The sequence below is a fragment of the Salmo salar genome, chromosome ssa10 (genome assembly GCF_905237065.1).
Source record: "Salmo salar chromosome ssa10, Ssal_v3.1, whole genome shotgun sequence".
NCBI lineage: Eukaryota > Metazoa > Chordata > Actinopteri > Salmoniformes > Salmonidae > Salmo > Salmo salar.
Window position 1 is genome coordinate 31,620,030 of NC_059451.1, and position 120,821 is coordinate 31,740,850.

The window sequence follows — 120,821 nt, forward strand, 5'->3', positions numbered from 1 at the left end:
ATAAACTGTTGTTTTAAGGACACTTTTCACTCCACTTCGATGCAAAGTGTTCGTAGCATGTTAGGAGAGCATTTTTGATAACCCTGAACCCTTTTCCTGACCTCAGTCTCCTAACCTGCTATTTTAATTCTCCTAACCTTACTAAAGTATCGTGAAGAGTGTTTTTGACATTTAGCAGATGCTCTTAGCCTCTTATCCAGAGCGACTTACAATTACTGCGTTCATTTTAAAATATGTGGGACGACCGCATATCACAGTCATAGTAAATACATTTTCCCTCAATAAAATAGCTATCAGCAAAGTCAGAGCTAGTTATGAAGAAAAATGGTAGTTTACGAAAGGCATTTTTTGGGGGTACTGTGGGATTATTTAAAATACTCGTTGAAGAGGTAGGGTTGTGTTTTCGGGAAGATGGGCAGGGACTCTGCTGCCATAGTTTCATTTTGAAGCTTGTTCCAACATTGTGGTGCAGGACAGAGAAGAGCTTGGGCTGGGCTCGATTTGGGGTGTAGGGTCTGAGCATAGCCTGAAGGTAGGGAGGGGCACTTCCTCTTACTGCTCCGTAGACCATAGTTATTTTGAGGGTGACATTTCAACCACAAGATTGTCATTTTGGTAACCAAATTTCAACATAGACAAACCTTTAAAACAATGTCAGATCTTCAATGTTATATCCACTATCAGAAAGCAAACTCAAGGCTGGAGAGCTACCTACTGGAGAGCTACCCTTTGGTCTCCCATCCAGGGTTTTAACCAAGACCAGCCCTGACATTTGTCACTGGCTATTACTATTGTGAGAGTGATTGTTGAAAGATCTCCACTTAATTAAGTAGATTCACTGTTGCTATCGAAGTCATTCCAAATGGTAAGTTTAACAGAGCAAATTAAATGTCACCATACTTTATCACTCATATATCATTAATGATGCTATTTAGGCCAACAGTGCCTTCAGAAAGTATTCACACCCCTTGACTTTTTCCAAATGTTGTTGTGTTACAAGGTGGGATGGAAATGTATATTTCATTGTCATTTTTTGTCAAAGATCTACACAAAATACTGTGTAATTCTAACATTTGTAAAATATTTATGAGAAATAAAACGCTGATATATCTTGATTACATAAGTATTCAACCCCCATAGTCAATAAATATTAGAATCACCTTTGGCAGTAATTACAGCTGTGAGTCTTTCTATGTAAGTCTCTAAGAGCTTTGCGCACTTCGAGGAAGGATGGATGCCTGTATCTTTGTTGTGACTGGGTGTATTGATACACCATCTAAAGTGTAATTAATAACTTCATCATGCTCAAAGGGCTATTAAATGTCTGCTTTTTTAAAACCCATCTACCAATAGGTGCCATTCTTGCGAGGCATTGGAAAACCTCCCTAGTCTTTGTGGTAGAATCTGTGTTTGAAATTCATTGCTCGATTGAGGGACCTTACAGATAATTGTATGCATGAGGTACAAAGATGAGGTAGTCATTAAAAAAGCATAATAAACACTATTATGGTACACAGAGTGAATCCATGCAACTTATTGTGACTTATTAAGCAACATTTTACTCCTGAACGTATTTCTCCTTACCATAACAAAGGGGTTGAATACTTATTGACTCAAGACATTTGAGCTTTTCATTTTTAATTAATTTGTTAAAACAATATATATATATATATATACTGCTCAAAAAATAAAGGGAACACTTAAACAACACAATGTAACTCCAAGTCAATCACACTTCTGTGAAATCAAACTGTCCACTTAGGAAGCAACACTGATTGACAATAAATTTCACATGCTGTTGTGCAAATGGAATAGACAACAGGTGGAAATTATAGGCAATTAGCAAGACACCCCCAATAAAGGAGTGGTTCTGCAGGTGGGGACCCCAGACCACTTCTCAGTTCCTATGCTTCCTGGCTGATGTTTTGGTCACTTTTGAATGCTGGCGGTGCTTTCACTCTAGTGGTAGCATGAGACGGAGTCTACAACCCACACAAGTGGCTCAGGTAGTGCAGCTCATCCAGGATGGCACATCAATGCGAGCTGTGGCAAGAAGGTTTGCTGTGTCTGTCAGCGTAGTGTCCAGAGCATGGAGGCACTACCAGGAGACAGGCCAGTACATCAGGAGACGTGGAGGAGGCCGTAGGAGGGCAACAACCCAGCAGCAGGACCGCTACCCCCGCCTTTGTGCAAGGAGGAGCAGGAGAAGCACTGCCAGAGCCCTGCAAAATGACCTCCAGCAGGCCACAAATGTGCATGTGTCTGCTCAAACGGTCAGAAACAGACTCCATGAGGGTGGTATGAGGGCTCGACGTCCACAGGTGGGGGTTGTGCTTAAAGCCCAACACCGTGCAGGACGTTTGGCATTTGCCAGAGAACACCAAGATAGGTTCACACTGAGCACGTGACAGACGTGACAGAGTCTGGAGACGCAGTGGAGAACGTTCTGCTGCCTGCAACATCCTCCAGCATGACCGGTTTGGAGGTGGGTTAGTCATGGTGTGGGGTGGCATTTCTTTGGGGGGCCGCACAGCCCTCCATGTGCTCGCCAGAGGTAGCCTGACTGCCATTAGGTACCAAGATGAGATCCTCAGACCCCTTGTGAGACCATATGCTGGTGCGGTTGGCCCTGGGTTCCTCCTAATGCAAGACAATGCTAGACCTCATGTGGCTGGAGTGTGTCAGCAGTTCCTGCAAGAGGAAGGTATTGATGCTATGGACTGGCCCGCCCGTTCCCCAGACCTGAATCCAATTGAGCACATCTGGGACATAATGTCTCGCTCCATCCACCAACGCCACGTTGCACCACATTACATTTACATTACATTTAAGTCATTTAGCAGACGCTCTTATCCAGAGCGACTTACAAATTGGTGCATTCACCTTATGATATCCAGTGGAACAACCACTTTACAATAGTGCATCTAAATCTTTTAAGGGGGGGGTTAGAAGGATTACTTTATCCTATCCTAGGTATTCCTTAAAGAGGTGGGGTTTCAGGTGTCTCCGGAAGGTGGTGATTGACTCCGCTGTCCTGGCGTCGTGAGGGAGCTTGTTCCACCATTGGGGTGCCAGAGCAGCGAACAGTTTTGACTGGGCTGAGCGGGAACTGTGCTTCCTCAGAAGTAGGGGGGCCAGCAGGCCAGAGGTGGATGAACGCAGTGCCCTTGTTTGGGTGTAGGGCCTGATCAGAGCCTGAAGGTATGGAGGTGCCGTTCCCTTCACAGCTCCGTAGGCAATCACCATGGTCTTGTAGCGGATGCGAGCTTCAACTGGAAGCCAGTGGAGAGAGCGGAGGAGCGGGGTGACGTGAGAGAACTTGGGAAGGTTGAACACCAGACGGGCAGCGGCGTTCTGGATGAGTTGTAGGGGTTTAATGGCACAGGCAGGGAGCCCAGCCAACAGCGAGTTGCAGTAATCCAGACGGGAGATGACAAGTGCCTGGATTAGGACCTGCGCCGCTTCCTGTGTGAGGCAGGGTCGTACTCTGCGAATGTTGTAGAGCATGAAACTACAGGATCGGGTCACCGCCTTGATGTTAGTGGAGAACGACAGGGTGTTGTCCAGGATCACGCCAAGGTTCTTAGCACTCTGGGAGGAGGACACAAGGGAGTTGTCAACCGTGATGGCGAGATCATGGAACGGGCAGTCCTTCCCCGGGAGGAAGAGCAGCTCCGTCTTGCCGAGGTTCAGCTTGAGGTGGTGATCCGTCATCCACACTGATATGTCTGACAGACATGCAGAGATGCGATTCGCCGCCTGGTTATCAGAAGGGGGAAAGGAGAAGATTAATTGTGTGTCGTCTGCATAGCAATGATAGGAGAGACCATGTGAGGATATGACAGAGCCAAGTGACTTGGTGTATAGCGAGAATAGGAGAGGGCCTAGAACAGAGCCCTGGGGGACACCAGTGGTGAGAGCGCATGGTGCGGAGACAGATTCTCGCCACGCCACCTGGTAGGAGCGACCTGTCAGGTAGGACGCAATCCAAGCGTGGGCCGCGCCGGAGATGCCCAACTCGGAGAGGGTGGAGAGGAGGATCTGATGGTTCACAGTATCAAAGGCAGCAGATAGGTCTAGAAGGATGAGAGCAGAGGAGAGAGAGTTAGCTTTAGCAGTGCGGAGAGCCTCCGTGACACAGAGAAGAGCAGTCTCAGTTGAATGCCCAGTCTTGAAACCTGACTGATTAGGATCAAGAAGGTCATTCTGAGAGAGATAGCAGGAGAGCTGGCCAAGGACGGCACGTTCAAGAGTTTTGGAGAGAAAAGAAAGAAGGGATACTGGTCTGTAGTTGTTGACATCGGAGGGATCGAGTGTAGGTTGTCAGACTGTCCAGGAATTGGCGGATGCTTTAGTCCAGGTCTGGGAGGAGATCCCTCAGGAGACCATCCGCCACCTCATCAGGAGCATGCCCAGGCATTGTAGGGAGGTCATACAGGCACGTGGAGGCCACACACACTACTGAGCCTCATTTTGACTTGTTTTAAGGACATTACATCAAAGTTGGATCAGCCTGTAGTGTGGTTTTCCACTTTAATTTTGAGTGTGACTCCAAATCCAGACCTCCATGGGTTGATAAATTGGATTTCCATTGATTATTTTTGTGTGATTTTGTTGTCAGCACATTCAACTATGTAAAGAAAAAAGTATTTAATAAGATTATTTCTTTCATTCAGATCTAGGATGTGTTGTTTAAGTGTTCCCTTTATTTTTTTGAGCAGTATATATATATATATATATATATATAAAAAACATAAATCCACTTTAACATTATGGGGTATTGGCTGTAGGCCAATCTAAATTGAATCCACGTTCAATTCAGGCTATAGCATAACAAAATGTGGAAAAAGTCAAGGGATGTGAATACTTCTTGACTATTGTTTCAATTCAACCCAGAATTCAACAAAACATTGGAAATACAATAGGCCTATAGTTTCAAGCTCTGGTTGATTTCAAATGTATGATCTTTAGTGATATTGAATTGTGTTTGGTTGTCAACAGAACCAAATATCAACATTTGAAGGACATGTGTCTTCTGCTTGGATAGTTATATCTGTGCCACTGACTTAATAGGCTTTAATTCCAGTTTGTCTACAAATTAATATTGATATATTAGATTCACGTCTCCATCTCAACCAAAAATCTAAGTTAAAGAATAGGCATTTCAGTGCATTTAAAGATTGATTTGATCCAAGCAGAAGATACATCTCCTTCAAATGTAGATTTTTGGTTGCGTTGATAACCAAACACAATTCAATATATCTTTTGAAATACAATAAATAGCCTATTAAATTGGAAATTCAACTAAGTTTTGGCTGTCTTTTTGATTGGTTGAATATAGGTTGTAATCTCATTGATCAATGTCTCAACCAAATATTACCCAACTATTCATGATGAAATGATGTGGTGTGTCCAGTAGGATGTGTGTGTTTGTGTGTGTGTGTGTGTGTGTATGAAAGAGAGAGCGAGAGACACTTTTGTTTATTTTCTATTTCACTTGCTTTGGCAATGTAACATGTTTCCCATACCAATAAAGCCCTTTGAATTGAATTAACAGACAGACAGACAGACAGACAGACAGACAGACAGACAGACAGACAGACAGACAGACAGACAGACAGACAGACAGACAGACAGACAGACAGACAGACAGACAGACAGACAGACAGACAGACAGACAGACAGACAGACAGACGGAGGGAGACAGACAGGGAGAGAGACAGGGAGACAGGGAGACAGACAGGGAGAGAGAGAGGGAGACAGACAGGGAGACAGGGAGACAGACAGGGGGAGTGGGAGACAGACAGGGAGAGAGGGAGACAGGGAGACAGACAGGGAGAGAGGGAGACAGGGAGACAGACAGGGAGAGAGGGAGACAGGGAGAGAGAGAGAGATATGCCATTCCCATTGTGTGGTGTAATTAATGATCAATAGACTAGTTAAATGTGTTGGCCTATGTAGAATATTATCTCTGAAGCCGAACATACAAACAGTCAACATACAAACCTCTGTTCATCAGGGTATTATAATCTTCAGTATACTGTAATGATTGACTGGCCAATCGGGTTTCTCTACTACTAGCATATGGTGATTGAAATATAACCTAACCTGGAATCTAATTCCCAAACGTATACAACCAAATTGCACAGAATAACAATATGTGTATTTATAAAGTACCATCATGTAATCATTAAAACGTGATGAAGTATTTGCCAGCCAAGGAGATACATCTGGGCTGTTTGTGTATGTGAAGCCTGTTTCTTTCTTTCTTTAGCTGTCCGTTGATGATGATGCTGTTCCCTATTGTTGATTAGTGACGTTATTGTGGGGGTAATCAGCACCAGGGATGGGGCCCTAGCTGTACACTCTTATATATAAAAAAAGGTGCTGTCTAGAGCCTTAAGGGGTTCTTTGACTGTCCCCTTTGAAGAATCATTTTTGGTTCCAAGTAGAACCCTTTTGGTTCCACCTGGAACCAATAAGGGTTATGCTTAGGGGACAGCCAAATAACTCTTTTGGGGAAAAAATTCTAAGAGTGTAGGAAGTTGGTGTCTCTGAGCACCATTTTATTCTCCTCCTGGTGAATCTCTCCTGGAGGTGTCTTGGGACAGACACCCTGGTGGCAGGACAGGTGACAGGTGACTGACCACTAGATGTCCTCGTACACACATGTATGTATCACATCTGGATTTTTCGTGTGGATTTCAATAGGATTAGATTACATGAATTCAATCCAAGTATTCAAACTATTTTGTTGAACTTTACATAATTTAACAGTATTTCAGTTATATATTCTGTTACACATGCATATACTGTTCCCGAGCTAGCGGAGGCAGGGAGAGGCCCTGAGTGTGGTAAAGTATATGAAAAATGTGAAAATGTGTGTATGTCATTTGAAAGGCATTTTGTGAAAACATGCTAAACTACAGGTTGTTGAAGACAGACAGACAGAGACATGCTGCTATACGTGTTGATTCAGGTCCATATCATATTCCTGTCACTAACTCAGGGTTGACAGCTGATTAGAGGAGCCTAAGTGAAGGGTGTGGCCACAGTGGTCCTCTTGCGGTGTGGTTGGTGGAGGCAGTGTGTGAAGTGATGTCACACTTCGAAGCTGATCTCCCGTGATTGGCCAAACAGGGGTTCCGAGGCCAGGTGTCCGTCTGAGTAGGCACGGCGCAAGTGGGTGGAGCTACAGGTGTTCTTGATGGCGACCTCGTAGGGAGGTGGGGGGCCCAGCCAGAGGGGATAGTGGGAGGGGGGGCTGAGCGGGGGGTAGTCCACATCATCACCCCCATTCACACCTCGCTGCTGGTGCTCGGTACTAGACACACAAACACACACACATAAGGAACAGTTACAGTACATGCACAGTGCGTTGTGAACTTGAATTTACCTTTTATGCACTTTAAAGGCCCAGTGCAGCCAAAAATGTGATATTCCTGTTTTATACAGTGCCTTCGGAAAGTATTCAGACCCCTTGACTTTTTCCACATTTTGTTACGTTACAGCTCAGCAATCTACACACAATACCTGTCACGGTTTTCGTCGGTAATGGAGGACCAAAACGCAGCAGGTATGTGTAAGCTCATCTTGAGGTTTATTAACTTCCCAAAATGAACACCAAAATAACAAAACAAGTGAACGAACGATTAATAGACAGTCTGGCAAGGCACAAGGCTAAACACAGAACAATCTCCCACAAACACACAGACAAACACACCCAACTAATATAGGACTTCCAATCAAAGGCAACACCACACAGCTGCCTTCAATTGGAAGTCCACCCCAATTAACTCTACATAGAAATACATAAACATAGACCATAAACAAAAACCCGGAAATACTAAATCAAACACCCTTTTACCAAAACACCACCCCGGACCACATAAAACAAATACCCTCTGCCACGTCCTGACCAAACTACAATAACAATTAACCCTTATACTGGCCAGGACGTGACAATACCCCATAATGACAAAGCGAAAACAGGATTTTAGAAATACCTTATTTACATAAGTATTCAGACTCTTTGCTATGAGACTCGAAATGTAGCTTTCCATTGATCATCCTTGAGATGTTTCTACAACTGGATTGGAGTCCACCTGTGATAAATTCAATTGATTGGACATGATTTGGAAAGGCACACGCCTGTCTATATAAGGTTCCACAGTTGACAGTGCATGTCAGCGCAAAAACCAAGCCATGAGGTCGAAGGAATTGTCCGTAGAACTCCGAGACAGGATTGTGTCGAAGCACAGATCTGGGGAAGGGTACCAAAACATTTCTGCAGCATTGAAGGTCCCCAAGAACACAGTGGCCTCCATCACTCTTAAATGGAAGAACTTTGAAACCACCAAGACTCTTCCTAGAGCTGGCTGCCCAGCCAAACTATGCAATCGCGGGAGAAGGGCCTTGGTCAGGAAGTTGACCAAGAACCCGATGGTCACTCTGACAGAGCTCCAGAGTTCCTCTATGGAGATGGGATAACCTTCTAGAAGGACAACTATATCTGCAGCACTCCACCAATCAGGCCCTTATAGTAGAGTGGCCAGACGGAAGCCACTCCTCAGTAAAAAAATAAAATAATTTTATTTCACCTTTATTTAACCAGGTAAGCTAGTTGAGAACAAGTTCTCATTTACAACTGCGACCTGGCCAAGATAAAGCAAAGCAGTGTGACACAGACAACAACACAGTGTTACACATGGAATAAACAATAAACAAGTCAATGACTCAGTAGAAAAAAATAAAGTCTATATACAGTGTGTGCAAAACGTATGAGGAGGTAGGCAATAAATAGGCCATAGTAGCGAAGAATGACAATTTAGCAGATTAACACTGGAGTGATAAATGAGCAGATGATGATGTGCAAGTAGAGATACTGGTGTGCAAAAGAGCAGAAAAGTAAATAAAAACAGTATGGGGATGAGGTAGATAGATTGGGTGGGCTATTTACAGATGGACTATGTACAGCTGCAGCGATTGGTTAGCTGCTCAGATAGCTGATGTTTAAAGTTCGTGAGGGAATTAAAAGTCTCCAGCTTCAGCGATTTTTGCAATTTGTTCCAGTCACTGGCAGCAGAGAACTGGAAGGAAAGGCAGCCAAATGAGGTGTTGGCTTTGGGGATGATCAGTGAGATATACCTGCTGGAACGTGTGCTACGGGTGGGTGTTGTTATCGTGACCAGTGAACTGAGATAAGGCAGAGCTTTACCTAGCATAGACTTATAGATGACCTGGAGCCAGTGGGTCTGGCGACGAATATAACGAGGGCCAGCCGACTAGAGCATACAGGTCGCAGTGGTGGGTGGTATAAGGTGATTTGGTATCAAAACGGATACCACTGTGATAGACTGCATCCAGTTTGCTGAGCAGAGTATTGGAAGCTATTTTGTAGATGACATCGCCGAAGTCGAGGATCGGCAGGATAGTCAGTTTTACTAGGGTAAGTTTGGCGGCGTGAGTGAAGGAGGCTTTGTTGCGAAATAGAAAGCCGATTCTAGATTAGATTTTGGATTGGAGATGTTTAATATGAGTATGGAAGGAGAGTTTACAGTCTAGCCAGACACCTAGCTATTTATAGTTGTCCACATATTCTAGGTCAGAACCGTCCAGGGTGGTGATGCTAGTCGGGCGGGCGGGTGCGGGCAGTGAACAGTTGAAAAGCATGCATTTGGTTTTACTAGCGTTTAAGAGCAGTTGGAGGCCACGGAAGAGGTGTTGTATGGCATTGAAGCTTGTTTGGAGGTTTGTTAACACAGTGTCCAAAGAAGGGCCAGATGTATACAGAATGGGGTCGTCTGCGTAGAGGTGGATCAGGGAATCACCAGCAGCAAGAGCGACATCATTGATAAATACAGAGAAAAGAGTCGGCCGAGAATTGAACCCTGTGTTACCCCCATAGAGACTGCCAGAGGTCTGAACAACAGGCCCTCCGATTTTACACATTGAACTCTGTCTGCGAAGTAGTTGGTAAACCAGGCGAGGCAGTCTTTTATCGATGGCGGTTATGATATCGTTTAGTACCTTGAGCGTGGCTGAGGTGCACCCGTGACCAGCTCGGAAACCGGATTGCACAGCAGAGAAGGTACGGTGGGATTTGAAATGGTCAGTGGTCTGTTTGTTAACTTGGCTTTCAAAGACTTTAGGCAGGGCAGGATGGATATAGGTCTGTAACAGTTTGGGTCTAGAGGGTCACCCCCTTTGAAGAGGGGGATGACCGCGGCAGCTTTCCAATCTTTAGGGATCACGGACTAAACGAAAGAGAGGTTGAACAGACTGGTAATAGGGGTTGCAACAATGGCGGTGGATAATTTTAGAAAGAGAGGGTCCAGATTGTCTAGCCCAGCTGATTTGTACGGGTCCAGGTTTTGCAACTCTTTCAGAACATCTGCTATCTGGATTTGGGTGAAGGAGAAGCTGGGGAGGCTCGGGCAAGTAGCTGCGAGGGGTGCGGAGCTGTTGGCCGGGGTTGGGGTAGCCAGGAGGAAAGCATGGCCAGCCGTAGAGAAATACTTATTGACATTTTCGATTATCATGTGGTGGTGACCGTGTCACCTAGCCTCAGTGCAGTGGGCAGCTGGGAGGAAGTGCTCTTGTTCTCCATGGACTTTAGTGTCCCAAAACTTTTTGGAGTTAGAGCTACAGGATGCAAATTTCTGTTTGAAAAAGCTAGCCTTTGCTTTCCTGACTGACTGTGTGTATTGGTTCCTGACTTCCCTGAACAGTTGCATATCGCGGGGACTATTCGATGCTATTGCAGTCCCTCACAGGATGTTTTTGTGCTGGTCAAGGGCAGTCAGATCTGGAGTGAACCAAGGGCTATATCTGTTCTTAGTTCTACATTTTTTGAAAGGGGCATGCTTATTTAAGATGGTGAGGAAATTACTTTTAAAGAACGACCAGGCATCCTCGACTGACGGGATGAGGTCAATATCCTTCCAGGATACCTGGGCCAGGTCGATTAGAAAGGCCTGCTCGCAGAAGTGTTTTAGGGAGCGTTTGACAGTGATGAGGGGTGGTGTTTTGACCGCGGACCCATAGCAGATGCAGGCAATGAGGCAGTGATCGCTGAGATCCTGATTGAAAACAGCAGAGGTGTATTTGGATGGCAAGTTGGTCAGGATAATATCTATGAGGGTGCCCATGTTTACAGATTTAGGGTTGTACCTGGTGGTTTCCTTGATAATTTGTGTGAGATTGAGGGCATCTAGTTTAGATTGTAGGTCTGCTGGGGTGTTAAGCATATCCCAGTTTAGGTCACCTAACAGAACGAACTCTGAAGATAGATGGGGGCAATCAATTCACATATGGTGTCCAGGGCACAGCTGGGAGCTGAGGGGGGTCTATAACAGGCGGCAACAGTGAGAGACTTATTTCTGGAGAGATTACTTTTTTTAATTAGAAGCTCGAACTCTTTGGGCATAGACCTGGAAAGTATGATAGAACTTTGCAAGCTATCTCTGCAGTAGATTGCAACTCCTCCCCCTTTGGCAGTTCTATCTTGACGGAAAATGTTGTAGTTGGGTATGGAAATCTCCGAATTTTTGGTGGCCTTCCTAAGCCAGGATTCAGACACGGCAAGGACATCAGGGTTGGCGGAGAGTGCTAAAGCAGTGAGTAAAACAAACTTAGGGAGGAGGCTTCTGATGTTAACATGAATGAAACCAAGGCTTTTTCGATTACAGAAGTCAACAAATGAGAGTGCCTGGGGACACGCAGGGCCTGGGTTAGCACCTCCACATCACCCGAGGAACAGAGGAGGAGTAGGGTGAGGGTACGGCTAAAGGCTAGCAAAAATGGTTGTCTAGTGCGTTGGGGACAGAGAATAAAAGGAGCAGATTTCTGGGCGTGGTAGAATAGATTCAGGGCATAATGTGCAGACAGGGGTATGGTGGGGTGCGGGTACCGTGGAGGTAAGCCCAGGCACTGAGTGATGATAAGAGAGGTTGCATCTCTGGACACGCTGGTTATACTGGGTGAGGTCACCGCATGTGTGGGAGGTGGGACAAAGGCGGTATCTAAGGCATGTACAGTGGGACTAGGGGCTTCGCAGTAAACTAAAACAATGATAATTACCATAAACAACAGTATACAAGGCATATTGACATTTGATTGAGACATAAAGCGAGGCATAAAGCAATCACAGGTGTTGATTGGGAGAGCTAGCTAAGTCAACCACGGTTAAGACAACAACAGCTAATCATCTAAGACAACAACAACAGGTAAAATGGCGATGAATGGGCAGAGAGGGTCGGTTAACTACACACAGGGCCTGAGTTCAGGGCTAGGGCCAACAGATAAACAAAGTGGAGTACTGTGATAAATGAACAGTCCAGCAGGCATCAGCTATGTAGCCAAGTGATCATTGGGTCCAGTGTACAGCAATAGATGAAACAGGGAAGCAGCTAGGTAGTCATTACTACGTTAGCATGCGGGAGACACGGCGTTTAAAGTTAGCAGTCCAGGGTAAGTAGAAGCGTCTGCTCCGTCGTCCGGCAAAGGCCGGTTGAAGGCACAGCTGATGGAATTACGTCTGCGGACCAGTCGTGGTGGTTTGGCGGGGCGCCGTGTCGACGAAGGGACCGGGCCAGATGGCGAAAGAGGTAATGTAGTTGTGGTAATTTCGTTTGCGGGCACATGACAGCCCGCTTGGAGTTTGCCAAAAGGCACCTAAAGACTCTCAGACCATGATAAACAAAATTCTCTGGTCTAATGAAACCAAGATTGAACTCTTTGTCCTGAATGCCAAGAGCCACATCTAGAGGAAACCTGGCACCATCCCTATGGTGAAGAGTGGTGGTGGCAGCATAATGCTGTGGGGATGTTTTTCAGCGGTAGGGACTGGGAGACTAGTCAGGATCGAGGCAAAGATGAACAGAGCAAAGTACAGAGAGATCCTTGATGAAAACCTGCTCCAGAGCACTCAGGACCTCAGAATGGGGTGAAGGTTCACCATTCAACAGGACAACGACCCTAAGCACACAGCCAAGACAACGCAGGAGTGGCTTCGGGACAAGTCTCTGAATATCTTTGAGTGGCCCAGCCAGAGCTCGGACCTGATCAAACATCTCTGGAGAGCCTTGAAAATAGCTGTGCAGCAACGCTCCACATCCAACATGACAGAGCTTGAGAGGATCTGCAGAGAAGAATGGGAGAAACTTTCCAAATACAGATGTGCCAAGCTTGTAGCGTCATACCCAAGAAGACGCAATGCTGTAATCGCTGCCAAAGGTGCTTCAACAAAGTACTGAGTAAAGGGTCTGAATACTTATGTAAATGTGATATTTCCAGTTTTTTTTTTTATAAATAAGCGAAAATGTAAAAAAAAACTTGGTATTGTGTGTAGATTGATGAGGGGGAAAAACAATTCAATACATTTTAGAATAAGGCTGTAAAATAACAACATTTGGAAAAAGTCAAGGGGTCTGAATACCTTCTGAAGGCAATAGACAGTTTATTAGGTACACCCATCTAGTACTGGGTTGGACCCCCTTTGCCTACAGAACAGCCTGAATTCTTCGGGGCATTCTACAAGGTGTGGGAAATGTTTACAGGGATGTTGGTCCATGCTGAAGCAATGGTCAAATCAAATCAAATTGTATTTCTCACATGCTCAGAGTAAAACATGTGTAGATCCTACAGTGAAATGCTTACTTACAAGCCCTTAACCAACAATGCAGTTTTAACTTCTTACATATAGGAACACCCGTTCCGCCAGCGGAACCCCTAGCCAACAACCAATGGGATCGCATGGCGCGAAATACAAAAACAACTAAAATACCACTGTCACGTCCTGGCCAGTATAAGGGTTAATTGTTATTGTAGTTTGGTCAGGACGTGGCAGAGGGTATTTGTTTTATGTGGTTCGGGATGGTGTTTTGGTAAAAGGGCGTTTGATTTAGTATTTCCGGGTTTTTGGTTTATGATCTATGTTTATGTAATTCTATGTTTAGTCTAGGTAGTCTATTTCTATGAAGAGTTAATTGGGGTGGACTTCCAATTGAAGGCAGCTGTGTGGTGTTGCCTTTGATTGGAAGTCCTATATTAGTTGGGTGTGTTTGTCTGTGTATTTGTGGGAGATTGTTCCGTGTTCCGTGTTTAGTGTGTGTAAACCTAACAGGTCTGTCAGTGTATCGTGCGTTCGTTTTTGTTGTTTTTGTATGTTCGTTTTGGAATTTATTGCATATTGGTCCTCATTTTCCGATGATGATTTCGCCATATCGTCCTCCGACGAAGAAACCCCTGACAGAATCTCCCACCAAACCAGGACCAAGCAGCAGAGGAAGGAGCAGAGGAATTTCGAATTGGACAAACAAGAGAGATGGACTTGGGAGGAGATCTTGGGGGGAGAAGGCTCCTACACTTGGGAGGAGATCCAAGCAGGAAAAGATCGCCTTCCATGGGGACAGGTGGTAAGCGAGAGAGAGGAAAGGCGAAAGGCTGGTATGGACCGGGAACGTTTCCGAGGATCACGACTGGCGTTGAAGCACGAGAGGCACCCCCAATAAATATTTTTGGGGGGGCACACGGGTAGTTTGGCTAGGCCTAGGAAGAGCCGGAAGCCAGCTACCCGTGGTTTTATGGAGGAGCGTATGAGGTGGAGAGCGCCATGTTTCGCTGAGGAGCGCACTATCTCACCCATACGCACGCACAGTCCGGTGCGCGTTATTCCAGCCCCTCGCAGGTGCCGTGCTAGAGCGGGCATCCAGCCTGGTAGGAGGATGCCTGCGCAGCGCATCTGGTCGCCGGTACGCCTCCGAGGACCAGGCTACCCAACTCCCGCTCTACGCACGGCTACCATCAGGCCCCTGCACAACCCAGTCCGCCCTGTACAAGCACCCCGCTCGTGCAGGGCTACTAGTTCCATCCAGCCAGGACGGGTTGTGCAGGAGGTAAGATCAAGACCGCCTGTGGGCCTCCATAGCCCTGGGTTTCCAGCTCCTGTCTCTCGTGCGGACCCGGAAGTGCGTCAGCCCAGTCCGACTCGTCCTGTTCCCGCTCCCCGCACTAGCCTGGAGGTGCGTGTTCCCAATCTGGTACGTCCAGTACCAGCACCACGCACCAGGCTTCAAGTGCGTCATCCCAGTCCGACGTCACTAGAGCTGCCCGTCAGTCAAGAGTCGCCCGAACTGCCCGTCAGTCAAGAGTCGCCGGAGCTGCCCGTCGGTCAAGAGTCGCCGGAGCTGCCCGTCGGTCAAGAGTCGCCGGAGCTGCCCGTCGGTCAAGAGTCGCCGGAGCTGCCCGTCGGTCAAGAGTCGCCCGAGCTGCCCGTCGGTCAAGAGTCGCCCGAGCTGCCCGTCGGTCAAGAGTCGCCCGAGCTGCCCGTCGGTCAAGAGTCGCCCGAGCTGCCCGTCGGTCAAGAGTCGCCCGAGCTGCCCGTCGGTCAAGAGTCGCCCGAGCTGCCCGTCGGTCAAGAGTCGCCCGAGCTGCCCGTCGGTCAAGAGTCGCCCGAGCTGCCCGTCGGTCAAGAGTCGCCCGAGCTGCCCGTCGGTCAAGAGTCGCCCGAGCTGCCCGTCGGTCAAGAGTCGCCCGAGCTGCCCGTCGGTCAAGAGTCGCCCGAGCTGCCCGTCGGTCAAGAGTCGCCCGAGCTGCCCGTCGGTCAAGAGTCGCCCGAGCTGCCCGTCGGTCAAGAGTCGCCCGAGCTGCCCGTCGGTCAAGAGTCGCCCGAGCTGCCCGTCGGTCAAGAGTCGCCCGAGCTGCCCGTCAGTCAAGAGTCGCCCGAACTGCCCGTCAGTCAAGAGTCGCCGGAGCCGCCCGTCAGTGAGGAATCGCCAGAGCCGCCCGTCAGTGAAGAGTCGCCAGAGCCACCCACTAGTCAGGAGCTGCTAGAGCCGGCCAGACTGCCCGGAGATGCCAGAGTGGCCAGACTGCCCGGAGATGCCAGAGTGGCCAGACTGCCCGGAGATGCCAGAGTGGCCAGACTGCCCGGAGATGCCAGAGTGGCCAGACTGCCCGGAGATGCCAGAGTGGCCAGACTGCCCGGAGTTGCCAGAGTGGCCAGACTGCCCGGAGTTGCCAGAGTGGCCAGACTGCCCGGAGTTGCCAGAGTGGCCAGACTGCCCGGAGTTGCCAGAGTGGCCAGACTGCCCGGAGTTGCCAGAGTGGCCAGACTGCCCGGAGTTGCCAGAGTTGCCAGACTGCCCGGAGTTGCCAGACTGCCCCGAGTTGCCAGAGTGGCCAGACTGCCCCGAGTGGCCAGACTGCCCCGAGTGGCCAGACTGCCCCGATTGCCCCGAGCTGCCAGAGCGGCCAGATTGCCCCGAGCTGCCAGAGCTGCCAGACTGCCCCGAGCGGCCAGACTGCCCCGAGCTGCCAGACTGGCCAGACTGCCCCGAGCTGCCAGAGTGGCCCGACTGCCTGGAACGGCCAGAACCGGAGCCACCTCCAGATATAGGTGGGTAGGGGAGGGGGGGTGTAGGACAGTGCCGTCGTTGACGGCAGCCACCCTCCCTTCCCTCCCTTTAGTAGAGGGGAATTTTTGTTTTGTTGTTTGGGGTTGTTGTTTTTCTTTGTTTTTTTTAAGGTGCTTCCGGGGTTAGCACCTTTAAGGGGGGGTACTGTCACGTCCTGGCCAGTATAAGGGTTAATTGTTATTGTAGTTTGGTCAGGACGTGGCAGAGGGTATTTGTTTTATATGGTTCGGGGTGGTGTTTTGGTAAAAGGGCGTTTGATTTAGTATTTCCGGGTTTTTGGTTTATGATCTATGTTTATGTAATTCTATGTTTAGTCTAGGTAGTCTATTTCTATGAAGAGTTAATTGGGGTGGACTTCCAATTGAAGGCAGCTGTGTGGTGTTGCCTTTGATTGGAAGTCCTATATTAGTTGGGTGTGTTTGTCTGTTTAATTGTGGGAGATTGTTCTGTGTTTAGCCGTGTGCCTTGCCAGACTGTTATTTTGTCGTAGTGTTTCAGTGTACGTGTTTGTTGTTTTCAGTTTTCCTTCTTTATTTAATAAAGAGGATGAGTACACTTATTTCTGCTGCATTTTGGACCCCCTTAACCGACGACAGCCATGACAACCACAATTAAACTATTTTACACCATTTGAAAGATAAACCTCTCCTGAATCCAACCACGTTGTCCGATTTCAAAAAGGCTTTACAGCGAAAGCAAAACATTAGATTATGTTAGGATACCACCACAGCAAAAAAACAACAACACAGCCATTTTCCTAGCAAGGACAGCCATTTTCCAAGCAAGGGTAGCCGTCCAAAAGCACAAAACCAGCTAAAATTATGCACTAACCTTTGACGATCTTCATCAGATGACACTCCTAGGACATTATGTTAGACAATACATGCATTTTTTGTTCCATCAAGTTCATATTTATATAAAAAAAAAAACATTTTACATTGGCGCGTGACGTTCAGAAAATGTATTCACCCCAAAATTGCCGGTGAATGGGCACCATAATTTACAGAAATACTCATCATAAACGTTGACAAAATACATAAAAATGAATTAAAGAAGTATAGATTAACTATTCCTTTATGCAACCGCTTTGTCAGATTTCAAAATAACTTTACGGAGAAAGCACATTGTTCAATATTCTGAGTACTGAGCCCCAAGCTATTCAGTTAGCCGTCCAGCCACGGCATCCACAAAACGCTGAAATATGTTAAAAATATTATCTTACCTTTGCTGATCTTCGGCTGAATGCACTCGGAAGGTCTCCCACTTCCACAAGAAATGTTCATTTGTTTGATAAAGTCCATAATTTATGTCGAAATAAATCCGTTTTGATGGCGCGTCCAGATCACCATTACAAAATGCATCTATCCACCATCGACGAAAAGTTATAAAGTTCCCTCAGCGTTTGTAGAAACATGTCAAACCATGTTCACAATCAATCTTTAGGGTGTTTTTAACGTAGAATTTCCATAATATTCCAACCGGACAATAGCAGATTCATCACAGAAGAAAAATAAAAATAGCTAGCCCTACGTGAGTGCGCACGAGGTAAGTCAATGACACCAGGTCGACCACTTACTGTTCCGTGTATTATTCAATCAAATTGCATTGTAGAAGCCTCAAACAAGGTTCTAATGACTGTTGACATCTAGTGGAAGCCTTAGGAAGTGCAATATGACATCACAGACACTGTAGTTTAGATAGAATATCATTTGAAATGACTACAACCATGTGAGGTCAAACTTCCTGGTTGGATTTTTCTCAGGTTTTTGCCTGCCATATGAGTTCTGTTATACTCACAGACATCATTCAAACAGTTTTAGAAACTTCAGAGTGTTTTCTATCCAAATCTACAAATATTATGCATATCCTACCTTCTGATTCTGAGTAAGAGGCAGTTTAATTTGGGTATGTTTTTTCATCCGGCCGTGAAAATACTGCCCCCTATAGTGAAGAGGTTGTTAAGTAAAAATAAGATTTAAGTAAAAAATAAAAAATAACAGTAACAAATATTTAAAGAGCAGCAGTAATAACCATAATGAGGCTATTTTATGGGGGTACCGGTACAGAGTCAATGTGCAGGGGCACCGGTTAGTTGAGGCAATTGAGGTAATATGTACATGTAGGTAAAGTTAAAGTGACTATGCATAGATAATAAACAGAGAGTAGCAGCATAAAAGAGGGGGGGAATGCAAATAGTCTGGGTAGCCATTTCATTAGCTGTTCAGGAGTCTTATGGCTTGGGAGTAGAAGCTGTTAAGGAGTCTTTTGGACCTAGACTTGGCGCTCCGGTACCGCTTGCTATGCGGTAGCAGAGAGAACAGTCTATGACTAGGGTGGCTGGAGTCTTTGACAATTTTTAGGGCCTTCCTCTGACACCGCCTGGTATAGAGGCCCTGGATGGCAGGAAGCTTGGCCCCAGTGATGTACTGGGCCGTACGCATTACCCTCTGTGGTGCCTTGCGATCGGAGGCCGAGCAGTTACCATACCAGGCAGTGATGCAACCAGTCAGGATGCTCTTGATGGTGCAGCTGTAGAACTTTTTGAGGATCTGAGGACCCATGCCAAATCTTTTCAGTCTCCTGAGGGGGAATAGGCTTTGTCGTGCCCTCTTCACGACTGTCTTGGTGTGTTTGGACCATGATAGTTTGTTGGTAATGTGGACACCAAGAAACTTGAAGCTCTCAACCTGCTCCACTACAGCCCTGTCGATGAGAATTGGGGCGTGCTCGGTCCTCCTTTTCCTGTAGTCCACAATCATCTCCTTTGTCTTGATCACGTTGAGGGAGAGGTTGTTGTCCTGGCACCACATGGCCAGGTCTCTGACCTCCTCCCTATCGGCTGTCTCATCGTTGTCGGTGATCAGGCCTACCACTGTTGTGTCATCTGCAAACTTAATGATGGTGTTGGAGTCGTGCCTGGCCATGCAGTCATGAGTGAACAGGGAGTACAGAAGGGGACTGAGCACGCACCCCTGAGGGGCCCCCGTGTTGAGGATCAGCGTGGTAAGGGTTGTTATCTACCCTTACCACCTGGGGGCGTCCAGGATCCAGTTGCAGAGGGAGGTGTTTAGTCTCAGGGTCCTTAGCTTAGTGATGGATGTTTTAGGGCACTATGGTGTTGAACGTTGAGCTGTAGTCAATAAATAGCATTCTCACATAGGTGTTCCTTTTGTCCAGGTGGGAAAGCAATGGCTTATCCGTGACAAGGATCGGCAAGTTGTGCATTCTGAGATGTCGTTCTGCACATCACTGTTGTACTGCGCCATTATTTGTCTGTTTGTCTGTTAGCTTGCACGATTCTTGCCATTCTCCTTCAACCTCTCTCACCAACAAGCTCTTCTTGCCCACAGGACTGCCGCTGGCTGAATGTTTTTTTGCTTGTCGCACAATTCTCGGTAAACCCTTGCCCTTGACACTGTCGTGCGGGAAAAGCCCAGGAGGGGGGGCTTTCGGAGATACTGGATTCGGCGCGCCTGGCACTGACAATCATACCAAACTCAAAGTTGCTTAGGTCACTTTTTCTTTGCCCTTTCTAACATTTAATTGAACAGTAACTGAATGCCTTGATGCCTATCTGCCTGATTTATATAGCAAGCCATGGCCAGGTGACTCACTGTCTGTAGGAGTGATCCATTTTTGTGTACCTTTTCGTGTACCTAATAACCTGGCGGGTGAGTATATTTCCACACTGAGTCTAGAATAATACTGTGAAATTGTGAAAATTATTATAATGCCCTTTCAGTGTAAGAACTGTTTGAAAATACCGCCTGAAATGTCTGCCTGTTTTGGTGGGACAGTCCTTGCAGTCCTTGCAAAATTCTTGCATGAGGGATTTCTGTTTGGTAAGAAGCTATTTTTGTTTATTTTTTACCATATTAATTGCGAAAAAAATCACAGTAAGGTACTTAATTGTTACCCAGAAATGATTTGATATTGAGATAAAAACGGCTGCATTAGACCTTTAAATTCAACAATACCAATTGAAGAAGGACGCTATACACCTCTGCAGCAGGGCTGATTGTGACTCTGGGAAGTGTCCAACAGGAACAGGACGACTGAAGAGGACGTGGCCCAGGTCAGGATGGGCGTACCGGCCAAGGTAGTTGAGGTCTGGGTGTGGATATGGGTAGTTGGGGTGTTGTCCCTGGTGAGGATAGTGGGGGATGTTGGGGTACTCTCCCTGGCTGTACTCTACATGGTTCTTGTTGTTCATGGCCCAAAACAGCCCCAGAATCAGCATGATGGCTCCCAGAACCACGCAGCACAGAGAGAAGGCCTGCAGGCGACTCTACAATCATAACAACATCATATTTATATTAACATTAATTTGAACAATAATAGTAATACATTTCACATTGTATTTCTTTATAGTACCCACCTGAGGGGAGGTGAGAAAGGCAGTGGAGCCACCTGTCACAATGAGGAAGAATCCGAGGAAGATGGCTGCTTGGTGGAGGGAAGGCATCACTCCGGGACCCCCGGGGATGGTGTTTGTTAGTCTCTGTGGTGTAGGGAAGGCATCTCCCTCTCCATGGGACCACCGGGGATGGAAAATATTAGTCTTCCCAGTGGAGTAACCCCCTGGTAAATAACCCTAACCCCCGTTAGGCATGCTCTGTCCCGATCAGTTCCATGGGACCAGGTCCAATTCTAAGTGTGGCTTCCGTGTCGGTTATTTGGGATTCAAGAAGCAATGAGATGATGAATGGAGCTGAAGTTAAAGGAGAGTTAAAGTTTAAAAACATTCCCACAGAGTCCCGTTACCTCCAGGTATTAAGACAAATAAAATGAGTGAAATGTTGGTCTTTTATTCCTTCCAGGCTGGATAACGAAATTAAGACAAAAGATGAAATGATCTCCATCAATTTCTTTTAGAATAATAGAGACACATTTTCCAATGATATCCAGAGGCTCGGATGAAAAACTGTCAATATAATACAGTTTCTTAGATAAAGGCACATTTTCTCTGAAAGCAGGAGAGCATTGCCCGGGACGGCTGAGTATGTGTGTGTGTGAGTGAGAGAGAGAAAGAGAGAGAGGGCGAGAGAGAGTGTGTGTGTGTGTGTGTGTGTGTGTGTGTGTGTGTGTGTGTGTGTGTGCGTGTGTGTTCCGGACTGGAGAGACAGACAAGCTGACAGCAGAAACCATTAAGGATCCTTACTGGCGCCCCACCCTCTGTCTAATGTGTGTGTACTACTCACCAGCCTAGTAACGCTCCATTCATGTGTGTGTGTGTGCGCGCATGCCTGGGTGTATGTGTGTTTTCATGTTCACTCCTTTTTATTTGACCCAACAATTGAAAGTGAATTAAACAGATTTTCATTGAAGATGTGAAAACACCTTAATTGAAACCAATCAGTCAGAATTCCCTCCCATCACTGTGACAGTTCATTGATGTCACAAAAGCTATGTACAGTCGTGGCCAAAAGTTTTGAGAATTACATAAATATTAATTTTCACAAAGTCTGCTGCCTCAGTTTGTATGATGGCAATTTGCATATACTCCAGAATGTTATGAAGAGTGATCAGATGAATTGCAAGTCCCTCTTTGCCATGCAAATGAACTGAATCCCCAAAAAACATTTCCACTGCATTTCAGCCCTGCCACAAAAGCAGCAGCTGACATCATGTCAGTGATTCTCTCATTAACACAGGTTTGAGTGTTGACAAGGCTGGAGATCACTCTGTCATTCTGATTGAGTTCGAATAACAGACTGGAAGCTTCAAAAGGAGGGTGGTGCTTGGAATCATTGTTCTTCCTCTGTCAGCCATGGTTGTCAGGGACAAACTGATATTCTGCAAAAGGTACAGGGATTGGACTGCTGAGGACTGGGGTAAAGTCATTTTCTCTGATGAATTTTGACTTTTTGCATCAACTTCATGTAATTGTCAAAAAAGCCTTTGACACTTATGAAATGCTTGTAATTATACTTCAGTATTCCATAGTAACATCTGACAAAAATATCTAAAGACACTGAAGCAGCAAACTTTGTGGAAATTAATATTTGTGTCATTCTCAAACCTTTTGGCCACGACTGTATACAGACCTACCTGAAAGTATGGTTATGGTATATGGTATTATTTTTCCGGTTTGATTTCAGAATACAGTGGCTTCAGAAAGTATTCATACCCCTTGACTTATTCCACATTTTATTGTGTTACAGGATTATATATTTTTTCACACAATACCCCACAATGACAAAGTGAAAACATGTTTTTAAAAAGGTTTGAAAATGTATTGAAAATTAAATACAGATATCTAATTTACGTAAGTATTCACACCCCTGAGTCAATACTTTGTAGAAGCACCTTTAGCAGCAATTACAGCTGTGAGTCTTTCTGGGTAAGTCTAGAAGAGCTTTCCACACCTGGATTGTTCAACATTTGCCCATTATTATTTTCAAGATTCTTCAAGCTCTGTCAAATTGGTTGTAGATCATTACTAGACAACCATTTTTTAACCTTGTCATAGAATTTCAAGTAGATTTAAGTCAAAGCCTGTATCTCGGCCACTGTCATTCACTGTCTTCTTGGTAAGCAACTCCAGTGTAGTTTTAGCCTTGTGTTTTAGGTTATTGCCCTGATGAAAGGTAAATTCATCTCCCAGTGTCTGGTGGAAAGTAGACTGAACCAGGTTTTCCTCTAGGATTTTGCCTGTGCTGATCTCCATTCAATTTCTTTTTTATTCTGAAAAACTCACCAACCCTTAATGATTACGAGCATACCCATAACATGGTGCAGCCACCACAATGCTTGAAAATAAATGTTATTTGGGGATTTGCCACAAACATAACAATTTGTATTCAGGACAAAAAATTACTTGCTTTGCCAATTTTTTTTGCAGTATTACTTTAGTGCCTTGTTGCAAACAGGATGCATGCTTTGGAATATTTTTTATTCTGTACAGGCTTCCTTCTTTTTAATCAATTAGGTTACTATCGTGGAGTAACTACAATGTTGATGACCCATCCTCAGTTTTCTCCTATTATAGCCATTAAACTCTGTAACTGTTTTAAAGTCACCATTGACCTCATTGTGAAATCCCTGAGTGGTTTTCTTCCTCTCCGGCAACTGAGTTAGGAAGGATGCCTGTACATTTGTGGTGACTGGGTTTATTGATACACCATCCAAAGGGTAATTACTTCACCATGCTCAAAGGGCTATTAAATGTCTGCTTTTTTTCTCTTTCTTTTTTACCCATCTACCAATAGGTGCCCTTTTTTGTGAGGCATTGGAAAACCTCCCTGGTCTTTGTGGTTGAATCTGTGTTTGAAATTCACTGCTCCACTGAGGGACCTTACATATAATTGTGTGTGTGGGCTACAGAGAAGAGGTAGCCATTTAAAAATCATGTTAAACACTATTATTGCACACAGAATGAGTCCATGCAACTTATGTGACTTTTTAAGGAACGTTTTACTCCTGAATGTACTTAGGCTTGCCACAACAAAGGGGTTGAATACTTATTGACTCAAGACATTTCATCTTTTCATCTTTTATTCATTTGTAAAAATTTAAAAAACATTATTCCACTTTGACATTATGGAGTATTGTGTCTAGGCCAGTGACAAAAAATCTCAATGTAATCAATTTTAAATTCAGGCTGTAACACAACAAAATGTGGAAAAAGTCAAGGGTGGTGAATACTTTCTGAAAGCACTATAGTTAAATGCATTAGATTTTGCATTGGTTAGAGTTTCATGTAATAATCAGGGGAGTTTTATTACCTGGTTTATGGCAGTAATATTGTTATATAATACCGCTATATAAAATCTATAATTACTATGGTAGTTAGATGTAAGTTATAATAAATAGGTTATTTAAATAATGGTTAACCACTGTAGGCCTAGTTTGATATCAGTTTAGTTTAATGGTTTTAACAATGTATTATTAACAATGTATTATTGACACTGTATTACTTAACTGTTGCATGTTAATGAAGGTTTGCGCCGGGTGCATGGGGTGACGGGATTTCTGCTCTCTGATTGGACGAAGCGCGCTAACATAGCAAATGCAGTCATCCCGATTGACGCGTCTTTAGCCAATGAGCGCCGGCCAGAGGCAGGGCTAGCCGACCACACAGCCAGACTCGCCTATCAGAGAAAACGACAGGAGTGGCAGGATTCTAACTTCAATATTTACCCACCTGTCTGTCTATGTTGTGATGTGTGCATTTATGTGTGTGTATGTGTTGGCATAGATAATCTATGTGGATTTTAAAAAGCAGAAGTTTAGAAATCTTGCATCGCTCGCTCGCTCCCTAACTAAAGGCAATAGAAAAATCGATTGTTCCTAGGAGGGAGTTATTCTCTGGAACAGTCTTAAATAGACCATCATCAGGCCAGTAGACCAGCAGCGCAGGGAGGATAGGATGGATCCGTTGTATCTCGGTGGACTGGTAGTTCTATTTCTGTTGTGGATCAAGGTGAATGGCTTAGACTACGTGATCGTTCACCAGAGATGGATATTCGTCTGTCTATTTCTGCTGCCGCTCTCAGTCATATTTGATGTCTATTATTACATGCGCGCGTGGCTCACCTTCAAAATGTGTTCCGCGCCAAAACAGCACGACCAGCGCGTGCGGGACATCCAGAGACAGGTAAATCCACGTGGCTAAATTACAACGACAATGTGTGTGTTTGTGTGTGTGTGTGAGAGAGAGAGGCTGCTGTGAGGTTCCTGGGGTGAGGAAAGACTGTAATCCCTCTCTTCCTAAAGGGATTTTTGGAAAGAACGAGGGATTTGGGAATGAACGAGAGGAATAACAAACTGCAGCATTCACTGCATAGGTCTTGGAGTTCAGTGTGTGTGTGTGTGCATTCTGGGAGCTCAGTATTTGAGCATGGCATCAGATACTGTATTTCCTTCTGTCTTTTACAAAGTTTAAATTCTTTCTTCCATCTCGAATGCTCTGTAGTGATTTATAGGGAATAGCAGGAGTAGGGCTTTAATCAGAGACCCCAGAGAAAGTGCAGTGCCTTCTGTGCCATAAAGGTCCAGACCTTTAGGCAGAGGCCATAATACTTACATACAATATGATACTGTGTGTGGGTTGCAGGTACATGTGTGGAGGAAGGAGGGGGGGAAGACTCACATGTGTACAGGTCGACCGGCTAGCTGACTGTCTCTCAGAGTTGGGAAATACAAGAAGACTAACAAGAACATCATGATCAACATGATGGACATACTGGAGGTGGACACACAGAGACAGGTAAGACAAACACGCTCACACGCTGTAGCTCTGTATATAAAAGTATGTATGTGTGTGTAAACCTGTATGATCCGGGCAAGTATATGTACAACAGGTGGTTTGTGTGGAGCCCCTGGTCAACATGGGTCAGATCACTGTTCTCTTCAACTCACTGGGCTGGACTCTGCCTGTGCTGCCTGTGCTGCCAGTACTGGACGACCTCACTGTCGGTACGCTATGCATATCATTATCATTATATCTGCATATCATCAGCAAATATTGTTGGCTCAGGTTTTATGGTGTATAGTGGTATATGTTTTTGTGTATGTTTTTGAGTTATATGGTTTATAATGTATATATTGTTGTATGGCTGTTATATGGTATATATGGTGGTATATGCAATGATGTATATAAACCCCAGATTGCTGATGCTATGTATTGGCCATTGGCTTCTTTCACGCTTCCAGGTTTGTAGAACGGAAGTTCAGCAAAGTGGTATTGTTTATGTTCTGGTTTATGTTCTGGTCGCTAGCAACAGCGCAGAATTATCAAGCTTGCATAATGGCGGCACAATCCTCTCACCGATGCTGTTGTAGTGTCCCTTTTTGTTCCAACAACAAACAAAAACCATACCTCAGCTTTCACAACTTCCCAAGGATGCGACTTTACGTGACAGCTGTGTGAGAGCAATTAGAAGAGATGAGGGCCCTGACGTCACTATTTTACATGGGAGCACCTTTGTCTGTAGCCTGCATTTTAACCTGGCCAACTGTCGGCCCATATTGGCACTCCCCAGTTGGTGCAGTCCTCCATAGGAATGGATGGAATTCTACACTATTTCAATTAAGGACAAAATTATATGTATTTAAGTATTTTTGTCGTAGTGGGGACAGTAAAATTATACTTTAAGGAAAATGTTTTTACATCTATTTATTTTAATTTTAGTGTTTAGTTCACATAATAAAATTTATACTGAACAAAAATATAAACGCAGGCCTCCCGAGTGATGCAGCGGTCTAAAACACGTAGTGTTGCAGCGTCACTACAGCCTGGGGTTCACAACCGACCAGGACCGGGAGTTCCATAGGGCAGCACACAATTGGCCCAGAGTTGTCCGAGTTAGGGGCAGATAATGCCAAGAGTGAGCAAAGCTGTCATCAAGGCAAAGGGTGGCTACTTTGAAGAATCTCAAATATGAAATATATTTTGATTTGTTTAACACTTTTTTGGTTACTACATGATTCTATATGTGTTATTTCATAGTTCTGATGTCTTCACTATTATTCTACAATGTATAAAAATAGTAAAAATAAAGAAAAACCCTTGAATGAGTAGGTGTGTCCAAACATTTAACTGGTACTGTATATAAACGGAACATGTAAGAATTTCAAAGATTTTACCTTGTTGTAGTTCATATAAGGAAATCAGTCAATTGAAATAAATAAATTAGGCCCTAATCTATGGATTCTAGGGCATAGGCCCACCCACTTGGCAGCCAGGGCCACCCACTGGGGAGCCAGGCCCAGCCAATCAGAATGAGTTTTTCTCCACAAAATGGCTTTATTACGAATAGAAATACTGATCATAGCTTTTTGTGTGTATGGAACATTTCTGGGTGGCACGGTGGCTTCAACCCAGCGCCCCATGTCAGTCATCTAGCGTATATATAAATCATTGGGTATATATTGTTGTCGGCTGTGTTATATGGTGTATATATATATGGTGGTATATATTGTTGTTGTTCTATAGAACAACTGACCGATTGTCATCCAGAGGGGTATACTACAAAGCAGGATCAATGAGTTAGTCAGCTGACTTGCCTATATATTCTGAAATAACTTTAAAAAAAAAAAGATAAGCTTGAAATGGGCATGGACTAATTGACTCAACAACCAAAAACACATATTTATGTTTAGTTTTCTTAATGAACCAGAAAATCAATAGTTATTTCTGGTTGTTGATCAAAGTTAGCTGGCTAACTCATTGATTCTGCTTTGTAGTATACCCCTCTGTAGCTGAGTGTTTCCATGGCATCTTATCCATCAGGGTTGTTTATTTCCTGTTAGGAGCATCATCACCCTCTCTTATTGGATTAGAGGATCAATTGTTTATAGATGGTAGAGTTCCGAGGGTGAAACTCAGAGGAAATGGCTTTGGAGTGCACAGCACTCCTGGATCAGATTCCATAATGGTTTTCCGGATCCATAAATGTTAGAGCAACAGCTTAATGTTTTCTCTTCAGCATGCTGTAGATTAATCTGGAGCACCACAGAGAATGACACACACACACACACACACACACACACAACCGACAAACTGTTTTGAGTGTTTACGCTGCTCTCTGCTTCACCTGTGAGGAGATTGAGTTCCCCAAGTCCCTAAAGTGTTGTTGTTGTGTATGTCTGTGTGTCCTGTATTGTTGGTGTTGTATATTGACTGTGTCCCTGAGCACTAGTATGCCCCAATTGTCTTTTGTTTACTAAATAATCAAGCCTACCCACCCACCCCATCTCTCCCTCTTTCTCGCTCTCCCTCTCCCTCTCTATCTACAGGAGCTCTGGTGATGGGTACAGGTATAGAGTCATCCTCTCATATCTACGGACTCTTCCAGCACATCTGTGTTGCCTTTGAGCTGGTGCTGGCTGACGGCAGCCTGGTCCGCTGCACTGAGGTGAGCAGAGCTCTCTTTACTGCTCAGATCTTTAAGAGAACCTTGGTGTCGGAGCAGAGCAATACCTCCAGTTGTGTAGCTCACAGAGCAATGCTACAGGCTTCCAGTTCTGTAGCTAACAGAGCAAAACTACAGGCTTCCAGTTCTGTAGCTCAGAGCAATGCTACAGGCTTCCAGTTCTGTAGCTCAGAGCAATGCTACAGGCGTCCCATTCTGGAGCTCAGAGCAATGCTACAGGTGTCCAATTCTGGAGCTCAGAGCAATGCTACAGGCTTCCAGTTCTGTAGCTCAGAGCAATGCTACAGGCCTCCAGTTCTGGAGCTCACAGAGCAATGCTACAGGCCTCCATTTCTGGAGCTCACAGAGCAATGCTACAGGCCTCCAGTTATGTAACTAACAGAGCAATGCTACAGGCCTCCAATTCTGGATCTCACAGAGTAATGCTACAGGCCTCCAATTCTGGAGCTCACAGAGCAATGCTACAGGCCTCCATTTCTGGAGCTCACAGAGCAATGCTACATCCAGTTATGTAACTAACAGAGCAATGCTACAGACCTCCAGTCCTTAGCTCACAGAGCAATGCTACAGGCTAGAGGTTGACCGATTAATCGTAATGGCCGATTAATTAGGGCCGATTTCAAGTTTTCATAACAATCGGTAATCCGCATTTTTGGACACCGATTGTGGCCGATTACATTGCACTCCACGAGGAGACTGCGTGGCAGGCTGACTACCTGTTACGCGAGTGCAGCAAGAAGCCAGGGTAAGTTGCTAGCTAGCATTAAACTTATCTTATGAAAAACAATCAATCTTAACATAATCACTAGTTAACTACACATGGTTGATGATATTACTACTTTATCTAGCTTGTCCTGCGTTGCATATAATCGATGCGGTGCCTGTTAATCTCTCATCGAATCAAAGCCTACTTCGCCAAACGGATGATGATTTAACAAGCGCATTCGCGAAAAAAGCACTGTCGTTGCGCCAATGTGTACTTAACCATAAACATCAATGCCTTTCTTTAAAATCAATACACAAGTATATATTTTTAAACCTGCATATTTAGTTAATATTGCCTGCTAACATGAATTTCTTTTAACTAGGGAAATTGTGTCACTTCTCTTGCGTTCCGTGCAAGCAGAGTTATGTTATCTGCAGCAGTTTGGGCCGCCTGGCTTGTTGCGAACTGTGTGAAGACCATTTCTTCCTAACAAAGACCGTAATTAATTTGCCAGAATTGTACATAATTATGACATAACATTCGAGGTTGTGCAATGTAACAGCAATATTTAGACTTAGGGATGCCACCCGTTAGATAAAATACGGAACGGTTCCGTATTTCACTGAAAGAATAAACGTTTTGTTTTCGAAATGATAGTTTCCGGATTTGACCATATTAATGACCTAAGGCTCGTATTTCTGTGTGTTATTATGTTATAATTAAGTCTATGATTTGATATTTGATAAAGCAGTCTGACTGAGCGGTGGTAGGCAGCAGCAGGCTCGTAAGCATTCATTCAAACTTTCCTGCATTTGCCAGCAGCTCTTCACTGTGCTTCAAGCATTGAGCTGTTTATGACTTCAAGCCTATCAACTCCCGAGATTAGGCTGGTGTAACCGATGTGAAATGGCTAGCTAGTTAGCGGGGTGCGCGCTAATAGCGTTTCAAATCGGTGACATCACTCGCTCTGAGACGTTGAAGTAGTTGTTCCCCTTGCTCTGCAAGGGCCGCGGCTTTTGTGGAGCGATGGGTAACGATGCTTCGAGGTTGGCTGTTGTCGATGTTAAGGGGCGAGGAGAGGGACGGAAGCTATACTTTTACACTGGTAATACTATAGTGCCTATAAGAACATCCAATAGTCAAAGGTATATGAAATACAAATGGTATAAAGAGAAATAGTCCTATAATTCCAATAATAACTACAACCTAAAACTTCTTACCTGGGAATATTGAAGACTCATGTTAAAAGGAACCACCAGCTTTCATATGTTCTCATGTTCTGAGCAAGGAACTTAAACGTTAGCTTTTTTACATGGCACATATTGCACTTTTACTTTCTTCTCCAACACTTTGTTTTTGCATTATTTAAACCAAATTGAACATGTTTCATTATTTATTTGAGGCTAAATTGATTTTATTGATGTATTATATTAAGTTAAAATAAAAGTGTTCATGCAGTATTGTTGTAATTGTCATTATTACAAATAAATAAAAATATAAATAGGCCGATTAATCGGTAGCAGTTTTTTTGGGCCCCCAATAATCGGTATCGGCGTTGAAAAATCATAATCGGTCGACCTCTACTACAGGCCTCCAGTCCTTAGCTCACAGAGCAATGCTACAGGCCTCCAGTTCTGGAGCTCACAGAGCAATTTTTTTATTTATTTTTTTATTTCACCTTTATTTAACCAGGTAGGCAGGTTGAGAACAAGTTCTCATTTACAACTGCGACCTGGCCAAGATAAAGCAAAGCAGTTCGGCACATACAACAACACAGAGTTACACATGGGGTAAAACAAACATAGTCAATAAAACAGTAGAAAAAATAAGTCTATATACAATGTGAGCAAATGAGGTGAGATAAGGGAGGTAAAGGCAATAAGTAGGCCATGGTGGCGAAGTAAAATCAATATAGCAAGTAAAACACTGGAATGGTAGATTTGCAGTGGATGAATGTGCAAAATAGAAATACTGGGGTGCAAAGGAGCAAAATAAATAAATACAGTACAGGAAGAGGTAGTTGTTTGGGCTAATTATAGATGGGCTATGTACAGGTGCAGTAATCTGTGAGCTGCTCTGACAGATGGTGCTTAAAGCTAGAGAGGGAGATAAGTGTTTCCAGTTTCAGAGATTTTTGTAGGTCGTTCCAGTCATTGGCAGCAGAGAACTGGAAGGAGAGGCGGCCAAAGGAGGAATTGGCTTTGGGGGTGACCAGTGAGATATATGTGCTGGAGCGTGTGCTACGGGTGGGTGCTGCTATGGTGACCAGCGAGCTAAGATAAGGGGGGACTTTACTAGCAGGGTCTTGTAGATGACCTGGAGCCAGTGGGTTTGGCGATGAGTATGAAGCGAGGGCCAGCCAACGAGAGCGTACAGGTCGCAGTGGTGGGTAGTATATGGGGCTTTGGTGACAAAACGGATGGCACTGTGATAGACTGCATCCAATTCATTTAGTAGGGTAATGGAGGCTATTTTGTAAATGACTCTGCCGAAGTCGAGGATCGGTAGGATGGTCAGTTTTACAAGGGTATGTTTGGTAGCATGAGTGAAGGATGCTTTGTTGCGAAATAGGAAGCCAATTCTAGATTTAACTTTGGATTGGAGATGTTTGATGTGAGTCTGGAAGGAGAGTTTACAGTCTAGCCAGACACCTAGGTATTTGTAGTTGTCCACATATTCTAAGTCAGAACCGTCCAGGGTAGTGATACTGGACGGGCGGGCAGGTGCAGGCAGCGATTTAGTTTTACTTGTATTTCAGAGCAATTGGAGGCCACGGAAGGAGAGTTGTATGGCATTGAAACTCGTCTGGGGGGTTGTTAACACAGTGTCCAAAGAAGGGCCAGAAGTATACAGAATGGTGTCGTCTGCTTAGAGGTGGATCAGAGAATCACCAGCAGCAAGAGCGACATCATTGATGTATACAGAGAAGAGAGTCGCCTAAGAATTGAACCCTGTGGCACCCCCATAGAGACCACCAGAGGCCCGGACAACAGGCCCTCCGATTTGACACACTGAACTCTATCAGAGAAGTAGTTGGTGAACCAGGCAAGGCAATCATTTGAGAAACCAAGGCTTTTGAGTCTGCCCATGAGTATGTGGTGATTGACGGCGTCGAAGCCTTGGCCAGGTCAATGAATACGGCTGCACAGTATTGTTTCTTATCGATGGCGGTTAAGATATTGTTTAGGACCTTGAGCGTGGCTGAGGTGCACCCATGACCAGCTCTGAAACCAGATTGCATAGCGGAGAAGGTACGGTGGGATTCGAAATGGACGGTAATCTGTTTGTTAACTTGGCTTTCGAAGACCTTAGAAAGGCAGGGTAGAATAGATATAGGTCTGTATAAGTTTGGGTCGAGAGTGTCCCCCCCCTTTAAAGAGGGGGATGTTCGATGCTAATGCAGAATGCCACAGGATGTTTTTGTGTTGGTTAAGGGCAGTCAGGTCTGGAGAGAACTAAGGGCTATATCTGTTCCTGGTTCTAAATGCTTATTTAAGATGGTGAGGAAGGCATTTAAAAAAAAAAATAACAACCAGGCATCCTCTACTGACGGGATGAGGTCAATATCGTTCCAGGATACCCGGGCCAGGTCGATTAGAAAGGCCTGCTCGCTGAAGTGTTTCAGGGAGCGTTTGACAGTGATGAGTGGAGGTCGTTTGACCGTTGACCCATTACGGATGCAGGCAATGAGGCAGTGATCGCTGAGATCTTGGTTGAAATTTAGAGGGCAAGTTGGTTAGGATGATATCTATGAGGGTGCCTGTGTTTACGGCTTTGGGGTTGTACCTGGTAGGTTCATTGATAATTTGTGTGAGATTGAGGGCATCAAGCTTAGATTGTAGGATGGCTGGGGTGTTAAGCATGTCCCAGTTTAGGTCACCTAGTAGCACAAGCTCTGAAGATAGATGGGGGGCAATCAGTTCACATATGGTGTCCAGAGCACAGCTGCGGGCAGAGGGTGATCTATAGTAAGCGGAAACAGTGAGAGACTTGTTTTTAGAGAGGTGGATTTTTAAAAGTAGATGTTCACTGCTACAGGCCTCCATTTCTGGAGCTCACAGAGCAATGCTACAGCCTCCAGTTATGTAACTAACAGAGCAATGCTACAGACCTCCAGTCCTTAGCTCACAGAGCAATGCTACAGGCCTCCAGTTCTCGAGCTCACAGAGCAATGCTACAGGCCTCCAGTTCTGGAGCTCACAGAGCAATGCTAAAGGCCTCCATTTCTGGAGCTCACAGAGCAATGCTACAGGCCTCCAGTTATGTAACTAACAGAGCAATGCTACAGGCCTCCAGTTCTGTAACTAACAGAGCAAAGCTACAGACCTATAGTCCTTTAGAAAACATAAAGCCAACACCACTGGAAATGGCAGTTAATCTGGAAACAAAGGGTCCACAGTACAACTAGAGAGAGAGAGAAGGAAAGGAGAAAGAAGGAGGATTGCTTCTGCAATCTGCTATGTGGCTCTCTTACAGGAGGGGAACTGATGTCTGTGTGTGTGTGTGTGTGTGTGTGTGTGTGTGTGTGTGTGTGTGTGTGTGTGTGTGTGTGTGTGTGTGTGTGTGTGTGTGTGTGTGTGTGTGTGTGTGTGTGTGTGTGTGTGTGTGTGTGTGTGTGTGTGTGTGTGTGTGTGTGTGTGTGTTCTGTAACAGGAAGAGAACTCTGACCTGTTCCACGCAGTTCCATGGTCCTGTGGAACTCTGGGGTTCCTGGTTGCTGCAGAGATAAAGATCGTCCCGGCAAGGTATTGGGTTCGTCTGCAGTATGAGCCAATCAGAGGGCTGGAGAACATCTGCCGTCGTTTCAGTGAGGCATCTGAGGACAAGAACAACACGTTTGTAGGACTGCAGTACTCACTTTACGAAGCTGTTATCATGACTGGCACTATGACTGACTCGGCTGAACCGGACAAGGTGAGAAAGAGAAAAAGAGAGAAATAGAGGAAGAATGATAAGGTACGCTCAGAAGGACAATAGAGGAGAAGAGTGCTGTCTGTCTAAAATATCTAACCATAACCCTGCACTGTGTGTGTCTGTGTGTGTTTCAGATCAACAGGATCGGCCTGCACTATAAGCCGTGGTTCTTCAAGCACGTTGAGAGATACCTGGCGGAGAACAACACAGCAGTGGAGTACATCCCTCTACGCCACTACTACCACAGACACACACGATCCATCTTCTGGGAGCTCCAGGTACACACATACACACACATACACATCAAAATCTAATTTTACTTGTCACATGCGCCGAATACAACAAGTGTAGACCTTACCATGAAATGCTTACTTATAAGCCCTTAACCAACAGTGCCGTTCAAGAAGTTAAAATATTTACCAAATAAACTAGTAAAAAAATATAAGTAACACAATAAAATAACAATAACGAGGCCACATAGAGGTTGGTACCGGTACCGAGTCAGTACGTGGGGGTACAGGTCAGTTGAGGTAATCTGTACATGTAGGTTGGGGTGAAGTGACCATGCATAGACAACAAACAGCGAGTAGCAGCAGCGTACAAAACAAATGGAGGAGGGGTGGTGGTGTCAATGTAAATAGTCTGGTGGCCATTTTATTAATTGTTCAGCAGTCCCATGACTTGGGGATAGAAGCTGCCAAGGAGCCCCCCGGTCCAAGACTTGGCGCTCCGGGACCACCTGCCGTGCGGTAGCAGAGAAAACAGTCCTAATAGGCTGTCTCGTCATTGTCGGTTCTCAGGCCTACCACTGTTGTGTCGTCAGTAAATGTAATGATGATGTTGGAGTCGTGTTTGGCCACGCAGTAGTGGTTGAGCAAGGAGTACAAGAGGGAACTAAGTACACATCCCTGAGGGGCCCCAGTGTTGAGGATTAGCGTGGCCGACGTGTTGTTGCCTACCTTTAACACCTGGGAGCGGCCAGTCAGGAAGTCGAGGATCCAGTTGCAGAGGGAGGTGTTTAGTCCCAGGGTCCTTAGCTTAGTGATGAGCTTCATGGGCACTATGGTGTTGAACACTGAGCTGTAGTCAATTAACAGCATTCTCACATAGGTGTTCCTTTTGTCTAGATGGGAAAGGGCAGTGTGGAGTGCGATTGAGACTGCGTCATCTGTTGGGGCAGTATGCGAAGAGTGGGTCTACGGTATCCAGGAGGAAGCTGTTGATGTGAGCCATGACCAGCCTTTCAAAGAACTTCATAGCTACCGAAGGGAATGCTACGGGTGGTAATCATTTAGGCAGGTTACTTTTGCTTCCTTGGGCACAGGGACTATGGTGGTCTGCTTGAAACATGTAGGTATTACAGACTCAGTCAGGGAGAGGTTGAAAATGTCAATGAAGACACTTGCCAGTTGGTCCGCGCATGCTTTTAGTACACATCCTGGTAATCCGTCTGGACCCGCGGCTTTGTGAATGTTGACCTGTTTAAAGGTCTTGCTCACATCGACTACCAAGCGTGTTATCACACAGTCATCCAGAACAGCTGGTGCCCTCGTGCATGCTTCAGTGTTGCTTGCCTCAAAGCGAGCATAAAAGTCATTTAGCTCGTCTGGTAGGCTCGCGTCACTGGGCAGCTTGCTTCTGGGTTTCCCTTTGTAGTCCGTAATAGTTTTCAAGCCCTGCCACATCCGACGAGCGTCAGAGCCGGTGTAGTAGGATTCAATCTTCATCCTGTATTGACGCTTTGCTTGTTTGATGGTTTATCTGAGGGCATAGCAGGATTTCTTATAAGCGTCCGGATTACTGTCCCGCTCCTTGAAAGTGGCAGCTCTTGCCTTTAGCTCGATGCGGCTGTTGCCTGTAATCCATGGCTTTTGGTTGGGATATGTACGTACGGTCACTGTGGGGATGGTATCGTCAGTGCACTTATTGATGAAGCCGATGACCACTTCCGTATTGAGCGATTCACTGGTACTTTAGTTTTTGCTTGTAAGCAGGAATCAGGAGGATAGAATTATGGTCAGATTTGCTAAATGGAGGGCGGGGGAGAGCTTTGTATGCGTCTCTGTGTGGAGTAAAGGTGGTCTGTAGTTTTTTTCCCCCCTGGTTGCACATGCTGGTAAAAATTTGGTAAAACGGATTTAATTTTGCTTGCATTAAAGTCCTTGGCCAATAGGAGCGCCGCTTCTGGATGACCATTTTCTTGTTTGCTGATGGCCTTATAGAGTTGGTTGAGTGCGGTCTTAGTGCCAGCATTGGTCTGTGGTGGTGAATAGATGGCTACAAATAATATAGATGAGAACTCTCTTGGTAGATAGTGTGGTTTACAGCTTATCGTAAGGCACTCTACCTCAGGTGAGCAATACCTCGAGACTTCTTTAATATTAGACATCGCGCACCAGCTGTTATTGACAAATAGACACACACCGCCACCCCTTGTTTTACCAGACGTAGCTTCTCTGTTCTGCCGGTGCATGGAAAATCCCGCCAGCTCTATATTATCCGTGTCGTCGTTCAGCCACAACTCTGTGAAACATAAGGTATTACAGTTTTTAATGTCCCGTTGATAGGATTATCGTAATCGCAGGTCATCAATTTTATTTTCCAATGATTGCATGTTAGCCAGAAGAACGGATAGCAGTGGGAGTTTACTCGCTCGGCTACAGATTCTCAGAAGGCAGCCCGATCTGCACCCCCTTTTCTTCATGCAAATGATGGGGATTTGGGCCTGTTCCCGGGAAAGCAGTATATCCTTCTCATCGGACGTGTTGAAGGAAAAAGCTTCTTCCAGTTCGTGGAGAGTAATCGCTGTTCTGATGTCCAGAAGTTATTTTCGGTCATAAGAGACGGTAGCAGAAACATTATGTACAAAATAAGTTAAAAATAAGTTACAAACAATGCCCAAAAATAAATAAAAAATAGCACAGTTAGTTTGGAGCATGTAAATCGTCAGCCATCATCTTCGGCGCAATCTTATTCTGGTACAGTTGTCATATATACATACACATACATACATATACACACACACACACAGTGCATTAGACAGATGATTCAAAGTGACCCTTTTATCCTGCAGATTTCAGCATGTCATCATCTCCTCCCCCAGCACATAACTCTGCATTAGTCTCCCTAATGTACACAGACACACACACACGCTGTCATTAGGAAGCCATGTGTGGTTTGCTGGTAATTGTTCCTTCCCATAACCTTAAATTATGTTCGAAATGATGCCGAGTTTTTCTCTGACAGACGGATGATGTTGTTGTTGGGGGAGGAAGGGGGGGAGGTGGGGTAAAGGGGCTGTTTTACAGCCCCCCCAACCTCTCCCGTTATATGAGACATAGACCAACCAGGGTTGTGTTCTGTGGGACATATAACAGCCAAACCTTCTGAAATAGAAAACTAAAATGTGTTTCACTCCATTTCAAAACAGTTTTTCCCTACTGGACACAACTGTGGAGCTGGAAAGCTGATTGCTGTAAACATGAATGTGTGTTTTTGTCTCCAGGACATCATCCCGTTTGGTAACCACCCAGTGTTCCGGTGGTTGTTTGGGTGGATGGTTCCTCCTAAGATCTCTCTGTTGAAGCTGACCCAGGGAGAGAACATCAGACAACTGTATGAGCAGCACCATGTTGTCCAGGACATGCTGGTCCCCATGAAACACATCCAGACCGCTATCGCACGCTTCCACCAGGACATCCATGTAAGACACACACACACACACACACACACAAACTAGTACATTTCACATAAGACACATAGCTACATTGCATGCTTCCTCAACGTAACATACCCTAATACATTATACACACAAGTGTGACTGAGTTGGTATATCTCATTTTAGGGGTGTGAATGAGTTGGAACAGTATATCGAATTTTAGGGGACTGACTGAGTTGGTATATCTCGTTTGAGGGTGTAACTGTCTCATTGTAGGGGTGTAACTAAGTTGGTATGCCCCTCCCTGCAGGTGTACCCTCTGTGGTTGTGTCCTTTCGTGCTCCCCCTGGGCCGGGGGATGGTTCATCCTAAAGGTGAGGAGGCAGAGCTGTATGTGGACATCGGAGCGTACGGAGAACCCAGGGTTAAACACTTCCAGGCTAAAGCCTCATGTAGACAGCTGGAGCAGTTTGTCAGAGAGGTGCATGGGTGAGTTTCTGTACACACACACACACACAAACCCTTACGCACCCCAACAGCTGTATGCTGAGGGTCTATATGGAATGATGGGAATAAGGCTCCGATTGTGCTGACGTGTGTGTGTGTGTGTGTGTGTGTGTGTGTGTGTGTGTGTGTGTGTGTGTGTGTGTGTGTGTGTGTGTGTGTGTGTGTGTGTGTGTGTAGGTTCCAGATGCTGTATGCTGATGTTTACATGGAGCGTAGTGAGTTCTGGGAAATGTTTGACGGGACGTTGTATCACCGTCTGAGAAAGGAGCTGGGCTGTCAGGACGCTTTCCCTGAGGTATACGACAAGATCTGCAAAGCTGCACGACACTGACCTCTGACCACTAACCCCTGATCCTTTATCATCTGCCCTCCCACTAGTAACACGATGAAGATTAGAGCCTTTAAGGAGTGTTCTCTGCCTGTTTGTATTGTAAAGCCCAGTGAATGTGAATGTGCTGATGAAACAAATACAGCCTTAACACCAGCCTGTTTTGATATACACTAGTGTTCAAAAGTTTGGGGTCACTTCGAAATGTCCTTGTTTTTGAAAGAAAAGCACATTTTTTGTCCATTAAAATAACATCAAATTGATCAGAAATACAGTGTAGACATTGTTAATGTTGTAAATGACTATTGTAGCTGGAAACAGCAGATTTTTTTATGGAATATCTACATACAGTGAGGGAAAAAAGTATTTGATCCCCTGCTGATTTTGTACGTTTGCCCAATGACAAAGAAAATATCAGTCTATAATTTTAATGGTAGGTTTATTTGAACAGTGAGAGACAAAATAACAACAAAAAAATCCAGAAAAAACGCATGTCAAAAAAGTTATAAATTGATTTGCATTTTAATGAGGGAAATAAGTATTTGACCCCCTCTCAATCAGAAAGATTTCTGGCTCCCAGGTGTCTTGTATACAGGTAACGAGCTGAGATTAGGAGCACACTCTTAAAGGGAGTGCTCCTAATCTCAGTTTGTTACCTGTATAGACATTGATACAAAGAGACACTAATGTACTTGTCCTCTTGCTCAGTTGTGCACCGGGTCCTCCCACTCCTCTTTCTATTCTGGTTAGAGACAGTTTGCGCTGTTCTGTGAAGGGAGTAGTACACAGCGTTGTACGAGATATTCCGTTTCTTGGCAATTTCTTGCATGGAATAGCCTTCATTTCTCAGAACAAGAATAGACCAACGAGTTTCAGAAGAAAGCTCTTTGTTTCTGGCCATTTTGAGGCAAATTTTTTTGCTTTAAAGAAAAACTAAACAAGGACATTTCTGAGTGACCCCAAACTTTTGAATGGTAGTGTACAACTTCTGACCACTAACCTCAACACCTGCCTGTTCTGACCTCTAAGCCCCTAACATGTTCTGACCCCCAACCCTAACCTGGTTATTTCTACTGCCTGGCAAAGAGAAAGGAGATCACTGCTATTGTCCACAAATGTTTTTGTTGGTGTATGATAATAACGTTTGTTTTGTCAACAGCAAATCTCTACTACTTTCTACCAAACATAAAAACATCTCATGTTGATCAATATTGATTTTGATATATACTGCTCAAAAAAATAAAGGGAACACTTAAACAACACATCCTAGATCTGAATGAAAGAAATAATCTTATTAAATACTGTTTTCTTTACATAGTTGAATGTGCTGACAACAAAATCACACAAAAATAATCAATGGAAATCCAATTTATCAACCTATGGAGGTCTGGATTTGGAGTCACACTCAAAATTAAAGTGGAAAACCACACTACAGGCTGATCCAACTTTGATGTAATGTCCTTAAAACAAGTCAAAATGAGGCTCAGTAGTGTGTGTGGCCTCCACGTGCCTGTATGACCTCCCTACAATGCCTAGGCATGCTCCTGATGAGGTGGCGGATGGTCTCCTGAGGGATCTCCTCCCAGACCTGGACTAAAGCATCCGCCAACTCCTGGACAGTCTGTGGTGTAACGTGGCGTTGGTGGATTGAGCGAGACATGATGTCCCAGATGTGCTCAATTGGATTCAGGTCTGGGGAACGGGCGGGCCAGTCCATAGCATCAATGCCTTCCTCTTGCAGGAACTGCTGACACACTCCAGCCACATGAGGTCTAGCATTGTCTTGCATTAGGAGGAACCCAGGGCCAACCGCACCAGCATATGGTCTCACAAGGGGTCTGAGGATCTCATCTTGGTACCTAATGGCAGTCAGGCTACCTCTGGTGAGCACATGGAGGGCTGTGCGGCCCCCCAAAGAAATGACACCCCACACCATGACTGACCCACCGCCAAACTGGTCATGCTGGAGGATGTTGCAGGCAGCAGAACGTTCTCCACGGCGTCTCCAGACTCTGTCACGTCTGTCACATGTGCTCAGTGTGAACCTGCTTCATCTGTGAAGAGCACAGGGCGCCAGTGGCGAATTTGCCAATCTTGGTGTTCTCTGGCAAATGCCAAACGTCCTGCACGGTGTTGGGCTGTAAGCACAACCCCCACCTGTGGACGTCGGGCCCTCATACCACCCTCATGGAGTCTGTTTCTGACCGTTTGAGCAGACACATGCACATTTGTGGCCTGCTGGAGGTCATTTTGCAGGGCTCTGGCAGTGCTTCTCCTGCTCCTCCTTGCACAAAGGCGGAGGTAGCGGTCCTGCTGCTGGGTTGTTGCCCTCCTACGGCCTCCTCCACGTCTCCTGATGTACTGGCCTGTCTCCTGGTAGCGCCTCCATGCTCTGGACACTACACTGACAGACACAGCAAACCTTCTTGCCACAGCTCGCATTGATGTGCCATCCTGGATGAGCTGCACTACCTGAGCCACTTGTGTGGGTTGTAGACTCCGTCTCATGCTACCACTAGAGTGAACGCACCGCCAGCATTCAAAAGTGACAAAAACATCAGCCAGGAAGCATAGGAACTGAGAAGTGGTCTGTGGTCCCCACCTGCAGAACCACTCCTTTATTGGGGGTGTCTTGCTAATTGCCTATAATTTCCACCTGTTGTCTATTCCATTTTCACAACAGCATGTGAAATTTATTGTCAATCAGTGTTGCTTCCTAAGTGGACAGTTTGATTTCACAGAAGTGTGATTGACTTGGAGTTACATTGTGTTGTTTAAGTGTTCCCTTTATTTTTTTGAGCAGTGTAGTTGAAAAACTAAACTTGAAATCTGATGGGTTGTAACATGTATCCGGAGTCTTTGTTCCATGCTGCTTCGATGTGTGTGTGTGTGTTTAAGCTGATTTCATCAAAGTGTTCCTTCCGGGCGGCACCAGGAAGCTCAGTCTGTCCACCGGAACATTTATCGCACGCAACCTCTCCCTGAAACACACAGAGCAATACACACACACACACACACACACACACATCAGCACAATCGGAGCCTTATTCCCATCATTCCATATAGACCCTCAGCATACAGCATACACTCACTGTATACTGATAGAAAATTTGATATTTCTTTAATTTCAGGTGAGGTATCACTGTATGTGCATGTGTGTGTGTCTTACTGTGTGTGTTTGTCTCTGTCTGGTTTGTGAAGATATCTCTGTGTCCGGGAACTGAAGGAGGAGGTGTAGCCATTGTTAGTCTTACTCCGCCCCTTTTCTGCAATGTCATAACGACCAGGACCAACCATGCTCTGATTGGAAGAGAGGATGTTAGAGTTCAGGGGACAGGGTTAGAGGTCAGAGTTAGAGGTGAAGGTTAGGCTTAACTCACATAATTTCCATTCTGCAATCTCTCTGTCCTATGGCTGGCACGGGGGGCAGAGGAGAGGAAGGGGGGATGGGTGTGACTCTCTGTACGGGACTGTGGAGAGACGACCTCATACCACCCTGGCCCTGGGAACGTCTGAGTGAAGAGGGATAGAAAGGAGGGATAGAGGGAGAAGAGAAGGATATTATATTTTTTCTTTCACCTTTTGGGGCAGGGGTTGGATGTTAAAGGTTAGCTAGAATGGTTGGAGAGCATTGGGGCAGGGTTAGGGGTCAGAGGTTAGGGTACTCACAGCAGGTCGAGAGCATTGGGACGGGGTGCTGTGGTAGATTCTCTCTGTTGGAACAACTGGGTACTGATCCAACATTCCAAACACACCGTGGTTCCGCTTTTCACGACGACACAACTCCTCTCCAAAGCCCCCACACCCACTAGGGTACTCCCCTGGAGTTAGATTTACACACTTCTACACATGTACACACACACACACAATAAGTTGGTGGTGGTCCCTCGCAGTTTTATGTGTTCTGAGGTGTGTGTGATGTAAGAGTGTGTTACCGGGGTAGCGAAGTATCCAGCGGTGATGGGTTTGTCTCGTGGTCCAGTGAAGAGGTCATATGCACCTCTCCTGCTGCTGCCGCTGGCCAACAACGCCTCTGTGCTGCTCTTTAGAGTATAGGTACAGGGACTCAGCCCACAGTCCTACACAGACGCACACACAGTTAGTTGTAGTATAGCAAGTTTTATAAACTGTGTGGTTCGAGCCCTGAATGTTGATTGGTTGACAGCCATGGTATATCAGACCATTTACACGGGCATAACAAAACGTTTATTTTTAATGCTCTAATTACAGTGGGGGGAAAAAGTATTTGATTCCCTGCTGATTTTGTTAGTTTGCCCACTTACAAAGAAATGATCAGTCTATCATTTTAATGGTAGGTTTATTTGAAGAGTGAGAGACAGAATAACAACAACAAAAATCCAGAAAAACGCATGTCAAAAATGTTATAAAATTATTTGCATTTTAATGAGGGAAATAAGTATTTGACCCCTCTGCAAAACATGACTTAGTACTTGGTGGCAAAACCCTTGTTGGCAATCACAGAGGTCAGACGTTTCTTGTAGTTGGCCACCAGGTTTGCACACATCTCAGGAGGGATTTTGTCCCACTCCTCTTTGCAGATCAAGTCATTAAAGTTTCAAGGCTGACGTTTGGCATCTCGAACCTTCAGCTCCCTCCACAGATTTTCTATGGGATTAAGGTCTGGAGACTGGCTAGGCCACTCCAGGACCTTAATGTGCTTCTTCTTGAGCCACTCCTTTGTTGCCTTGGCCGTGTGTTTTGGGTCATTGTCATGCTGGAATACCCATCCACGACCCATTTTCAATGCCCTGGCTGAGGGAAGGATGTTCTCACCCAAGATTAGACGGTACATGGCCCCGTCCATCGTCCCTTTGATGCGGTGAAGTTGTCCTGTCACCTTAGCAGAAAAACACCCCCAAAGAATAGTGTTTCCACCTCCATGTTTGATGATGGAGATGGTGTTCTTGGGGTCATAGGCAGCATTCCTCCTCCAAACACGGCGAGTTGAGTTGATGCCAAAGAGCTCCATTTTGGTCTCATCTGACCACAACACTTTCACCAGTTGTCCTCTGAATCATTCAGATGTTCATTAGCAAACTTCAGACGGGCATGTATATGTATTCTTGAGCAGGGGGACCTTGCGGGCACTGCAGGATTTCAGTCCTTCACGGCGTAGTGTGTAACCAATTATTTTCTTGGTGACTATGGTCCCAGCTGCCTTGAGATCATTGACAAGATCCCCCCGTGTAGTTCTGGGCTGATTCCTCACCGTTCTCATGATCATTGCAACCCCACGAAGTGAGATCTTGCATGGAGCCCCAGGCCGAGGGATATTGACAGTTCTTTTGTGTTTCTTCCATTTGCGAATAATCGCACCAAATGTTGTCACCTTCTCACCAAGCTGCTTGGCGATGGTCTTGTAGCTCATTCCAGCCTTGTGTAGGTCTACAATCTTGTCCCTGACATCCTTGGAGAGTTCTTTGGTCTTGGCAATGGTGGAGAGCTTGGAATCTGATTGGTTGATTGCTTCTGTGGACAGGTGTCTTTTTTACAGGTAACAAGCTGCGGTTAGGAGCACTCCCTTTAAGAGTGTGCTCCTAATCTCAGCTCGTTACCTGTATAAAAGACACCTGGGAGCCAGAAATCTTTCTGATTGAGAGGGGGTCAAATACCTCTCAATCAATTTATAAAATTTTGACATGCGTTTTTCTGGATATTTTTGTTGTTATTCTGTCTCTCACTGTTCAAATAAACCTAGCATTAAAATTATAGGCTGATCCTTTCTTTATCAGTGGGAAAACGTACAAAATCGGTAGGGGATCAAATACTTTTTTCCCCCACTGTATGTTGGTAACCAGTTTATAATAGCAATAAGGCACCTTGGGGGTTTGTGGTATATGGCCAATATACCACGGCTAAGGGCTGTATCCAGGCACTCTGCGTTGTGTCGTGCTTAAGAACATCACTTAGCCGTGGTTTATTGGCCATAAACCACACCCCCTCGTGCCTTATTGCATAAGTAACCTATACCTTGTTGTTTTCAGTTATAGTGTTGTGTGTGTTTGTCGTACCGTACTGTTGCCTTCTGGGAAGCGTTGCAGCGAGGAGCTGAGGTGCATGCTGGGAGCCCCATTTGACCCCGACCTTTTCTCTTCCAGCGCTGCCCATGGAACACCCCCATTACCATAGCAACCAGGGCCTGGCGTCCAGCTCTGTACACACAGAGTTTGAGAAGGGGTTGGGGTGTAAGGCACTTTGAGTAACACGGAGAAAGATTGATCTTAGTCGTTTGTAGCCAGTTCACACCTGCTATTAACATGGTGTTAACATGTGACCTAGCAACAGTATGCTGAGTATAACATATTGTGTCCTCCTGCCCTCTAGTGGTGCACTGTGGTACCTCTGTGTGTGTGTGTGTGTGTGTGTGTGTGTGTGTGTGTGTGTGTGTGTGTGTGTGTGTTGTGGTACCTGTGCGTTTCTGAACCGCTCTTCCCTGCTGTCACACACTCCTCTCACACTGCCTGGTTTCTTCTGCAGCTCCTCTATAAAGTCTGCTACTCTGTAGGTTCCTGGACCCACTTTAGTTTTCTATGGGACAGACAGAGAGACAGAGGTTAGCGGTCAGGTGTGTGTGTGCACACGTGCGTGCATGTGTGTGTGACCCACCAGGAAGCGTTTGTTTTCCCATGCCTCCCTGTAGAGGAGGTGAGGTATGGCTGCCAACCTGGCAGTCTCCTGGGCCCTCTGCCACCCCGGCCCTTTGGCCCGCTCTGCCACCGACCGTTCACTGAAGTCCCCACGGCCTGCAGCTTCATACGACCCCGGGCCCAGCCGCCGCTCCTGACATAAACAACACACATATCCTTATAAGAGAAAATGTTTGTTGTGATTTTGAAGCATTAAGAGGAAGTTTGAGAGTTATTTCACTTGCTTTGGCAATGTAAACATATGTTTCCCATGCCAATAAAACCCATTGAATTGAATTGAGAGAGAGAGAGAGAGAGAGAGATTTGGAGTTACAAGTCATACCAGGTCATTGGTCATATTTTTGCAGTAGGGGATCTCTGTGTAGGTCCCTACTCTCTTATTGGCTGGATGGACCGCTGACACATCAAACCTGCACAGCACATTGCAGTAAGACATCAGGCCGGTGGAGCTACGGATAACATCCATATTGTTTCCCTTATTAATCTCCATGATTCGCCACTTCCTTTTGGCGCTTGTTTAATGTCTTACCTCGCTGTCTGTGTTCCAAACGGGGCTCCTTTGAACTTTTTTTCAGCCATTGTTTATTTTAGCCTCCCCTGACACAAGAAATGAGACCTGTGTTTTTGACAGACGTAGCTATGCAACAGTGACGTATACGAATATCCCATAATGTATTGTTGATAGTATCTCCTAGCAACGCGAATTCTATCTTTATTCTCTTTTTATACAGCAGCACTCTGGCAGGCAGGGTTGCGATCTCAAGTTTGCTGCCAAATTGGGCTACTTTCAAAACGATGTCGCGGGTCAAACTGTATTGATCGCGGGTTGCGGGTTTTTGGGCTACTTCTAAATTGCACCGCGGCCGCCATGGCATTTTTCTTAAAAATATATATTTCACTGTGACCTGCTGCTGCTTACTATCAGGTAGTAAGGCAGCCTGTTGCTGAGTGTGTGAGTGGTGGGGAGGGGGCGGAGACTGAGACTATGTTGAGACTGAGCGCTGCAGCACGCAGGAGTCACATGAGCAGCACGCGCGCACGTCATGACAACTTTTTACCAGTTGTAGGTAGGCCATTTGGATTGTCATTATGGAGACACCTATTCCCAACCGTATGCTATTTGGATTGTCATTATGGAGACACCTATTCCCAACCCTTTTTCCATAAAACATATTAACGCGCTATGAACTGATGTGCATCAAGAAATAAGGCGACAATGCACAGAAATAAAATGACTTTAGGCACTCTAGAGTGCATTAGATAAAGTCGTTCGGAGGTGGTTTAAACTGCATTCTTTTGTCGACTTTTCTTATGGAAAACCACAAAGAAAAGGGTTTTACGCATGCTCCGTTCTTTGGTCTCGTGTGCTGCGCGATTGGAAATTTTAAATGGAAGATTTGGAACTGACTTGCATGCTTCTGACATAAGGAAAAGTACACAATGAAACTGACATTGAATGTGGAGAGTGATACATCTGTTGTAGCCTACCGGAGCTGGCAAACTGATTGAATAAATAGCCTATAACTTCAGTTTGTTGTTGTTGTAGCCTTGTGTTATTATGCAATTATTAATGGCCATGTTTAGTTAATGAAATTGGAAGTTATCAATCATGGTCACAGCTCAATCAACTGTTAGAATACATTAGATTGAAGGTAACAGTCAATCAGATTAGGCTACACAGATTAGGCTACAGGTTTAAAACAAACAAAAAAACACTGGCTGTTGACAAACATAGGTCTATTCAGTTCATATCCATATTCTGAATATACGATTTAGTGATTGAAATTAAGACCCCATCCTCGGTAGCCTCTTCCAACAGGCTATCGGGCAACAGAAGCACTTCTTACCTCGAAATCGCCTCGCTATTCATGTTAAATACATTAGTCTGTCGAAGCAAGCTGCTAAATCGTTCATTTTACATCTTGCCTAAGCTAATGTAGGCTATCAGGGGCTATAGGCTACTTGCAATTAACATAACTAAACCAAATTTAATTACAATCATAAACTCAGATTTTAGTAGGCCTAGCCTATGCCTATTGAAATGACAAGTCAATCTCGCTAATGGGCCATATATAATGGTTTGTAGTCTTAACATCTGGCACATAATAACGGCACAATCACCAGAAAATAGTTTTAACATTATTTTGAAGTTCGTCCATGTGCTTCTTGCACAGAGATTTCGAGATGATCAGTCCAACTTTCATCCCTCACTCTCCTGTTGGATTTATCTATAGTTATGCACATGCGTATAAGGGATTTATTTACAATCATAGCAGTCAAACAAGTTAAATCAACATCCATTTATGGAACATGATCTGGCGACATATTGAAATTCCTTTATTAGTCACGGTTAGCTCGCAATAATTAGACCTATTATTTTTATGGAAAACCAAATTTAGCTTCTTACATCGTTACAAATGACTTTGATATTCCTCATAATTGCTGGATAACGTTATAGAAAAAGGGTTAATTGGCTAAATGTGGCAACTCATCTTGCTGCAGCAAAAACAATGTGGGCTAGTTTTTAGGGTTTATGGGCGGGTTTTGAGTAGTTAAAGGGAGAGAAGTCTTAGCTTTACCTGGCAACCCTGGCAGGGCGGTTCCGGACGTGCGGTTCCGAATGTGCGGTTTCGGATATTCGATATCAGCTTCTAGACGTCATCATCATGATGCTGGAGATAATAAACAGGAAAATAGACTACAAAGAACTCTCGTCATACAAAGTTGAATACCAGTAAATTATATATCAACCCCACGGAAAATCCCTAGTTAGTTGCAGTAGCAGTGCGTGAGTCAAATCACTGGGGAAGCCAAGCAAGAATAAAAAGCCATATTACAGCCAATGGGTTGTGATAATTGTGTTTTTTGCTATATAACCTGTTAGTTCATATGGCTTGCGACCATGTTATGTAGGCCTAAGGCCGATACAATAAGAAGACACTGGCAGAATAATTCACACCTTTGTTTCTTCACAAAACCGGAGAGCAACCTCTGTTGGGTGAAGTGCGCAAAGCGTATTTATTGCATGTAACAAACAGTTACATGACCGACAGCATGGTCAGGTAAGTTAATGTTCCTGATATTTTCAGACTATTAAACAACTATTGATTTAGAACCAAGGGAGAGTTACCACAAGTTTCAAAGAAAACAGGAGCTGACTCCACTATTCCAGCACCATTTCAACTTCAACATTTCAACATCATCAAATCACCTATGTGCATAGTCTAATACAGTGACAACTAAAATATACCAAAAACAATTTAGTCCAATCAACTTAAACTAAATATGATGTGGCTGTCCATGGTTCTGATTTGTGTGTTTGTGCGTGCGTGCGTGCGTGTTCGTGCAAGTAGAAAAACATGTTGACCCACCCTACTTGTAGAGAAATGCCAATGCCATCCTCCTATCTTTCATTTTGACAAAATGGTCTATCACTCTGTCATACAGTTTATGCGTTTATTTTATGTTGTCCTGCTACCTGGCTTAAGTGCTTGTTCGCCAGCCTAACTTCATTTCATGGTCATCGTTAGCTAGTTAACATTAGCCTTCTACATCTAGCTACATATTGAACTTCCATCCTCTCCAACTAGGGGCACAATGTATGAATTTATGGTTGGATCAGAATCACCTTTATAGTCATTAGCCAGTACGGAGAATGAACTAAAACCACAAGTGCAAATCCCTATCTCCATGGCTAATTTAGAAAAGGTACCATTTTAGCTAGCTAGCAACTGGAGGACAACAACACAACGAGATGCAACAATTCAAGTTGTTTCTGTCAATGAAGTATGCTCTCAATGCAATGTGATTGGAGAGAAGCCAAATCCAAACTGGCTTCCCTTAACACTTTTTTTTTGTTGGTGCACCAAGACCATTCATAGTTGAGCTCACTCAGTTTAGCTCAATGCTGATTGGCTTTTATTATTTATTTTTATCAAGGGATGTAACGGTTGTCGTCGGATAAAGCGGACCAAGACGCAGCGGGGAAATGTGCACTCATCTTCTTTATTAAAGAAAAGAAGGGAAACCAAAATAAACACGTACACAAAAGACACAACGACGAATAACAGTCTGGTAAGGCACAAGGCTATACACAGAACAATCTCCCACAAAACACAAACAAAACATACCTATATATAGGACTCTCAATCAAAGGCAACTACAAACACCTGCCTCCAATTGAGAGTCCAACACCCAATTACCTAACATAGAAATACAAAAAACATAGAACATAACCCGGAAATAATAAATCAAACACCCTTCTAAGCAAACCACCACCCCGAACCACATAAAACAAATACCCTCTGCCACATCCTGACCAAACTACAATACAAATAACCCCTATTACTGATCAGGATGTGACAAGGGAGGCCAAATACTTGCTGGCTTCCCTTGCATTCAATGCTGCTGGTGGCAACAATGTCATTCTCTTTTGGACCAGACAGCATCAGATAGATGGCCAACACATACAGAAACAGGGGCGCTGAATGAAAATTATGAAACACAGAGATGAAAGAAATTATTTCATGTTTTTTGGGGAAGTCTGGCTTTATCAGGAATCAAGGTAAGACCCAAGTGCAGACTGTGTGACGTAACAATGATTATTGTAACAGCAGGGGCAGGCAAACAGGTCAAGGTAGGCAGGGGTCGATAATCCAGAGTAGAGGCCAAGGTACAGGACGGCAGGCAGGCTCAGGTCAGGCAGAGGTCGGTAATTCAGAGGTGGAGCAAAGGTACAGGATGGCAGTCAGGGTCAGGCGCAGGCAGTGGTCAGGCGGGCGGGTACAGGGTCAGGACAGGCAAGGGTCAAAAACCAGGAGGACGAGAAAAGAGAAACTGGAACAAGCAGGAGCTGAGACAAAACGCTGGTATGCTTGAACAAACAAGACAAACTGGCAACAGACAGACAGAAAACACAGGTAGAAATACACAGGGGATAATGGGGAAGATGGGCGACACCTGGAGGGGTGTGGAGACAAGCACAAGGACAGGTGAAACAGATCAGGGTGTGACAGGCTTCACTTGGCATCCACAAATACATGCCACTGGTTAGTTGAGCATGCATAGGCTACAGACTTAATATACCTCAGTGGCTACAGAGCATGAAGTCCATTCTACAATTGTCCTGCAGGGACTCCTCAACTTCAAACTGCAAAATGCACATCAACCCTAGTTTTATGTTCAAGAGAGGAGTTCAACCAGGAATATATCTTTCAATAAAATGATTTCAGTATAATTTCTGATGGGTGTTTCCTGTATGGCGAAATAACCTAGCATTTTATGAGCGCAAAGATCATTTACTGATAATGCGTAATTGTATGTCTTGTATTCATGAGCTAACAAGAAAGCTTCACCCTGAGGGTGTGTTACATTTAATATGCTTCTGCGTGTTCTTCTTCCTAAATAGATTTGCAATCAGCTAATTTGGTGTTAATAGCCAGCAATCAGCTGGAAGAGTAGAGCAGCCCTCCACAGGCAGACCAAGTGAAATGTGTGAACCCATGTTTCTCATGAACAATCAATGATTGAATTTGAACCTAAGTTGTGCTTGACAAAAACCTTCACTGGTGAAAAATTAACCACATTATAGGTAATGTATCCAGGGCAGTGTGAATGGTTAATCATGACAGTGTCACTGAATTGTAAAAGTGTAATGTTACATTAGGTCTACCTTCATCTTTGTTATGTTACCTTAGTACGGTAGAAGCTGATGTGTCCCCCAAATGGCACCCGATTCCCTATAGGGCTCTGGTCAAAAGTAGTGCACTATTTATGGAATAGAATGCCATTTGGGACAGAATCACTGATACTCATAATAAAGGTATTATTAACTGTAAACACCCAGAAGAGAAGTGTCAGCTATCTTCCTTGACCTCAGTGTGACCTGTGGTGGAGCATAAGTCTGAAGGTGTCAGCTCTCCAGGTTGGGAAAAGTACTAAAAATATGTTCATAGGTGCTACAAACCTCCTACGAGTGGGTTGTTACAAGGATGTACTCTATTGTCAATTATATTATTTTGTCTGGCCAAATACCCCTTAGACTCTACCCTTGTTGAGGGATCTGAATTTGATCACTCGGATGTCGCTGAGAATATTCATGTGCCGCATGATTTACATAAATTCACTGAAAACCTGCAATAACACACGGTTATATTAACAGTATTGCACTTTTCAAGTAGCCTCATTTTTGCCAGCTAATAGCCTAACCACTGATCAGACTAAACGTTAAAATCCTGTTTCTGCATGATTATTGTGCTGCAACAATACTGGTCATTTTAAGATCCCATCTGTACAGTAAAGCAGGCCCACTGGGTAAACAAAAGCAGACTGGGTCTGTGTGTTTATCTTCCCGAGGTCTGCCTCCCTCTCACATTATCAAACCTCTTCCAATTCTCTGAGGCTTGGACAAATAGTGCTGACACTGCTGCGCACACACTGCTGTTCTCACATCCTTCTGCTCTTTGAGCAGGCTATCTGTACTGTTGGTGACAACTGTTATAGGGCTGTTACATTTTTAAAGGTGGGCAGGGAGGGTTTTAGCTAGCAGCTGTGTGTGTGTCATAGTTTAACCAATAAACTCTGGTAGTGGCCACCCCAAGGTTTGTTTGATTCCATTGTTGGCCTGCTCCTTCAACTTTAATGTCTGTCCACTGGGACTTTGACTGAGCCAGCAGCACAGCAGACTCTTTCTTAGTTCTGTTCTTATCCTCAGGAGGGGATGTTGGTGTGGATCCTGTTTCTGCTCTGCCAGGTGGGGGCACCTGCTCTGGCACAAGACCTCTGCCAGCGCGGTGAGTGAATTCATAGTTGGAATTACTTGGTGTTTGGTTTTTATTCTTGAGTTTGTGAGTGTTACAATTTGTACAATACCAGTTTATTGCTTCCCTGAATGTTTGTTTCAGCTAATATTCCAATAGTTTAATGTAGGGAGAAAGACAGTTTAATATGTCAGCTGATCAGAGTCTTGAGAAAGAAGGTACTGGTTCTGAGTGTTTTCATGACTTCAAATGGTCTACACAGGATGTTGTTATCTTGTCTTTGCATTTAATCTGGCTAGTTTAACAGAAGCGAGTGCCTGAGTGGGCAGAGGGCGAACACGCAGTAAATTTTCAAATACTTTATGATTTGTGGTACAGATAGTGTCCTTCATACTGTCCTGATAAAGGACTGTGAGACTAGATGAGCAGGGTGTCCTATTCATTGTTTGTTTCATTGGTGTCCTGTTTTTTTTTTGTTATTGTACTGTTTGTTTCATTGGTGTCCTGTTTTTTGTTATTTTACTGTTTGTATCAACCGATGTGACTCAAGTCAACATCTTCGTGACTTATTAGACTAGACTATTGTATGCTAATGTTTCATGATGTCTAAAACATTGACCATACAGTATTTGAGGCAGGGGAGAGAGATACAAAAAAACTGTTATTCTCTCTGTAGATGCTCCAAATGGCTACAAAGTGCGCATCAGCCTCAAAACTGCTTTGGGAGAGGATGCTGTGAGTACTATGCTTACTAAAAGATACAGTAGATTATTAAATTATTTTCAGAACTGTTCTCTGAAATCAGTGGTATGCTCTAAAATACAGAAGGGGTCCTTTTGATCAAGTGCTTTGAAATGCTATTAATTTATTATTTTCAACATTATCAACACAGAAAAATGTGTTTGAATATTGTGATTGGTGATGAGATTATACTTTTTCTGTCTGCAGTATGAATGGAATCAGAGTGAAATGTTCTTTTTCCGAGCTACTATGGCCTTTGCCATGAGGAAGCACTTCCAAATGGAAACATACAAGTAAGAATATCTACAGTGCCCGAAAAATGTCTGACACATTATTTAATCAGTCGCTGTGTGAACTCAATACAAAGCACATGCTACAGTACATCAGCATGTAGTACATTATAAATTGTGTTGTTTGAGCCCTGAATGCTGATTGGCTGACAGCTGTGGTATATCAGACCGTAAACCACGGGTATGACAAAACGTTTATTTTTACTGCTCTAATTAAGTTGGTAAGCAGTTTATAATATTAATAAGGCACCTCGGGGGTTTGTTATATATGGCCAAATATGTTTTTCACTTCTTAAAAAAAAGGTATATTTCCAGCCTTCCTGTGAGCATGTTTTATGACTTCTGTTTAAGTCAATAAAATTGTCTTCCTGGTGTGTTGTGTAATGCTGTCAACATGGCATTTCTGGCATTATGATGTTTGTGGGACTTTTCCAGTGTCGACAACATTATCCTGTGTGTTCAGACTTCGAGGGTGTCCTTCTGGTTTGTGGTGACATCACCAGACAACGCCACCATGCTTATTCCTAAGGCAGATGTGGAGAAAGCTGTGAGGTAATGCTCTGGTCTACTTTAAAAGAAAATGTCCTGGTCTACACCTGTAGATGAACTAAAGTGAGAAAATGAACATAAACATCCACCTGAATACCTGATTAAACAGACAATAGATATTATGCTTACAATGTGAAACACAAGGCAAGCGGTATTTAGACAGATTCAAGTACAGTTTGAGATAACAGACCTGTAAAAGATGAGATGTACTATCTGGACCTAAATTAACCCCTTCTATAACCAACAGGATGTCAAGGCATCGCATCAACAATGCCTTCCTCCTGTCAGATAGGACCCTGGAGTTTCTGGGCATCCACCCTACACTAGCAGCGCCAGTCAACTCTGACACCCCTCCCTGGCTCATCGTGTTTGGAGTGGTCATCGGTGCTGTGTGTGCTGGAATCATTACCCTGCTCGTATCCTCTCTGCTTCAAAAGAGACGGTGAGTCCACCCTTTGACAATACTTCAGTCTTTCTGTTCATAATGATATGTTTGGTTATTGAACTTGTGTTGATGGTTCATCTTGATCTAGGAAAGAGAAAGGGATGACGGAGGATGGGCAGGATGAAGAGGACATGCAGGTGAAAGGAGTGGAGAATGGCATCAACCTGGATGGCACCTACAATAGAGGATTCACAGATGATGATCGCTTTACAAAGCTGTAAAGGCTTTTCCGGTACAATGCTGCCAAGTAAGCACTCCAATGAGACGTTTATGCAGTGTCTACAGTTTCAAACTGCAGCGGGTATGACATTTGGAAAAACAGACTCTAGCCACTAGTTAAATAAATAAGTGAAAAGAACAGTAAGACATTTCCCACTGGGCACAGACGTCAGTTCAACTAATGTGAATTCAATATGAAATCAACAAAAAATGTAGGTTCTGGTGAAAAAAAATACAACATTCCCTTATGTTAATGACATACACCTTAGCCAAATACATTTAAACTCAGTTTTTCACAATTCCTGACATTTAATCCTAGTAAAAATTCCCTGTCCAGTTAGGATCACCACATTATTTTAAGAATTTGAAATGTCAGAATTATAGTAGAGAGAATGATTTATTTCAGCTTTTATTTCTTTCATCACATTCCCAGTGGGTCAGAAGTTTACATATACTCAATTAGTATTTGGTAGCATTGCCTTTAAATTGCCTTCAAACATTTAGCATTGCCTTCAAACGTTTCGGGTAGCCTTCCACAAGCTTCGCACAATAAGTTGGGTGAATTTTAGCCCATTTCTCCTGACAGAGCTGCTGTAACTGAGTCAGGTTTGTAGGCCTCCTTGCTCGCACACAGTTCTGCCCACCAATTTTCTATAGGATTGAGGTCAGGGCTTTGTGATGGACACTCCAATACCTTGACTTTGTTGTCCTGAAGCCATTTTGACACTACTTTGGAAGTATGCTTGGGGTCTTTGTCCATTTGGAAGACCCATTTGCGACCAAGCTTTAACTTCCTGACTGATGTCTTGAGATGTTGCTTCAATATATCCACATAATTTTCCTACCTCATGATGCCATCTGTTTTGTGAAGTGCACCAGTCCCTCCTGCAGCAAAGCACCCCCACAACATGATGCTGCCATCCCCATGCTTCACGGTTGGGATGGTCTTCTTTGGCATGCAAGCCACCCCCTTTTTCCTCCAAACATAACGATGGTCATTATGGCCAAACAGTTATATTGTTGTTTCATCAGACCAGAGGACATTTCTCCAAAAAGTATGATCTTTGTCCCCATGTGCATTTGCAAACTAGGGGTATGATTCTCGCTTCGGGTGCGAGAGGTCCCGGGTTCAAATCCCGGATGAGCCCCCATCTTACGTTCTCCCCTCGGGTGTAGCTCGTCTGAGGAGGAGACGTAAATGCCTGGGCCTAAACACACCAGGTAACACGGGTGAAAGGGGAAGAAATGTGGGGTGCAATGAGCGATAAATAAATCAGACCACAACCAGAACTCAATTTTAACCCTCAGGGGATGTTTAGTGAATTAGTTAAATAAACAATATAAAACACCCATAAATAATCAGTAAGAAACAAAACAACCACAACAAGGGAAGGTAAGAGAAGGGAATGTTTGGGATCGGGGTCCAAGTAATGAAAATAAACAAAAGGTCCCTCCTCTTCTACACACCTAATCCTTCCTAACACACTCTAAACCCTAACCCACTGTCTTACCTGGTTCCAAGAAAAATACAAGGGTGACACCCGCCCGGCTAACCTAGTGTATAAAACAATGGGTTATCTACGTGAGAATGTACACCCATGGGCAGATCTACCTTTTCCCTTCTCCAGGACCTAGGTAGGGTGGAGCGCCTCAGGAGGACAGGCTGAAACACAAACAAAGAAATTAACACAAATAATCACACAAAAAAACAAGTTCGTTCTCTCTCTCTCTCTCTCTCTCTCTCTCTCTCTCTCTCTCTCTCTCTCTCTCTCTCTCTCTCTCTCTCTCTCTCTCTCTCTCTCTCTCTCTCTCTCTCTCCTCTCTCTCTCTCTCTCTCTCTCTCTCTCTCTCTCTCTCTCTCTCTCTCTCTCTCTCTCTCTCTCTGCAAACAGATATCCTCTCTGTAATAAGCTACAGCCACATATCCTCTCTGTAATAAGCTACAGCCACGCCCACCATCGTTAGCCGCAACTCGGTACACCTGTAATGCCCAGGACACAAACACACTAACAGGGGAAAATGGGGAACAAGAAAAACGTAACACCGTAGTCTGGCTTTTTTTATGCGGTTTTGGAGCAGTGGCTTCTTCCTTGCTGAGCGGCCTTTCAGGTTGTCGATAAAGGACTCGTTTTTACTGTGGATATAGATACTTTGTACCTGTTTCCTCCAGCATCTTCACATGGTCCCTTGCTGTTGTTCTGGGATTTATTTGCACTTTTCGCACCAAAGTACGTTCATCTCTAGGGGACAGAACGCGTCTGCTTCCTGAGCGGTATGACGGCTGCGTGGTCCCATGGTGTTTATACTTGCATGCTATTGTTTGTACAGATGAACATGGTACCTTCACGCGTTTGGCAATTGCTCCGAAGGATGAACCAGACTTGTGGAGGTCTACAATTTTTTTTCTGAGGTCTTGGCTGATTTCTTTTGATTTTCCAATGATGTCAAGCAAAGAGGCACTGAGTTTGAAGGCAGGTCTTGAAATACAGCCACACCTCCAATTGACCCAAATTACGTCAATTAGCCTATCAGAAGCTTCTAAAGCCATGACATCGTTTTCTGGAATTTTCCAAGCTGTTTAAAGGCACAGTCAACTTAGTGTATGTAAACGTCTGACCCACTGGAATTGTGATACACTGAATTATAGGTGAAATAATCTGGCTGTAAACAATTGTTGAAAAAATGACTTGTGTCATGCACAAAGTAGATGTCCTAACCGACTTGCCAAAACTATAACAAGAAATTTGTGGAGTGGTTGAAAAACAAGTTAATGACTCCAACCTAAGTGTATGTAAACTTCCGACTTCAACTGTACAGTATGTGTTATCCATGGCTTTAGTTAAGCATTTCTGCAAACCAAGTAGGTGACAATGGTCTACAATTTTCATATATATTTAGTATTGTCAAAACTGTGAAATTATAGAAAGATTCCATAAGCATGTTCATTTAGAGATCATGAATGCTTCTTCTCAGTGATCGCAGATCTGAAAATAATCAAAATGTAGCAACAGTTCAATAAATGTATTTGAAAGGGAGGAAAACCCCATAATTGATTTAACTGAGAAATGCATCAAGTTAAGTGCTAAACGCCTATTAATGTTTTTTACTGCTTGTTTTGCACAATGTGAACCACTGGAGTAGAACACGTGAACATATGGGTTTAAACTTTAAACAGGTTTTTATAGTGGATGTTCTAGTAGTTTGACATAATGGCCATTTTGATATTACTGTAGATGGTTAAATTATGGAAAACTATACCAATTGTGTGAATCAGAGGATATGCAAACCATCTGTGATTTAGATGTCTCCCTCTTTCCTATAGTGGAACCTCTGGAGTCTGTTGAGATTAAAGCAAATTAAACTTCATTAAAGACTTAAGCTTCCAATTGGCTCATTTATCCCCCTCTGTTACTATTCCCTAGGTCGCTGCTGTAAATGAGAATGTGTTCAGTCAATTTTTTATTTTAAGTGTTACCTCTATTCAGCTACAGCATACGACGAAAGATTATGGACACATGATGGAACACACATCCAGTCAATGCCTGCAATTACCCATGAATAATGGGTAGATGTGGGGTCAGCTGTATAATGATTAAAATGTTACACCCTGTCCCAACCCAGTTCCTCAGTAATAATTAAATGGCTAAATGGGCACATACCTGGTTGACTGGGGTGCCGGCGGTGGAAGTCGGCGATGAGGGCTGGGTCCAGGATGTCTCTAGCGGGGGCCCAGCACCTCTCCTCCGGGCCATAACCCTCCCAGTCAACCAGGTACTGGAAACCCCTGCCCCGTGGTCGAACACCCAGGAGGCGTCTCACAGTGTACACCGGATGGCCATCGATGACACGGGGAGGATGGGTGGGCCAGGAAACAGAAGACAATGGGCTGTGAGACACAGGTTTAACACAGGACACATGAAAGGTGGGGTGTATACGAAGGGTACGGGGCAGCAGAAGACAAACAGCAGAGGGACTAATCATTTTTGAGATGGGAAACAGGCCAATAATCTGGGGGGAGAGTTTGTGGGATTCCACCCGGAAGGGCAGATCTCGGGTGGATAGCCATACCTTCTGCCCGAGACGATACCGGGGAGCCGGGGTCCGATGGCGATTCGCTTGTCGTCGATACCTGGTGGTGGTCTTGAGGAGGGCCGACCGGGTTCTCCTCCAGGTACGATGACAGCGGCGGACAAACATCTTGGCAGAAGGTACGCCGACCTTTTCCTCCTGCTCGGGGAAGAACGGGGGCTGATACCCCAGGGAACATTCAAAGGGCGATAGGCACGTGGCAGAGCAGGGAATGGTGTTGCGTGCGCATTCCACCCACACCAGCTGCTGGCTCCAGGTGGTGGGGTTGGCAGAGACCAGGCAGCGCAAGGTGGTCTCGAGATCCTGGTTGACTCAGTCAACTTAGTGTATGTAAACGTCTGACCCACTGGAATTGTGATACAGTGAATTACAAGTGAAATAATCTGTCTATAAACAATTGTTGAAAAAATGACTTGTGTCATGCACAAAGTATATGTCCTAACCGACTTGCCAAAACTATAGTTTGTTAACAAGAAATTTGTGGAGTGGTTGAAAAACATGGCCGTCTCCTTGGCAGAGGGTAACATAGGGAGAGGAATGAAGTGGGCGGCCTTGGAAAAGCGGCCGTTAGACTGGGGGTGGAACCTGGAGGACAGGCTGGCCGACGACCCAATGGAGGGTGCAGAACGCCTTCCAGAACCGGGACGAGAACTGAGGGCCGCAGTCGGAGACCATGTCCATGGCAGTCCATGGATCCGGAAGACATGCTGCAATACAGACAGCTCCTTGTGCTGATCCGATATTGCCGTTCCGCTGGCGACAGCCCAGCCCTGCCTAGTTGCATGGGCTCGGGAAACAGTGCCTCGGCCCTCCGCTGTAATTCTCTAGGAAGGTCAGGATATCTATGGTGCTCTTGGCCACCGGACCGCCGGGGACTTCCGGGATGACTCGGAGGCGAGGTGGAATCCCTGGACGTGGGAGTGAAATTGAATTTCCTCTCCATCCGTCATTCCTGCAATTGCCCATCGATGCGGATGGTCAAAGCAATGAGGGAGTCAAAATCTGTGGGTAACTCCCAAGCCGCAAGCTCGTCCTTAACCTCCTCCAAGACGCAGTGCAGGAACATGTCGAACAGTGCTTCCGGGTTCCACGTACTCTCCGCTGCCAACGTGCGGAAATCCACCGCTTAGTCGGCCACAGTGTGGGTGTCCTGCCGGAGCTGGATTAGCTTGCGGGCAGCTTCTCTTCTGGAGAACGGGGCATCAAAGACCTTCCTCACCTCTCCCACGAACCCCTCCAGGCTCGCGCATACGGCCGGCTGCTGTTCCCATACGGCGGTAGCCCAGGTGAGAGCCCTTCCAGACATCAGCGTGATGAGGTAGGCTATTTTGGAGCGGATCCGAGGGGAAGGAGGAGGGCTGAAGCTCGAAAATGGAGGCACACTGAGCTAAAAACGCCCAACAGGTGATTGGCTCTCCATCAAAGAGTTCCGGAGTAGGTAACCGGGGCTCCCGGGAAGGTGGATTTGCCGGTGGGGCGGCACTGCTAACCGCCGAATTGCTGAGGGGCAGTGGGGTTACCACCATGGCAGGCTGCCTCTCAGACAACCCGCAGAATTGCTCCAGCAGCATGTCCAACGCCCGGTCATGACACTCAGCCAACATTTGGACCACCTCCATCAGCCCACGAAGCAATTCCTCATGCCTACCAATGGAGGCTCCTTGGGAGGAGATGGCGTTGCACAGCTGGTCCGGGTCTGCTGGGTCAGTCATGGCCAGTTCGTACTGTCAGCCAACACCCCCTTTGGCCGCCTTTCCTTCCAGTTCTCTGCTGCCAATGACTGGAACGAATTGCAAAAATCACTGCAGCTGGTGACATATCTCCCTCACGAACTTTAAGTATCAGCTGTCAGAGCAGCTTACCGATTACTGTACCTGTACACAGCCCATCTGTAAATAGCACACCCAACTACCTCATCCCTATGTTATTAATTTTTGTTGCTCTTTTGCACCCTAGTATCTCTATTTGCACATCCTCATCTGCACATCTGTCACTCCAGTGTTAATGCTAAATTGTAATTATTTCGCCACTATGGCCTATTTATTGCCTTACCTCTAACCTTACTACATTTGCACACACTGTACATATATTTTTCTATTGTGTTTTTGACTGCATGTTTGTTTATCCCATGTGTAACTCTGTTGTTTTTGTCGCACTGCTTTGCTTTATCTTGGCCAGGTCGCAGCTGTAAATGAGAACTTGTTCTCAACTGGCCTACCTGGTTAAATAAAAATGAAATACTTTCTTTTTTTTTTTTTATCAGGTATGAAGGTAAGACCCAAATGCAGACCACGTCGAATAAACAATAGTTTAATATTCCAACAGGGGCAGCCAATAGACAGGTCAAGGCAGGCAGGGGTCAGTAAACTAGAGGTGGGGTAACGGTACCAGGCAGCAGGCAGGCTCAGGGTAAGGCAGAGGTCGGTAATCCAGAGGGGGGCAAAGGTACAGGTCGGCAGGCAGGCTCAGGCAGAGTGGTCAGGCAGGTGGGCTCGGAGTCAGGACAGGCAAGAGCCAATTTCAGGAGGGCGAGAAAAGAGAGACTGGAAAAAGCAGGCGCTGTGACACAAACCACTGGTTGACTTGAACAAACAAGACGAACTGGCAACAGACAAACAGAGAACACAGGTATAAATACACAGGGGATAATGGGGAAGATGGGCAACACCTGGAGGGGGGTGGAGACAATCACAAAGACAGATGAAACCGATCAGGGTGTGACAAAATGGTTGGCTCTTAACTTCCTACAACCTCTAATGGGTAGGTATTCTACCAGTTTCAGCTCTGGTAGCGGAACACACAAGGGCTTTTGATTTTTTAAATCAAATGTAGCATCAGTAACTAAAGCAGCTGGCAACAAACTCAAGTGTGACGCTCAAGTGCCTTTGATCCTTCTCCAGAAAGGACATGTTACAAAGGGAAAGCTTCTGTGAGTCATTTGTTTGAGAACATTCTGTTCACTGGCTGAATTGTTTTCTTCCCACATCATAGCCATTTCTTATTCTAGACACAAGGGGGAGGTTTTAGCCATGTGGTCAGAACATGGTTGAATGGCTATTGAACTTTAGGACATACAGTTGTTTTAGCTATATAGTGTAGTATGAGCCAAGGTAGATTAGATTGTCCTTTGTATTAGTATTTATTATGGATCCCCATTGCAGCAGCCACTCTTCCTTGGGTCCAGCCAAATTAAGGCAGTTATACAATTGTAAAAACATTACAATACATTTCACAACACATTAAGTGTGTGCCACTACTCTACAACACAAAATCCATGTGTATATGTGTGTATAGTGTTGATATTATCATGTGGGTTTGCAGTCTTATTATGACTATTCATTTGATAGATAAGGGGATAACTTCCACCTCCAAAGCTTGTATTGTAGGCCTACGGAGACCATTGACAGAGACTGAAGTATGACCTCTTGCTGGCCGATAAGTGTATACCAAAGATGGTTTAGCTAAAGTGTGGGAAGATCTCAATTGAATACTCCTCTCCTTCTCAAAACCTATTAGATTCCCTCAGATTACACACACCCCAAAATAATTTGAAAACAAATCCAATCTTGATAAACTCCCATATAAACTCCCACATCTATTACGTGAAATACCACAGTGTGCCATCACAAAAAAGGGCACAAACACTAATGTAAATACAACCTATATTTCTGTTTATATATTTTCCCCTTTTGTACTTCAATTATTTGCTCATTGTTACAACCAATAATATAACATTTGACATGTCTATTCTTTTAAAACTTTTGTGAGTGTAATGTTTACTGTTTGTTTATTTCCCTTGTTAATTTCCCTTTTGTTTATTTTCTATTTCACTTGCTTTGGCAATGTAAACATATTTTTCCCATGCCAATAAAACCATTTGAATTTAATTGAAAGACAGAGGTCCCTTCCCTCTGACTTTCTCCTCCAACGGGTTTTGAAAAGAAGAGAGGAAGCTTCATATCCATCGCCAAACCCACTGGCTCCAGGTCATCTATAAGTCGTTGGTAGGTAAAGCCCCGCCTTATCTCAGCTCACTGGTCACCATAGCAGCACCCACCCGCAGCACGCGCTCCAGCAGGTATATTTCACTGGTCATCCCCAAAGCCAATTCCTCCTTCGGCCGCCTTTCCTTCCAGTTCTCTGCTGCCAATGACTGGAACAAACTGCAAAAATCACTGAAGTTGGAGACTCATATCTCCCTCACTAGCTTTAAGCACCAGCTGTCAAAGCAGCTCACAGATCACTGCACCTGTACATAGTGCACCTGTACATAGCCCATCCATCTACCTCATCACCATATTGTTATTTATTTTGCTCCTTTGCACCCCAGTACCGCTATTTGCACACTCATCTTCTGCACATCTATCATCCCAGTGTTTAATTTGCCATACTGTAATAATTTCGCCACTATGGCCTATTTATTGCCTCACCCCCCTTTTCCTACCTCATTTGCACACACTGTATATAGACTTTCTCCACTGTATTTGTTGATTTTCAGCGTTTATCCAAAAACCCTATAAAACGCCATTCATTTTCATCATAGGCTTTGTCCAATGAACCATGGCGGAGTTAGTGCCTACAAAAAGACGCAATTACTATTTCTCTGTCTATACGGTCCTCCATTCAAAGTCCAATGTTTGTTTATTTCATGTGTAACTCTGTGTTGTATGTGTCGAACTGCTTCGCTTTATCTTGGCCTGGTCGCAGTTGTAAATGAGAACTTGTTCTCAACTAGCCTACCGGGTTAAATAAAGGTTACATATATATATCTTTTTAAAGACATCCCATTGGACTTTGAATGGAGGACCGTATAGACAGAGAAATAGTAATTGCGTCTTTTTGTAGGCACTAACTCCGGCATGGTTCATTGGACAAAGCCTATGATGAAAATGAATGGCGTTTTATAGGGTTTTTGGATAAACGCTGAAAATAAGGTATGTGGTAAACACAGGCATAGGATATTTTATACGTTTTGTTCTGAGATCATCTTCATCAGTTAACGTCACTTTTTGTGAATTAAGGCTTCATAAATAAAAGGTCATGTAAACTGACTGCTATTATCTCATAGAAAACGTATAAGATCTCCTAAGCATGTGTTAACCTCGTACCTTATTTTCTGCATTTATTCCAAATCCCTATTCTTCCCCCATTAATTTTTCCCATGGGGATGGCGGAACGAACCAGAGGTAACTCATTTCCTGGTTTTAGGACTACAAACTGGCGAGCTCACGCCCCACCAAACTGACTGTTGTCCAATCGCTTTCACGTTGTCATTCTGCATCACGCGGTTGCTAAGCAAATCGTCACGCAAGTCCTTCTCAAAGTCAGGTTATGAGTCAATAAACCTGACTATTTTCATCGAAAGTACGAAATGTCACTATTTAAAAACGATACAATATTACAGATAACAAGTTAATTATCTTACATATCGGAAAATATTTAATGGTGTACTTCTTGTTCACGAAATTCATGCTAATATTGGGTTTTTGAGCGAGCGCTATGAGTTCTGACCTCACAAAGGGTGCCTTCGTAAATTCGCTCTGGCTATCTACTCCGCTTTCAGAGCACTCTCGCCCGAGTGTGCCTGAGCGCAGAATAACTGATGAATTTACGACCATACCAAAGGCAGTTAAGCGCCCAAGGTAACTGGCTAAAGTTGGCTAGCCTGCTAGTTTTTTTTTGTTGATAGCTTGCGAACGTAAATTACTTCCAGACATAGAGAACACTTCACTCTGACTATTTGCTCGCCATAGCAAAGCTTGTTAGGCTGTTTTCGTGTTATCTAGAGCGTTAGTGACTAACTGTGTTGCTAGCAACAGTTAATTCCGTTTTTTTGTCAACCTTTACTGACACATGTCATATTCAAAGGGTGTTTTGCGTTCGTCAGTTAATCTGTGCTCTGGCACATATGATTCCAATGTAGTTTCCCCATCTCCTCAAAGGTATCACTGGTATAGCTACCAATGACTTGTGTGATATATTTGTACTTTTACTTCCGCATCTAGATCTTCTGAGCACATAACCACAACTACTACACTGGATGTAGCTAGCTAGTCGTAGATTTGACGATTATTAGGATAAATTAGCTACTAGATAATTGAAACAGTTACTGCTTAACTCAGGAAATAGCTAGCTATGTCCAAACCAAAGTTTGTTGTGTTTGACCTGGGTAAATTGAAAATATAGCTACTGTAACGTTAGCTAACTAACTTTATCTAGCCATGTAGCTAGCTAGCAATGTTATGAGAATGAAGACTCAACAAATAGCATACCTTGCTAATACCAAAGCAGAACAAGAAGATTGTCACAGCTAAAGTAGCTAGTCTAGCTATCTGTCATGTGTTTCTGTCATCCTCCATCTAAAGTAGCTTGTCTAGCTATGTCATGTGTTTCTGTCATCCTCCATCATCTCTGTTTTGTTTTTTCCTTGTCTCAGATTATACTCTTTGGCCCTTCTGGGTGAGTAGCTATGTGGACCCACAATTTCACAAAGACAAAGCGTGAGTTTATTGGTTAAAATCTTGATGAGTATCAAGCTAATGATGGCTTTAGGCTATGTCTTTCTCTAAATCCTCTCCCTTCCAACTCTTACACACATCAGCCATGTCTTTCCAGATTTCTAATAATATCTCATCTGCCTTTCCCGACAGGGGAGTGGTGTTAAATGCAAGGAGGGAGAAAATGCAACTGTTCCCAGAAACAGTGGACATATTGACTTCTCTACATGGCCAAGGGATCCAGATTGGAGTGGCATCACGGTCAGTTCATACAGTGATCAAGGAATTGTAAAAGAAAATCATGCTATTTTATAATCTGATTAAACATATGTTTTAACATTATGTAAAACGTGTTTAGACAATGGGCATTTCTGTTTTTAGCCTCTAGATGATTGAAATAACATGCCATTGTAAATAATCAACATTTTATTTATATTTCTCAGCACATGTGAGGTGGATGGAGCCAATCAGCTGTTGTCCCTCTTCAATCTCAACCAATACATATCCTTCAAGGAAATATACCCGGGGTCAAAGGTTCCTCACTTCAAAAAGTAAGTGTCTGAATTTGAGATTGCCGTGTTCACGTGCTTGTTGGAACTAGAAATCTCTGAAATTTCTGACTTGCTAACTGGTTGTAGTTAATCACGTGCCACGTTCAACGAATTAGCAAATCTGACATTTCTAGCATGTGAATGCAGCATTAACAACCACTGCTGCTGGACGATTCTTCTGTGAGGATGGAAGTGTATGTTTGTGTTCATGTCTGGCCGTGAAAGAGTGTTTTATAGTGGAACTCACTGTCATTGTGTCTTTGTTCAGGCTCCAGACAGACAGTGGATTCAAATTCAGTGAGATGATGTTCTTTGATGACGAACACAGGAACATCACAGCAGTCAGTCGACTAGGTACTACTTTCATAACTTTCCACCTCAACTCAAACCAATTTATAATTTCATAAAGTCCACTTGAACTTCGTAAAGTCATTTAAATGCATGCACAACAGGGTAGGTAAAAATATAGATGATTTTAAAATGATTCCATATCATGAGTTGACCACGGACATTATGACATGACATCTGTTTTGAAGTATAGCAACTTAGCAAGTACTGTATGTTGCATAAACCGTTCACACCCAAAGGAGATAACACAAGTAACTTTACTTTAACTTACCCTGAAATCTGGTTTCTCTCTTAGGTGTGCACTGTGTTCTGGTTCCTGAAGGAGTGACTATGAAATTAGTCAATGAAGCGCTTCTGCAGTTCTCCCAGGGTGCAAAATGAGGACTTGAGGACAGAGTTGATGCAATACATACAGTGCCTTGCAAAAGTATTCATCGCCCTTGGCGTTTTTCCTATTTTGTTGCGTTACAACCTGTAATTTAAATGGATTTTTATTTGGATTTCATGTAATGGACATACACAAAATAGTCCAAATTGGTGAAGTGAAATTAAAAAAATTACTTATTTAAAAAAAAATCTAAAAACAGAAAAGTGGTGAGTGCATATGTATTCACCCCCTTTGTTATGAAGCCTCTAAATAAGATCTGGTGCAACCAATTACCTTCAGAAGTCACATAATTACTTAAATAAAGTACCTGTGTGCAAGCTAAGTGTCACATGATCTGTCAAATGATCTCAGTATATATACACCTTCTGAAAGGCCCCAGAGTCTGCAACACAACTAAGCAAGGGGCACCACCAAGTAAGTGGCACCATGAAGACCAAGGAGATCTCCAAACAGGTCAGGGACAAAGTTGTGGAGAAGTGCAGATCAGGTTTGGGTTATAAAAAAAATATCTGAAACTTTGAACATCCCATGGAACACCATTAAATCCATGATTAAAAAATGTAAAGAATATGGCACCACAACAAACCTGCCAAGAGAGGGCCACCCACCAAAACTCACGGACCAATCAGAGAGGCCACAAAGAGACCACAGATAACCCTGAAGGAGCTGCAAAGCTCCACAGCTGAGATTGGAGTATCTGTCTATAGGACCACTTTAAGCCGTACATTCCACAGAGCTGGGCTTTACGGAAGTGTGACCAGAAAAAAAGCCATTGCTTCAAGAAAGAAATAAGCAAACACGTTTGGTGTTTGCCAAAAAGGCATGTGGGAGACTCCCCAAACATATGGAAGAAGGTTCTCTGGTCAGATGAGGCTAAAATTGAGCTTTTTGGCCATCAAGGAAAATGCTATGTCTGGCGCAAACCCAACACCTCTCATCACCCCAAGAACAGCACAGCTGTGGTGGCAGCATTAGGCTGTCGGGATTTTTTTTCATCGGCAGGGACTGGGAAATTGAAAACGATGAATGCCGCTAAATACAGCGACATTCTTGAGGGAAACCTGTTTCAGTCTTACAAAGATTTGTGACTGGGACGGAGGTTCACCTTTCAGCAGGGCAATAACCCTAAGCATACTGCTAAAGCAACACTCAAGTGGTTTAAGGGGAAACATTTAAATGTCTTGGAATGGCCTAGTAAAAGCCCAGACCTCAATCCAATTGAGAATCTGTGGTATGACTTAAAGATTGCTCTACACCAGCGGAACCCATCCAACTTGAAGGAGCTGGAGCAGATTTGCCTTGAAGAATGGACAAAAATCCCAGTGGCTAGATGTGCCAAACTTATAGAGACACCCCAAGAGACTTGCAGCTATGATTGTTGCAAAAGGTGGCTCTACAAAGTATTGAGTTTGCGGGTGTGAAAAGTTATGCATGCTCAAGGTAAAAATTGTTTTGTCTTATTTCTTGTTTCTTTCACAATAAATAATATTTTGCATCTTCAAAGTGGTAGGCATGTTGTGTAAATCAAATGATTCAACCCCCCCCCCCCCAAAAAAAAAAATCTATTTTAATTCTAGATTGTAAGGCAACAAAATAGGAAAAAATGCTAAGGGGTGTGAATACTTTTGCAAGCCACTGTATACTTTACCTCTTGGGACATTGTTGTACTGCCACAAACCTGATTCGTACAGAATTTTTTTAAACTCCAGGCTGTGATCTCAAACCTCATTGCTTCACTTCATTCAGTGTTACTGCAAGATGAAAGAGCAATGTTTGAGAAGATGGACGAATGTTTTTCTTCATGGCTTTTTATGTGTATAATCAACGATACTTCAAGGGTGGCCAGAGCCATGCAATCAATATGTTATAAATGTATTGAATTGGAATTCAAGGTACATGAAATAACGTTCTCTGTGTTGTTCTTGAATTTGACCAATTCTATTACACTTATTATTACTGTTGCAGAGAATATATATAAAAGTATTTTTTATGAATATAGCCGGTTTCATTTTGTCATTTCCATATGAATTTATTTTCTATTCCTTTAGGTATTCCATATCAACTGTACATAGTCGTTCGTGGTAATCATTTTCATCATTATGTATTCTATTTGTCATTAGATTTGATATTAATGTTCAATACTCAACTCGCATGTTCTATAATTTATGCACTGTTATTTTCTCTAATTTAGCCTTAGACTATTCATTCATAGTTTTAATTTACTCCTCTCTCATTGCCTATTCTTCCTAGAAGCCCCAGGACAATCTCCACACCTTATTTTTCTACCCAAAGAGCTATGGATTTCTTTGTCAAATGTATCAAGTACAAATCTAATTCTCATTAAGATGGTTGGTTGATTGAGATTGAATTCCCCTTGGTGATCACATAGAGGCCTGGTGGAACAAACAAATGTCAGTTTGGCCAAGGCTCCTGGTCTATGCTAAATGTAGTCGTCACAGTAAGCGAAAGTAACATTGTTATCATTCTAATAGCTCATTCTAAAAGCGATTAGTTTTTTTGCAGTAGTAGTAGAAATTAGCCATATTGTTTGCAATTCAGATCATCTCGATCTTTTGATGGGAAATATTGATTGTTGGTCATATGAATCATTCTTCAGTTAAATTATTCATAGTATAGTCAACAGTAAGATTGCGTGTATAGTTTTCCCAGTTCCATCTCAGGTTTTAAAGAAAGAGCAAGCTTGTGCAGTAGGAAGGGTTGCAAAGTGGAAAACAGACAAGAATATCACTACAGCCCTCAATCAATGAACAGGTTTATTTTGCCCAAAGTGTTTATATCTGAACTATCTAGGGGAAATAAACATGTCATGAGACATATTCAACACCAACCATTTAATCACTACAAATTATGGATGTCATTTTTTGTATAGAGTGAGTGAAATAATGACAGTGTTACTCATAAATGGACGCTTTTTTGGTTTGTGTGAAATCCTCCACTGAATAATCGCCACATTGCAGAGGTTGATATTTACAAAATGCACATAATCATGTCGCTATAGTAGGAAACATATGAAACTTTTTACAAGGCCCCTTTCTTCAAGGACATATTATCTCAGGTCTGTGCGCAAATTGCATAGTGTTTCATAGAATTTACTACTGTGATTATAATTACTGGGGAGTTACACAATACATAGCTGGTTGGCTACACAATTCAATTCAGAGGAGCTCCCTCCTGATTGGGACGTAACATAGCACCTGTATACTACAGTGTGTCTACTAAGATGTTATCATCAGAACAGCTTCCATTTGACTGGATGTAATGTGGACAGATTCTTCAGTCATGTCTATATATTTATATTAACTCTATGTATTGTTGTGTATGCATTACGCAAGTGTGCTTTTTAAAATTGGTTCAATTCAGTTTAAATGATGCATTTGGGAACACAGTGTTCAGAGTGAGAGTGCCCCTATTAAACTATCAATATTAAATATCACAATTCCATTATATTTTTCATGAGGCCTATTTTCCAACAATGCAGCTTTCAGGGCTGGGAATCAATATTTCAGAAAGTAAATTTTTCATAACTTTAGCTAAGTGAATTATTCATATCAGTTACAAGAGAAGTCTAAAAGTGACAGATTTTATATGCTCTTTAATAAACACAGAAGGGTGAGTTCATGAGGTGTGCTGAATGGATCCTCTGGCATGTCTCGGCTGTGCTGCATTGCCAATGAGCAAGAAGTTTAGTCATTGAACAGAACATAACTATCTTTCTGAAGTTGTTCATAACACCCTCGTATTGCTTTTAAATTGAATCCATTGCAGTGTTTCTCTCTCCTCTCCAAACTCCTATTCAGTGTCTTTGATTCGCAGGTTCTCTAAAAATCCCACCTTGAGACCTCTTTCTCTTCACCCACACTCTCTGTTTTGCTTGTGTTGTTGACAACCAAGCCTTGGCTTCTATCTCCTACCAGTGTCTCCTCCTCCACTGACCTTCTGTCACACTCCTTTTCTTGTTCTCTTGCTTCGATTATCTTCACCAGCCTTTGGAACTTTTGGTCCAACTTGTCTACTGCTTCCCTCACTCTCTCCTCCTCCCTCTCTCCCTCGCTCTCCAGTGAGCTCAGCGACCCCGCTCGGGAGTCCCCCCCCTCAAACTCGTAGGTCTGCAGTGAGTCGTAGGGTGGCTGGGATAGGTCAAAGGTCACCTGGTCCAGACGGTGCTTCAGGAAATCCTCCATCCTCACAGGCAGGGAGGAGTTACAGTTAGCCCCACCTCGTGCCATGTCAGCCACCAGTCCCCGCCCACAACCCCACCCCTTGCCGTATCCCAGCATGCCTCCAGAGAGGGGTAGTAGCTGTGGGGTCAAGTCCCTCCTACTCAGCGCATACATGTTCAGGAATTCTGCACTGCCTGGATACAAAGTAGTCCCGGTCACAGGTATCCCTCCACTGCCCTGGTTTAGTGAACCCACAATGCTGTATGTTGAGTCCCCCAGTTGATTAGTGTGGATGTGATTAGTATTTATCTGGCTAACACCAACAGTGTCTTCATTCTTCTCTGAGCTGGGGAGAGTAGAGGATTCTGTGTCTGTGTCATCTACTGCAGAGCTAGAAGCTCCGGTGGTGGTGGTAGTGTGGGAGGGAAAGAGGTCTGGATTGTTCTCCTGCTGCTCTGATGAAGAGATGCTGCTGCTGTGACTCTGAGAGGATGAGCCATTTGGTACAGAATAGGTCAGAACCAGTGCTTCATCTGTCAGTACAGACTCGGGCTGTGTCTGGGGAGGAAATACAAAATACTTTTATAACGAATATCAAATACTTTAAAATGAAAAATAACCTGAGAGATTTACCAAAATAACATTGAGACAGCTGAGGTTGATAATAGCAACATTGTTACACCCATTATATGTGAAAGTTAATATCTGACTCTGATTGGTTCCTGCTCTGGATGCAGCTGCTGCTGGGTGCCAGTGTTGGTCTCCCTGCCTCCCTCTTTTTCTGTGGGTCTGCTGTTAGCCACCCAGCTCTCTGGTCCATCTCTGCTGGGGCACCATGGCTCAGCAGAGTTGAGATGGATCGCCTCAGGCTCCAGTAGATCAAAGGTGTCCTGTTTCTGGATGACTAGGGAGTTATTATCCATGTGATTGCCAGGAGGCCCATAGGTTCCCATCAGTTTGACCAGCTGCAGACCTGACTGGAATGGTGTGGGCCCCTTGTGACAGTCTCTGAGGACAGGCAGGGTGTGAATGCTGTAGCAGAGGCGTCCGTATACAGGGGCTGAGCCTGGACGCTGTGGGTCCGCAGTAGAGTGTGGGGTCCGGCTCCAGCTGTACGTCCTGTCCCTGGCCTGATTCTGCTGGGTGTACCATCTGGAGGAAGAGAAGAGCATAAGTCAGAGCAACACACACACACAGAGACACGTGCACACCCACACTCCCTCACACATGCTCACACCCACACGGCCACACACACACGCACACAAACACACACTACACAAACAGGCGTCACAGCTCACATGTTCCTGCTATCCTGCATGCGCGGTACTCTGTGCATGCTCTGGAGCGCGGTGATGTCAAAGGCAGCAGTGTCTGCCTCCCCTCCCCCTTCGTCATCGTAGGTAATGATGTTCTCCCTCACATCCTCCTCCTCAAATGGGGAGTGGGAGTCTTGCTTCTGATGCCGCAGAGACAGAGACAGAGCACACACCACTGGGGGAGAGAGAGAGAGGCACATCGTAAATACCACACACTGACACTGCAGTCCATTTCACGGGATACTGATCTTCAGACAGACAGACACAGGCAGTATACTGAAAACAGTAGAAACAGGCATGTACTATACATCAGACAGTAGACCTCAAGTGTTACCTAGCAGTGTAGTGACACAGGCCAGCAGGGCCAGCAGGGTGACCATACTGAAGATCAGTGATGGAGAGGTTGAGGGCAGGGGCAGACATACCGTCTGTCTCTCCCAGCCCCTGTCCCTCTGTCTCCCCCGCTCTTCGGCCCGCATGCCACCTCTCAGACAGGGACATACGTTCACGGTGACCGTCCCGGTGTTGGTGAGGCCGGACGCCCCATCCCGCAGCACAATGGGCACGTACAGGGTGAGGAGGGAGGAGGAGAAGTCAGGGAGGGGCTGCAGTGCCGACTGGAGAACAAGGCTGGCTGTGGCACCTGGGATTGAATAAGACAATAACACCAGAAACTCAAGTCAGTCATCAGGTGACTTGTACATGAATGCCATTCTCCAGTTATACGTCATAATATGAATTTCAGTTAAATTCAACAGGCCTATATCGTTACTGTAAGATGCAAGCGCACTGTCATCAAGCATGTAAAATAAAAATAAGCATATTGTCAATGAAAATCCAGTTGCAGAATTTTTGATTTGACATAAGAGCTTTGAGGAGGGTGACAGCTTGACATAGAAGTTAAACATAGCTAGAATGCACCTCCACTCTCCCTGATGGTGAGGTTTAGAGCAGAGCTGGACTCTGGAGGGATGCTGAAGTGGATGGTGACGTCCTGTCCTCCCTGGTCCCTATCCACTGCCCTCACCACCTGAACAACCTGGGAGACAGAGCAGAGAGAGGAGAACTTCTATTGAACCTCAGAAGCTAGGTTTCCATCCAATTGGCGACAGATTTTCATACGAATATTCAAAATCTGCATAAATAATATATGCACATTTTCCCAACAGAGATGTGATTCCATCAAATTGACTTGTTGCGGATAAAATTCTGTGCATGAAGCATAGACATTAAAGCCAGTAGATAGTGATAGCGCTGACGTCATCCATGTATTCCTTTGGAAAACTCTCGATGGCGTATGAAGCCGGAAGTATACTGCTCAAAAAAATAAAGGGAACACTTAAACAACACATCCTAGATCTGAATGAAAGAAATAATCTTATTAAATACTTTTTTCTTTACATAGTTGAATGTGCTGACAACAAAATCACACAAAAATAATCAATGGAAATCCAATTTATCAACCCATGGAGGTCTGGATTTGGAGTCACACTCAAAATTAAAGTGGAAAACCACACTACAGGCTGATCCAACTTTGATGTAATGTCCTTAAAACAAGTCAAAATGAGGCTCAGTAGTGTGTGTGGCCTCCACGTGCCTGTATGACCTCCCTACAACGCCTGGGCATGCTCCTGATGAGGTGGCGGATGGTCTCCTGAGGGATCTCTTCCCAGACCTGGACTAAAGCATCCGCCAATTCCTGGACAGTCTGTGGTGCAACGTGGCGTTGGTGGATGGAGCGAGACATGATGTCCCAGATGTGCTCAATTGGATTCAGGTCTGGGGAACGGGCGGGCCAGTCCATAGCATCAATGCCTTCCTCTTGCAGGAACTGCTGACACTCCAGCCACATGAGGTCTAGCATTGTCTTGCATTAGGAGGAACCCAGGGCCAACCGCACCAGCATATGGTCTCACAAGGGGTCTGAGGATCTCATCTCGGTACCTAATGGCAGTCAGGCTACCTCTGGCGAGCACATGGAGGGCTGTGCGGCCCCCCAAAGAAATGCCACCCCACACCATGACTGACCCACCGCCAAACCGGTCATGCTGGAGGATGTTGCAGGCAGCGGAACGTTCTCCACGGCGTCTCCAGACTCTGTCACGTCTGTCACATGTGCTCAGTGTGAACCTGCTTTCATCTGTGAAGAGCACAGGGCGCCAGTGGCGAATCTGCCAATCTTGGTGTTCTCTGGCAAATGCCAAACGTCCTGCACGGTGTTGGGCTGTAAGCACAACCCCCACCTGTGGACGTCGGGCCCTCATACCACCCTCATGGAGTCTGTTTCTGACCGTTTGAGCAGACACATGCACATTTGTGGCCTGCTGGAGGTCATTTTGCAGGGCTCTGGCAGTGCTCCTCCTGCTCCTCCTTGCACAAAGGCGGAGGTAGCGGTCCTGCTGCTGGATTGTTGCCCTCCTACGGCCTCCTCCACGTCTCCTGATGTACTGGCCTGTCTCCTGGTAGCGCCTCCATGCTCTGGACACTACGCTGACAGACACAGCAAACCTTCTTGCCACAGCTCGCATTGATGTGCCATCCTGGATGAGCTGCACTACCTGAGCCACTTGTGTGGGTTGTAGACTCCGTCTCATGCTACCACTAGAGTTAAAGCACCGCCAGCATTCAAAAGTGACCAAAACATCAGCCAGGAAGCATAGGAACTGAGAAGTGGTCTGTGGTCCCCACCTGCAGAACCACTCCTTTATTGGGGGTGTCTTGCTAATTGCCTGTAATTTCCACCTGTTGTCTATTCCATTTGCACAACAGCATGTGAAATTTATTGTCAATCAGTGTTGCTTCCTAAGTGGACAGTTTGATTTCACAGAAGTGTGATTGACTTGGAGTTACATTGTGTTGTTTAAGTGTTCCCTTTATTTTTTTGAGCAGTGTATTTGAATTTGAAGTACACCATATTGCCACAGATAGAACAATGAGCTAGATGTTTCAACAGATGTATAAATCTGAAGCCTCCGGTTGACATTTTCCCTCACCAACAAATTGCCCAGTGGCCGGAAGTGGGAGAAGATGGAGAGAGATGGATTTTGGCTGTCATTCTGCTAATTCTCTCATCAATGAAACATTTGATCTCAATACAGTTTTCTTTTCCCGAAAACTATAATCTGTAGTGGACTAAGTTTTGTAGACTTTACCCTTTGCCAAAGTTTCAATTTGTTTTATTGTTTAGTAGGAGTGCAAGGGCGAATTTAGTTATTTTAGACGCTCACTTTATAGAGTAGGCGTTTCCTAACGGAAATATTCAAATACATGCTAGAACACGCCAAAAGAATCTCGCTAGCTCGTGCTTGGCCTGGCCCACCTCCTTGCTTGTTTTTCCCACTATGATTAATTTGCTCCCATTGGAAACGACAGGCTGTGGTCTATCTTGGGTTAGTTATAAAAATCTTTGATATTGCTGAATGGGTTTGAATGGCACCATAAAATCATGGTGAAAGTGACCGTAACTAGCACAGGATCAAGGTTGATGTAATTGTTTTCATCCTGCCTGAGAGAGTTAACTGGGAACCTCATTGTAGCCTACCAGCCTATGATTGGTCTGTGTCAGCATGTAGTCCTGCGTGACAACAAATGTAGTAGTCAGAATTGATCACTATTTAATCTCGATTTGTAGCGAACTTGAAAATAATTCACCGTGGGGATTGAATTTGATCATAATAAGCAAATTTTAGATCCCAAAATGGGGGTCAATTTTTCGGGGTGTTTGGCCGTTCTGGTGATCGTAATTTACATAGGCTTTCTAGGTCAGACCAGGGCTTTTGGCACCGCTAGGTCACTACTACTGAGGTATAATAAGAACAGTTGCTACGCAGTAGCTGTCCAGCAGAGCTCGTGACTTCACGCTCCAGACCGGAAATTTTACTGACAAATTTGCTGTTTCCATCATTACATTTTTTATCTGATGTACTTTAATCACATAAAAAGGTTGGATGGAAACCTGGTTACAGCCACACAACTCAGCCAATGTCATTGGATAAAAAGAACTCTGGAGAAACAGGACTCATGACACCAATAAGGTGAAGAAGAAAAACAGAAACAGTGATCTGACATCAATTGCTCTTGAGTGAATTTCATAAAAGGAGACGCAATAAAAGGAATAGGAAATCTTCAAAGACTTCTACAATTAATTGTCCTGAAAGCTGGAATCAGAAATTAGCATTATGGTTATCAGCATGCAGGGCTATAGATAGACAGACTGATAAAGTGCAGTGTCAGAGTTACGTGGGTAAGTGTTAGCAGCACTGACCTGTCCAGGGGTACTGGAGTCACACACAGACGTTGTGTACTGCCTGTCCAACTCTGGTGCATTATCATTCTGGTCCAGTGTCTCTATGGCAACCACAACCCTGGTCACAAGGTTTGGATTGTCTAGAAAAGGAAAGGAGTGCCTAGTGAGTTTAATTTCAACTTCATCACAGCCATCACCAGGGCTACAATGAGTGATATGAGGGAAAACATGACTCTGTACTAAGCCAGAGTGCTTGTATTGTCTGTGGGCAGCTGAGTCTGAAAGGACTTGAACCTCATACCTCTCTGTGTGGCGATGACAGTGATATTATGCCATTGCTCACGCTCCCGGTCCAACTCCATCACCGTGGTGATAAGGCCGCTGTCAGAAGTAATACGGAACAGAGCCTCCAGGTCAGACTGGGGATCAATGGAGTACCTGAGAGAGAGACGGGAGGGGAGGGGGAGAGAGAATAGTTTGAGTAAAGAAAATGTGAGTGAGTGAGTGAGTAGAGTGACAGGCAGACAGACAGACAGACAGACAGACAGACAGACAGACAGACAGACAGACAGACAGACAGACAGACAGACAGACAGACAGACAGACAGACAGACAGACAGACAGACAGACAGACAGACAGACAGACAGACAGACTAAGTGAGTGTAGCCTACCTGATGTTGGTGCTTTGTCCTGTGTCTGGGTCAACAGCAGATACTCGGCCCACGCTGCAAACAGGAGGACAGTTCTCAGACACGTCCAGACGGTAACGGGATCGGGAGAAGCGGGGGGGCTCGTCTGCGTTGAGGACCATGACCCATACGGTCGCACAGTCCTTAAAGGGACCCTTCCGTAGGAACCGTGCATCCACCATGGGGTTCACAACTTCCACTGACAACGAGAATGAACTGCGACTCTCATAGTCCAGCAACTGAGGAGAGAAATACAGCCAATTATATTTTACTATACTTTTCTATAACAATTTTTGTCTATTATTTATCTGTCTCCTTTGCTTCCTCTCTATCACCCTCCCTAACTTGAACACTCTTTCTCTCCCTCTTTTCATCATGCCCTTTTCCTACCGTTGTTCCATAATTATTTCGCTCCCACATTCACTCATCATCACCTCATTCTATCTCATACTCTCACGCTTGTCACACAAACTTTGTTAAATGGAGCTTGCGATGCCCCATGTACTCAACACCCCACTGAAAAATGCACAGGCTCACAGCCTATTTTCCGGTTGGTGATTTAAATTCAACTGCTAGTCGGAATCTTTCATTTATGAGTTAGTTGTGCATAAATTCCATTGTATTTGAATACCCTTTTTGTCTATTACTTATTTTCAAGTTACCCACAGTGAGACAATGTTTTGTTTGAGATAATTAAAGGGATTCTTTGGAACTCTTATATACTTTTTAGCCAGTAGATTAGAAAGTAGCACTCGAGCCAAAATTTGGCCCCCAAAATTGCGTAGTACATCACATATTTTCTCTCGCGCTCTGCTCTGTGTGCATCATGTGCATCTTGCTAGCTGTCACTCATATGGCGAGGGGCTGAAGCTCATTGGTTGAACTCGAATTGCTTGGGGTCTGGCCCATGTGGGGGAAAATGGAGCAGCACAGCATCCAGAAAAACAGTTGCCTTCAAATTTGGGATTTTCGTGTTCAAAAGCGGGAGGTTTAAAAAATACTTAGTAGTCACCAATATTCCGGAGGATGTCTTTAAATGTGCAGGACTCGTGCAACCACACAACAGGATTTCAAGGAAAAACTGTTAAATTAATGTTTCCAGACCAAATATTTATTCAAAGCATCCTATTACCAGGCCTGATTGTGACTGACTGAAGTCTCTGCAGGCAACACTGTCCTGCTGTTTTAAATGTTTTTCACTGAATTAACTTCCTGGTAAGAGTGCCTTGGAGGAGCTATGCTTAGTTTAGCCCCTCATTTTACGCCATTGTGGATGTTTTTGACTTCAGTCTGATTAAGAGCTACATACAGTATACATCTTGTCTCCATGATTTATTTCTCACCTTGTTTAGTACAATGACAGCTTCTTGGTCTCTTCCGGTGATGTTAAATGTGTCTCCCTCCTCTCCGTCCAGGATGGTATATTCCAGCATGGCATTATCTCCCAGATCAGCATCTGTTGCTGAGAGGCGACCCACCTCCACCCCTGGTGCTGCCAGCTCAGAGATAGAGAACGACCAGGCACCTACAGACAGACAGACAGACAGACAGACAGACAGACAGACAGACAGACAGACAGACAGACAGACAGACAGACAGACAGACAGACAGACAGACAGACAGACAGACAGACAGACAGACAGACAGACAGACAGACAGACAGACAGACAGACAGACAGACAGACAGACAGACAGACAGACAGACAGACAGACAGAGACCACACAGATGAGTGACAGGCATGGACTAACTAAACATACCGTTTAGACCATAAAATGATAGAGTAGTCATCCAGTAGTCCTCAGGGAAAATGTTTACAGTAATGATGAGTGGAGGGAGAGTAGAGGGACAGCAAGAGAGGAGAGGGACTGCAAGAGAGGAGAGGGACTGCAAGAGAGGATAGGGACAGCAAGAGAGGAGAGGGAAAGTCAGAAAAATAGGGACACAGTATAGAGGAATGTATTGTGTCTCAGAGCATTATATTTGGCAGTGATTTTATTGTCTATTGGAGCAGAAACGACTGAACTTTAGATGAAATATTAATAGAATAGAATGTAGAAGTGCTTGGATAAGAAAAGACTGACATTATCTCTCACTGTTTTTCATGAAGAGCCAGCTTAGTGCTGTTGAGCTAGCTTAGTGCTGTTGACCCTAATAGAGCAATCTCAAGATGTTATTAATTCAGACTGATGACAATGATAATAATAATGATGGTGATGATGATGATGGTGGTGAGGAGGAGGATGAAGAGGTAAGCAGCTCATTCATGGAATGTATTCATTAGTTTGCAATGATGAAGGAAGAGCCACATGCACATATCAAGCAACACTACCTGAAATTAAATCAAAATCAACTATTAGCACAGTAGTCTCTTCTCACAGCTGCTGTGTGACAACCCTGGCAGAGGAGACCGTAAAGGTGCTCTTAGCAGTAGAGAGATCAGTGCACCATCGCAAGTGCCACAGTACAAGGCATTTCATCACTCTAATCACACACACACACACACACACACACACACACACAGACACACACACACACACACACACACACACACACACACACACACACACACACACACACACACACACACACACACACACACACACACACACACACACACACACACACACACACACACACACACACACACACACAAATGGAGCGTTACTAGGCTGTAATACATGACATATGCCAATAACAAAACAGTAACAGTAATGTTGCTCACTCTTTCTGAAGTGAGGGGGGTTGTCGTTGACATCAGTCAGCCTCACAGTGACTGTGGTCGTCCCTGACATCCCCCCCAGGTGCCCCCCCATGTCTTTGGCCTCAAGGACTACCAGATAGGTGTCCTGACTCTCCCTGTCCATGTCAGTTACAGCAGTACGTAGGACACCTGGCAGAGAGGACAAGGAGAGGACATAGGACAGTAAATAACCCCATGATGCATTACAATGACAAGGATCACAGCTAAAGGGACAAGCAGACTGCACCAGGATGAGTTATCTGCTTTAATATCACATATCGCTATGTCACAAGCTTTTATGTACATAGAATACCTGTGGACTGTCTATGGCTGTACATACAGACCACAGAAGTACACAATGTGGTATCTTTACAGATCACGAGCATACAGTATTGTGTTCATCATCATGGCTATCATATGGCATATAACATGTAGCTTGATAGGAGTGTGTATTATAGGCCCATCAGACCTGTCTGAGGATCCACAGAGAAATACTGCTGGCCCTGGGTCACAGCATACACCAGCCTGGCACTGTTACCATACGTAGGGTCGTCTGCATCCGTGGCTGTCACCTGGATTATGGATGTACCTGTTAGCGAGAGATGGAGTGGTGAGACTACAGGAATGACAAATAAGCCCTTGAGATAGCCTGACTAGACTGTAATGTAAATCACAGATCAGGACCGGAGCCCTGTCAGTCCTATGTAGTACCTATATTGGCCATCTCGGGCACAGTGGCGGTGTAGGGCTCGTTCTGGAAGACAGGTGGGTTGTCGTTGATATCCTGAACTCTGATGATGAACGTGGACGAGGGTTCGAGGGCGCGGCCTGTCTGGCGGTTGGTTGCTGTAGCAATCAGGCGGTACTGGTCCTTGTCCTCTCGGTCCAGGGACTTGGTGACGTGGATGTTTCCTGTGTTCCCGTCGATGACAAACACAGACCCCACCCCCTCTCCTTCTAATATATACTTAGTACGTCCATCGCCCCTGTCCATGTCTGTGTGCAGCTGGAGGAGATGGGTATGGACAGAAAATAAAGTCAGAACAGTAATCTATGCATTCTGCTTTGAGCCTAGCTTAATGAGCGACTTCTGTTCTCTCTGCTCTTTTCTCTAAAACGCCAGGGTTTATCGTTTAACTGATGCTTTTGACATATTGTGTCCGAGCCACCACTGACACAGACAATGCATCCCTCATCAGCGCCATTTATCATCAACCTAAACAAAAACATGTGATTGTGAAATGAGCGATTGAATCAAGCTCAAGATGTGGTATTCAGTGAGTGTGAATTGAATGGCACCAGGTGTGAAAGTGGACAGAGGGGAGCTGAATGAGTACTGATGCATACTGTTAATTAACTCATTGGACCAAGCAGGCCACTGTGGGATTGTTAGGGGGTGAAAGCACATGACTGTGGACAGTGGCCCCAAATGTCCTGCTCACACATGCAGAACACTGACGGCCCAATGTGTCCATCTGCATGTGTCGCTCTTTCTGTCTTCTGTTCTGTTATGTTCTGTCCATCTGTCTGTTTCCTTTCCCTCTCTGAATCCATCTGTTTGCTTGTCTCTGTATCTCCCCTTAACTTTGTTTTTCTGTCACCCTCTCTCCCTCTCTGGGAACATGCCTCTCTCTCTGACAGTCCATCTGCCCATCTGTTTCTTTCTCTCTCTCTCTTTCTTCATCTGTATCTCTATTTGTCTCTGTGTGTCTGCCCATGTTACTTTGCAGTAAACAGTGCTTGCTTGTTCAGTATTTAATGGCAGTAGGGGGATATTACAGGGAGCTGGTTGGGTAAAAGGCCAGACACACAGAAATAGAAAGCTACAAGGATTACTCAGCCTTCATCACACAGGGAAGGCTTTCTGACCAGAAACCTCAACATCTCACTCCCCTTAGGGCACATCTGCACATGTTCATAATCCACTAGGTTTATTCATCACATCATTTCCTCCGCTCTGCTGCGGACCCTCCGTAAAAGACCAACACAACCTCTATCTTAAACCACAACCCTTTATTTTAACTAAACTCAGCAAAAAAAAGAAACGTCCTCTCAATGTCAACTGCGTTTATTTTCAGCAAACTTAACTTGTGTAAATATTTGTATGAACACAACAAGATTCAACAACTGAGACATAAACTGAACAAGTTCCACAGACATGTGACCAACAGAAATGGAATAATGTGTCCCTGAACAAAGGGGGGGTCAAAATCAAAAGTAACAGTCAATATCTGGTGTGGCCACCAGCTGCATTAAGTACTGCAGTGCATCTCCTCCTCATGGACTGCACCAGATTTGCCAGTTCTTGCTATGAGATGTTACCCCACTCTTCCACCAAGGCACCTGCAAGTTCCCAGACATTTCTGGGGGGAATGGCCCTAGCCTCACCCTCCAATCCAACAGGTCCCAGACGTGCTCAATGGGATTGAGATCCGGGCTCTTTGCTGGCCATGGCAGAACACTGACATTCCTGTCTTGCAGGAAAACGAGCAGTATGGCTGGTGGCATTGTCATGCTGGAGGGTCATGTCAGGATGAGCCTGCAGGAAGGGTACCACATGAGGGAGGACGTCTTCCCTGTAACGCAGGGTGATGATGATGCTGTGACACATCGCCCCAGACCATGACGGAGCCTCCACCTTCAAATCGATCCCACTCCAGAGTACAGGCCTCTGTGTAACGCTCATTCCTTTGACAATAAACGCGAATCTGACCATCACCCAAGGTGAGACAAAAACACGACTCGTCAATGAAGAGCACTTTTTGCTAGTCCTGTCTGGTCCAGCGACGGTGGGTTTGTGCCCATAGGCGATGTTGTTGCCGGTGATGTCTGGTGAGGACCTGCCTTACAACAGGCCTACAAGCCCTCAGTCCAGCCTCTCTCAGCCTATTGCGGACAGTCTGAGCACTGATGGAGGGATTGTGCTTTCCTGGTGTAACTCAGGCAGTTGTTGTTGTGATCCTGTACCTGTCCCGCAGGTGTGATGTTCGGATGTACAGATCCTGCAGGTGTTGTTACACATGGTCTGTCACTGCGAGGACGATCAGCTGTCCATCCTATCTCCCTGTAGCGCTGTCTTAGGCGTCTCACAGTACGGACATTGCAATTTATTGCCCTGGCCACATCTGCAGTCCTCATGCCTCCTTGCAGCGTGCCTAAGGCACGTTCACGCAGATGAGCAGGGACCCTGGGCATCTTTCTTTTGGTGTTTTTCAGAGTCCGTAGAAAGGCCTCTTTAGTGTCCTAAGTTTTCATAACTGTGGCCTTAATTGCCTACCGTCTGTAAGCTGTTAGTGTCTTAACAACCATTCCACAGGTGCATGTTCATTAATTGTTTATGGTTCAACCAAGCATGGGAAAGAGTGTTTAAACCCTTTACAATGAAGATTTGTGAAGTTATTTGGATTTTTATGAATTATCTTTGAAAGACAGGGCCCTGAAAAAGGGCAGTTTCTTTTTTTGCTGAGTTTATAATAACAGAATGGGTTGTTTGATATTTACTGAGCAGTATACTGCAGGTTTTTACATTAATATGGACACAGTTATATTTATCACATGAGAATTAAATTCAAGACAAGCCATAGGCAAGGAACATTGTTCATATTATTATGTCACATAAGCCTGGAGAGAGCAAGAGCAAAATAGTGTTATGGCCCCATAGGACTTAAATCACATAGATGTGCATTTCTTCTTAACAAAAACACCAAAGGGATGCATAAACACATTGGTAAACATGTCAACTGTAATTCATAAACCACAGGTGTATACAGCCACAAGTGTCTCTGGGTGCGAGTGTGTGTGTGTGGGATATGTGTGTTAGAGAGAGAGCAAGAAAAAGAGATAAACAGTGTGTGTATATGTGTGTAGTTGAGCGTGCAGTTAGGGATTAAAGAAACACATGATAACACACAGTAAGAAATGCTAGATGAGAGAGTAGGGGGTTTATTCTCTCCAACACCCCCCTCCTCTTCTTCCTCCTTAAATCTGCTTTTATTTGGATCCCACGCATCACCACGAGAGACATCTTTGTCATTCTTTCATCTCACTTTCATCTCACACATCCTCCCCCACCCTCTCACCAACCCATACCCCCCTATTCTCAATCCAGTTGCTAGCTCAGTCCTGCTGTGCATCAGTCGCCATGGCAAAATATTTCTCTGTGGGGTTGAAACTTATCCAATCCATAAAAACAAAAGAGTGGAGGGGAATTCTTTTTTGAAATGATCTCTGATGGAATTCCCAGAGGGCTACTTGTCTTTCCCTATCCTGTTGTCACTCTCCCCACTCTCTTTAATTGTAATTTTCTCTCCTCCTCGCTTACAGAATAGCAAGGATCTTCAGTCTGTATTCTGCTTGTTGATTTTCTCTTTCTGAAAATGTCTCATTCATTGCCATGATGTACTTTATCTTACCCAACTCAATGCTTACTATCAATGTCTTTCAAACAGCGTAGAACATACACTCTAATCATGTATGTGAGTCTGGGCGTTGATGTATGTCAGTTTCTTTGCGTTGTTTGTAACTTATTTTTTAACTTATTTTGTACATAATGTTGCTGCTACCGTCTCTTATGATCGAAAATAACTTCTGGGCATCAGAACTGCGATTACTCACCACAGACTTTTTTTCCTTTAACGAGTCTGATGAGCCCGACGTGAATGATATACTGCTTTCCCGGGGACAGGCATAGATCACCGTCATTTGTGTGAAGAGAAGTTGGAGAAAAATGGGCCAGAGGGCGGGCTGCATTCTGAGAATTCGTAGGAGATCGAATAAACCTCGACTTCCTTCCATTCTACTAGCAAACTTGCAATCTTTGGAAAATAAAATCGATGACCTACGCGGAAGATTAAACTACCAACGGGACATTCAAAACTGTAATATCCACGGAGTCGTGGCTGAACGACGACATTATCAACACAGCTGGCTGGTTATATGCTATATCGACAAGGTAGAACAGCGACATCTGGTAAGACAGTGGGCGGCAGACTATGAATTTTTGTAAACAACAGCTGGTGCACGATATCTAAGGAAGTCTCGTGGTTCTGCTCACCTGAGGTAGAGTATCTCATGATAAGCTGTAGACTACACCATCTACCTAGAGAGTTTTCATCTGTATTTTTCGTAGCTGTCTACATACCAACACAGACTGATGCTGGCACTAAGACCGCACTGAATGAGCTGTATTCCGCCATTAGCAAACAAGAAAATGCTCACCCAGACGCGGCTCTCATAGTAGCTGGGGACTTTAATGCAGGGAAACTTAAATCTGTCTTACCAAATTTCCATCAGCATGTGCAACCAGAGGGAAAAAAAACTCTGGACCACATTTACTCCACACACAGAGATGCATACAAAGCTCTCCCTCGCCCTCCATTTGGCAAATCTGACCATAATTCTATCCTCCTGATTCCTGCTTCCAAGCAAAAATTAAAGCAGGAAGCACCAGTGACTCAATCAATAAAAAAGTGGTCAGATGAAGCAGATGCTAAGCTACAGGAGTGTTTTGCTAGCGCAGACTGGAATATGTTCCGGGATTCCTCTGATGGCATTGAGGAGTACACCACATCGGTCATTGGCTTCATCAACAAGTGCATTGATGATGTCGTCCCCACAGTGACCGTACATACATACCCCAACCAGAAGCCATGGATTACAGGCAACATCCGCACTGAGCTAAAGGCTGCCGCTTCCAAGGAGCGGGACTCTAACCCGGAAGCTTATAAGAAATCCCACTATGCCCTCCGACAAACCATCAAACAGGCAAGCGTCAATACAGGGCAAAGATTGAATCGTACTACACCAGCTCTGATGTTCGTCGGATGTGGCAGGGCTTGCAAACCATTACAGCCTGCAAAGGGAAGCACAGCCGAGAGCTGCCCAGTGACACGAGCCTACCAGACGAGCTGAACTACTTCTATGCTCGCTTCGAGGCAAATAACACTGACACATGGATGAGAGCACCAGCTGTTCCCGAAAGACTGTGGGATCACGCTCTCCACAGCCGATGTGAGTAAGACCTTTAAACAGGTCAACATTCACAAGGCCGCAGGGCCAGACGGATTACCAGGACATGTACTGCGAGCATGCGCTGACCAACTGGCAAGGGTCTTCACTGACATTTTCAACCTCTCCCTGTCCAAGTCTATAATACCAACATGTTTTAAGCAGACCACCATAGTCCCTTTTGCCCAAGAACACTAAGGTAATCTGCCTAAATGACTACCGACCTGTAGCACTCACGCCTGTAGCCATGAAGAGCTTTGAAAGGCTGGTCATGGCTCACATCAACACCATTATCCCAGAAACCCTAGACCCTATCCAATTTGCATACCCCCTAAAAGATCCACAGATGATGCAATCTCTATTGCACTCCACACTGCCCTTTCCCACCTGGACGAAAGGAACACCAATGTGAGAATGCTGTTCATTGACTACAGCTCAGCGTTCAACACCATAGTGCCCTCAAAGCTCATCAATAAGCTAAGGACCCTGGGACTAAACACCTCCCTCTGCAACTGGATCCAAGACTTCCTGACGGGCTGCCCCCAGGTGGTAAGGGTAAGGGTAGGTAACAACACATCCACCACGCTGATCCTCAACACTAGGGGCCCCTCAGGGGTGCGTGCTCAGTCCCCTCCTGTACTCCCTGTTCACTCATGACTGCACGGCCAGGCACGACTCCAACACCATCATTTAGTTTTCCGATGACACAACAGTGGTAGGCCTGATCACCGACAACAAGGAGACAGCCTATAGGGAGGAGGTCAGAGACCTGGCATGTGGTGCCAGGACAATAACCTCTCCCTCAACGTGATCAAGACTAAGGAGATGATTGTGGACTACAGGAAAAAGAGGACCGAGCACTCCCCCATTCTCATTAACAGGGCTGTAGTGGAGCAGGTTGAGAGCTTCAAGTTCCTTGGTGTCCACATCACCAACAAACTAACATGGTCCAAGTACACCAAGACAGTCGTGAAGAGGGCACAACAAAACCTATTCCCCCACAGGAGACTGAAAAGATTTGGCATGGGTCCTCAGATCCTCAAAAGGTTCTACAGCTGCACCATCGAGAGCATCCTGACTGGTTGCATCACTGCCTGGTATGGCAATCGCTCGGCCTCCGACCCAAGGCACTACAGAGGGTAGTGCGTACGGCCCAGCACATCACTGGGGCCAAGCTTCCTGCCATCCAGGACCTCTATACCAGGCGGTGTCAGAGGAAGTTCCTAAAAATTGTCAAAGACTCCAGCCACCCTAGTCATAGACAGTTCTCCCTGCTACCGCACAGCAAGCGGTACTGGAGCGCCAAGTCTAGGTCCAAGAGGATTCTAAACAGCTTCAATCCTCAAGCCATAAACTCCTGAACATCTAATCAAATGGCTTCCCAGACTATTTGCATTGCCCCCCCTCTTTTACACCACTGCTACTCCTTGTTGTTATCATCTATGCATAGTCACTTTAATAACTCTACCTACATGTACATATTACCTCAACTAACCGGTGCCCCCACACATTGACTCTGTACCGGTACCCCCCCTGTGTATAGTCTCGCTATTGTTATTTTACTGCTGCTCTTTAATTACTTGTTACTTTTATTTCTTAGTCTTACTCATATTTTTTTTCAACTGCATTGTTGGTTAAGGGTTCATAAGTGAGTATTTTACTGTAAGGTCTACAGCTGTTGTATTCGGCGCATGTGACTAATACAATTTGATTTGATTGGATTTGATCATAAAAACTCTCTTAAAGCCCTAACAAGCTGCACAAAAAACAACTCCTCCCTATGTGAGATCCCTTATGACGTCATAGCAATCTCAAGCCTAGAATCAGACTAGTGCACTAACTGCAACATTGGAAAAAGTCATGTCTCCACCGCTGGACTACCATCCCTTCGTGACTGTATCAATAAAAGGCAGAGAGGAAGATGAAACATTTATATGGCTGCTTCTATGGTGGCTGGCACAGTTCCCTGTTAGCGTTACAGCTAATATAATTCACATACACACTAAAGCTGCCAGCAGCTGCATTAACAGTCCAGCGCTTTGCCTGTGATGTGCTACAAGTAACCTCCAGGGATCTAGATGGATCAGGTGCGAACTGGCTTAAAATATATTCAATCATCTCATCATCAGACTGGTTGAACACTGACTTCCTGTCAGCTCTATTGTGTTGTTGGTGTGGTGCGACCTACCGTATTTATTGACTAACCTTAGTGAACTACAGTATGTCTGACTTGTAGAGTACTGTATCATCAGGCTATTGTTCTAGGAATAACTGAATCAAAGCTACAAGTAGGACATTTTTATGAACCAAAGCTACAAGTATGAAAACTTTTATAACACTTTAATTCACACTGTACTTTTAATGACATACAGTATATGAGCATTTGTTTTGATGAGGCCTTACCCGTCCGATGAGCACTGGTTCTGGTCCTCTGTACTCCTCAATCACAAAGAACTGGTTCCACTGCCAACTCCGCCTATGACGAGAGCGAGGCCGCTCCCAAGTTAGAGTTAGCCCCACCACCCCTGCCTGAGACACCAAGCCCCGGCTAGAGATGCTCTTTGGAAGAACTCTGGACTCTGGATGGAAGTCAGTCTGTAGTTTCAAATGATGGCTGGGGTCTCCATTGGGATCTGTCTCCATGGACTCTTGTGCCTCCAGTGACTGAGTGTGAACATTACCCACAGCTTCACTCTTGGATGTAATTACATTCCAAGTGGTGTGAAGGGTAAAGGCAGTTTGGGTTGATATCTGTACCAGTTCATCCAGGCCATTCTTTCCTTTTTCTGTTAATCCAGGAGCCAGTGGGATGTGGGTAGTCATAAGAACCTCAGCATTTTCACCATGATTCACCAGAGAGACAGTGTTTTCTCCAGCCCTGACATCTGTTAGGGCTTCCTCACTGATCTGAACTGGAATTGGTAAACTAACAATTAGTGAGCTCTCACCTCTGTGCTCCTCCCACATACAAACCAAAACTAGAAGAAGCACCGTTGGGGTGGTCATAGCGGAGTTGGTATGTTGGTATGTTGGTATGTTAGTCAACTCATTTCAACAAAGAATTCTCCAGAGATTTTTGTTCCTCTCCTTGGATTCTGATATGTCTTCTCGCCACATTGTGCTTTCCTTTGCTATGTCCAGGGTCAGTCTTCATTCTGTTTGGTTTTCATTCAGAGCTGGATTACCTGAGAGGAGAGATAATTAGAGTAATCTCAGCTGTTTTAATTAAAAGGAGAGCAAACAGCTCCGAGGTGCAGGAGGCATGAAGACATGCAGAGCTGTTGACAGTATTCTCATTAACTCCTCGAGACCTGAGGAAAGCTGGCTGCCATTTTACAACTCCACATTGTGGGGAATATATTGTAATAGCACTGTTCTGTCTGCACAGTTTTTTTGCCTACTGTCTATGTTCAGATTTGTCCATTGTTTAGTGTTTGGTGAATTGAAGGATTAGACACCATAGTCATAGCTAATAGAAAACCAGAGGCTATTGTCAGTCTGTTGTAAAATTGCAGCATAGAAATATCTAATGTCTATTTGTAACATAATAAAACATTACAAGGGCTCAGACATGCTCATAACCAGTGATAAAGCATAACACTGGTTAGTTAAAGAATGTCACTTAATACTTATTGACAGAATGGGGCAAAGAATAATGAGACTATTGTGTTATGTTATGAGCTCAATGTAGAGCCTGTAATGGAGCTTTGTTTCTGGAGGCTGAGTTTGGACCTGAAGGGCAGAGGGTGTGGTATAGCCCACTACTTTACTGTGTCAGACACAATTGTCAGTCCATCCGATGATTGATTTCATCCTAAAGATGGCCTCCTCATACTTCAATGCCCATTAGTAGAAGAAGTTACCCTTAAGAGATTAATTGGACTCATAAATATTTGAATACATTTCTGTCCTCATTTCCCAAAAGTTTAACGATCCGAGTTTCGTTAGTATTAGAGTCAGACCCCGGGCATCGTTCTTCCAGGCTTTGTACAATGAAGGCTGTCACCAACTTAACAAGACTGAAAATGTGTAATCCCAATTTCTCTATCTATCTCCGTCTATTTTCTGCAATCGCCGCTCTTTCTTCTCTACCTGTCAATTTGTCAATGTCACTCTTTACCTTTTTCCTCTCTCACATTTAACACACAATCACAAACACACACTCATATTCAAAGGTACATTTATTTCTCTCGATAAGAAATGATATAATGGCTGCATCCCTACAAGTTAAAATATCATTAACCCAAAATGACTGTGTAATATTTATCAGAATGTTTAATTTATCCAATTTCAGAATGTTTACAACAGGGACACAATACTCATTCATTCCAATTCAGCAATTGCCCTAGTTTCTTAATACTTGAGAACAAAGTACTAATTTGAGCTTTTGATCATAAGAAATATTGTCGCTTTGTTCTACCCTTCTCCCCTCCTCACATCAATTCTTTCGCAGAAGAAAAAAATGACTGTTGAAAAGGAATAAAGCTATTTTTTTGCACATATTTATGCCACCTCATCAATATGAATGCCAGATGTGCACTCAGTCTCTCTGAACCGATGTGTCTGTTCCCTCATCTTTAAACCATCCCCTATATCTCCGCTCTGGCGCTTTTAAAGCTATTCTCTTTCTTCTGTATAATGTTGCATCTTTAAATCCACTTCTTGGCCCATTTTAAAACAGTTAGTTTGAGTGTTTTTCATGTTGTTTTTCATGTCTACTGCTCCACAATTAAAGAAAAAACATGCCATTTAATATTGTTTTTCATTATGTGAGATGTAAGTGTTCGTGAGGGGATGGATCATGGCTAGTGTCAAGGCTGTGCGCTGCTGGTGGAGAAGTCAGGTGCAGGAGAGCAGGGAGTATTGAACAAGCGCACACTTTATTATGGCAGTAGAGAAAATAACAGAAGAACGCAGCTTCTTGAAAACCTCCAGCCCACAAGGCAAAAGTGTAAGGCGTGAAAAATGTTCAATACAAGACACTGTAATACAAAATAAACAAACCGTGTGCAAAAAACACGGAAACATGAAAACCCAGTCGGGCGTGTAACGATAACCACGTAACACGAAACAATTAAACACAAAGACATGGAGGGGAACAGAGGACTAAATACATACAGTGTGATTATGGAATGAAAACCAGGTGTGTATGGAACAAGACAAAACAAATGGACATATGAGAAATAGAGCGGCGATGGCTAGAAAGCCAGTGACGTCGAACGCCGCCCGAACAAGGAGAGGAGCCGACTTCGGCGGAAGTCATGACAGCTAGAAAGAGATAGAACGATAAAGATAGGGAAAAAAAGAGTCAGGGCGATTTACTGTTGCTGGCTGGTGAGTGGTGACACAGGCCTAAATTGCAAATCGCTGTTTCAGTCTCCCTTCACTCTGTGTTTCGCTTCACTGCAAGGCAGCTGTTTCATTTTTATTAAAAATAGCCTGTGCATGTCAGGTCTTTACATAGTTATATAGAGAGAAGAGAGGTAGAGGGGGTAGAAAGGGAGAGACAGAGAGGGAGGAGAGAGAGAAAGAGAGAGGGAGGTGGGTGGGAGAGAGAGAGAGGGAGAGACAGAGCAGAAGGGAGAGCAGGGGGGCGGGGGGGAGAGATAGAGGAAGAGGGAAAGAGAGAGGGGAATATGTGATGAAGGGAAAGCTTAGCTGGCTTAAAGACTTGCTCCGGATCTTTGGCGACTACTAAGTATTTTTTAAACCTCCCGCTTAGGGCTGGATGTGTCAATGTATAGTTCATACATGCATAATCTATGAGCATAATTACTGTTTTACCTCAATTAGCCACACAATCCCTAGTTTGAAAGCGACTGTTTTTCTGGAAGCTATGCTGCACCATTTTACCATTATTGTCCCCCACATGGCCACCCCCCCTAGCAATTCGAGTTGTAACCAATGAGCTTCAGCCCCTCAACATTTGAGTGACAGCTAGCAAGATGCACACACAGCAGAGTGAGAGAGCAATGACGTAGTGCACATATCTGCACATATGTGACGTAGTACTACATTTTCGGGGAACACTTTTGGCTCGTGAGCGCTACTTTCAGAACTACTGGCTAAAAAGTATACAAAATTACTAAAGAATCTCTTTAAAAGGTCAATCAGCAGTTGAAACAATAACAAAGCAGGCTCTCCACCACTGTTTCAGTAAACAGCTGAGGGATGGGGCTGGAGAATGTCATCACTCTCAAATTCATAGACAGAGCTATGGATGCATGGACTGACCATCCATGTTATCAAAATTGGATAAATCACTGCCACTCAAGCTGCTCTTTCTTCATCTGACTATGTTTTCTCTCATAGTCCGAGAGCATCTGGTCATTGCGGTGGTGGCACAGGCCTACTCATTTCTCCCAAATGGAGATTTTCTCGTTTCTCCCTCTCTTAACTGGCCATCTCTTCATTTGAATTCCATGCTGTCACTGTCACTTGTTCACTCAACCTTAACATTGTTGTCTATCGCCCACCAGGTGCCCTTAGAGAGTTCCTCAATGAGCTTGACACCTTGATAAGCTCATTTCCTGACAATGGCTCACCGCTCTTCGTACTTGGCGACTTCAATCCCCTGACTTCTGCCTTTGATTAATTTCTTTCTAACTCTCTCTTTCCCCTCCTTGCCTCTTTTGATTGCACCCTTTCCCAATCCACTCCAACTCACAAGCAAAGCAATACGTTTGACCTCACTAGAGGCTGTTTGCCTACTAATCTCACTGCAACCCCCTCCAGGTCTCTACTTTGTTTCCTTATCTGTCTCCCTTTCCTCCAACGTGGGCAGCTGAGCAAAAATGGAGGAAAACTAAACTTTCAAAGGACCTATTACCCATTCACTCCCTCCTCTCTACCTTCTCTTCCTCTGCATCCACTGCTAAAGCCACTTTCTATCACTCTAAAGCTTCTGCCTCAAACGCTAAGAAACTCTTTTCCACCCTCTCCTCCCTCCTTTATCCTCCACCCCCTCCCCCTCCCCCTCCCTCCTCCCTCTCTGCAAACGACTTTGTCAACCACTTTGAAAAGAAGGTTGACAACATCTGCTCCTCAGTCACTCAGCGTATTGAGTCCACTGGTCCCACACACACAGAATTATCGTATGCCTTGTCCTCTTTCTCCCCTCTTTCTCCAGATAAAATCCTGCGACTAGTGAGGTCTGGCCGCCCTACAACATACCCGCTCGACCCCATCCCCTCCTCTTTTCTCCAGACCATCTCTGGAGACCTCCCATTCCTCACTTGCCTCATCAACTCATCCCTGACCACTGGCTGCATCCCCTCTGACTTCGGCTCGAGTTTCACCCTCCTCAAGAAACCAACCCTCGATTCATCTGACGTCAAAAACTATGGACCTGGGCCAAGATTCACAAAACCTTCTTAAGAAGAAATGTCTTCTTAACTGCCATTTTCTCCTTAACTATAGACTTAAGAAGAAAGTTAAGGAAAGTTTCTATTCCTAAAAAAGTTTACTGGAAATGTTCTTGCGGTATTTCTTATGTTTCTCCTTAAGCAAAAAGTTAAGTAAGATTCTTGAAAATAAAGTTATTGTAAACGTTCTTAATTCCAAGATAGCTAAACCCTTTAAAAGCAATTGAACATATTTCATTCACTCACAAACTTCATCTGAAAGTTTCAGTATAGATTATTTTAAACCCAAGAACATGTTTTAGAACAGCAACCTCAGTAAGAAATATGCTAAAATGATTGCCATTGCGAGCTAGGTAGCTACCTAAAACGTTTGCCTAGCAACAAACATCTTAAGAAGATTTGTAAGAACATATTTGAAAAGTTCGTAAGAAAATCATTAAATCTTAAGACATTGTTGAGGAATTGCACTTCCGAACTATGTATATTTTTCCTTAAGAAGCTTCTTAAGTTTTTGCGTAGTGTTTTGTGAATCTGGGCCTTGTATCCCTTCTTTCTTTTCTTTCCAAAACACTTGAGCGTGTTGTCTTTGATCAACTTTCTCATTATCTCTCTCAGAACTATCTTCTTGACCCTAACCAGTCAGGCTTCAAGACGGGTTACTCAACTTAGACTGCTCTTCTCTGTGGCACGGAGGCTCTCCGCACTGCCAAAGCTGACTCTCTCCTCTGTTCTCAACCTCCTAGATCTATCTGCTGCCTTTGACACCATGAACCATCAGATCCTCCTCTCCACCCTCTCAGGGCTGGGTGTCTTAGGCTCTGCACACTATTGGATTGCATCCTACCTGGCAGAGCCGCTCCTAGCAGATGACGTGGAGAGGATCTGTATCTGCACCACATACTCTCACTACTGGTGTCCCCCAGGGATCGGTTCAAGGCCCTCTCCTCTTCTCTCTGTACACAAAGTCACTAGGCTCCGTCATATCTTCACATGGTCTCTCCTATCATTGCTATGCGGATGGCACTCAACTACTTTTCTCCTTCCCCTTTCTGACACCCAGGTGGCGACATGCATCTCTGCAAGCCTGGCAAATATCTCAACTTGGATGTCGGTCCACCACCTCAAGCTCAACCTCGACAAGGTGTAACTGCTCTTCCTCCCAGGGAAGGCCTGCCCGCTCAAAGACCTCTCCATCACAGTTGACAATTCCACAGTGTCGCCCTCCCAGAGTGCAAATAACCTTGGCATGACCCTGGACAACACCCTGTCGTTCTCAGCAAACATCAAAGCAGTGACCTGCTCCTGCAGGTTCATGCTCTACAACATCTGTAGAGTACAACCCTTCCTCATACAGGAAGCGGTGCAGGTCCTAATCCAGGCACTTGTCCTCTTCTGTCTGGACTACTGCAACTCACTGTTGGCTGGGCTCCCCGCTTGTGCCATCAAACCCCTACAACTTATTCAGAACACAGCAGCCCGCCTGGTTTTCAACCTTCCCAAGTTCTCTCATGTCACCCCGCTCATCCGCACACTCCACTGGCTTCCAGTTGAAGCTCACATCCACTACAAGACCATGGTGCTTATCTACAGAACAGCAAGAGGAATGCCCCTCCCTAACTTCAGGCTATGCTCAACCCCTACACCCCAACCGAACACTCCGTTCTGCCACCTCAGGTCTCTTGGGCCTCCCCCCCCGCTCAGCCAAGTCCAAGCTCTTGTCTGTCCTGGCACCCCAATGGTGGAACCAGCTTCCCCCTGAAGCTAGGACAGCGGAGTCCCTGCCCATCTTCCAAAAACATTTGAAACCCTACCTCTTCAAACATTTTCTTAAATAACCCTCCTCCTCACCTCACCTCAATCCCCCCCCCGAATTTTTTATTTATTTTAAAACACTTAACCAGCACTTGAACTTTACACGCCACCCCCCCTCCATCCCCTCCCTTCTAGCTCTGACTCTACTGACAGCTATGATATTTAGGAGAAATGTACTTTCTATGCCTGTGTTATGTGGTTGCCCCACCTAGCTATCTTAAGATGAATGCACTAACTGGAAGTCACTCTGGATAAGAGTGTCTGCTAAATTACTAAAATGTAAAATTACAGTTTTAACCATGTTTTGTGCCTATACAGTGTTTGTTTACATTTACTTTGTTTACAAACATTGGAGTATAACAAGCTTATGGGCTCTATTCAGTCCATATTGTGAAAGTTAAGTGTTACAGTGTCAGAAGGGTGAGTGTAGCTGGTGCATGAAGTCAGGCGCAGGAGAGCAGAATGAGTGGGCAACGTTCTTTACTCAAAAAGGCACAAGGTAACAATTCCACTTGACCAATAACAATACGGTAAATATTACGCACGGGTGAACACAGCACCCGTCAAATACCCAGCCATCATAAACCGAACTGAACAATAAATAATCCCGCACAAAACCATGGGGGAAACAGAGGGTTTAAATACAGGAACAAATAATTGTGAAATAAAAAACTGGTGTGTGAAAACAAAGATCGGCGATGGCTAGTAGACCGGCGATGCCGAGCGCCACCCAAACAAGGAGAGGAACCAACTTCGGCAGAAGTCGTGACATACAGTGTGATAAGAATTTTAAGACAAAGTTCCCACGTTAGCGGAGACTGCATTCATGGTAAATGCTGCATATGTCAGAGTTTAAATTTATATCTCACAATCTGTAACGCTTCAGCGAAACAGATTGAATAGAGCCCTATATTTTGGGTTCTGATGGGGTACGACAGGTAAAGTAAGCTAATGAGGCATTTATAAGTTGAGAATCAATGGGTACATATAATTAATTTACGTCCAAAAATGTATGTAGCAACTGTTCATTGCCCCTTTAAGTAACAAAGACAGGCAAAGAGATTTTACTCCACCTGTGCATCTCCCTGGCATTCTCTTCTTCCTTCCATTCAATTGAACATGTTAAGACTGCTCATCCTCTCTCTCCCTCCTCTCTTTCCCTCTCTCTCTCAGTCTTCACAGCCTGTCCAAATCAAACTGATGAGGAGAGGCCTCATTGTGACTGTACTCGGCACATCACCCATCTTGCTATAGTCACCATCTTACATTCAGACAGTCAGTAAGTAGTAATTCAACACCCAATCAAAGCTCTGTGTTGTGGCAGACGTATGCTCTAACAATGTGCTAGTGCTTACGAGTCAGCCGTACATTCACTTGACAAATAAATGTGTTCAACAAAGACTTCGGTGAGCGGGGACTAGGGAATATCTATACTGGCTGGCTGGATAGTGTGTGTGTGTGTGTGTGTGTGTGTGTGTGTGTGTGTGTGTGTGTGTGTGTGTGTGTGTGTGTGTGTGTGTGTGTGTGTGTGTGTGTGTGTGTGTGTGTGTGTGTGTGTGTGTGTGTGTGTGTGTGTGTGTGTGTGTGTGTGTGTGTGTGTGTGTGTGTGTGTAAAGCCTAGCCCATATGCTGAGTGAAATTGGCTGATAATGATCTTCTCTTTGATGTCTAAAGTCAAAGTGTTGTTGATGTGCGAATGTGGTACATGGTCTCTCTCGTTCTCATTCCAAGAGTTTGTTATTTATCTCCCTACTTTCTCTCCTCTTGTGTCACACACATACAAACACACACACACACTTCAAAGCTGGGCATTAGCATACTTTAGGTAAACTGAACAGCCTGGAGCATGACCTTGTCTTGTTAGAGAACGTTGGAGCTGTGACCCCTCTGACGCATGTTATTGTGATTTGCACACAAACGCTAAAATGTAAACACTGTGGGAACAGTGCCAGGGAAACGTATCCAATGGATGGATTGCTGTCATAGCTTGTCCATAGACTGCTTACAGGGTAAGGTAACCAATGTGTAATTTGATGAACTAACACTTTAAGCATGAGTAAATCCGTGTGGACTGTGGAACCAGTGCAGGCTGCAGGTGAGCGTTTCTGAGAGTAGCGCCTCACTCACTCACTCACTCACTCACTCACTCACTCACTCACTCACTCACTCACTCACTCACTCACTCACTCACTCACTCACTCACTCACTCACTCACTCACTCACTCACTCACTCACTCACTCACTCACTCACTCACTCACACACACACACACACACACACACACACACACACACACACACACACACACACACACACACACACACACACACACACACACACACACACACACACACACACACGTAGCCTAGTCCAGGAAGGAAGGGAAGATGACAATCACATTGGTACCATCTGTCAAATCTCGGCGTTTAGTTCAGTCAACCAGAATAGCCACAGTTTGGTCCCATAATTCCAACAGATCTCTTGGATAACTCTGTATTACGTCTGCATTTAGCCTGCCGCTAAAACAGCTGACATCTGTTCCTGACATTTGAAGGCGAACATCTTTATTTTGCACATTTTGTTTTGGTATAAGCACGTGCACCACACAATTTAGGCTGTATTTCAGATTATATGTATTCAGATTGAAATGGATAGGCTTTTTGTATTGACATTAAAATAAAAACATTTGGGCATGCATAACACTGTCAACAGTCAATAGCCATGATAAATTGTGAACTAACCATCAATACCCCATTCATTCTGCAAGATAAATGGGTTAAAGTGAAAGTAGGCTGCAAATTAGCTGAACCATATTAAGAAGAACAAAACATTTTGTCCTGATGCATTTTTCTCACACCAATTTCAATCTTACCTTTCAATAAAGATATCATCTCATAGCTCCTTCGACTGCCTGTGATTCAAGTGAACGCGCTGAATGAAATACAACTAGAATCCAACGTTGGAGAGAAGCCTGTGTTCCCTGTGTGCCTCTATGCGCCCGCTCTCACTCTCTCTACTCTCACTCTCTCTGGTGCTTGTGAGATTGTCCCTGAAAATTACATATCACTCCCCCTCTGTCCTCACAGACCCCTTCCTCGTCCTTGCGGGGCTGACAGTTTGATTGTCATATTTTTGGGATATTGTAGACTAGGCTACTATTTTGCCAGCCTTCATGCCATAATGTAATTGTGGGCATGTTTGCTTTGCATCCTGTGAATGCATTTAGCCTAGGGGTTCCCAAACTTTTTCCCCACAACCCCATTTTGATATCTGAAAATGTTTGGGACCCCAACCATGTGAAACAAATTATGTAGACTTTTTTATTTGGGCCTATGGCAGTCAATTGAAAAACATTTTAACAGTATTTCAGATTGTCTTCTCAACTCACAATCACATACATTTAATGTTTGGCTATGACAGTCAATTACAAATTAGTCTGACAAAATGTATATTATCTCACCACCACTAATAAGATGGGTGTGCTTGATGCATGTCATGTCTGAGCTTCTCAAAGTCCGGGGGCGTGGATGACAGTGCACACCTCATCTCTGCTGTGCAGTTTTGTCACACAACACAATGCCACAGATGTCCCATGTTTTCAGGGAGCGTGCAATTGGCATGCTGACTACAGGAATGTCCACCAGAGCTGTTGCTGGAGAATTGAATGCTAATTACTCAACCATAAGCCGTCATTTTAGAGAAATTGACAGCAAGTCCAACTGACCTCACAATCACAGACCACGTGTAACAACCCAGGAACTTCACATCCGGCTTCTTCACTTGAGGGATCGTCTGAGACCAGCCACTCAGACAGCTGATGAAACTGTGGGTTCGCACAACCGAAGAATTTCTGTCAGAAACCGTCTCAGAGAAGCTCATCTGCGTGCTTGTCGTACTCACCAGGGACTTGACTTGACTGCAGTTCAGCATCGTAACCAACTTCTGTGGGAAAATGTTCACCTTTGATGGCCACTGGCACACTGGAGGAAAAGTGTGCTCTTCAACAGATTAATCCCGGTTTCAAGTGTACCGGGCAGATGGCAGACGTCGTGTGGCGTCGTGTGGGCGAGCAGTTTGCTGATGTCAACATTGTGACCAGAGTGCCCCATGATGGCAGTGGGATTATGGTATGGGCAGGCATAAGCTACGGACAACGAACACAATTGCATTTTATCGATGACAATTTGAATGCACAGAGATACCGTGATGAGATCCTGAGGCCCATTGTCGCTCCGTTCATCCGCCGCCATCCCCTCATGTTTCAGCATGACAATGTTGCAAGCTCCCATGTTGCCATAATCTGTACACAATTCCTGGAAGCTGAAAATGTCCCAGTTCTTCCATGCCCTGCATACTCACCAGACATGTCATCCATTCAGCATGTTTGGGATGCTCTGGATCGACAAGTACGATGGCGTGATCCAGTTCCTGCCAATATCCAGCAACATCGCACAGCCATTGAAGAGGAGTGGGACAACATTCCACGGGCCACAATCAACAGCCTGATCAACTGTATGGGAAGGAGATTTGTCACGCTGCATGAGGCAAATGGTGGTCACAACAGATACTGACTGATTTTCTGATCCATGCCCTGTTTTTTTAAGGGCATGGATCAAATCAATTCAAATTGTATTGGTCACATACACATGGTTTGTAAAGCCCAAAACTGGAGATGAGAAACAAGTACAGGGAGTGAACATTTAATGAAAAATGGACATCAAACAAAACAAGAACAGCGTCTGGACGGGGGAACAAAATGACATGATGGCAATAATGCTGACACGGGGAACCAACGGAGGAACAGACATATATAGATGGGGCAATCAACAAGGTGAAGGAGTCCAGGTGAGTCCAATGAGCGCTGATGCATGTAATGATGGTGACAGGTGTGCGTAATGATGGGCAGCCTGGCGCCCTCGAGCACAAGAGAGGGGAAGGGGGATCAGGCATGACAGTACCTCCCCTCTAGTGGTCCACCCGGCGTCCCACCTGGGTGAGCCTGACGGGCCGAGGCATGGCACTGAACTAGCCGGCTGAAGCATAGCAGCCTGACGAGCCGGCTGAGGCGTGGGAGCCCGACGAGCCGGCTGAGGCGTGGGAGCCTGACGACCTGGCTGAGGCGTGACAGCCTGACGATCCCGCTGAGGCGTGGGAGCCTAACGAGCTGGCTGAGGCATGGGAGCCTGATGGGCCGGCTGAGGCATGACGTGGGATGGGAGCCTACCTAGCCAACCGAGGCAAGGAAACCTATCGAGCCAGCTAAGGAGTGGAAGTGGCAGCACCCGGACCCGATGTCACCACCAAAAACAAAAAACAAGAACTCCCTGATGCTTCAAATAGTGGTGTCAGTATTCTGTAAGGACTGACGCTGAAGACGAGAAGCAAGTACAGGGAGTGAACATTTCATGGAAAAGGGACATCAAACAAAACAAGAACAGTGTCTGGACGGGAGGAACAAAACGTCATGACGACAATAATTCTGACACGGCGAACCAACGGAGGAACAGACAGATATAGATGGGCTATCAACAAGGTGAAGGAGTCCAGGTAAGTCCAATGAGCGCTGATGCGCGTAATGATGGTGACAGGTGTGCGTAATGATGGGCAGCTTGGTGCCTTCGAATGCCAGAGAGGGGAAGCGGGAGCAGGCGTGACATGGTCAGCAAATGTTATTGTGAGTGTAGCGAAATGCTTGTGCTTCTAGTTCCGACAGTGCAGCAATATCTAACAAGTAAACTAACAATTCCACAACTACCTAATACACACAAATCTAAGTAAAGGAATGGAATATATGGATGAGCAATGACAGAGCGGCATAGGCAATATGCAATAGATGGTATAAAATACAGTACAGTCGTGGCCAAAGTTTTGAGAATGACACAAATATTAATTTTCACAAAGTCTGCTGCCTCAGTTTGTATGATGGCAATTTGCATATACTCCAAAATGTTATGAAGAGTGATCAGATGAATTGCAATTAATTGCAAAGTCCCTCTTTGCCATGCAAATGAACTGAATCCCCCCAGAAAACATTTCCACTGCATTTCAGCCCTGCCACAAAAGGACCAGCTGACATCATGTCTGTGAATCTCTCGTTAACACAGGTTTGAGTGTTGACGAGGACAAGGCTGGAGATCACTCTGTCATGCTGATTGAGTTCGAATAACAGACTGGAAGCTTCAAAAGGAGGGTGGTGCTTGGAATCATAGTTCTTCCTCTGTCAGCCATGGTTACCTGTAAGGAAACACGTGCTGTCATCATTGCTTTGCACAAAAGGGCTTCACAGGCAAGGATATTGCTGCCATTAAGATTGCACCTAAATCAACCATTTACCGGATCATCAAGAACCACAGGAGAACAGGGTGGATGAATGGACATGGGAGGACGTCCTGGACGGCAAGGGAGTCTACACTTGGGAAGAGATCCTGGCCGGAAGGGATCGCCTCCCATGGGAACAGTTGGAGGCATTCAGGAGAGTGGAGGCAGCTGGACAGAGGAACCAACGCGAACGTTATGCTGGAACACGGCTGGCGAGGAAGCCGGAGAGGCACCCCCAATACATTTTGGGGGGGGGGGGCACACGGGTAGTTTGGCCAGGCCAAGAAAGAGCCGTAAGCCAGCTACCCGTGATTACAGGGAGGTGCGTATGAGGTGGAGGGCGCCATATTACGCTGAGGTACGCACCATCTCGCCTATACGGACGCACAGGCCAGTCCGCCCTGTACTCTGCGCCCCGCATGTGCCAGGGTGAGGTGAACATCGAACCGGAAGGGGTGATGCCAACCCTGCGCTCAAGACCGCCAGTGCGCCTCGACGGTCCGGTGTTTCCCGCCATACGCACTAGCATGGAGGTGCGTGTCTCCAGGCTGGCACGTCCAGTACCAGCCCCACGCATCAGGCGTCTAGTGCGTCAGCCCAACCTCGCCAGTCAAGAGTCGCCAAAGCTGCCCGCCAGTCAAGAGTCACCAGAGCTGCCCGCCAGTCAAGAGTCACCAGAGCTGCCCGCCAGTCAAGAGTCACCTGAGCTGCCCGCCAGTCAAGAGTCACCTGAGCTGCCCGCCAGTCAAGAGTCGCCAGAGCTGCCCGCTAGTCAGGAGCTGCCAGAGCCGCCCGCTAGTCAGGAGCTGCCAGAGTGGCCCGACTGCCCGGAGCTGCCAGAGTGGCCCGACTGCCCGGAGCTGCCAGAGTGGCCCAACTGCCCGGAGCTGCCAGAATGGCCCGACTGCCCGGAGCTGCCAGAGTGGCCCGACTGCCCGGAGCTGCCAGAGTGGCCCGACTGCCCTCTGGCCCAGCCCGAGTGGCCCGCCTGTCCTCCGGCCCAGCCCGAGTGGCCCTCCTGTCCTCCGGCCCAGCCCGAGTGGCCCGCCTGTCCTCCGGCCCAGCCCGAGTGGCCCGCCTGTCCTCCGGCCCAGCCCGAGTGGCCCGACTGTCCTCCGGCCCAGCCCGAGTGGCCCGCCTGTCCTCCAGCCCAGCCCGAGTGGCCGAGTGGCCCGCCTGTCCTCCGGTCCAGCCCGAGTGGCCCGCCTGTCTTCCGGCCCAGCCCAAGTGGCCCGCATGTCTTCCGGCCCAGCCCGAGTGGCCCGCATGTCTTCCGGCCCAGCCAGAGTGGCCCGCATGTCTTCCGGCCCAGCCAGAGTGGTCCGTCTGCCAGGGTCAGCCCGAGTGGCCCGTCTGCCCGGCGCAGCTATCGGTGCCACCGAAGTGGACGACGCCGAAGGTGGAGCGAGGTCCACGTCCTGCACCTGAGCCACCTCCAGGATAGGTGGGTTGGGGTAGCACAGTGCCGTCGGTGACGGCAGCCACCCTCCCTTCCCTCCCTTATTGTTTAGGGGTTATTGTTTATTGGTTTTGTTGGGGTATTGGGGATTTTTTTTGTGTTTTCTTTTTTTAGGTGCATTCCGGGGTCTGCACCTTGAGGGGGGGGGTACTGTCACGTCCTGACCAGCAGAGGGCGTAATTGTGTTAGTCTTGGTCAGGATGTGGCAGGGGGTTTGTGTTTGTTAAATGTTGTGTGGGTGATTGGACTCCCAATTGAAGGCAGGTGTGTTGAGTTGCCTTTGATTGGGAGTCCTATATAGGAGTGTGTGTTTTTATTTGGGGTTGTGGGTAGTTGTCCTTGCACTGCGTTGTATGTGCCTGCAAGACTGTTGCTGTCGTCTTTATTGTTTTTGTCCAGTGGATACTTTACTCCTTTTTTTGAAATAAAAAAACATGAGTATCCACATACCTGCTGCGCCTTGGTCCATTCTTGACGACGGTTGTGACACATGCCAACAGTAAAGCATCCTGAGACCATTCATGTGTGGGGTTGCTTCTCAGCCAAGGGAGTGGGCTCACTCACAATTTTGCCTAAGAACACAGCCATGAATAAAGAATGGTACCAACACATCCTCCGAGAGCAACTTCTCCCAACCATCCAGGAACAGTTTGGTGACGAGCAATGCCTTTTCCAGCATGATGGAGCACCTTGCCATAAGGCAAAAGTGATAACTAAGTAGCTCGGGGAACAAAACATTGATATTTTGGGTCCATGGCCAGGAAACTCCCCGGGCCTTAATCCCATTGAGAACTTGTGGTCAATCCTCAAGAGGCGGGTGGACAAACAAAAACCCACAAATTCTGACAAACTCCAAGCATTGATTATGCAAGAATGGGCTGCCATCAGTCAGGATGTGGCCCAGAAGTTAATTGACAGCATGCCAGGGCGGATTGCAGAGGTCTTGAAAAAGAAGGGTCAACACTGCAAATATTGACTCTTTGCATCAACTTCATGTAATTGTCAATAAATGCCTTTGGCACTTATGAAATGCTTGTAATTATAATTCAGTATTCCATAGTGACATCTGACAAAAATATCTAGACACTGAAGCAGCAAACTTTGTGGAAATTAATATTTGTGTCATTCTCAAAACTTTTGGTCACGACTGTATATACATACGAGATGAGTAATGCAAGATATGTAAACATTATTAAAGTGGCATTATTAAAGTGACTAGTGATCCATTTATTAAAGTGGCCAATAATTTCATGTCTGTATGTAGGCAGCAGCCTATCTGTGTTAGTGATGGCTGTTTAACAGTCTGATGGCCTTGAGATAGAAGCTGTTTTTCAGTCTCACGGTCCCAGCTTTGATGCAGCTGTACTGACCTCGTCTTCTGGATGGTAGTGGGGTGAATCGACAGTGGCTCGGGTGGTTGTTGTCCTTGCTGATCCTTTTGGCCTTCCTGTGATATCGGGTGCTGTAGGTGTCCTGGAGGGCAGGTAGTTTGCCCCCGGTGATGCGTTGTGCAGACTGCACCACCCTCTGGAGAGCTCTGTGGTTGTGGGCGGTGCAGTTTCCGTACCAGGTGGTGATACAGCCCAACAGTCTCAAGTCTCAAGTGTGCATCTGTAAAGGTTTGTGAGGTTTTTAGTTGACAAGCCAAATTTCTTCAGCCTCCTGAGGTTGAAGAGGCCCTGTTGCGCCTTCTTCACCAGACTATCTGTGTGGGTGGACAATTTCAAGTTGTACATGATGTCTACAGCAAGGAACTTGAAAACTTTTCACATTCTCCAATGCTGTCCGTCGATGTGGATAGGGGGATGCTCCCTCTGCTGTTTCCTGAAGTCCACGATCATCTCCTTTGTTTTGTTGATGTTGAGTGAGAGTGAGAGATTTGTGAGAGGTTTTCCTGTCATCACACTCCGAGGCTGTCTCATCGTTGTTGGTAATCAAGCCTACTACTGTTGTGCCATCTGCAAACTTGATGATTGAGTTGGAGGCGTGCATGGCCACGCAGTCATGGGTGAACAGGGAGTACAGGAGAGGGCTGAGCACACACCCTTGTGGGGCCCCAGTGTTGAGGATCAGCAAAGTAGAGATGTTGTTTCCTACCTTCACCACCTGGGGGTGGCCCGTCAGGAAGTCCAGGACTCAATTACACAGGGCGGGGTTGAGACCCAGGGTCTCAAGCTTAATGATGAGCTTGGAGGGTACTATGGTGATGAATGCTGAGCTATAGTCAATGAACAGCATTCTTACATAGGTATTCCAGTGTGCAGTGTGATGGCGATTGCATTGTCTGTGGACTTATTGGGGCGGTAAGCAAATTGAAGTGGGTCTAGGGAAACAGGTAAGGTGGAGGTGATATGATCCTTTAATAGTCTCTCAAAGCACTTCATGATGACAGAAGTGAGTGCTACGGGGCGATAGTCATTTAGTTCAGTTACCTTTGCATTCTTGGGTACAGGAACAATAGTGGCTATCTTGAAGCATGTGAGGACAGCAGACTGGGATAGGGAGAGATTGAATATGTCCGTAAACACACCAGCCAGCTGGTCTGCGCATGCTCTGAGGACACAGCTAGGGATGCCGTCTGGGCCGGCAGCCTTGCAAGGGTTAACACATTTAAATGTCTTACTCACGATGGCCACGGAGAAGGAGAGCCCACAGTCCTTGGTAGATTTTGTATCAAGACTGCCCAAATGTGCCTAACTGGTTCATTAATAACTTTTCAAGTTCATAACTGTGCACTCTCCTCAAACAATAGCATGGTATTCTTTCACTGTTATAGCTACTGTAAATTGGACAGTGGAGTTAGATTAAAAGCTTTCTGCCAATATCAGATATATCTATGTCCTGGGAAATGTTCTTGTTACTTACAACCTCATGCTAATTGCATTAGCCTACGTTAGCTCAACCGTCCCGTGGGGGACACACCGATCCTGTAGAGTTAATATGTCTGGAAGCAAGACGTCGGTGTTCGTGACGTCGCTGGTTTTCCTTTTGTAGTTTGTGATTGTCTGTAGACTCTGCCACAGCCGTTGAATTGCAACTCTTCTTTGTCTCTATACTGACATTTTGATTGTTTGATTGGCTTGTAGAGGGAATAACTACACTGTTTGTATTCGGCCATATTCCCAGTCACCTTTCCATGGTTAAATGCGGTGGTTCGCACTTTCAGTTTTGTGTAAATATTGCCACCTATCCACGGTTTCTGGTTAGGGTAGGTTTTAATATTCACAGTGGGTACAACATCTCCTATACACTTCCTTATAAACTCACTCACCAAATCAGCGTATACGTGGATATTATTCTCTGAGGCTACCCGGAACATATCCCAGTCCACGTGATCAAAACAATCTTGAAGCGTGGATTCCGATTGGTCAGACCAGCGTTGAATAGTCCTTAGCACGGGTACTTCCTGATTGAGTTTCTGCCTATAGGAAGGGAGGAGCAAAATTGAGTTGTGGTCAGATTTGCCGAAAAGAGGGCGGGGGAGGGCCTTGTATGCATCACGGAAGTTAGAGTAGCAGTGATCCAGTGTTTTTCCAGAGCGAGTGCTACAGTTGATATGCTGATAGAATTTAGGTAGCCTTGTTCTCAAATTTGCTTTGTTAAAATCCCCAGCTACAATAAATACAGCCTCAGTATATATGGTTTGCAGTTTGCATAAAGTCCAGTGAAGTTCCTTGAGGGGGGAAATACACGGCTGTGACAATAACCGAAGAGAATTCTCTTGGGAGATAATACGGTCGGCATTTTATTGTGAGGAATTGTAGGTCAGGTGAACAAAAGGTGTTGAGTTCCTGTATGTTGTTAGAATTACAACATGAGTCGTTAATCATGAAACATACACCAGCGCCCTTCTTCTTCCCGGAGACATGTTTATTCCTGTCGGCGTGACGCACAAAGAATCCAGGTGGCTGTACCGACTCCGACAGCATATCCCGAGAGAGTCATGTTTCCGTGAAACAGAGTATGTTACAATCCCTGATGTCTCTCTGGAAAGCAACCCTTTCCTGATTTCGTCGACCTTGAGAGACTGGACATTAACGAGTAATATACTCGGAAGCGGTGGGTGGTGTGTGCGCCTCCAAAGTCAGACCAGAAGACCGCTCCGTCTTCCTCTTCTCCGGCAGCGTTGTTTTGGGTCAGCCTCTGGAATCAGTTCAAATGCCCTGGGTGGTTCGGACAAAGAATACGCTTCGGGAAAGTCGTATTCCTGGACGTAATGCTGGTAAGTTGACGTCGCTCTGATATCCAATAGTTCTTCCCGGCTGTATGTAATAACACTTAAGATTTTCTGGGCTAACAATGTAAGAAATAATACATGCAAAATACTGCAAAGAGTTCTAAGGACTAGAAGAGAGCCAGCCCTCTCTGTCGGCGCCATCTTGATCAAGCCTTCATCTGTGACCAACAGATGCATATCAGTATTCCCAGTCATGTGAAATCCTTAGATTAGGGCCTAATGAATTTATTTCAATTGACTGATTTCCTGATATGAACTGTGACTCAGTAAAGTCTTAGATATTGTTGCATGTTGCGTTTATATTTCTGTTCAGTGTACTATACAATCGAAGTTACCTGCTGCAGTTTATCTCCGAGTTCTGTGCTCAGCTCTTTTGCCGCCAGTTGCTCTCGGTGTATCATACAATGCGTCCATATGGCAGAGGGAGACACATTAATAACTAAAGTGCAGAGGCCTGCCTGCCGTCCCGCCATAGATGGAGCCCCATCCGTGCAAAAGACAACCATTCGATCCCATGGAATCTGTTTTTCATCAATATAGCCACGCAGCACATTGAACATCCCCTGTGCTGTTTCATGCTCGGGAATCGTGAGACAGAACAATAAGTCCTCATGAATATCATCCCCTGACATGTATAGCGAACTAAGGTCAAAACATGGGCATCTCAGCCCTCACAGCTAACGTCCACTTGGAGAGCATAAGCTGGGGAGTTTTTGAGTTGTTCAGTCAGTTTCCTTTTGATTGCTAGCCAGGGGCGGAAATCCCGGGGGGGACACGACCCCCCCATCCTGGGAAAAATATGATTTGTCCCCCCCAATATATCACTGAAACATAACTATGTAATTTAAATAATATTAATAATATGCAATGAAAGCAATTGTGCAGATTATAGACACTTAATAGCGCGTTTTTAAGTTTCAAAAGATTGCGACCCCCCCACCCTTTGCCTCACAATGGTTTGATCCACTGCCAGTTCCTTAGCTTGCTAGATAACAGAGAGGTCGTATCTACTGACGTGAGATTAATCCAGTCAATCGCGCACACACACTAGCTGAATATGCAGAGCTAGCGCGCAAATATTAACTATTAAGCTAGCTAGTAACTATTCCATTTATGTGGCATCGTCAAAGATGGAATCTTTGCTATCGTCAATTTATTCCAAGCTCAGCATGCAGATGATGTAAGTTAGTGCTTCAAAGTCCCTGTGATAAGGTTAGCAATAAACTGAAATCCAAACTGAACAGAACTACACTCTCTTCTACCATTGTCTTAAATATATTTAATGGTCTCGTTGCAAAAGCTAAATTGTCGCAAGGGAACTTTTATTTATTTATTTTATTTCACCTTTATTTAACCCGGGTAGCAAAGATTATAGCAAACACCACTGAAACTGAATTGGTGCTCGCTAGCTATGCAAATTCAGCTATTGTTGGAAGCCAGCCAATATGAAACAAACTATTAAAATTACAAAAGGTTGCAGCATATGTTGTGTAAATGGTGAACTCATACAGCTGTCAACTCTTGTCATTTTAATCCGTTTCACATTTGCTAGCTATCTTTTAGATCGAAGCCCAAATAGAATGATTGAAGATGATAGAAGCCCATCTCCTACTGTACATAACCTACACACTGTGTGTGTAGCCAGCCAGCCAGCCAGCCAGGTAGAAAAATGGCAGAAAAATAAAAGACGGACATCAGAGTATTTTTCAATACACCAAAACGTACAGTAAAAACCCTAGTAGCCTAATATCTCAAAGACTAGTTGATAAAATGTTCATAAGAAAGAAATGAAATTCTAATGGAAATGTTTCACACTGATGTCATTAGGCAGAGCAGGCAACAGATGGCACACAGACAGCAGAGTTGGGGACAGATATGCAGGGACAGACTGGCAGAGACAGGGAGTCTCAGGTAAGTTTGTTGAGTCTTTGTTTGGCAACATTATGAAAAGTTCTCAATTTTTTTGACTTGTAAAATAGGAACATAATTGGAAAATGCCATAGATACCCCCACTCTCAACTTAAACTGGTGACTGAACTAAGATTTGTTAAAGGCAATGGTATTGCTGTTGTGATTAGTTCTGTAGTTTTGGGTACCGGTAGTTAGGAGTACGGCAAACACCTTATTTCTTTGGTTCCTCAATATACATTTACCATATTACAATGTAGGCTATGTGTTACAGCACTACTTTTGGTGTCCCCCTCAGGAATTGCTCTTGAGAAAATTTCATGTAATTGTCCCCTCCAAAGTTGATATCAGATTTTCGCCCCTGTTGCTAGCAATAGCATAAATTCTTCTTTTAACAGTGTTATCTGACAAAGGTATTGATGTGGTTTTCTGTGCCTCTGTCTCCCACACATTGTTTTTACTATATCAATTGTGGCCAGTAATATCATAGTCTCTGCAATAGTGTGTGGTTTCATAGCGTAGCAGGCCTAGCCATTCACCGTGGGAATGATTCAAGTGCAATGGTCAACTGCGGCGTTCTCATGATCTAAGGGCGCTCTCTGGTTGAATTTTGTCTTTTAGATTTGACTGATTTTCATTTAGATTTTTAAGGTTAACCACATTACAATGACTTTAAAATACAAAGACCATATATTTTGTTTTGTATACATACAGTGGGGAGAACAAGTATTTGATACACTGCCGATTTTGCAGAGCATGCAAAGCATGTAGAGGTCTGTAATTTTTATCATAGGTACACTTCAACTGTGAGAGATGGAATCTAAAACAAAAATCCAGAAAATCACATTGTATGATTTTTAATTAACCAGGTTTCCTCCAGACGTGACGCTTGGCATTCAGGCCAAAAAGTTCAGTCTTGGTTTCATCAGACCAGATAATCTTGTTTCTCATGGTCTGAGAGCAGGCTGTCATGTGCCTTTTACTGAGGAGTGGCTTCCGCCTGGCCACTCTACCATAAAGGTCTGATTGGTGGAGTGCTGCATAGATGGTTGTCCTTCTGGAAGGTTCTCCCATCTCCACAGAGGAACTCTGGAGCTCTTCTCCCCCAATTGCTCAGTTTTGCCGGGCTGCCAGCTCTAGGAAGAGTCTTGGTGATTCCAAACTTCTTCCATTTAAGAATGATGGAGGCCACTGTCTCCAATGCTGCAGAAATGTTTTGGTACCCTTCCCCAGATCTGTGTTAGTATGGGTATTCAAACACAGCTCAGGTTTCTGTTTTCCATTCCATTTGCTCCATTCCGGCCATTATTGAGCCATCCTCCCCTCAGCAGCCTCCTGTGGTGAATACATATAGTATGCCTATACTAGTGTGATAAGAACATGAATCATTTCCATTTTTACATGTGGAAACATGACACAGGAAATAAATGTTTTACCAAGTCTGCACAACTTCCCAAGTGCATGTTATTGTTATATGGTACGGCAACTGCTCGGCCTCCGACTGCAAGGCGCTACAGAGGGTAGTGCGTACGGCCCAGTACATCACCGGGGCCAAGCTTCCTGCCATCCAGGACCTCTATACCAGCCGGTGCCAGAGGAAGGCCCTACAAATTGTCAAGACTCCAGCCACCCTAGTCAGACTGTTCTCTCTGCTATCGCACGGCAAGCGGTACTGGAGCGCCAAGTCTAGGTTCAAGAGGCTTCTAAACAGCATCTACCCCCAAGCCATAACTTCTTAACATCTAATCAAATGGCTAACGAGACTATTTGCATTGCCCCCCCACACTACTGCTACTCTTATCTATGCAGTCACTTTAACTCTACATATTACCTCTATACCCCCTGTATATAGCCATTTACTGCTATGTTTTTTCCCTTTAGGTATTTTCTTAACTGCATTGTTGGTTAAAAGGGCTTGTAAGTAAGTATTTCACTGTAAGGTCTGTGCACATGACAAATAAAACTTTGTCTGGGCTGCGTACTGAACCTGGTTAATTCCTTTAGCCTTGAAAGTGAGAGTAGCGCTATTGCTGTTTTCACTGAAAACAGCTCATATTTCCTTTGCCCTAATCCTTCATGACAATAATGGAATCTTACATTACTGGTCTGTTCAATTCACTGCTACCAATAAAGTTTTTTAAAAAGCACACATTAGATGAGAATGAATGAAAACATTTATTGAAAATGTTACAGAGCAGTCAAAATAAAAAAATAAAAGTCAGCAACACCCCTTTATCCCTGGCAGAGCATGGAAAATGTAGTGACAACCAGGTTACAAATATCTTTAAAGATCATTTTCAGTCATCCAGATCCTGTGCCAAGCTTGGATGTGTGTAAACACAATTATTTTTTGATTGAATGGTCTCACAACGCTGTCACATAACATCTACCGTCCCCTACATTCTATTAACCCCTGCCCTTCTCTCGCCATACATGAACCATCTCCTCTCTATGCCTTCTCTGCCTGGTACTGTTGGTGCAGCATTAGGACATCTGACTGGGACACTCTGGTCCAGCCCTCACTGTGGACGTGGTAGAGGTTGACCTGTCCTCCACTGTAGGCGTCACGGTATGTGGCCTGATAGATGGCCCTGCGACCCAGATCACAGGCTTCCTCCACTGTCAGGTCCTTCTGCTTCAGACCGCTGTCCACGATGCCATACGCGTACATGGAGCCAGAGCCCACAGCAAACAGGTCCCCACACACACGGTTCCCCTCAGAGTCCACGTAGTAGAGACCTGGAAGGGTGAGAAAGTGAAATGTTAATATTAGCGAACGTTAGCCATGTGCAGTAAATCACCTGTTGGTGTCGACGAATGGAGGAGATTGAACATGTAGAATCGCTGGGAAATAAAAATAAATGATGGCTGCTGTACTGTGGTCTGAGGTGACAGGACAGTGTGTTCCCCCTTTTTAGATTTTTGTCTTTAGTGCACTTTAATAGGAGCTTTCCCTACATAAGGGGAAGGATGTGCCATACATTTATAAAAATCATGGGAGATATGACATTTATGCTACTGCAATATGTAAACTCATCAAAAAAAGAAACGGCCCTTTTTCAGGACCCTGTCTTTCAAAGATAATTTGTAAAAAAAAAAAGCTTCACAGATCTTCATTGTAAAGGGTCTAAACATGCTTGTTCAATGAACCATAAACAATTAATGAACATGCACCTGTGGAACGGTCGTTAAGACACTAACAGCTTACAGACGGTAGGCAATTAAGGTCACAGTTCTGAAAACTTAGGACACTAAAGAGGCCTTTCTACAGACTCTGAAAAACACCAAGAAAGATGCCCAGGGTCCCTGCTCACCTGCGTGAACGTGCCTTAGGCACGCTGCAAGGAGGCATGAGGACTGCAGATGTGGCCAGGGCAATAAATTGCAATGTCCGTACTGTGAGACGCCTAAGACAGCGCTACAGGGAGATAGATGGACAGCTGATCGTCCTCGCAATGGCAGACCACATTTAACAACACCTGCACAGGATCGGTACATCCGAACATCACACCTGCGGGACAGGTACAGGATAGCAACAACAATTGCCTGAGTTACACCAGGAATGCACAACCCCTACATAAGTGCTCAGACTGTCCGCAATAGGCTGAGAGAGGCTGGACTGAGGGCTTGTAGGCCTGTTGTAAGGCAGGTCCTCACCAGACGTCACCGGCAACAACGTCGTCTATGGGCACAAAACCACTGTCGTTGGACCAGACAGGACTGGCAAAAAGTGCTCTTCACTGACGAGTCGCGGTTTTGTCTCACCAGGGGTGATGGTTGGATTCACGTTTATCGCCGAAGGAATGAGCGTTACACAGAGGCCTGTACTCTGGGGCGGGATCGATTTGGACGTGGAGGGTCCGTCATGGTCTGGGGCAGTGTGTCACAGCATCATCGGACTGAGCTTGTTGTCATTGCAGGCAATCTCAACGCTGTACATTACAGGGAAGACATCCGCCTCCCTCATGTGGTACCCTTCCTGCAGGCTCATCCTGTCATGACCCTCCAGCATGACAATGCCACCAGCCATACTGCTCGTTCTGTGCATGATTTCCTGCAAGACAGGAATGTCAGTGTTCTGCCATGGCCAGCGAAGAGCCCGGATCTCAATCCCATTGAGCACGTCTGGGACCTGTTGGATCGGAGGGCGAGGGCTAGGGCCATTTCCCTCAGAAATGTCTGGGAACTTTCAGGTGCCTTGGTGGATGAGTAGGGTAACATCTCACAGCAAGAACTGGCAAATCTGGTGCAGTCCATGAGGAGGAGATGCACTGCAGTACTTAATACAGCCGGTGGCCACACCAGATACTGACTGTTACTTTTGATTTTGACCCCCCCTTTGTTCAAGGACACATTATTCAATTTCTGTTAGTCACATGTCTGTGGAACTTGTTCAGTTTGTGTCTCAGTTGTTGAATCTTATGTTCATACAAATATTTACACATGTTAAGTTTGCTGAAAACAAACAGTTGACAGTGAGAGGACGTTTCTTTTTTTGCTGAGTTTGTGGCTCACGTGTGTAATTCAAAATTCAGATCCCTAGTTGTCCAAGATCTGATAGAGATTTGGGTCTAGATTCCAGGCAGAAGACAATGGTTAGCCTTGATTATTTCAGTGATTGAAATTTAAAGATGTTTGCGGTAAAAATTGCACGTCGGCTCAATCGGAAAATCCCTTTACATTTCAATCGCGCTATAACATGGATCTTCCATCCGGATTGAACCTAGCCCTAAATTTATCACGGCTGAGCTTATGTGTGATATATAGGCTAACCCATTCTATTGTCCCTATCCAGCTTAGACTATGATGTCGGTTGGTGCACGTGTAATAGATATAAGATCGTACTGTAAGCTCACTCCACAGCTTCAAATGTCTCCACTCATGTTGCCGAATGGCTTACTTTTTGGAGGCGCAACTGGCTAGCAAGTTGTCAAGTGGGCGGTCCTGTGTGTTTTTGCGAAGCAGAGGATCACTTGTTTGAGCCCAGTAGAGGATATCGACAGTGAGGGATGCTATAATTGCTATTAAGCTAAAACAGTGATGCCTGATGCACACAGTTCATATCATATCCATACCTGGTCCAGTCTTGTCCCAGCCACACACCATGGTTCCCATGCTAAGGCCCATGCCTTTGTACTGGTACACCATGTTGGCCAGCAGTTTTGAGGCGGCTGCCACTGAGATGCGTTCCTTGTTGCGGAGCTCGTAGACGCGGCACTGGCGGGCCAGCAAGCGCTCCCAGAAACTGCAGTCAGCTGCACCTCCAGCCATGGTGCCCAGCAGGTAGGGGTTGATCTCTATTACCTTCTTCACTGTCTGGGAGGCGATGTAGGAGCCGGCTGTGGCTCTGGAGTCCACAGCCACAATGACACCATGCTGGAACTAGGGAGAATGGATATGAGGCAGAAGACAATGGTTAGCCTTGATTATTTCAGATGTAATTGTTTAAACAAGTAGCCTATCGAGACAGCTAAAATGGCCATGGAGGAGCCATTTTAGTCTGATTATGTTCTCATTCAATATGTTGTTTGTGTTGTCTGTCTAAGGATGTTACTAGGGGCCCTTTCACATGGGGTTATAGGTCACTTGATGTAGGTACACAGGTGACCTGGAAGAGTTAGCTGTCACAGGTGAGAATTTCTTATGGGATGCACCTCACGTTGGTTCAGTAAGTTCATGTTTTAGCATTGGAACGCTGTGGTTAGCTATTTCATATTCATTAATACATGGCCCAACTAAAGATCGAACTAACGTTAGCTAGGTCTAGAAAGCAAAATGTACGTGAACGCGTGATGAACGTCACTTAAACTGTGACAATGGCGTTTCATAACGTCAGCGTTACAGTTAATTCCTTGATGATACAAGCTAGCTAGCTAGCTAGCTAGCTATCGTGCAAACTGTTGGCGAACTATTCTTAACTAACTAAAGTTAGCTATGTCGTTAGCCACCGTTCGCTAGCAAACAAGCATATTAGCTAGCTACAAAGAAAATTACCTAGCAAACTTACTTTGAAGGCTAAAGTGGTTGTGCCATGAAGGAATTCAATTTTTCTATCTGGTCCATCTCCGTTAGAGCACAGGGTTCTCAGAGCGAAAGAGAGATCTCCTCCAACAGACTCCAAACCCAACTCTGCTTCATACAAACCACTGGCGAAGCCACGACGCTGGCGACCATAGTTGGAAAAATCTACTGACTCACTCTGCAACACACTAGCAAGAGCCATCTTTGAACTATGGATGATGACGATAGGGTAGGGCTTATGTTGTTATCGAACCAATTTTGCCGTTAAAAGGAAATACGTCACTGTTTTGAACATCGTTCGGGGTTTTCTCAAGATGGCCAAAGGATACAGCATTGTAGCCAATGATTATTTATAAATAATGCCTCGTTCAAAATCACTGGGAACTCGGAAATCTCCGACTTCCGTGCGTTCAACATAACTGGGAATTCGGAAAAATCAAGCTCCGACTGGAAAAAAAATCGATTTGTAAGGTCATCCAAATCTGAATTTCAACTCGGGAACTTAGACCTCTTTCTGGAGCTCCGACTTTTCAACCGGAACGGATCACCGATGTCATGATTTGACGTCGTATTTTTCCGAGTTCCAAGTTGTTTTAAATGCGGCATTTTATTGAAGGTTTTTCATTTTATTTAACCTTTATTTAACTAGGCAAGTCAGTTAAGAACAAATTCGTATTTACAATGGCGGCCTACCAAAAGGCAAAAGGCCTCCTGCGGGATACAAAATAAAAAATGAATACAATATAAATATAGGACAAAACACACATCACAGCGAGAGACAACACAACACCATATAGAGACCTAAGACAACACCATAGCAAGGCGGCAACACATGACAACACAGCATGGTAGCAACACAACATAACAACAACATGGTAGCAGAACAAAACATGGTAAAATCATTATTGTGCACAGACAACAGCACAACGGGCAAGAAGGTAGAGACAACAATACATCACACATAGCAGCCACAACTGTCAATAAGAGTGTCCATGATTGAGTCTTTGAATGAAGAGATTGAGATAAAACTGTCCAGTTTGAGTGTTTGTTGCATCTCATTCCAGTCGCTAGCTGTATGTGCTTTGGGGACCTTTAACAGAATGTGACTGGCAGAACGGGTGCTGTATGTGGAGGATGAGGGCTGCAGTAGATATCTCAGATGGGGGGAGTGAGGCCTAAGAGAGTTTTATAAATAATCATCAACCATTCGGTCTTGCGACGGGTATACAGAGATGACCAGTTTACAGAGGAGTATAGATTGCAGTGATGTGTCCTGTAAGGAGCATTGGTGGCAAATCTGATGGCCAAATGGTAAAGAACATCTAGCCGCTCGAGAGCACCCTTACCTGCCGATCTATAAATTATGTCTCCGTAATCTAGCATGCGTAGGATGGTCATCTGAATCAAGGTTAGTTTGGCAGCTGGGGTGAAAGAGGAGCGATTACGATAGAGGAAACCAAGTCTAGATTTAACTTTAGCCTGCAGTTTTGTGCTGAGAGAAGGACAGTGCACCGTCTAGCCATACTCCCATGTACTTGTATGAGGTGACTACCTCAAGCTCTAAACCCTCAGAGGTAGTAATAACACCTGTAGGAAGAGGGGCATTCTTCTTACAAACCACATGACCTTTGTTTTGGAGGTGTTCAGAACAAGGTTAAGGGTAGAGAAAGCTTGTTGGACACTAAGAAAGCTTTGTTGTAGAGCATTTAACACAAAATCCAGAGAGGGGCCAGCTGAGTATGACTGCATAATCTGCATATAAATGGATAAGAGAGCTTCCTACTGCCTGAGCTATGTTGTTGATGTAAATTGAGAAGAGCGTGTGGCCTAGGATAGAGCCTTGGGTACTCCCTTGGTGACAGGAAGTGGCTGAGACAGTAGATTTTCTGACTTTGTACACTGCACTCTTTGAGAGAGGTAGTTAGCAAACCAGGCCAAAAACCCCTCAGAGACACCAATACTCCTTAACCGGCCCACAAGAATGGAATGGTCTACCGTATCAAAAGCTTTGGCCAAGTCAATAAAAATAGCAGCACAATATTGCTTAGAATCAAGGGCAATGGTGACATCATTGAGGACCTTTAAGTATGCAGTGACACATCCATAACCTGAGCGGAAACCAGATTGCATACCCGAGAGAATACTATAGACATCAAGAAAGCCAGTCAGTTGATTATTGACAAATTTTTCCAACACTTTTGATAAACAGGACAACATAGAAATAGGCCTATAACAGTTAGGATCAGCTTGATCTCCACCTTTAAATAAAGGACAAACTGTGGCTGCCTTCCAAGCAATGGGAACCTCCCCAGAAAGGAGAGACAAGTTAACAAGTTTGGAGATAGGCTTGGCAATGATAGGGGCAGCGACCTTAAAGAAGAAAGGGTCTAAACCTTCTGACCCATATGTTTTTTTGGGGTCAAGTTTATTAAGGAGCTTCTTTAGCACCTCGGACTTAGTGACTGCTGGCAGGGAGAAACTTTGTAGGTGGGCAGGGGAAAAAGAGTGAGAAGCATCAGGGATAGTCGCATTGGAAAGGGTGGGAGATGAGGAAATGTTAGACAGGCAAGGAGGCATGGCTGAGTCAAATAGGAATCCTGACTTAATGAAGTGGTGATTAAAGAGCTCAGCCATGTGCTTCTTGTCAGTAACAACCACATCATCAACATTAAAGGACATGGGCAGCTGTGAGGAGGAGGGTTTATTCTCCAGGTCTTTAGCCTTTTTCCAGAACTTCTTGGGGTTAGACCCACAGAGAGAGAATTGCTTCTTAAAGTAACTAACTTTGGCCTTCCGGATAGCCTGAGTGCACTTATTTCTCATTTGCCTGAACAATAGCCAGTCAGCCTGAGTATGTGTGCCGAGCCTTTCGCCAAATGCAATTCTTGAGTTGGAGTAACTCTGCAAGATCACGGTTGAACCAGGGGCTGAACCTGTTTCTTATTCTCATTTTCTTTATGGGGGCGTGTTTGTTAACAATACCACTGAAAATATTAAAAAGAAGGTCCAAGCGTCTTCGACAGAGGGGATCAAGCTGATTCCATACCATTTTACAGAGGCCAGGTCATGAAGGAAGGCTTGCTCATTAAAGTTTTTTAGCAAGCGTCTATGACAAATCAGGACAAGTCGTTTCACTGAGCAGCCATTACGAACACAGGCTGTAAAACAGTGATCACTAAGGTCATTACAGAAAACACCAGACTGATACCTATCAGGATTATTTGTGAGGATAACATCAAGGAGAGTAGCCTTTTCTGGGTTTTTGGAGTCATACCTTGTGGGATTGGTAATAATCTGAGAAAGATTTAGGGAGTCCCATTGCTTTAGGTCTTGGTCAGGGGGTTTAAGCATGTCCCATGGTTAGGTTACCTAGCAGTACAAATTCAGATTTAGTGTAAGGGGCCAGGAGAGAGCTTAGGGCAGGTAGGGTACAGGCCGGTGCTGATGGAGGACGATAGCACCCAGCAACAGTCAACAAAGAGCTATTTGAAAGTTTAATGCTTAAAACCAACAAATCAAATTGTTTGGGGAGAGACTTGGTGGAGACAACTGAGCACTGAAGGTGATCCTTGGTAAAGATTGCCACTCCACCAACTTTGGAAGATCTGTCTTGCCAAAAAAGGTTATAACCAGAAAGGTTAACATCAGTATTCAAAACACTCTTCCTTAACCACGTCTCAGTAATGACCAACACATCTGGATTGGAGCTGTGAACCCACACTTTCAATTGATCCATTTTAGGTAATAAGCTTCTTGTGTTATCATGCAGAAAACCCAGGCTTTTATGAGAGCAGAAATCAGTGAAGCAGATATCAGAGCACACGTCAGAATTGGGGCTAGCAACAGAAGATGGGCCAGGGTATACATGCACATTTCCAGATATCATCAACATTAATACAATCAAGGCACGGCATAGGACAGGGAGAGCTCTGCAGTGCTGATTTATGACATCTGAATGTGCATCAGATGGCAACAAGATCATATTGTACAGCAATTTCATCAGGCAACATGAATACAAAGCCGGCGAGAGGTGGTTAGAATAGGATGGGAGGCCAAAAGTCAGTGTAACCAATAGAGTCAGAGTCCTGAGTGTGGGAACAAACATAGTCTGTCCCACGGTTGGGTAAAGAACATTTGTAGTCAACAAAGCATGCAGAAGTCATGAGGCAAATAGCAAAATGCATAAGAAAAAAATAAAATATGTAATTACTTGGGGTTAGCCATTGTAAGTGCAGAGTCACTCACCCCAACAATGTGTGTGTGCTGGTGGCGAGCGAAAGCTCGGGAGAGTGCCCATTCACAGCCCAGTTCGTCCTGTGCCAGCGCCCCGCATTTGCCGGGCTAAAGTGAGCATTCAGCCAGGACGGGTTGTGCCAGCTCTATGCTCCAGACCTCCAGTGCGCCTCCAAGGTCCAGTATATCCTGCACCGGTTCTACGCACCAGGTCTCCAGTGCGCCTCCACAGCCCAGTACGTCCTATGCCTCCTCCTCGCACTCTCCCTGGAGTGCGTGTCCTCAGTCAGGTACGTCCTGTGCCTTCTCCTCGCACTCGCCCTGAAGTGCGTGTCACCAGTCTGGTGCCACCTGTCCCGGCTCCACGCACTAGGCCTCCAGTGCGCCTGCCCAGTCTGGTGCTCTGGATAAGAGCGTCTGCTAAATGACTAAAATGTAAAAAAATGCAGAGCTTCCGGCGACAGTTCCCAGTCCAGAGCTTCCGACGACAGTTCCCAGTCCAGAGCTTCCGGCGACAGTTCCCAGTCCAGAGCTTCCGGCGACGTTTCACAGTCAGGAACCTCCTGAGACGGCCTACAGTCCGGGACCTCCTGAGATGGCCCACTGTCCGGGACCTCCTGAGATGGCCCACTGTCCGGGACCTCCTGAGACGGCCCACGGTCCAGAACCTCCTGAGATGGCCCGCGGTCCGGGACCTCCTGAGACAGCCCATGGTCCGAAACCTCCTGAGACGGCCCGCGGTCCGGAGCCTCTGGATAAGAGCGTCTGCTAAATGACTAAAATGTAAAAAAATCCTGAGACGGCCCACGGCCCGGAGCCTCCTGAGACGGCCCGCGGCCCGGAGCCTCCAGCAACGGTCTGCGATCCGGAGCCTCCACCGATGCTGGCGGGTTTGCAGGATGAGAGGGTTCTTCGTCCTGCACCAGAGCCGCCTCCTATGCTGGCGGATCCGCAGGATGAGAGGGTTCTTTGTCCCGCACCAGAACCGCCTCCGATGTGGGAGGATCCGCGGGATGAGAAGGTTCTTTGTCCTGCACCAGAACCGCCACCAACACTAGACACTCCCCCTAACCCTCCCTTTTGGTTTCAGGTTTTGCGGCCGGAGTCCGCACCTTTGGGGGGGGTACTGTCACGTCCTGACCATAAAGAGCTCTTATTTTCTATGGTAGAGTAGGTCAGGGCGTGACTGGGGGGGGGGTTATTCTAGTTTTATTTTTCTATGTTGTTTGGTTCTATTTTCTGTTTTTCTATGTTGTTTTTTTTGGATGATTCCCAATTAGAGGCAGCTGGTCATTGTTGTCTCTAATTGGGGATCATATTTAAGTATTTGTTTTTCCCACCTTTGTTTGTGGGAGATTATTTTGAGTTAGTGCATGTAGCACCTCTTCGTCACGGTTTGTTGTTTTGTTTATGGTTTATTGTATTCTTGCATAGTTTCACATTAAAATAAAATATGTGGAACGATATTCACGCTGCGCCTTGGTCCGTTCCTACACACAATCGTGACAGGAGGGGGCTTCAGAGGATGCTTCAAAGATTCCTGCCACTTGTTGGGCCCAAAGGCCTCGACACATTTTATTCCACTCCTTAGTGCTAATTGAATTTGTATCTGGTCTGTCTTTGCAAGCCTGGGAGCCTTAACTCAGCATTCAGTCCCCATAAAGTAAAATATATCATTGTAATGTACTTTATTTAAATTTTTCTTCTTGGCTTTCAAAATAGCATCAGACCAAACACTACTCACTCAGTTCTAGGTTGGATGGTGTCCTCAGGTCTCTGCGGTTTGTTTGCTAGAGTACCCTCTGTATAGCTTGGCATGATCCTATCTGTGTTGTATCTGTCCCATTATGCCGTCTGTGAAAGCATGGGCACCGCCATTGAGGCCATCTACTTCTATAGGTTGGTAAACAAACTAAAAGGGTATGTACTGCCACTTGGAGTGTGTTGTTTGAACCGGTATAAAGCCAAGGTTGGCGATTTACTGCCACCTGCAGTTATGGAATGTTTGCTTACAAGTATAATGCATTGGCCGATCCCTCCTGATGACCTGCGTGGAATTATGTGACCCTTCCTTAACGCATAGGAAATCACACCCAGCTGACTACTTCAAAATTGTGAAAGTCCTCAATGGGGCTGCCCATGCTAAAATGGGACTTTGGACATTAGAGTCCTTCATCTCTAAGAGATGACCCAGTGACTGTAGTTGGCCCCACTAAGATATTTGGATGATTCCCTATAGTTCATTGTCAGCTATAGATGGGTTACGAAAACGATGCACATGCTTCAATGGGGCAGAAGTCTGTGTGTTGTTGTGATTCTGGATGGCCAGATAGCTAG

The 120,821-nt window shown here is 44.9% G+C and overlaps 6 protein-coding genes across 10 annotated transcripts; 3 read left to right on the forward strand and 3 right to left on the reverse strand.

Moving 5' to 3' along the window:
- Positions 1-24,500: 24,500 nt before the first annotated feature.
- Positions 24,501-38,680, forward strand: LOC106560235 (delta(24)-sterol reductase). Its single transcript, XM_014122880.2, is given in 9 exon segments — positions 24,501-25,017; positions 25,477-25,629; positions 25,724-25,838; positions 28,161-28,279; positions 33,657-33,917; positions 34,052-34,195; positions 37,423-37,620; positions 37,886-38,064; positions 38,260-38,680. Coding segments are annotated over 9 exon segments (1,551 nt in total). The 5' UTR covers positions 24,501-24,789; the 3' UTR covers positions 38,414-38,680.
- Positions 38,681-41,124: 2,444 nt separating this feature from the next.
- Positions 41,125-46,377, reverse strand: LOC106560236 (lymphocyte expansion molecule). 2 transcript variants are annotated; one of them, XM_014122886.2, is made up of 10 exons: positions 45,608-46,377; positions 45,401-45,488; positions 45,038-45,211; positions 44,840-44,959; positions 44,443-44,583; positions 42,346-42,489; positions 42,080-42,253; positions 41,791-41,922; positions 41,580-41,710; positions 41,126-41,391 (listed from the first exon to the last, which is right to left on the reverse strand). In XM_014122886.2, the coding sequence occupies exons 1-10, from the start codon at positions 45,655-45,657 to the stop codon at positions 41,304-41,306; spliced, it is 1,242 nt and encodes a 413-aa protein (XP_013978361.2). In that variant the 5' UTR covers positions 45,658-46,377; the 3' UTR covers positions 41,126-41,303. The 2 variants fall into 2 exon arrangements, with proteins under 2 accessions (XP_013978360.2, XP_013978361.2); XM_014122885.2 differs by having other exon boundaries at positions 41,125-41,391; positions 45,401-46,377.
- A 5,115-nt stretch (positions 46,378-51,492) lies between these two features.
- LOC123723735 (collectrin) lies at positions 51,493-54,769 on the forward strand. 2 transcript variants are annotated; one of them, XM_014122883.2, is made up of 7 exons: positions 51,493-51,677; positions 51,791-51,869; positions 52,513-52,571; positions 52,785-52,870; positions 53,303-53,419; positions 53,664-53,858; positions 53,950-54,768. In XM_014122883.2, exons 2-7 carry the CDS (start codon positions 51,797-51,799, stop codon positions 54,080-54,082), a joined length of 663 nt encoding a protein of 220 aa, XP_013978358.1. In that variant the 5' UTR covers positions 51,493-51,677; positions 51,791-51,796; the 3' UTR covers positions 54,083-54,768. The 2 variants fall into 2 exon arrangements, with proteins under 2 accessions (XP_013978358.1, XP_045543597.1); XM_045687641.1 differs by lacking the exon at positions 51,493-51,677 and having other exon boundaries at positions 51,704-51,869; positions 53,950-54,769.
- An 8,470-nt stretch (positions 54,770-63,239) lies between these two features.
- mdp1 (magnesium dependent phosphatase 1) lies at positions 63,240-66,958 on the forward strand. Of its 3 annotated transcripts, none has more exons than XM_045687166.1 (6): positions 63,240-63,355; positions 64,606-64,669; positions 64,820-64,927; positions 65,110-65,217; positions 65,486-65,571; positions 65,861-66,958. In XM_045687166.1, the coding sequence occupies exons 1-6, from the start codon at positions 63,331-63,333 to the stop codon at positions 65,944-65,946; spliced, it is 477 nt and encodes a 158-aa protein (XP_045543122.1). In that variant the 5' UTR covers positions 63,240-63,330; the 3' UTR covers positions 65,947-66,958. The 3 variants fall into 3 exon arrangements, with proteins under 3 accessions (XP_045543122.1, XP_013978325.1, NP_001134528.1); XM_014122850.2 differs by lacking the exon at positions 63,240-63,355 and adding an exon at positions 63,550-63,811; NM_001141056.1 differs by lacking the exon at positions 63,240-63,355 and adding an exon at positions 64,184-64,338 and having other exon boundaries at positions 65,861-66,115.
- A 1,676-nt stretch (positions 66,959-68,634) lies between these two features.
- On the reverse strand, positions 68,635-87,776 carry LOC106560237 (cadherin-24). Its single transcript, XM_014122887.2, has 13 exons — positions 87,537-87,776; positions 79,839-80,133; positions 79,597-79,716; positions 79,110-79,277; positions 77,730-77,911; positions 76,369-76,625; positions 75,998-76,134; positions 75,715-75,836; positions 72,372-72,489; positions 71,785-72,093; positions 71,433-71,625; positions 70,845-71,286; positions 68,635-70,692 (listed from the first exon to the last, which is right to left on the reverse strand). Exons 1-13 carry the CDS (start codon positions 87,774-87,776, stop codon positions 69,793-69,795), a joined length of 3,483 nt encoding a protein of 1,160 aa, XP_013978362.2. The 3' UTR covers positions 68,635-69,792.
- A 22,610-nt stretch (positions 87,777-110,386) lies between these two features.
- LOC100194696 (proteasome subunit beta type-5) lies at positions 110,387-114,546 on the reverse strand. The gene is made up of 3 exons (XM_014122889.2): positions 114,238-114,546; positions 113,306-113,612; positions 110,387-110,969 (listed from the first exon to the last, which is right to left on the reverse strand). The coding sequence occupies exons 1-3, from the start codon at positions 114,451-114,453 to the stop codon at positions 110,680-110,682; spliced, it is 813 nt and encodes a 270-aa protein (XP_013978364.1). The 5' UTR covers positions 114,454-114,546; the 3' UTR covers positions 110,387-110,679.
- Positions 114,547-120,821: the final 6,275 nt, after the last annotated feature.

Bases quoted from the DNA above. Each gene is read 5' to 3' on its own strand.
- LOC106560236 (XM_014122885.2), bottom strand. From the start codon at position 45,568: ATGGAGATTAATAAGGGAAACAATATGGATGTTATCCGTAGCTCCACC. The intron at 42,254-42,345 runs GTAACACACTCT...GTACATGTGTAG, and splicing joins CTGGATACTTCGCTACCCCG to AAGTGTGTAAATCTAACTCC. The intron at 41,392-41,579 runs GTAAGACACACA...TGTGTGTTTCAG, and splicing joins GACAGAGACAAACACACACA to GGAGAGGTTGCGTGCGATAA.
- LOC123723735 (XM_014122883.2), top strand. From the start codon at position 51,797: ATGTTGGTGTGGATCCTGTTTCTGCTCTGCCAGGTGGGGGCACCTGCT. The intron at 51,870-52,512 runs GTGAGTGAATTC...TTCTCTCTGTAG, and splicing joins ACAAGACCTCTGCCAGCGCG to ATGCTCCAAATGGCTACAAA. The intron at 52,871-53,302 runs GTAAGAATATCT...GGACTTTTCCAG, and splicing joins TTCCAAATGGAAACATACAA to TGTCGACAACATTATCCTGT.
- mdp1 (XM_014122850.2), top strand. From the start codon at position 63,772: ATGAATTTACGACCATACCAAAGGCAGTTAAGCGCCCAAG. The intron at 65,218-65,485 runs GTAAGTGTCTGA...GTCTTTGTTCAG, and splicing joins AAGGTTCCTCACTTCAAAAA to GCTCCAGACAGACAGTGGAT. The intron at 65,572-65,860 runs GTACTACTTTCA...TTTCTCTCTTAG, and splicing joins CACAGCAGTCAGTCGACTAG to GTGTGCACTGTGTTCTGGTT.
- LOC106560237 (XM_014122887.2), bottom strand. From the start codon at position 87,776: ATGGAGACAGATCCCAATGGAGACCCCAGCCATCATTTGAAACTACAG. The intron at 76,135-76,368 runs GTAGGCTACACT...TCTCTCTCTCAG, and splicing joins GGACAAAGCACCAACATCAG to GTACTCCATTGATCCCCAGT. The intron at 72,490-75,714 runs GTCAGTGCTGCT...TCTGTCTCCCAG, and splicing joins ACTCCAGTACCCCTGGACAG to GTTGTTCAGGTGGTGAGGGC.
- LOC100194696 (XM_014122889.2), bottom strand. From the start codon at position 114,453: ATGGCTCTTGCTAGTGTGTTGCAGAGTGAGTCAGTAGATTTTTCCAAC. The intron at 113,613-114,237 runs GTAAGTTTGCTA...CATTCTCCCTAG, and splicing joins CAACCACTTTAGCCTTCAAA to TTCCAGCATGGTGTCATTGT. The intron at 110,970-113,305 runs GTATGGATATGA...TCACCCTTCCAG, and splicing joins CTGGGACAAGACTGGACCAG to GTCTCTACTACGTGGACTCT.